Source organism: Salmo salar, chromosome ssa10 (genome assembly GCF_905237065.1).
Source record: "Salmo salar chromosome ssa10, Ssal_v3.1, whole genome shotgun sequence".
NCBI classification, from domain to species: Eukaryota; Metazoa; Chordata; class Actinopteri; order Salmoniformes; family Salmonidae; genus Salmo; species Salmo salar.
Window position 1 is genome coordinate 122,562,387 of NC_059451.1, and position 144,179 is coordinate 122,706,565.

The following is a 144,179-nucleotide window of genomic DNA, read 5'->3' on the forward strand; positions in this document are numbered from 1 at the left end:
CTTGGGTATGCAGTCTGTTGTCACGATGGTAATAGGACTGCCCGTTATTCACCAGGTTTCGCTCAGTTCCATTTCAGTTCAGGAAGTACACAGAAATTCCAATTGTCTGTAATGCTTTTCAATGAGGAACATTTTGGTTTACTTTCTGAATTGAAATGGAATTGACCCCAACCCCGTCATCTACCTGTCCGCGATGACGATAACTCTGCAGATCTCAGAAGGAAATGGAAAGAGAGCCTGAACGAGCAGGTGTTATTGTGCACTTGGAAGTATTGTATTTATACCTGCCTTGCTTTTTATACTTGACTGCTTTTCCTTCCTATACCCACCTACTGCTTCAAGGGCTCTTGCCATTTTGAGGGGCATGAAGTCGTGCCAATGTCACTTTGTTGAAATAAATTTGGGAGATGACTCTTCGTTTTTGACCTTTTCTGTGGGTTTTTGGTAAAAAATTACACCTACACCGGCCAAACCCGGACGACACTGTGCCAATTGTGCGCCGCCTTATGGGACTCCCGATCACGGCCGGTTGTGATACAGCCCGGGATCGAACCAGGGTCTCTAGTGATGCCTCCAGCACTGAGATGCAGTGCCTTAGACCGCTGCGCATAACAATGTGTTTATAAAATATATTTAAAAAAATAAAGAATTTGTCACATACATTGGAAAGTTGCAGTTTTCCAGGGCCATAGTACGGCACCCCTGGAGCAAATTAGGGTTAAATATCTTGCTCAAGGGCACATTAACAGATTATTCACCTTGTCGGCTCGGGTATTCAAACCGTTAACCTTTCGATTACTGGCCCAACACTCTAACCACTAGGCTACCTGCCGCCCCTCCACTCTAACCGCTAGGCTACCTGCCTCCCCTCCACTCTAACCGCTATGCTACCTGCCTCCCCTCCACTCTAACCACTAGGCTACCTGCTGCCCCCCTACACTCTAACCACTAGGCTACCTGCCACCCCTCCACTCTAACCACTAGGCTACCTGCCGCCCCTCCACTCTAACCACTAGGCTACCTGCCGCCCCTCCACTCTAACCACGAGGCTACCTGCCGCCCCTCCACTCTAACCACTAGGCTACCTGCCGCCCCTCCACTCTAACCACTAGGCTACCTGCCGCCCCTCCACTCTAACCACTAGGCTACCTGCCGCCCCTCCACTCTAACCACTAGGCTACCTGCCGCCCCTCCACTCTAACCACTAGGCTACCTGCCGCCCCTCCACTCTAACCACTAGGCTACCTGCCGCCCCTCCACTCTAACCACTAGGCTACCTGCCGCCCCTCCACTCTAACCACTAGGCTACCTGCCGCCCCCCACTCTAACCACTAGGCTACCTGCCGCCCCTCCACTCTAACCACTAGGCTACCTGCCGACCCTCCACTCTAACCACTAGGCTACCTGCCGCCCCTCCACTCTAACCACTAGGCTACCTGCCTCCCCTCCACTCTAACCACTAGGCTACCTGCCGCCCTTTATGATGGACACACAAATCAAATCAGAGTTAATTGGTCACGTACACAGATATTAAAAACAATATGCTTGTTTCTAGCTCCAACAGGGCAGTAATACACATATAAACCAAAAAGTAATGAAGAAATTAAGAAATATCAGAACGTGCAATGTCATAGTCCGGAATATACAGTGTGTGTACACTACTGGTCAAAGGTTTTACAACACCTATTCATTCCTGGGTTTTTCTCTATTTTTACTATTTTCTACGTTGTAGAATAATAGTGAAGACATAAAAACTATGAAATAACACATATGGAATCATGTAGTAAGCAAAAAAGTGTTAAACAAATCTAAATATATTTCATATTTGAGATTCTTCAAAGTAGCCACCATTTGCCTTTGATGACAGCTTTGCTCACTCTTGGCATTCTCTCAACCAGATTCACCGAAAATGCTTTTCCAACAGTCTTGAAGGGGTTCCCACATATGCTGAGCACTTGTTGGTATCTTTTCCTTCACTCTGCGGTCCGAATCATCCCAAACCATCTCAATTTGGTCCAACTCATCCCAAACCATATCAACTAGGTTGAGGTCGGGTGATTGTGGAGGCCAGGTCATCTGATGCAGCACTCCATCACTCTCCTTCTTGGTCATATATCCCTTACACAGCCTGGAGGTTTGTTGGGTCATTGTCCTGTTGAAAAACAAATGAATGTCCCACTAAGCGTAAACCAGATGGGGTGTTGTATTGCTGCAGAATGCTGTGGTAGCCATGCTGGTTAAGTGTGACTTGAATTCTAAATAATTCACATACAGTGTCACCAGCATAGCACCCCCACAACTCCTCCTCCATGCTTCACGGTGGGAACCACACATGCGGAAATCATCCGTTCACCTACTCTACGTCTCACAAAGACACTGCGGTTTAAACCAAAAATTTCAAATTTGGACTCACCAGACCAAAGGACAGATTTCCACCGGTCTAATGTGCATTGCTCGTGTTTCTTGGTCCAAGCAAGTCTCTTTGGTGTCCTTTAATAGTGGTTTCTTTGCAGCAATTCGACCATGAAGGCCTGATTCACGCAGCCTCCTCTGAACAGTTGATGCTGAGATGTGTCTGTTACTTGAACTCTGTGAAGCATTTATTTGGCCTGCAATTTCTGAGGCTGGTAACTCTAATGAACTTATCCTCTGCAACAGAGGTAACTCTGGGTCTTCCATTCCTGTGCCAGTCCTCATAAGAGCCAGTTTCATCATAGCGTTTGATGGTTTTTGCGACTGCACTTGAAGAAACTTAATTCTTGACATTTTCCGTATTGACTGACCTTAATGTCTTAAAGTAATGATGGACTGTCGTTTCTCTTTGCTTATTTGGGCTGTTCTTGTCATAATATGGACTTGGTCTTTTACCAAATAGGGCTATCTTCTGTATACCACCCCTACCTTGTCACAACACAACTGATTGGCTCAAATGCATTAAGAAGGAAAGAAATTCCACAAATTAACTTTTAAGAAGACACACCTGATAATTGAAATGCATTCCAGGTAACTACCCCATGAAGCTGGTTGAGAGAATGCCAAGAGTGTGCAAAGCTGTCATCAAGGCAAAGGTTGGCTATTTGAAGAATTTCAAATAGAAAATACATTTATTTGTTTAACACTTTTTTGGTTACTACTTGAATGCCAACCGTCACTTCTAGAGGAAAACTGGCACCATCCCTACGGCGAAGCATGGTAGTGGCATCATCATGCTGTGGGGATGTTTTTCAGTGGCAGGGACTGGGAGGCTAGTCAGGATCGAGGGAAAGATGAGCAGGGCAATATACAGAGAGATCCTTGATGAAAACCTGCTCCAGAGCGCTCAGGACCTCAGACTGGGGGCGAAGGTTCACCTTCCAACAGGACAACAACCTTAAGCACACAGCCAAGACAAAGCAGGAGTGGCTTTGGGACAAGTCTCTGAATGTCCTTCAGTGGCCCAGACAGAATCCGGACTTGAACCCGATCGAACATCTCTGGAGGGACCTGTGCAGCGACGCTCCTCATCCAACCTGACAGAGCATGAGAGGATCTGCAGAGAATAAATGGGAGAAACCCCCCAAATACAGGTGTGCTAAGCTTGTAGCGTCATACCCAAGAAGACTCGAGGCTGTAATCGCTGACAAAGGTGCTTAAACAAAGTACTGAGTAAAGGGTCTGAATACTTATGTTAATGTGATATATCAGTTGTTGTTTTTATACATTGGCAAAATTTTCTAAAAACCTGTTTCTGCATTGTCATTATGTGGTATTGTGTGTAGGAGGGGAAATTATTTAATCTATTTTAGAATAAGGCTGTAACGTAACAAAATGTGGAAAAAGTCAAGGGGTCTGAATACTTTCCGAATGCACTGTGTGTGTGTATATATATATATATTGTGTTTACTTGATAGCTACCTACACAAATAGCTAGCTAGAAGAAATTGTTAATAGGATAAAAATTCATTAAAAAGATTTAAAGGCAATACAAAATATATATATAATGATGTGTATAGACAGTATAGACAGTATATGAATAGATGTGTGTACAGCAGTAGTTACAGTATATAAGATGAGCCGTGACAAATCACATAAGTTACCTGGACTCAATCTGTGTGAAACAGTAAGGGTTGACATGACTAACCCTTCCTCTGTCCCATAGACATACAACATCTACAAGGTCCTTCAGTCAAGCATTGAATTTCAAGCACAGATTCACCTACGAAAGACCAGGGTGGAACTTTTCAAAAGTCTCATAAAGGGCAGTGATTGGTAGGAGGATAACAATAACAAATCAGACATTGAATATATATATATATATATTTATATTTTTAAGCCTGGTCAAGTTAATAATTATGCTGTGGATTATGTATTAAACCACCTAAACACATCAGAGATCCAGTCGTCCTTCAGAGCTGCAGAACAGGAAGGAAACTGCTCAGGGATGTAACCATGGAGACTATTTTAAAACTGCTAACAAGAGTCCAATGTCTGTTTAGGGAGAAAACTGAGGATGGATCAACAACATTGTAGTGACTCCACAATAATGATCTAAATGACAGAGTTACAGGAAGAATACCAATATTCCAAAAACATCCGTCTTGTATGCAGCAAGGCACTAAAGTAATACTGAAGAAAAACACAGCAAAGGAAGACACTTTATGGCCTAAATGAAAAGCCTTATGTTTGTGGCAAACATAACACATCACTGAGTGATTTTCAAGCATGGTGGTGGCTGCATCATGGTATGTGCATGCTTGACATAGGCAAATACTGGGGGAGATTTTCAGGATAAATAGAAACGGGATAAAGCTAAGCACAGGCAAAAGCCTAGTGGAAAACGTGCTGCTTTACACCAGAGACTGGGAGAGGAATTCACTTTTCAACAGGACATTAACCTACAGCACAAGGCCACATTTACACTGGAGTTGCTTACCAAGAAGACAGTGGATTATGTTCCTGACTGGCCAAGTTACATTTTTGACTTAAATCTGTTTGAAAATCTTTGGCAAGACTTGAAAATTGCTGTCTAGCCATGATTCCCAATATCTTGACAGAGCTTGACTAATTTTGAAAAGAATAAAGAGCAAGTATAGCACAATCAGAGGTGCAGAGCTCTTAGAGACTTACCCAGAAAGACTCACAGCTCTAATCGCTGCCAAAGGTAATTCTACAAAGTATTGATTCAGGGAGCTGAATACTTATGCAATACATTTGAGTTATTTCATTTTTATTAAATCTTTTTAAAAAATGTAGCTTTTCTTCCAGTTTAACATTACAGAGTATTTCGTGTAGATTGTTGACCATTTTTAAATATATTTAAATAAATCTGAATCCCACTTTGGAACACATAAAGTGTAAAGAAATCCAAGGGGTCTGAATACTTTTGCAAAGCAAACTGGGTAAAACAGTATGAAAACATTATTAAGGTGACCAGTGTTCAATGACTCTAGGGCAGCAGCCTATCAGGTGCAGGGTTGAGTAACCAGGTGGTAGTCGGCTAGTAACAGTAACTAAGGTTCAGGGCAGGGTACTGGGTGGAGGCCGGCTAGTGATGGCTGTTTAACAGTCTGATGGCCTTGAGATAGAAGCTGTTTTTCAGTCTCTCGGTCCCAGCTTTGATGCACCTGTACTGACCTCGCCTTCTGGATGGTAGCGGGGTGAACAGGCAGTGGCTCGGGTGGTTTGTTGTCCTTGATGATCTTTTTGGCCTTCCTGTGACATCAGGTGGTGTAGGTGTCCTGGAGGGCAGGTAGTTTGCCCCCGGTGATGCGTTGTGCAGACCTCACTACCCTCTGGAGAGCCTTACGGTTATGGGCGGAGCAGTTGCCGTACCAGGCTGTGATACAGCCTGACAGGATGCTCTTGATTGTACATCTGTAAAAGTTTGTGAGGGTTGTAGGTGACAAGCCGAATTACTTCAGTCTCCTGAGGTTGAAGAGGCGCTGTTGTGCCTTCTTCACCATGCTGTCTGTGTGGGTGGACCATTTCACTTTGTCCGTGATGTGTACGCCGAGGAACTTAAAACTCCCTCTGCTGTTTCCTGAAGTCCACAATCTGAACCCGAGACTTCTCACACCCAAAGCGAGAATCATATCCCTGGACACCGCTAGGTTCAGGGAAATGTTTGGCTTTTTATAAACGCATTTCATGTAGTTCTACGTCATTTTACATGACTGGAGACTTTGGCATAATCTTTTTTAATACCGCATTCAAAACAACTGGTAACTCGGAGCTGGGAAATCTCCGACTTCAAGGCGTTCAAGACAACTGGGAAAGCTGGAGAAAAAAAAACGCGCTCCGACTGGGAAAATTCGTCTTGAACGGTCATCTTACTAGTAATTCTGGCCTCTTTCTAGAGCTCCGACTTTCCGAGTCATCTTGAAAGCACCATAATACCTCAGAAATGAGCGAAATGACAAACGGAGAATCTGAGATCAATGAAAACGACCTCTTCTTGAGTCCATCAATAGCCAATGTCTAGTTGTGTGGAGACACATTAGGCTACAATATGAGGAGGAAATTAATAGTCCTATAAATGCTTTCCAGTTTCACTGATTCACCCAAAGATGCGCATCTCACTCGCTGTTGATGGCCTACACCTCTCTCTTGTTTTACTTTGTAAAACAAACCATATTTAGAAGTTGATTAAATATTTTGGTAGCAGCTGAGATATTAGATTATTCTCTTTTTTAGCAAGAGCCATTTGCTTTCCGACCAGAAGAATTAAGGAAGAGGCAACGCGAATGAACTTTGTTCGTGTTTATTAGAATTTTACATTGCAAAAAGTGACACTTATTTTTCATGCCACGAGAGATACCAGATCCGGCCAAATAGGGTCCGTTATGAAACAGTCCAAAACGTAGAGGTTCCGGATCCTGTTCCGGGCGTATTGTAATGTATATATGATGCAGGTAAACATTTCACTGTACCGTTTAAACCCTGTATCCGGTGCACATGACGAATAAACGTTGATGTGATGATCAACTCACCATTCATATCAACTATCATAGTCAATATAATGACTAACCGGTTCCCCCGCACATTGACCCGTTATTGTGTTACTTTAAAAAAAAAAATTTTCTTAAAACTGCATTGTTGGTTAAGGAATTGTAAGTACAATTTTACGGTAAAGTTGTATTCGGTGCATGTGACAAATATAATTTGCTTAGATTAATTAGGTGACTGATTTGACCAAAGCCCTCGTTGACATAGACTTGATCAAACGAAATATCCTTCATGATTCTGATCAAATAAAAAACATTCTGTTAACTTGATCTGATTTTTATTCACAACGGCAGGGGGTGCACCGTTCCTGGATGTACTGCAATACCAGGTCGATGCGTGGAGTGGACGGAGCAAGCCCCTATTCCATCTCCCTATTCCAAAAATCAATTTAATATATGGTCCCCAGATAGGGGACGTATCAGATATTAAACTGATAAGAACAGATACTACACTTGATCTTAGCCAAAAGGCCGAGAAGCGATACCGCAATGCTTTCGGGAGGAAGGTGCCGTTCTCGGACACGTCAAATCCGGTAACGGGTACACCAAAATGAGCTCTGTAAACTTTACACCAGATATCAAAGATGATGCTGGTAAAACATGCTGCATAGATTGGGATTTGATCAACGTCGGGAAAAGACACTTTTCACTGTTACAAAGTAACACTTTGGTAGGATCCGAAATCACGTGGTCATCCAGCCTCCTCCAATCGGAAACGAGACAAATCCTTGTTGAGTTAAAACCAGATTTACAGATAAATTGGAATAATAATCTATCAAATACGGGTGGGAGAAACAATTTGCAGATAATAAAACTAACGTAACATTTTATATTTTATAAACTATCTCTGGAAGCACCACTGATGCCACAAGGGAACTAAAATAATTGTCCACTTGGTGGCGCCAGACTTCCACCGACCGTCTCCTTGTCCAAGCTGCACTATGTGGTCAATTAAAATGCATTTCAATGTTGAACCGCTTGACTTCAATACATACATCAACGCAAAAATAGCCCATGTATTTTTAAATCTGTCTATAGAGCCTTGTATGATAAGGCCATTGTGAGGAGGCCTTTATAAAGTTGCCCTCCTAAATTACTAGCGGCCAAACTTCAAAGATGTCCATGGCACTGGACTGCAGTGAGAGCTAGACCGACAGGGCGGCCTACGGAGAGGTCCCGGTCTGTGGTCCTGGCTGCCTAAAAGTGTGCTCAGCATAATAAACTTTAGCAAACATGGCACTGTTGAGGCACACTTTTACAATTAAGCCTAGTCAGTCACTACAACAAACTGTCGGTCTAGCTCTCACTGCAGTCCAGAGTCGCCCTCCAGTCCGGAGCTCCCAGAGTCGCCCTCCAGTCCGGAGCTCCCAGAGTCGCCCTCCAGTCCAAGGTCTCCAGAGTCGCCCTCCAGTCCGGAGCTCCCAGAGTCGCCCTCCAGTCCAAGGTCTCCAGAGTCGCCCTCCAGTCCAAGGTCTCCAGCAACGCACCTTAGCCCTGAGCCTTCAGTGGGGGTGGACAGGTTAGGTTGGGGACTAGGGCCAGAACCAGAGCCACCTCCGTAGGGGGGAGTATTGGGGAAGGGGGGGTGTTTGCACAGGAACCGTCGGTGACGGTGGCCACCCTTCCTTCCCTCCCTGTATTTTTTTTTTTGGGGGGGGGGGATTTGTTTGTGTCTTATGGTTAAGGTGCATTCGGTGTCTGCACCTTTGGGGGGGGGTACTGTCACATCCTGACTAGAAAAGGGGTCATTTTGGTTTTGTAGTTGGTCAGGATGTGGCAGGGGTGTGTTTGTTTTGTGTGTTTCGGGTTTTTTTGGGCTATGATCTATGTTAATATATTTCTATGTTTGTTCTAGTTCTTATATTTCTATGTTTAGTTTATTGGGTTGACCTTCAATTGGAGGCAGCTGTTCCTCGTTGCCTCTAATTGAAGGTCCTATTTAGTAGGGGTGTTTTTTCCATGGGTTTTGTGGATAGTTGTTCCTTGTATAGTCAGAGCACCTTACAGGACTGTTTTTCGCCGTTGTTTCTGTATAAGTGTTTTGTTTTGGTTTCCTTCTAATAAAAGAAGATGAGTATTCATATACCCGCTGCGTTTTGGTCCACTTTTTACAACGAACCTGACACTCACCATACAGCTGGTGTCCGCAGCAGAATGGTTAATCTCCTGTGTGAACGACCTGGTGTCTTCTACACTGAACATAAATATAAACGCAACATGTAAAGTGTTTGTCCCCATGTTTCATGAGTTGAAATAAAAGATCCCAGAAATGTTCCATATGCGCCAAAAAAAGCTTATTTCTCTAAAATGTTGTGCACAAATTTGTTTACATCCCTGTTAGTGAGCATTTTTCCTTTGCCAAGATAATCCATCCACCTGACATCTGGGGCATTTCAAGAAGCTGATTTCAGTGTTGGATAGGTTACTTTCTAAATGTAATCCATTACTAATTACCTGTCCAGAATTGTAATCAGAAATGTAACTTTTGGATTAGCCAAACTCAGTAATGTAATCTGAATACATTCAGTTACTTTTAGATTACTTTCCCTTTAAGAGGCATTAGAAGAAGACAGAAATGTATGTTACCAATTGAACGACATCTATTGCAGGATAAATCAATGTTAAAGTTTACATAGCTGGCCATATGTGGATGTTACATTATACTTTATGGGTTGGTTATGTAGGCTTCATCTAACACATCGCTTTCTACTACATATAATAATAATAATATGATTCAATTATAGCTTTACATTAAAAAGTCTATCAGAATTCCAATCATTCCAATAAATGTTATACCCCTTGATCTTCAAGAATAGGAATTGGAAATATGGAAGTATAGATTAGCCAAATTGTTTTACCTGAGCATGACCCCCAAAACGAAGGACTTATCAGCCAGTCCTACTCTGTTGTTTATGATTGTGTTGTCATGGAGGACTGATTGGGTTCATTGATTCCAGTTGAAAAATAAATGCTGTGCTCATGGAATGGCTTTGAGCTCTACTGAAAAGTGCTATTTACATGTGCAAAATGAATGTCATATGCTGCATTTGCTATAGGCCTATTGTTTACCTTTTTGTTGCTGACACTTTGATACCTTGATAATATGCAGCTGTTTAAAGGGAAAATACACAGATGAAACGATAACAAAATGGCAGCACCGCCTCTGTTTTGGTAAAAAGCTGAGGGATGGGCCTGGAGAAATGTAACCACTCTCAGATTAATAGACAGATGCAAGGACTGACCAGCCATTATATCAACATTATTGTTTTAACCATGTTATGAGACTTTACAGTCTTTGTTTACATTTATTTTGGGTTGTCATGGAGTGTGACAGTTGAACTAAGTTTATGAGGCATTTATAAGTTATATTCTTCAAGACTCAATGGAGATATATGTGTGTGTGTGTGTGTGTGTGTGTGTGTGTGTGTGTGTGTGTGTGTGTGTGTGTGTGTGTGTGTGTGTGTGTGTGTGTGTGTGTGTGTGTGTGTGCGTGTGCGTGCGTGTGTGTGTGTGTGTATATATATATGTGTGGGTGTATGTCCAAAAACTGATTTAACAACTACAGCTTGCCTCTTTAACCCTCCTGTTGTGTTCCGGTCCAATCGGACCGATTTACAAGTTTTCTCTCTGAAAAAACGTAGTTAATTTAATCTGATCGTCATCAGGTTCCATGACTTTGTCCACACAGGGCATCTGAACACACATACATTTGGATGATTTTCATTACATTTTGGGTGTTTTATTTAACTTCTGTACACCTGTGGTGTTCCCGGTCAAAAAATGACCGGTCGTTAGAAATGAATGGGTGTGGATGTGTTTTAGCGCACACACACACACACACACACACACACACACACACACACACACACACACACACACACACACACACACACACACACACACACACACACACACACACACACACACACACCTCACTCCCCTTCTTGGCTTCCATGGCAACCCCCACGGGGACCTTTCCCCAATACAATCTTTCCCCCCACGGGAAACACACCTGTTGGCATTCTCACAAACAATCTCAACATTGTTTCAAGAATATATAGAACTTTTCTCGCAGCTCTGGCATATAAAGCTTTTTTTGAGGCCTTGCTCACAATTCATTCTGTGACCAAATGATGTACTGTATGTGAGGCTCTTGATCATATCTTTGATCATGACACTGGTGAGAAGGAGAGAGGCCAGGAAACTGACAGTGAAGATGCATTAGAGGAGGAAGTGACAGAAGTTGAAGACAACTCAGAATATGATCCAGACCAAGAGACAACCGATGTGGAACAATCCAGTGATGAGGAAGAGGGGCCTGCTGAGGTTGTTGTTACATTCCGGGTCAAAGAATGGGAATTTATCCTGGTCTTCATCCCCATCTGAGAGGAGAGGTCGGCTGTCGGCTGTAAATGTAATCAGGATGACCCCAGGGTCAACGAGATGCGCCATATCCCGGGTTGATGACATAAAATCCTGCTTCTAACTGTTCCTGACAGAGTCAATCGAGACTATGTAGTGATAGTGGAACATGCAAGTTTATGATTCTCTGATCAACCTCTACGCAGACGACACCATTCTGTATACTTCTGGCCCTTCTTTGGACACTGTGTTAACTAACTTCCAAACGAGCTTCAATGCCATACAACTCTCCTTCCGTGGCCTCCAACTGCTCTTAAACGCTAGTAAAACCAAATGTCATGCTTTTCAACCGTTTGCTGCCCGCACCCGCCCGCCCGTCCAGCATCACTACTCTGGACGGCTCTGACTTTGAATATGTGGACAACTACAAATACCTAGGTGTCTGGCAAGACTGTAAACTCTCCTTCCAGACTCATATTAAACATCTCCAATCCAAAATTTAAATCTAGAATCGGCTTTTTCTATTTCGCAACAAAGCCTCCTTCACTCACGCCGCCAAACTTACCCTAGTGAAACTCACTATCCTACCGATCCTCGACTTCGGCGATGCTACAAAATAGCTTCCAACACTCTACTCAGCAAAGCTGGATGCAGTCTATCACAGTGCCATCTGTTTTGTTACCAAATCACCTTATACCACCCACCACTGTGACCTGTATGCTCTAGTCGGCTGGCCCTCGCTTCATACTCGTCGCCAAACCCACTGGCTACAGGTTATCTACAAGTCTCTGCTAGGTAAAGCCCCGCCTTATCTCCGCTCACTGGTCACAATAACAACACCGACCCGTAGCACGCGCTCCAGCAGGTATATCTCACTGGTCATCCCCAAAGCCAACACCTCATTTGGCCGCCTTTCCTTTCAGTTCTCTGCTGCCAATGACTGAAACGAATTGCAAAAATCGCTGAAGCTGGAGACTTACATTTCCCTCACTAACTTTAAACATCAGCAATCTGAGCAGCTAACCGATCGCTGCAGCTGTACATAGTCCATCTGTAAATAGACCACCCAATCTACCTACCCCATCCCCATATTGTTTTTATTTACTTTTCTGCTCTTTTGCACACCAGTATCACTACTTACACACCATCATCTGCTCATCATCATCTGCTCATCTATCACTATAGTGTTAATCTGCTAAATTGTAATTACTTTGCTACTATGGCCTATTTATTGCCATACCTCCTAATGCCATTTGCACACACTGTATATAGGCTTGTTTATTCCATGTAACTCTGTGTTGTTTCTGTCACACTGCTTTGCTTTATCTTGGCCAGGTCGCAGTTGTAAATGAGAACTTGTTCTCTCTCAACTAGCCTACCTGGTTAAATAAAGGTGAAATAAAAAAATAAGGTTTACACCAGAGAAACCTGCTGACGGTGTTCCTGAAAGGAACCAGGGGAACCTGCTGACGGTGTTCCTGAAAGGAACCAGGGGAAGATGGGTGTTCCTGGAAGGAACCAGGGGAAGATGGGTGGTCCTGGAAGGAACCAGGGGAAGATGGGTGTTCCTGGAAGGAACCAGGGGAAGATGGGTGTTCCTGGAAGGAACCAGGGGAAGATGGGTGTTCCTGGAAGGAACCAGGGGAAGATGGGTGGTCCTGGAAGGAACCAGGGGAAGATGGGTGTTCCTGGAAGGAACCAGGGGAAGATGGGTGGTCCTGGAAGGAACCAGGGGAAGATGGGTGGTCCTGAAAGGAACCAGGGGAAGATGGGTGGTCCTGGAAGGAACCAGGGGAAGATGGGTGGTCCTGGAAGGAACCAGGGGAAGATGGGTGGTCCTGAAAGGAACCAGGGGAAGATGGGTGGTCCTGGAAGGAACCAGGGGGAGATGGGTGGTCCTGAAAGGAACCAGAGGAAGATGGGTGGTCCTGAAAGGAACCAGGGGAAGATGGGTGGTCCTGAAAGGAACCAGGGGGAGATGGGTGGTCCTGAAAGGAACCAGGGGAAGATGGGTGTTCCTGGAAGGAACCAGGGGAAGATGGGTGTTCCTGAAAGGAACCAGGGGAAGATGGGTGGTCCTGGAAGGAACCAGGGGGAGATGGGTGGTCCTGGAAGGAACCAGGGGAAGATGGGTGGTCCTGGAAGGAACCAGGGGAAGATGGGTGGTCCTGGAAGGAACCAGGGGAAGATGGGTGGTCCTGGAAGGAACCAGGGGAAGATGGGTGGTCCTGGAAGGAACCAGGGGAAGATGGGTGTTCCTGAAAGGAACCAGGGGAAGATGGGTGGTCCTGGAAGGAACCAGGGGAAGATGGGTGGTCCTGGAAGGAACCAGGGGAAGATGGGTGGTCCTGGAAGGAACCAGGGGGAGATGGGTGGTCCTGAAAGGAACCAGAGGAAGATGGGTGGTCCTGGAAGGAACCAGGGGAAGATGGGTGGTCCTGAAAGGAACCAGGGGAAGATGGGTGTTCCTGGAAGGAACCAGGGGAAGATGGGTGGTCCTGGAAGGAACCAGGGGAAGATGGGTGGTCCTGGAAGGAACCAGGGGGAGATGGGTGGTCCTGAAAGGAACCAGGGGAAGATGGGTGGTCCTGGTAATGACTGCAGGTCTCCAGGGACACAACATAACTATTTCTTCACCTCAGATGCTCTTGGTCAGGAGCTGCTCCAAAAGAAAATGACCACAGTGGGGACGGCCAGAAAGGAACAAGTCTGAGTTGCCTCCTGCCTCACTCACTATCAACGACAGGGATCCTTTTTCCTCTCAATCTGCCTTCACCGATACACACTCTTGTGTCCTACTGCCAGAAGAAAAAGAAGAATGTGCTCCTGATGACAACTCTGCACAGGGATGCCGCTGTGAGTACCAGGGAGGACAAGAAGCCCAACGCTGTCCTGGATTACAACAGGAACAAAGAGGGAGTACCAGGGAGGAGAAGAAGCCCAACGCTGTCCTGGATTACAACAGGAACAAAGAGGGAGTACCAGGGAGGACAAGAAGCCCAACACTGTCCTGGATTACAACAGGAACAAAGAGGGAGTACCAGGGAGGACAAGAAGCCCAACACTGTCCTGGATTACAACAGAAACAAAGAGGAAGTTGACAACCTTGATAAGGTATTTTACTTTTTATCTTTCATGTACTTTTTTTCCTATTACCAGATTGTTTTATTTGCACCATAAAAATAAGACATGTTGTTGTTTGGTGAAATGCTTATTGAATTTCTGAAAAATAAAGAGTCAATTCTATTCATTTGAATATGTAAATATGTTTTAGATGTGATAAATTAAAACAACGCTTTGATGCAATTTTTCACGTTACTATGCAAGACATGAAGTATCACTTGTATGTGCTCATTATTTTATTAACTGATTGTTGCACTTTTGCAGGTTACTGGCACATACTCTTGTAAGAGGATGATGGCACGTTGGCCCTGGGTGGTGTTCTTCAACATCCTAGATGTGTCGGCCTACAACACGTTTGTGGTGTAGATGGAGGTGAATCCAGGCTGGAAGCAGGGGAAATTCTTCAAGAGGAGACTATTCCTAGAAGAGTTGGGGTAAGCCATGGTGATACCCCTCACATGCTGACAACACCGCTCGCCTCGCAAAATAAATTTTAGCATACATGTTATTCAATTATTGCACCCACAATGCTCGTGCGCGCCAACGAGTGTCTGCGTTGCCAGGCGCTAAAATACAGGCTGACTACACCGCTAACGTCGCGTGCACGAGCGTTGCAAAATAAATTTAGAAGATCGATATTATTCAATTATTGCACCCACACTGCTTGCGCGCGCCAACGAGCGTCTGCGTTGCCAAGGGCTAAAATAGAAGTCAGTTCTATTTGCTGCAAGTTCTGCCTCTCCCATCTCCTCATTGGTTTATAGAAGCAGATACCCACGTGCCATCTCCTCATTGGTTATACCCACGTGGGTGACTGAAAGACGAACGAGGTCAGTGGCGGTAATGCACCTAATTTATGAAAGTTGCCAATTGCAATATAAAGTCAAGAGAAGAAAAAGCCTAGAAGGAGGAGAGATGACTAGAAACGATTTGGTTGACCGTTTTATGTGTGGATTAATTGTCGGAGTAGAGGACTTTGTGCATTTCAGGTAAAATAACAACTCAATGTTTATATCCCAGGACAAATTAGCTAGCAACAGCAAGCTAGCTAAATAGGACAAATTAGCTAGCAAGTGCAAGCTAGCTAGCTAAATTGCCATAAATGATTAATGCTTTTCGACCTGTCCCCAAATTAATGTCATTGGTTCAGAGTTTGTTTTGATATTTTAACCTGCGTGTCGTGATCCCGTTTGGTGTAGGGGGACAAAATACATTCATGCAGGATGGACACACGCACAGCCGGTTTGGGTACGGTGTCATTCAAAGGCGCCAACACCTTCCTAGAACAGCATCCTCTACTGGACTGGTGAGAGATATACAAGGGCCAGAAGCAAGATCTATGGCCGCCAGAGAAAGAAGAGACAAAAGGAAGAGGGGTGATCTGTGTGCACCAAGAGATGTCAAAACAAGCATCAAATGCTGTGTATATATTTGCAAGGCACATGCAACAACACCACCTATTGTCCAACATGTGCATGAGAACACACAAAATGTAACCACCATTTGATTGACAGATTGTGAACATTTTAATGTTTTTGTAATTGTTAGTAATACTGTTATTGTTACTGTTGTTCTTTAATGTGTTCAGACATTCATTTTGTAATATGGTAAAGTTTTCATGTGTAGTTTTGGGCCGATGTCCTTTCTTTACTAATCAAATCACACCGGTCAGTTTGGACCGGGAACAAAACAGATGTTATTTTGAGACACTATTTAAACATTTAAAAATGGTTTCAAAACAAATGTCCTTGTTAAACTTTGACTCAAAATAGTCTGTGATAAATAGCACTGTATGTTTCATCTGAGTATTTGTTATAGTCAAAATAATCCATACATTATGATTTTTAAACTCAAAAACGAGTTGTATGAGCTCAGCTCAATGAGGCCTACAGGTCATAAAGAGCAAATAGAAACTCAAAACTTGTAATGTTCACAAGAACTTAAATTGATAAAAAGATCTAACACAACATTAGGTGATAATATATGTATTATTATGGATTTATAATCAGCTATAATGGGGCGGTCATTTTGGACCAGGAACACATCATTAATTAACATGAAACGAACACAACAGGAGGATTAAGTCTATCTAGTTTGAGCATGTGTCCATTAGGCCTATGGATAAAAAAAAAAAGATCAGCATGAATTAGATTGACCAATAAAAGCCTCACTTGTATTCCATAGGCTGGGATCTGCTCTATGCAGCTGTTATTCTATTGGCTGGGATCCGCACTATGCAGCTGTTATTCTATAGGCTGGGATCTGCTCTATGCAGCTGTTGCAAGAGCGTATTTTCACTAGCTGTCCACTGGTTTCAAAAACAATGATTGATAGGCAGCTTAAACTACTTGAATTCAACCATTATTGGGTTCAAATACACATTTAGATTTGTGAACAGCCATCGACAACAACCACAATCCGTAAGGCGCAAATAGCTAAATGAGAGAGCAGCAGTTTGATTCACATCAATGCGCTATGTAGATATCAATAATAAGTGATATCCGTATCGCTGTAGACTACACCACTGCTGTCATCCTTTACCTCCAAGCGTTTATTGAGTTTTGATTCCGACAGCAGTCAGCCCATTGGAAGACATACAGTTGAAGTCGGAAGTTTACATACACTTAGATAGGAGTCATCAAAAATCGTTTTTCAACTACCACAAATTTCTTGTTAACAAACTATAGTATTGGCAAGTCGGCTCGGACATCTACTTTCGGTAGGGTAATTGACAACATTTGAGTCAATTGGAGGTGTACCTGTGGATGTATTTCAAGGCCTACCTTCAAACTCAGTGCCTCTTTGCTTGACATCATGGGAAAATCAAAAGAAATCAGCCAAGACCTCAGAAAAAAACTGTAGACCTCCACAAGTCTGGTTCATCCTTGGGAACAATTTCCAAATGCCTGAAGGTACCACGTTCATCTGTGCAAACAATAGTATGCCAGTAAACACCATGGTACCACGCAGCCGTCATACCGCTCAGGAAGGAGACTCGCTCTGTCTCCTAGAGATTAACGTACTTTGGTGCGAAAAGTGCAAATCCATCCCAGAACAATGGCAAAGGACCTTGTGAAGATGCTGGAGGAAACAGGTACAAAAGTATCTATATCCACAGTAAAACGAGTCCTATATCGACATAACCTGAAAGGCAGCTCAGCAAGGAAGAAGCAACTGCTCCAAAACCCCCATAAAAATGCCAGACTACGGTTTGCAACTGCACATGGGGACAAAGATCATACTTTTTGGAGAAATGTCCTTTGGTCTGATGAAACAAAAATATAACTGTTTGGCCATAATGACCATCGTTATGTTTGGAGGAAAAAGGGGGAGGCTTGCAAGCTGAAGAACACCATCCCAACCGTGAAGCACGGGGGTGGCAGCATCATGTTGTGCGGGTGCTTTGCTGCAGGAGGGACTGGTGCACTTCACAAAATAGATGTCATCATGACTCAGGAAATTGATGTGGATATATTGAAGCAACATCTCAAGACATCACTCAGGAAGTTAAAGCTTGGTCACAAATGGGTCTTCCAAATGGACAATGACCCCAAGCATACTTCCAAAGTTGTGGTCAAAATGGCTTAAGAACAACAAAGTCAAGGTATTGGAGTGGCCATCACAAAGCCCTGACCTCAACCCTGTAGAAAATGTGTGGGCAGAATTGAAAAAGCGTGTGCGAGCAAGGAGGCCTACAAACCTGACTCAGTTACACCAGCTCTGTCAGGAGGAATGGGCCAAAATTCACCCTACTTATTGTGGGAAGCTTGTTGAAGGCTACCCGAAACACGTGATGAAAGAAATAAAAGCTGAAATAAATCATTCTCTCTACTATTATTCTGACATTTCACATTCTTAAAATAAAGTGGTGATCCTAATTGACTTAAGGTTGGTAATTTTTACTATAATTAATTGTCAGGAATTGTGAAAAACTGAGTTTAAATGTATTTGGCTAAGGTGTATGTAAACTTCCGACTTCAACTGTAGCTTGAACGATAGGCTACAAAATCCAATTCCTGCTCTTTCCCCGCGATCCATCAAACACATTTGGTGTGTCATCACAGTGGTCTCTGATTTATGATCAGACTCGCTCACATTGAACAAATTTTTAATTTGATCCTTTTGTCAATGCCGATTTGAATGTCATTGAGAAAACAGTGAAGTGTCAACAACAAAAAATTGTGCAAAAATCCTTTCTGAATTTAAAAGTAATCCTCTAAGTAATCATGCCGTTTTTCAAAAGTAATCTGATTACAATATTTTTTTTGCTGGTAATGTAAGGGATTACAGTTACAGGTTTTTGTAATCCCTTACATGTAACGGTTACATGTAATCCGTTACTCCCCAACCCTGATCGTTACACAGGTGCACCTTGTGCTGGGGACAATAAAAGGCCACTCTAAAATGTGCAGTTTTGTAACTCATCACAATGCCACTGATATGTCAAGTTTTGAAGGCGCGTGCCAATTGTCATGTTGACTGCGGGAATGTCATTCAAAGACTCAATCATGGACTCTCTTACTGACAGTTGTGGCTGCTTCGTGTGATGCATTTTTGTCTCTGCCTTATTGGCCTTTGTGCTGTTGTCTGTGCCCAGTAATGTTTGTACCATGTTTTGTGCTGCTACCATGTTGTCTTGCTGCCATGTTGTTGTTATGTTGTGTTGCTACCATGTTGTGTTGCTACCATGCTGTGTTGTCATGTGTTGCTGCCTTGCTATGTTGCTGTCTTAGGTCTTTATGTAGTGTTGTGTTATCTCCTCGTGATGTGTGTTTGGTCAATATATATATATATCTTTTTTATCCCAGCAAGAGGTCTTTTGCCTTTCAGTAGGCCGTCATTGTAAATAAGAATTTGTTATTAACTTGCCTAGTTAAATAAAGTTTCAATAAAAATTAAATGTCCACCAGAGCTGTTGCCAGAGAAATTGAATGTGCATTTCTCTACCTTAAACCGCCTCCAACATTTGATAGAATTTAGCAGTACGTCCAACCGGCTTCCCAACTGCAGACCACGTGTAACCAGGACCTCCACATCCAGCTTCTTCACCTGCAGGATCATCGTGAGACCAGCCATCCGGACAGCTGATAAAACTGAGGAGTATTTCTGTCTGTAATAAAGCCCTTTTGTGGGGGAAAAACTAATTCTGATTGGCTGGGCCTGGCTTCCCAGTGGGTAGGCCTATGCCTAGTGGTGGATTTAGGTGTTGGCGCCCAGGGCGGCATCTTGCCGAGTGCGGCACGGGGCACCCGCACAAAAAAAAATCGTAATGGTGACATTTGCGCGATCGGTTTTCTATCGCTCATTTGCACGTCACGTCAATGATATCATAACACCGTGTGGGACTGTGGGTAAATTAACCTTGTCGGAGTGGGCGCCCTGATTCTAGTTTGTGAGCTAGGCAGGCTACTGCCTGGGAAGGTCTCCCACTCAGAAGTACAAGATGGGGAGGGGGACAGGGGTAGGTTGACCTCAGGTCTCCCCGCTGGAAGCCCGAGGTAGGGGAGGGGGAATCTATCACCTCTAGCTTTGTACAGTACTAATGCAATTAGTAAAATCAGTCACACTACGAAATGCTACCAAATAAACCACAATTCATTCATAACACTGAATATATAGTTTCACAGACATATTGTTGCATTTTTTTTTCTTCTGGTTTGTACGAAATCGTTAAGAATAATATAAAACCAGTCTACACACCACCAAGGTGCATTGGTTTAGTCTTGACTCTTGGTTGAAGTGTTGGGGTATGGGTAATGTAGTCTTGACTCTTGGTTGACAGTGTTGGGGGATGGGTAATGTAGTCTTGACTCTTGGTTGACAATGTTGGGGGATGGGTAATGTAGTCTTGACTCTTGGTTGACGGTGTTGGGGGATGGGTAATGTAGTCTTGACTCTTGGTTGACCGTGTTGGGGGATGGGTAATGTAGTCTTGACTCTTGGTTGACAGTGTTGGGGGATGGGTAATGTAGTCTTGACTCTTGGTTGACGGTGTTGGGGGATGGGTAATGTAGTCTTGACTCTTGGTTGACCGTGTTGGGGGATGGGTAATGTAGTCTTGACTCTTGGTTGACAGTGTTGGGGGATGGGTAATGTAGTCTTGACTCTTGGTTGACAGTGTTGGGGGGATGGGTAATGTAGTCTTGACTCTTGGTTGACAGTGTTGGGGGGATGGGTAATGTAGTCTTGACTCTTGGTTGACAGTGTTGGGGGATGGGTAATGTAGTCTTGACTCTTGGTTGACGGTGTTGGGGGATGGGTAATGTAGTCTTGACTCTTGGTTGACAGTGTTGGGGGGGATGGGTAATGTAGTCTTGACTCTTTGTTGACAGTGTTGGGGGGATGGGTAATGTAGTCTTGACTCTTGGTTGACAGTGTTGGGTGGGATGGGTAATGTAGTCTTGACTCTTGGTTGACAGTGTTGGGGGATGGGTAATGTAGTCTTGACTCTTGGTTGACAGTGTTGGGGGATGGGTAATGTAGTCTTGACTCTTGGTTGACAGTGTTGGGAGATGGGTAATGTAGTCTTGACTCTTGGTTGACAGTGTTGGGGGATGGGTAATGTAGTCTTGACTCTTTGTTGACAGTGTTGGGGGATGGGTAATGTAGTCTTGACTCTTGGTTGACAGTGTTGGGGGATGGGTAATGTAGTCTTGACTCTTGGTTGACAGTGTTGGGGGGATGGGTAATGTAGTCTTGACTCTTGGTTGACGGTGTTGGGGGATGGGTAATGTAGTCTTGACTCTTGGTTGACAGTGTTGGGGGATGGGTAATGTAGTCTTGACTCTTGGTTGACAGTGTTGGGGGGATGGGTAATGTAGTCTTGACTCTTGGTTGACAGTGTTGGGGGATGGGTAATGTAGTCTTGACTCTTGGTTGACAGTGTTGGGGGATGGGTAATGTAGTCTTGACTCTTGGTTGACAGTGTTGGGGGGATGGGTAATGTAGTCTTGACTCTTGGTTGACAGTGTTGGGGGATGGGTAATGTAGTCTTGACTCTTGGTTGACGGTGTTGGGGGATGGGTAATGTAGTCTTGACTCTTGGTTGACGGTGTTGGGGGATGGGTAATGTAGTCTTGACTCTTGGTTGACAGTGTTGGGGGATGGGTAATGTAGTCTTGACTCTTGGTTGATGGTGTTGGGGGATGGGTAATGTAGTCTTGACTCTTGGTTGACAGTGTTGGGGGGATGGGTAATGTAGTCTTGACTCTTGGTTGACAGTGTTGGGGGATGGGTAATGTAGTCTTGACTCTTGGTTGACAGTGTTGGGGGATGGGTAATGTAGTCTTGACTCTTGGTTGATAGTGTTGGGGGATGGGTAATGTAGTCTTGACTCTTGGTTGACAGTGTTGGGGGGGATGGGTAATGTAGTCTTGACTCTTGGTTGACAGTGTTGGGGGATGGGTAATGTAGTCTTGACTCTTGGTTGACAGTGTTGGGGGATGGGTAATGTAGTCTTGACTCTTGGTTGACAGTGTTGGGGGATGGGTAATGTAGTCTTGACTCTTGGTTGACAGTGTTGGGGGATGGGTAATGTAGTCTTGACTCTTGGTTGACGGTGTTGGGGGGATGGGTAATGTAGTCTTGACTCTTGGTTGACAGTGTTGGGGGGATGGGTAATGTAGTCTTGACTCTTGGTTGACAGTGTTGGGGGATGGGTAATGTAGTCTTGACTCTTGGTTGACAGTGTTGGGGGATGGGTAATGTAGTCTTGACTCTTGGTTGACAGTGTTGGGGGATGGGTAATGTAGTCTTGACTCTTGGTTGACAGTGTTGGGGGATGGGTAATGTAGTCTTGACTCTTGGTTGACAGTGTTGGGGGATGGGTAATGTAGTCTTGACTCTTGGTTGACAGTGTTGGGGGATGGGTAATGTAGTCTTGACTCTTGGTTGACAGTGTTGGGGGATGGGTAATGTAGTCTTGACTCTTGGTTGACAGTGTTGGGGGATGGGTAATGTAGTCTTGACTCTTGGTTGACAGTGTTGGGGGATGGGTAATGTAGTCTTGACTCTTGGTTGACAGTGTTGGGGGATGGGTAATGTAGTCTTGACTCTTGGTTGACAGTGTTGGGGGATGGGTAATGTAGTCTTGACTCTTGGTTGACAGTGTTGGGGATGGGTAATGTAGTCTTGACTCTTGGTTGACAGTGTTGGGGGATGGGTAATGTAGTCTTGACTCTTGGTTGACAGTGTTGGGGGATGGGTAATGTAGTCTTGACTCTTGGTTGACAGTGTTGGGGGGATGGGTAATGTAGTCTTGACTCTTGGTTGACAGTGTTGGGGGATGGGTAATGTAGTCTTGACTCTTGGTTGACAGTGTTGGGGGGATGGGTAATGTAGTCTTGACTCTTGGTTGACAGTGTTGGGGGGATGGGTAATGTAGTCTTGACTCTTGGTTGACAGTGTTGGGGGATGGGTAATGTAGTCTTGACTCTTGGTTGACAGTGTTGGGGGATGGGTAATGTAGTCTTGACTCTTGGTTGACAGTGTTGGGGGATGGGTAATGTAGTCTTGACTCTTGGTTGACAGTGTTGGGGGATGGGTAATGTAGTCTTGACTCTTGGTTGACAGTGTTGGGGGGATGGGTAATGTAGTCTTGACTCTTGGTTGACAGTGTTGGGGGATGGGTAATGTAGTCTTGACTCTTGGTTGACAGTGTTGGGGGATGGGTAATGTAGTCTTGACTCTTGGTTGACAGTGTTGGGGGGATGGGTAATGTAGTCTTGACTCTTGGTTGACAGTGTTGGGGGATGGGTAATGTAGTCTTGACTCTTGGTTGACAGTGTTGGGGGATGGGTAATGTAGTCTTGACTCTTGGTTGACAGTGTTGGGGGATGGGTAATGTAGTCTTGACTCTTGGTTGACAGTGTTGGGGGATGGGTAATGTAGTCTTGACTCTTTGTTGACAGTGTTGGGGGGATGGGTAATGTAGTCTTGACTCTTGGTTGACAGTGTTGGGGGATGGGTAATGTAGTCTTGACTCTTGGTTGACGGTGTTGGGGGATGGGTAATGTAGTCTTGACTCTTGGTTGTCAGTGTTGGGGGATGGGTAATGTAGTCTTGACTCTTGGTTGACAGTGTTGGGTGATGGGTAATGTAGTCTTGACTCTTTGTTGCCGGTGTTGGGGGATGGGTAATGTAGTCTTGACTCTTGGTTGACAGTGTTGGGGGGATGGGTAATGTAGTCTTGACTCTTGGTTGACAGTGTTGGGGGGATGGGTAATGTAGTCTTGACTCTTGGTTGACAGTGTTGGGAGATGGGTAATGTAGTCTTGACTCTTGGTTGACAGTGTTGGGGGATGGGTAATGTAGTCTTGACTCTTTGTTGACAGTGTTGGGGGGATGGGTAATGTAATCTTGACTCTTGGTTGACAGTGTTGGGGGATGGGTAATGTAGTCTTGACTCTTGGTTGACGGTGTTGGGAGATGGGTAATGTAGTCTTGACTCTTGATTGACGGTGTTGGGGGATGGGTAATGTAGTCTTGACTCTTGGTTGACAGTGTTGGGGGATGGGTAATGTAGTCTTGACTCTTGGTTGATGGTGTTGGGGGATGGGTAATGTAGTCTTGACTCTTGGTTGACAGTGATGGGGGATGGGTAATGTAGTCTTGACTCTTGGTTGACAGTGTTGGGGGGGATGGGTAATGTAGTCTTGACTCTTGGTTGACAGTGTTGGGGGATGGGTAATGTAGTCTTGACTCTTGGTTGACGGTGTTGGGGGATGGGTAATGTAGTCTTGACTCTTGGTTGACAGTGTTGGGGGGGATGGGTAATGTAGTCTTGACTCTTGGTTGACAGTGTTGGGGGATGGGTAATGTAGTCTTGACTCTTGGTTGACAGTGTTGGGGGATGGGTAATGTAGTCTTGACTCTTTGTTGACAGTGTTGGGGGGATGGGTAATGTAATCTTGACTCTTGGTTGACAGTGTTGGGGGATGGGTAATGTAGTCTTGACTCTTGGTTGACGGTGTTGGGGGATGGGTAATGTAGTCTTGACTCTTGGTTGACAGTGTTGGGGGATGGGTAATGTAGTCTTGACTCTTGGTTGACAGTGTTGGGGGATGGGTAATGTAGTCTTGACTCTTTGTTGATGGTGTTGGGGGATGGGTAATGTAGTCTTGACTCTTGGTTGACAGTGTTGGGGGGATGGGTAATGTAGTCTTGACTCTTGGTTGACAGTGTTGGGGGGATGGGTAATTTAGTCTTGAATCTTGGTTGACAGTGTTGGGGGGATGGGTAATGTAGTCTTGAATCTTGGTTGACAGTGTTGGGGGGATGGGTAATGTAGTCTTGACTCTTGGTTGACAGTGTTGGGAGATGGGTAATGTAGTCTTGACTCTTGGTTGACAGTGTTGGGGGATGGGTAATGTAGTCTTGACTCTTGGTTGACAGTGTTGGGGGATGGGTAATGTAGTCTTGACTCTTGGTTGACAGTGTTGGGGGATGGGTAATGTAGTCTTGACTCTTGGTTGATGGTGTTGGGGGATGGGTAATGTAGTCTTGACTCTTGGTTGACAGTGTTGGGGGATGGGTAATGTAGTCTTGACTCTTGGTTGACAGTGTTGGGGGGGATGGGTAATGTAGTCTTGACTCTTGGTTGACAGTGTTGGGGGATGGGTAATGTAGTCTTGACTCTTGGTTGATGGTGTTGGGGGATGGGTAATGTAGTCTTGACTCTTGGTTGACAGTGTTGGGGGGGATGGGTAATGTAGTCTTGACTCTTGGTTGACAGTGTTGGGGGATGGGTAATGTAGTCTTGACTCTTGGTTGACAGTGTTGGGGGATGGGTAATGTAGTCTTGACTCTTTGTTGACAGTGTTGGGGGGGATGGGTAATGTAATCTTGACTCTTGGTTGACAGTGTTGGGGGATGGGTAATGTAGTCTTGACACTTGGTTGACGGTGTTGGGGGATGGGTAATGTAGTCTTGACTCTTGGTTGTCAGTGTTGGGGGATGGGTAATGTAGTCTTGACTCTTGGTTGACAGTGTTGGGTGATGGGTAATGTAGTCTTGACTCTTTGTTGCCGGTGTTGGGGGATGGGTAATGTAGTCTTGACTCTTGGTTGACAGTGTTGGGGGGATGGGTAATGTAGTCTTGACTCTTGGTTGACAGTGTTGGGGGTGATGGGTAATGTAGTCTTGACTCTTGGTTGACAGTGTTGGGGGGATGGGTAATGTAGTCTTGACTCTTGGTTGACAGTGTTGGGGGGATGGGTAATGTAGTCTTGACTCTTGGTTGACAGTGTTGGGGGGATGGGTAATGTAGTCTTGACTCTTGGTTGACAGTGTTGGGGGATGGGTAATGTAGTCTTGACTCTTGGTTGACGGTGTTGGGGGATGGGTAATGTAGTCTTGACTCTTGGTTGACAGTGTTGGGGGGATGGGTAATGTAGTCTTGACTCTTTGTTGACAGTGTTGGGGGGGATGGGTAATGTAGTCTTGACTCTTGGTTGACAGTGTTGGGTGGGATGGGTAATGTAGTCTTGACTCTTGGTTGACAGTGTTGGGGGGATGGGTAATGTAGTCTTGACTCTTGGTTGACAGTGTTGGGGGGATGGGTAATGTAGTCTTGACTCTTGGTTGACAGTGTTGGGAGATGGGTAATGTAGTCTTGACTCTTGGTTGACAGTGTTGGGGGATGGGTAATGTAGTCTTGACTCTTTGTTGACAGTGTTGGGGGGATGGGTAATGTAATCTTGACTCTTGGTTGACAGTGTTGGGGGATGGGTAATGTAGTCTTGACTCTTGGTTGACGGTGTTGGGGGATGGGTAATGTAGTCTTGACTCTTGATTGACGGTGTTGGGGGATGGGTAATGTAGTCTTGACTCTTGGTTGACAGTGTTGGGGGATGGGTAATGTAGTCTTGACTCTTGGTTGATGGTGTTGGGGGATGGGTAATGTAGTCTTGACTCTTGGTTGACAGTGATGGGGGGATGGGTAATGTAGTCTTGACTCTTGGTTGACAGTGTTGGGGGGGATGGGTAATGTAGTCTTGACTCTTGGTTGACAGTGTTGGGGGATGGGTAATGTAGTCTTGACTCTTGGTTGATGGTGTTGGGGGATGGGTAATGTAGTCTTGACTCTTGGTTGACAGTGTTGGAGGGGATGGGTAATGTAGTCTTGACTCTTGGTTGACAGTGTTGGGGGATGGGTAATGTAGTCTTGACTCTTGGTTGACAGTGTTGGGGGATGGGTAATGTAGTCTTGACTCTTTGTTGACAGTGTTGGGGGGGATGGGTAATGTAATCTTGACTCTTGGTTGACAGTGTTGGGGGATGGGTAATGTAGTCTTGACTCTTGGTTGACGGTGTTGGGGGATGGGTAATGTAGTCTTGACTCTTGGTTGACAGTGTTGGGGGATGGGTAATGTAGTCTTGACTCTTGGTTGACAGTGTTGGGGGATGGGTAATGTAGTCTTGACTCTTTGTTGATGGTGTTGGGGGATGGGTAATGTAGTCTTGACTCTTGGTTGACAGTGTTGGGGGGATGGGTAATGTAGTCTTGACTCTTGGTTGACAGTGTTGGGGGGATGGGTAATGTAGTCTTGAATCTTGGTTGACAGTGTTGGGGGGATGGGTAATGTAGTCTTGACTCTTGGTTGACAGTGTTGGGGGGATGGGTAATGTAGTCTTGACTCTTGGTTGACAGTGTTGGGGGGATGGGTAATGTAGTCTTGACTCTTGGTTGACAGTGTTGGGGGGATGGGTAATGTAGTCTTGACTCTTGGTTGACAGTGTTGGGGGATGGGTAATGTAGTCTTGACTCTTGGTTGACGGTGTTGGGGGATGGGTAATGTAGTCTTGACTCTTGGTTGACAGTGTTGGGGGGGATGGGTAATGTAGTCTTGACTCTTTGTTGACAGTGTTGGGGGGATGGGTAATGTAGTCTTGACTCTTGGTTGACAGTGTTGGGTGGGATGGGTAATGTAGTCTTGACTCTTGGTTGACAGTGTTGGGGGGATGGGTAATGTAGTCTTGACTCTTGGTTGACAGTGTTGGGGGGATGGGTAATGTAGTCTTGACTCTTGGTTGACAGTGTTGGGAGATGGGTAATGTAGTCTTGACTCTTGGTTGACAGTGTTGGGGGATGGGTAATGTAGACTTGACTCTTTGTTGACAGTGTTGGGGGGATGGGTAATGTAATCTTGACTCTTGGTTGACAGTGTTGGGGGGATGGGTAATGTAGTCTTGACTCTTGGTTGACGGTGTTGGGGGATGGGTAATGTAGTCTTGACTCTTGATTGACGGTGTTGGGGGATGGGTAATGTAGTCTTGACTCTTGGTTGACAGTGTTGGGGGATGGGTAATGTAGTCTTGACTCTTGGTTGACGGTGTTGGGGGATGGGTAATGTAGTCTTGACTCTTGGTTGACAGTGATGGGGGATGGGTAATGTAGTCTTGACTCTTGGTTGACAGTGTTGGGGGGATGGGTAATGTAGTCTTGACTCTTGGTTGACAGTGTTGGGGGATGGGTAATGTAGTCTTGACTCTTGGTTGATGGTGTTGGGGGATGGGTAATGTAGTCTTGACTCTTGGTTGACAGTGTTGGAGGGGATGGGTAATGTAGTCTTGACTCTTGGTTGACAGTGTTGGGGGATGGGTAATGTAGTCTTGACTCTTGGTTGACAGTGTTGGGGGATGGGTAATGTAGTCTTGACTCTTTGTTGACAGTGTTGGGGGGGATGGGTAATGTAATCTTGACTCTTGGTTGACAGTGTTGGGGGATGGGTAATGTAGTCTTGACTCTTGGTTGACGGTGTTGGGGGATGGGTAATGTAGTCTTGACTCTTGGTTGACAGTGTTGGGGGATGGGTAATGTAGTCTTGACTCTTGGTTGACAGTGTTGGGGGATGGGTAATGTAGTCTTGACTCTTGTGTTGATGGTGTTGGGGGGATGGGTAATGTAGTCTTGACTCTTGGTTGACAGTGTTGGGGGGATGGGTAATGTAGTCTTGACTCTTGGTTGACAGTGTTGGGGGGATGGGTAATGTAGTCTTGAATCTTGGTTGACAGTGTTGGGGGGATGGGTAATGTAGTCTTGAATCTTGGTTGACAGTGTTGGGGGGATGGGTAATGTAGTCTTGACTCTTGGTTGACAGTGTTGGGAGATGGGTAATGTAGTCTTGACTCTTGGTTGACAGTGTTGGGGGATGGGTAATGTAGTCTTGACTCTTTGTTGACAGTGTTGGGGGATGGGTAATGTAATCTTGACTCTTGGTTGACAGTGTTGGGGGATGGGTAATGTAGTCTTGACTCTTGGTTGACGGTGTTGGGGGATGGGTAATGTAGTCTTGACTCTTGGTTGACAGTGTTGGGGGATGGGTAATGTAGTCTTGACTCTTGGTTGACAGTGTTGGGGGATGGGTAATGTAGTCTTGACTCTTGGTTGATGGTGTTGGGGGATGGGTAATGTAGTCTTGACTCTTGGTTGACAGTGTTGGGGGGATGGGTAATGTAGTCTTGACTCTTGGTTGACAGTGTTGGGGGGATGGGTAATGTAGTCTTGACTCTTGGTTGACAGTGTTGGGGGATGGGTAATGTAGTCTTGACTCTTGGTTGATGGTGTTGGGGGATGTGTAATGTAGTCTTGACTCTTGGTTGACAGTGTTGGGGGGATGGGTAATGTAGTCTTGACTCTTGGTTGACAGTGTTGGGGGATGGGTAATGTAGTCTTGACTCTTGGTTGACAGTGTTGGGGGATGGGTAATGTAGTCTTGACTCTTTGTTGACAGTGTTGGGGGGATGGGTAATGTAATCTTGACTCTTGGTTGACAGTGTTGGGGGATGGGTAATGTAGTCTTCGACACTTGGTTGACGGTGTTGGGGGATGGGTAATGTAGTCTTGACTCTTGGTTGTCAGTGTTGGGGGATGGGTAATGTAGTCTTGACTCTTGGTTGACAGTGTTGGGGGATGGGTAATGTAGTCTTGACTCTTTGTTGCCGGTGTTGGGGGATGGGTAATGTAGTCTTGACTCTTGGTTGACAGTGTTGGGGGATGGGTAATGTAGTCTTGACTCTTGGTTGACAGTGTTGGGGGGGATGGGTAATGTAGTCTTGACTCTTGGTTGACAGTGTTGGGGGGGATGGGTAATGTAGTCTTGACTCTTGGTTGACAGTGTTGGGGGTGATGGGTAATGTAGTCTTGACTCTTGGTTGACAGTGTTGGGGGGATGGGTAATGTAGTCTTGACTCTTGGTTGACAGTGTTGGGGGTGATGGGTAATGTAGTCTTGACTCTTGGTTGACAGTGTTGGGGGGGATGGGTAATGTAGTCTTGACTCTTGGTTGACAGTGTTGGGGGGATGGGTAATGTAGTCTTGACTCTTGGGTGACAGTGTTGGGGGTGATGGGTAATGTAGTCTTGACTCTTGGTTGACAGTGCTGGGGGTGATGGGTAATGTAGTCTTGACTCTTGGTTGACAGTGTTGGGGGGGATGGGTAATGTAGTCTTGACTCTTGGTTGACAGTGTTGGGGGGATGGGTAATGTAGTCTTGACTCTTGGTTGACAGTGTTGGGGGGATGGGTATTGTAGTCTTGACTCTTGGTTGACAGTGTTGGGGGGGATGGGTAATGTAGTCTTGACTCTTGGTTGACAGTGTTGGGGGGGATGGGTAATGTATTGATGCTCCAGTGACAAATCAACACAAATTTGTTTCTATTTGTCTTTGTTACTTGTCTTATTTATTATTATTTATATAGTTTTAAATGTTATGATTATGCTGACTTGTTGCACCCTCGACAACTGTGATTATTATTATTTGACCATGCTGGTCATTTATGAACATTTGAACATCTAGGCCATGTGCTGTTATAATCTCCACCCGGCACAGCCAGAAGAGGACTGACCACCCCTCATAGCCTGGTTCCTCTCTAGGTTTCTTCCTAGGTTTTGGCCTTTCTGGGGAGTTTTTCCTAGCCACCGTACTTCTACACCTGCATTGCTTGCTGTTTGGGGTTTTAGGCTGGGTTTCTGTACAGCACTTTGAGATATCAGCTGATGTACGAAGGGCTATATAAATACATTTGATTTGATTTGATTTATTTGTGTTGTTCCTAATGTCTGAATAAAAATGCCCAGGGAGCAATACAAGCCTCCACCACCCCCATGACTGCGCCTCCACCACCCCCATGACTGCGCCTCCACCACCCCCATGACTGCGCCTCCACCACCCCCATGACTGCGCCTCCACCACCCCCATGACTGCGCCTCCACCACACCATGACTGCGCCTCCACCACACCATGACTGCGCCTCCACCACACCCATGACTGCGCCTCCACCACCCCCATGACTGCGCCTCCACCACCCCCATGACTGCGCCTCCACCACACCATGACTGCGCCTCCACCACACCCATGACTGCGCCTCCACCACCCCCACGACTGCACCTCCACCACACCATGACTGCGCCTCCACCACACCCATGACTGCGCCTCCACCACCCCCAAGACTGCGCGTCCACCACCCCCACGACTGCGCCTCCACCACCCCCATGACTGCGCCTCCACCACACCCATGACTGCGCCTCCACCACCCCCATGACTGCGCCTCCACCACCCCCACGACTGCGCCTCCACCACACCACGACTGCGCCTCCACCACACCACGACTGCGCCTCCACCACACCCATGACTGCGCCTCCACCACCCCCCACGACTGCGCCTCCACCACACCATGACTGCGCCTCCACCACCCCCCATGACTGCGCCTCCACCACCCCCATGACTGCGCCTCCACCACACCATGACTGCGCCTCCACCACCCCCATGACTGCGCCTCCACCACCCCCATGACTGCGCCTCCACCACCCCCACGACTGCGCCTCCACCACACCATGACTGCGCCTCCACCACACCATGACTGCGCCTCCACCACACCCATGACTGCGCCTCCACCACCCCCACGACTGCGCCTCCACCACACCATGACTGCGCCTCCACCACACCCATGACTGCGCCTCCACCACCCCCACGACTGCGCCTCCACCACACCATGACTGCGCCTCCACCACCCCCAAGACTGCGCGTCCACCACACCATGACTGCGCCTCCACCACACCATGACTGCGCCTCCACCACCCCCACGACTGCGCCTCCACCACCCCCATGAGGACCTAATGCATTTATTTCCATGACCTGATTTGCTTATATAAACTGTAACTCGGTACAGTTGTTGGGTGTTTATATGTTTGTTCAGTATAGTTTATTAATGTTCTGTTCTGGGCCCGGTTTCCCGATAAGCGATGGAACTGAGTGTTTTAATGATGAGTGTTTTAATGACGCATCTTTCCTACAACGGCTTAACATGTAACATGCGTTTCCCCAAAGCACCACGCAGAGAGAACATTCACGACGCGTCTTACTGATTAGGATCGAAAGAAAAGGAAGCGCTGCTCTGTGAGAATCTTTTTTACATTAAAGTTTTACTTTAACATCATTATTTCACAATACCGATGACGGATCAGCTCGTAGAGATTACCACGTACGGCTGCAAATAGAGGTGGTTTATTCTAATACTTGTGCATACCCAATAAAATGTACTGAATCACAGATTTGACACGTTGCGCACGTTAGGCTACCTATCATTAAATATATTGAGACAAATTACAGACCAGTTAGCCTTCAAGTAACAAAATATAATTCAGTTGATTGAACATTAAATGTATTTCAATATGATTAAAAATGGGCCTATAGTCTACTGTTTATATTTTAATACAGTCATCGTTTTGCATTTGAAGCGTATTTGTATTCATCGCTTGTTTGTATAAATTGCAAAGCCATTGTCAACTTTGTTCTGAATGTATCGGCGGTCACAGACGGGAAAACCCGTGTGATTCTGGGTTAATGTTTACCGGAGATCTGTTTGTAACGACGCATGTAGCTGTTCTCCGAGGGATCTGAGGTAATTTAATAGATTACGAGCGTTTTTTTTTTAGGTGCAACGTTAATAACAATGGTTTTGTGAAACCGCTCGGTAAATTGTATGATGCTCTTACGAAAGTTCAAACGATTAATTTAGCCTTAACATGCTTTTGGGAAACCGGCTCCCTATTCCGTTTGAACGATTCTAATCTAATGCACCGTTCTAATGTTCCGTCCTATTTAAAAAAATACATTTTAATAAATTGTATTATAAAATGGATGTGTTGTCTTGGTGATTGTTTACGTATTCTAGTAGTTTGTGTGAATAAAGTGATGTTGTAGTAGTTCCTGATTGGTTCATAGTTCTAATCTGTAATGTAACCCAGCAGTGATCTGTCGGTGCTACAGGCTCTACTAAATTACAGCCTATTTATTTCCCTGTCATCATGTACACACTTTGGAACACAACTCTATGGGTCCTAGTCAAAAATTAGTGTACAGCACTATAGGCTAGAGTGTGTAAAATAGACTTATTTGTTCTGTGACTGAATAACATTGATGAAGGACAATGACTCCAATTTCTATGCGGTTGTAAAACAGGTTAAATTTGAATAAAAGAGGATTAGACTAGGATTGGAGGTTGAATAAACGTCTGTTAGTCTGGCTTCTTGGAACAGGCCAGTCAGTGCCAGTCATCTCCTTGTAGTTGTGGATGGCCATTTTCAGTACAGTAACATACCAGTAGGTGTCAGTAAAGTAGCAATCAACATTAGTCTTGTCCACCAGCCAGCTCTCTAGCAATTTGCCAATGGGGATGGGATTGATTGAACGGACACAAAATCTAAGTTTATCGTAGACAGATCATACAATACATGTTATCTGGATCAGTCCTATTGCCATTCACAAGAATTAAAGTAAATATTCTACATTTGATTGTCTCTTTAATCATCAGAAATAATCTTCTCACAATAATGATGTTAATAGTATTCCTTAACAAATGATCAAAAGCTTTTAACTTCAAAACAGGAGAGCCGAACTAGCTCGTCAAAAGAGAATCACTCATAATAGCACGTTGCAGAAATGAATAGACATTACAGACAAATCCATAATCAACAAATCATAATAAACACATCCTACTGTCTAGCTATTCATATTAGTCAGGACTTTTAACATAATAAAGTAGCACTATTTTAAACATATTTTAAATGTTGACTTCCATTAGAATGAATGGTGAAACCCTTTGGTCTTTAAAGCGAAAGCTCTAGCCAGAGACAAGTCCCTGGGCTTGGTAACTAGTAAGCCTGTACTGTGACTGATGGTGTGATTACGTGAATACATTTAAAACATATTGTTTTAGCCATGATTATCTTCCCTTGTAGCTGCATATTTAGAAAACAAGGAAAGGAGAAACCCCATGATTGGTGGAACCGTAGGAGGAACATGATTGGTGGAACCGTAGGAGAAACATGATTGGTGGAACCGTAGGAGGAACATGATTGGTGGAACATGTCCAGATTCAGCGTTTACCAGTATCCAATCATTATTCCCGAATATATCCATTATTACAGAAGTCATACTATACTTTCACACTATTAAATGAATGAATGACAAAAGTAAAACAAAATACACACAAGTTAACATTAGAAAACATGCTTTTAGAATCAAATATACCAGCCTTAATCCCCGGATAAAAATGATTGCCAAAAAGATTGCATAGATTATTCTCAAAGGCTGGACATCCAAATCAAACTGTCACCGTGATGCTAGTTTGCCGTGACCGCTAGGACAGGAGATATATACCTGCTGGCCACTGTCTGTTCTGTAGCTCAGGTGGTCCGGCTGTGGCTTACATCATCAACTAGAAGACATACTGTACAAGCAACTGGTTGGAATCTGGTTGGAATGACAGTGTCAGTAGGCTTTGCCCTCTGTGTCACTGTCATTTCAATCAGTTTTGCTAGTTGGGAAAGGCAAGAGGTCATTTCCTCAGGTCCTCGTGAATGTCTTTACTTCTTATTGCGGTAGTAGGCGGCCATCTTTACTTCTTGTTGCGGTAGTAGGCGGCCATCTTTACTTCTTGTTGCGGTAGTAGGTCGGCCATCTTTACTTCTTGTTGTGGTAGTAGGTGGCCATCTTTACTTCTTGTTGCGGTAGTAGGCGGCCATCTTTACTTCTTGTTGTGGTAGTAGGCGGCCATCTTTACTTCTTGTTGCGGTAGTAGTCGGCCATCTTTACTTCTTGTTGCGGTAGTAGGCAGCCATCTTTACTTCTTGTTGCGGTAGTAGGCAGCCATCTTTACTTCTTGTTGTGGTAGTAGGCGGCCATCTTTACTTCTTGTTGTGGTAGTAGGCGGCCATCTTTACTTCTAGTTGTGGTAGGCGGCCATCTTTACTTCTTGTTGTGGTAGTAGGCGGCCATCTTTACTTCTTGTTGTGGTAGTAGGCCACCACCACCATCCTCACCTTGCTCAAACTGATCCCCTTGGTTGAAGCGCCAGTCGACTTCTTGCTGCGGTAGTGTACGGTCATCTTTACTTCTTGCTGCGGTAGTGTGCGGCCACCACCAAGTAGCTGTCTGGGGTGAGGTCCTTGGTGTTGGGAGACTTGGGGGACATGGGAAAGGTCTTCCCCTCCACTCGGGAGATCTGGAGCATCCGACATGGATCGTGTTTCAACAGGTAGCTTTCAAAGGTCTCCCAGCCTCCTCCCACACGTACCATCACATGCTTGTTGTGTAACATCTAGGAGAAGAAGAAGAAGATCACTTTATTGTCCAGTCAGTGTTAACAAATGTTCAACAACAAAACAAAAAAAACTCTGGGAAAATCTTTAGCTGACAACGATATTATTTCATGGTGTAGTACAGGGGTATTGAAATCCCAGCCTGGAGGTCCAGAGTACTGCTCATGTTCCTGTTAATTCATAGCACTGACCTGATGTCCCAGGACTAAGTCACACCTTGATTAGAAGGGGGAAGATTTGAAAATCACAATGGAAATGTCTTCGATGTCCAGATTTAAATTTGCCTAGTGTAGTAGACGGACATCTCTAGAAATTCACAGTTAGTACAATGGCTTTGTTTAATTCCTTTTCACTAATAAATGACTCCAAAACTAAAAAATGAATGTGCTGTGGTTTAACCAAGGAATTGTAATGATGTGGGTTGCATTTTATAGATCAATAATTCTGTTAATTTCATTCACACCTTTTAACTAACAACACTACTCCTGCTGCTACCTGCTACCTTCTGTAACATGGTACTACTGTAAACACAACTCCTGCTGCATAAACAAAAATATTGATATTCTATTTTCAACTGTTTGAAGTACAAAACCGAAAGTAAAATACACAGAAACGAAACTTAAGAATGAGAAGCATAGAAATAGCACACATAGAACATATCTACCGCTTCTTAGACTTCCTTTCAATCGTGAATGACAGATCTATAACTCACATTTCTACGTGAAATTGGTGGGTCGCCCAAAAAAGTTACATATTGTAGTTTTAAATATATTTTAGCAATTACATTTACTTTTGATACTTAATAATATAAGTCATATTATAGCTTTAATTTATATTTAAAACCGAATACTTTATAGACTTTTACTCAAGTAGTATTTTACCTGGTGACACCTTGACTTGAGTCATTTTCTATCAAGGTATCTTTACTTTTACTCAAGTATGACAATTGGGTACTTTTAGCACCACCATTGCTAGCTGAGAACCAGAGTGAGATGGAGGTTCACACCTTCTGTGACTTTACCAGGCGGCCCGTACAGAGAGCACACAGCAGTAGACGTTTCATTTCATCCAACACTCTAGAGTCTAAGAAGCTCATTCTTGGAATTGAACAGAATCAAGACTCGTCTTAGTTGTGACTTGTCCTTGGTTGCTCAGCAACCCTCATGGATGGTTGAAAGAAACGTCTATCTGTACAAAATAATTCTGGGTTCCCCATCTGTTTGGTAGATGCGCTTTTCTTAAGGATATCTACTTGACAGCAGAAGGCACTATCGGAACAAAATATTTATTTTCAGACCCTGAACACTGGTCCATATCAGTTAAAACCAGGCTAACATACAACCTTTCTCTTATTCTGTATTTGTGATCCTCTAAGAGCTATCCATCCAGAAACTGTAATACTTTGTTCTACCAGCAGGGGTCCTTCTAGAGCGTATTGTCAGCCCTTGTTGACCTACAGTCCAGATCCTCCTTCAACAGCATTTTTAGACATGTGAATCCTGGTTGTGAATCCAAGATCCCAAGAGCACCAATGATACTTCACCAATCTGTACTTGTCAATAGACTTCATTCTCGCAAGGCAAATTTTTGTTGTTGCAAGGTCTGTTTGAGTTAGGGGTAGCTTAGTGGTTGTGTTGGGCCAGTAACCGAAAGTTTGCTGGATCGAATCCCCAAGCTGACAAGGTAAAAATCTGTCGTTCTGCCCCCTGAACAAGGCAGTTAAACCCCACTGTTCCTAGGCTGTTATTTTAAATAAGAATTTGTTCTTAACTGACTTGCCTAGTTAAATAAAATAAATAAATAGAAAGTTACAGTATTTATTTACATAAGAGCATTTATATTTTATGTAAACGAGGAAACAATTAAGAATAAATACAAATTATGGCAATAGCTCATTGGCAACAATAACTGCATATGCATTATTGTAAATGTTTCTTTGTGTTTCAGAAAAGTGCTATTCCAATCCTATGTATTATTCATCAAGCCTTCCCTGTGGCTCAGTTGGTAGAGCATGGTGTGTGCAATGCCAGGGTTGTGGGTTCGATTCCCACAGTGGGCCAGTACAAAAAAAAAAAAAAATGCATGAAATGGATGCATTCACTACTGTAAGTCGTGATAAGAGCGTCTGCTAAATGACTAAAATGTAAAATGTTGATCCTGAGGACTCTTTTTTTCCCATCAACCCTGGCTGGCCCATAGAGGTAGAAAGAGGTCTCTAGATGGATATAATACAAGGAGGAGTTCTCTTTCTATCTCTATGGGCCAGGAGACAGACATAGTTGGAATACCATTACCAGTAAATGAAGCTTCACAGTAGCAGAGGAGTTGCTACCAGCAGAGACAATGGACGTCTGTCATCCACACAGTCAGGCAGTCCAAATATCAACACACTGTGACTGTGTGTGTGTGTGTGTGTGTGTGTGTGTGTGTGTGTGTGTGACTCAGTTCATATTGAGATGAGAAACAATATTGTTGTTGAACTGAAAACCCTCATATAACTCCAACCTGGATTTAAAAAAAAAAATCCTGCCAAAAGTGAAAGGTCAATAAACAACAAATTCCTGGAAAAAGTGTGTCAGCCAAAATCCAGACTCATAAAATTCAGACTCATAAAATTCAGACTCATCAAATCTCAGAACAAGGAGGAAAGAGTATATTTGCTATGAGGACAGAATTGGGTATCATTCAACAACCATCTGTAGTCATCAATGGTCTATGGTCCCTGAGGACACTGAGGAGCAATGGACCTAAATAAGTAAGGAATTATTTCTGTAGCGGGCATACAATCCGTATTCTATATTCGCGGTATCAAATATAATATTCACAACAATATGAAACACCACAACCCCAAGTGTAAATCACTTACAGTACAAGCCAGCCATGTGCAAAAATATTTACACCAGATTTCAACACTTTAGATTTGACCCCACCGAACCCAAAACATTTGGTCACAAAGATATTTTGGCAGGCACAATCCAAGTCCAATTTAAAATCCAGCTGCTGTTAACTATGTGGCTGAGCCGTGCGCAACTAGAAAATCATGTTCCAAAAAAAATAAACAAGGCGTTTTGTGCCAGAGGAAAGTGCGTAATAAAGATGAGGAGTTTTGCACACACCCGGATGAAGAGCATCTTCTCTCCGACGCGATAGCGGCCCTGAGCCTGTCTCTCCACACAGAACTTATTGGGACACTTGCAGGGAGGGTCCTCAAAGATATGCTTCACCTGAGACGCGCACACACACACACACACACACACACACACACACACACACACACACACACACACACACACACACACACACACACACACACACACACACAAACAAACATAATTAGATTAGTAGGGAGGTCAATCCAACAACCCTCCCAAAATGCTTGGTAATCTTCATCAATTCCTGGTAATCTTCATAAATTCCTGGTAATCTTCATAAATTCCTGGTAATCCTCATAAATTGAAAAGTTCAATGTAATTTCATGTAATTGTGTTGAACTTGTGTACCCTACTCACAGCCTCATCCAGCAGCTTCCCTGTGCTCTTCTTGCTAGACGACAAGCACTTGGTTGGAGAGGGGGATGGAGAGGTTAGAGAGGGGGTTGGGGTGTTTGGAGAAGGGGATGGAGAGAGGGATGGGGAGGGAGAGACAGGTGAGGATGGAGGTAGAGGTGCTTTCTCCTCCTGTTCTATCTCCTTCTCCAGCTTGATAAGCCCCGGAGGCTCCACGTTGTACCTAAAGAAGAAGATAATAGGATAACAGTTTACATTAAGGTATACATTATAGTGGCCTGGGGTCAAATACATTATAGTGGCCTGGGGTCAAATACAATACAGTGGCCTGGGGTCAAATACATTATAGTGGCCTGGGGTCAAATACATTATAGTGGCCTGGGGTCAAATACATTATAGTGGCCTGGGGTCAAATACATTATAGTGGCCTGGGGTCAAATACAATACAGTGGCCTGGGGTCAAATACATTATAGTGGCCTGGGGTCAAATACATTATAGTGGCCTGGGGTCAAATACATTATAGTGGCCTGGGGTCAAATACATTATAGTGGCCTGGGGTCAAATACATTATAGTGGCCTGGGGTCAAATACATTATAGTGGCCTGGGGTCAAATACATTATAGTGGTCTGGGGTCAAATACATTACAGTGGTCTAGTGTGGTCTGGGGTCAAATGCATTACAGTGGCCTAGGGTGGTCTGGGGTCAAATACATTAAAGTGGCCTAGGGTGGTTTGGGGTCAAATACATTATAGTGGGCTAGGCTGGTCTGGGGGTAAAATACATTACAGTGGCTTAGGCTGGTCTGGGATAAAATACATTATAGTAGCCTAGGGTGGTCTGGGGTCAAATACATTACAGTGGCCTAGGGTGGTCTGGGGTCAAATACATTATAGTGGCCTGGGTTCAAATACTTTACAGTGGCCTGGGGTCAAATACATTATAATGGTCTGGGGTCAAATAATGTATACCTGTGCATCATGGGGTTGAATTTCAGCACACTAATCATATGTACCACTGCAGCGTGGGGTTGAATCTGGCCCACTGCTATTTCAGCACAGTCTCTCCGATGATCTCTGTTCTATACAATAAACTAATAAAAAACATGAGCTGGTGCACACCCAGAGAAATGTTTTATTTATTTAGAGGCGCTGACGAACGGAGAATAAACTATAAGCTATGAAAATAAAGAGAGTCGCACACTCTCTCTCTATATATATAAACTCCCAGTAATGTACTGGGTAAATCATCCAACGTTTCTGTATCCTTGTGCCTTCTTCTATACAATAAGCTACAAATATGTTAGGAGAGGGACTGCCCCACTCCTTCTGAATGTTTTCTTTATAAAATCGTTTCTGAGAGGATATAATCAAAGGATAACCAAACTTCTACTTGCAATATATAACGCACATACAAACATTCAATTAAAAATGAAGGCTTTATAAGTGAATATTTTAAATCAATGGAAAAGACGGGAAAATCCCTTACGGGAAAGATGGAAAATGCCTTACGGGAAAGAGGGAAAATGCCTTACGGGAAAGATGGAAAATGCCTTACGGGAAAGAGGGAAAATGCCTTACGGGAAAGATGGAAAATGCCTTACGGGAAAGAGGGAAAATGCCTTACGGGAAAGATGGAAAATGCCTTACCGAGACGCTATCCTTCCCAGTTGTAGGAGACAGAGGCATACTTCCCGTGGCTGTTTGTGAAGAACTAAAGGGGAGAAATACAATGGAAAAAAGTACATGATCTTCACTGTGTCCCTTACAACACGTCCCCATCACAGGGCGGTAATATTATCCCTGTCACATTGACACTGCGTTAAAGTGATGTCGGGAAAGTGGTTTAAAAACTCTTACGCACATGCCAGTGGGTATAGAGAAAATGAGAAGTGTTTCTTTGTGATAAGTAGTGATTGAGTTATTGATATTGGTGTGTTAGGCGTGAGGCGAACATATGTGTGAGCTCAAAACAGCTACAGAAAATATATATATATATTTATATTTTTTTGGAAGATCAACAAGCAGCAATTTCACAAAAAGACTAAACTACATGAAATAGAATGTTCCACAAACACAGAGCCAGGCAGTAAGATGATTGATGGGCGTGTGACGTGACACAGCACACCATGCACCGTGACAGCAATAGTTCTCCAAACCTGTTGTCGTACGCTACACCGTGACGATGCACTTTTCAATCCATCACAGAAGAAGGAGAAGAAGGGGAAAGAGAGGGAACAGGATAGTTAGCTAGCTACCCTGTTGTAACCCACTGTGCTTGTGTGATCACACTAACTAGCCTTGGGTGGACAATCGAGTTCCATTCTATTCAATTACGTTCTAATAAATTCTAGTCTAATTAGTAAATTATCCATCTTTTCACCGAAATAAAATGTCTAAAAGGGGGCCAGCTGGTTGGGGTTGAAAGTAGACAAGAATAAAAGAATCGTCAGCCGGAAAACAGACAAGGAGAGAAAAACACGAGAATCGTCTGTACCTCTTACCGCTGACACGGCCTTATCACTCTGGTTTAAAAGGTACATGCCTGCTGAGGTATTCTAATGCATCTGAGATCCTCTTCGTACTACGTCAGACTATAACAGCCTGACGTAGGCTACAACAGTGTAAAAGAGAACAACACAAAACTCCCCCCACTGTATCACTGCATACTGAGTGAAACATTTACTAGAAAGTGTGTGCCCCCAGGCTTGGATTGAAGCAAATATCATTCCACTACCTAAGAATAGTAAAGCCCCCTTTTACTGGCTCAAATAGCCGACCAATCAGCCTGTTACCAACCCTTAGTAAAGTTTTTGGGAAAAAACGGTGTTTGACCAGATACAATGTTATTTTTTTTACAGTAAACAAATTGACAACAAACTTTCAGCATGCTTATAGGGAAGGACATTCAACAAGCACAGCCCTTACACAAATGACTGATGATTGGCTGAGAGAAATGGATGAAAAAAAGATTGTGGGAGCTGTTTTGTTCTACTTCATTGCAGCTTTTGACATTATCGATCATAGTCTGCTGCTGGAAAAACATATGTGTTATGGCTTTACACCCCCTGCTATAATGTGGATAAAGAGTTACCTGTCTAACAGCTTTAATGGAAGCCTCTCCAACATAATCCAGATAGAATAAGGAATTCCCCAGGGCAGCTGTCTAGGCCCATTACTTTTTTTCAATCTTTACTAATGACCTGCCACTGGCTTTGAGTAAAGCCAGAGTGTCTATGTATGCGGATGACTCAACACTATATACACACGTCAGCTACTACAGCGACTAAAATGACTGTAACACTCAACAAAGAGCTGCAGTTACTTTCTAAAACTAAAAGCATTGTATTTGGGACAAATCATTCCCTAAACCTCAACTAAATATTGTAATAAATAATGTGGAAATTGAACAAGTTGAGGTGACTAAACTGCTTGGAGTAACCCTGGATTGTAAACTGTCATGGTCAAAACAGATTGATTCCACAGTAGCTAAGACGGGGAGAAGTCTGTCTATTATAAAGTGTTGCTCTACCTTCTTAACAGCACTATCAACAAGGCAGGTCCTAGTTTCTACCTTCTTAACAGCACTATCAACAAGGCAGGTCCTACAGGCCCTAGTTTCTACCTTCTTAACAGCACTATCAACAAGGCAGGTCCTACAGGCCCTAGTTTCTACCTTCTTAACAGCACTATCAACAAGGCAGGTCCTACAGGCCCTAGTTTCTACCTTCTTAACAACACTATCAACAAGGCAGGTCCTACAGGCCCTAGTTTCTACCTTCTTAACAACACTATCAACAAGGCAGGTCCTACAGGCCCTAGTTTCTACCTTCTTAACAGCACTATCAACAAGGCAGGTCCTACAGGCCCTAGTTTCTACCTTCTTAACAGCACTATCAACAAGGCAGGTCCTACAGGCCCTAGTTTTGTCACACCTTGACTACTGTTCAGTCGTGTGGTCAGGTGCCACAAAAAGGGACTTAGGAAAATTGAAATTGGCTCAGAACAGGGCAGCACGGCTGGCCCTTAGATGTACACAGAGAGCTAACGTTAATAATATGCATGTCAATCTCTCCTGGCTCAAAGTGGAGGAGAGATTGACTTCACATCACTACTTGTATTTATGAGCGGTATTTCAACTACCGGTGTACAGCTCAGACACCCATGCACAGGGGTCTCTGAGGTCTCTTCACAGTCCCCAAGTCCAGAACAGACATATGGGAGGTGCACAGTACTACATAGAGCCATGACTACAGGGAACTCTATTCCACATCGAGTATCTGATGCAAGCAGTAAAATTAGATAAAAAAAAACTGATGAAAAAATACACCTCATGGAACAGTGGGGACTGTGAAGCAACACAAACGTAGGCACAGACACATGCATACACACACACACGATAACATACGCACTATACACACACGTACACATGGATTTTGTACTGTAGATATGTGGTAGTGGTGGAGTAGGGGCCTGAGGGCACACAATGTGTTGTGAAATCTGTGAATGTATTGTATTTTTTTATTTTTTTTATTGTATAAACTGCCTGAATTTTGCTGCACCCTAGAAAGAGTAGCTGCCTTGGCAGGAACTAATGGGGATCCATAATAAATACAAATACATAACATTGCCCTACTTTCTCTCTCTCCAGCCAGCTAACGCCCCACTGTCTGTCTTCTCTCACTTTCACTCTGTTTCCTGGGACGTTCTGTACCACGAACAACAGTTTTAAAATGCACATAACTGTCCATATCATTCATCTGGTAAGACAAGACAGTCACAGCGTTCTCAGGACATAGCCTGCTGTCCATACAGGGTATTGTGTTAAGTCAGGGTATCGTGGGTGGAGTCTGTGAACAACAGAAGAGGAGCTTGTGTACAGAGAGAGGAGAGGAGAGGAGAGGAGAGGAGAGGGGAGAGGAGAGGAGGGGAGAGGAGAGATCTAAAAGATGCCTTTGTGTCTCTCTCTCTCTCTGCATCCCAGCAGTCAGTCCACCACCCATAGACGGCGGTCTGGGTCTATCCTCCTCTCTGGAAGTGCTGCTGACAGCCTGAGGCAGATCCGGACAAGGCCACATTTAGTGTGACTTGCTTCAGAAGTCACATTCCCAATCTTCAACTTATTTCAGACGTATTATAGTTATTATTATTTGGCCATATTTATTAAAGGAAACTGAACCCTGACTATCTGTGACCAGAACGGTGACCTGTTCTCACCAGGGTTTGGGGTTAATTCCATTTCAATTTAGTGAATTCATGAAACTTTCAGAGGCATTGTTGTAGAAACTAATGAGTGGTCACATTGAGATTTCTGCAAATTGTTCTGTTGTGTTCTAGCTTGAAAAGAATCAAAACAGAGCAGTAATGCAAACTGACATGAATCCGTACTCACCCAGTCCCTCAGACTCAAACAGGCAGGTCTCTCCCACCCCTACCTGACGACACCAGGTCAGGAAGTTAGCTGTGTTGTCCCTGGCGAAGAAGGACCCGGAGGGCGCACTGGCACGACACGGGATCCTCCGGCATGGGATGGCCTGGTGGAGGGAGACATTAGAAGAAAATAGATTCCTTTTTTTGTTGTTGTGAGAAACGGAAGTGCCACTGGGTGGAAGGAGAGTTTGCTCAAGGTTACAATGGCAGTGGAGACACATTAGGAAGAGATAAACATTTACATTTTTGTCATTATCCAGAGAAACTTACCGTAGTGAGTTCATACATTTTCATACTTTGCCCCGTACTGGTCCCCCACGGGAATCATACCCACAACCCTGGTTTTGCAAGCACCATCCTCTGCCAACGGAGCCACACAAGACTTCCCTGTAGCTCAGTTGGTAGAGCATGGTGTTTGCAACGCCAGGGTTGTGGGTTCGATTCCCAAGGGGGCCAGCACAGGAAAAAAAAAAAAGGAAATTAAATGAAATGTATGCATTCACTACTGTAAGTCACTCTGGATAAGAGTGTCTGCTAAATGACTAAAATGTAAAAAAACAAAACCCCCTGAACAACAACCACAAGATCAGTTGGTGCTTTTCGTAAATAGCAACTTATTAATACAAAGCAACGTCACAGACCATTGTCTCGGCAGGTATCCTAAAGGTCTGCGAGGTGGACCAGCAGCCCTCCATCCAGGGAAGCTGTACCGTGACTGACCTCGTACCTCTCAACACATGTGTGTGTGTCTGAGGGTGGAAGGAAGGAAAAAGGCTGTTTTCATCAAATGGACAATAAAATATATATTGTATTATCAACAGAACAGCAAGGCTGTGATAATGATATTCTGTAATGATTTATCCCTAAAGACAAAGGGGGGGGGGGAAAGATTTTCAGACAGTGACCACAAACTGTAGTTACATGAGCGACTGTAGTCCTTCAGGCCCAACAGAAGTTGGTCGGACTTCATTGTTTCTTTTCAGAGAAAAGACAGTCCTTGTTTATTCACTCTCAGTTTCAGACCAGAATCTGACCTTCCCATTTCCTCATCCCCCAGTCAGCTGGGTTCCCATCAGTAACACACTATAACCATCTACCCCCATAGACTTATGTCTATCCCTAGCATATATATATATGCCGCCTGCACCGTTTTCAGATTTCTTCTCCATGTGTTGAGGGGGCTCTGGTTTCAGCTCTGGATTTCAAGAACTTTTCCTTTCGCAGATCAATATTGTAGATGACGGCTTGGGGGGGGGGGACCGAGAGAGCGAGTGAGAGATGGAGAGGAAGAGGGCTAGGCTACTACTGCAGCAGGCCTGGTCTGGTCTGGGAGAGAGGGGAGGAGGGGTGGAGGGATGGAGGGGTGGAGGGGAGGAGGGATGGAGGGGTGGAGGGGAGGAGGGATGGAGGGGAGGAGGGGAGGAGGGGAGGAGGGGAGGAGGAAAGGAGGACTACCACCAGGTCTGGTCTGGTCTGGGAGAGAGGGATGGAGGGGAGGAAAGGAGGAAAGGAGGAAAGGAGGACTACCACCAGGTCTGGTCTGACTTGAGGATCAAATGACACTTGAGGCTACACACAGGCAGCAGCCCCCCACCAAACCTGGGTTCAAATACTATTTGAAAACCTATTCAAATGATGTATTTGTGCTTGATTGAGTTTGCCTGGCTCGATGGAAGCAATTGAATAGTTCCAAAACCGCAATAGGGACTCCAGGCAGGCTTAAGGAAATACGTAAAGTATTTTAACAATTTCAAATAATATTTGAACCCAGGTTTCAGGTCTGACCCCCCCCCCCCACACACGATGGGGCCTGGGCTACGATGAGGTAGATTTATGCTCCTTGCTATGGTTTAATACAGGATGTGTGCGTCTCCGAGCCGAGAGAAAAGGATTGAGTCCCTAATGGCACCCTATTCCCTATATAGTGCACTACCTTTGACTGGCTCTGGTCAAAAGTGGTGACCTATATAGGGAATAGGGTGCCATTTGGAATGCAAAACAAAAGAAAGGTACAATGAGGTCATGGTGGAAAAATGCAGTGTTTTCTTTCATTCCAGGCTTTTCTAGTTGGCTCTACTCTGGGAGGGACTCTCTGCCTTTCTCCTTTCATTCCAGGCTCTCTTAGCTGGCTCCTCTCTGCTATATTAGCTCACATTCTTTGGTTGAAGGTTATACCCGCATCAATGTTTTAGTGGACCACCATATTAGTATGGGGCTACTATGTATACTACCAACTCAGTGGTGTTGTGGTTAGAGCGTCCGCCCTGAGTTGGTAAAGGTTGGGAGATCGATTCCCGGACGGGTCGAAGACTTAACCACCAAGTCTCTGCTTGGCACTCAGCGTTAAAAGATATAGAATGGGGTTAAGGTCCTGTGGTAGACTAATGTCATGTCCAGAGGATGCCTGGTTACATACTACCATGGATACTGTAGCTACCTGCAGGACCCTCCTCGCTTGTATAGTTAATATTAAGTATGGATAGAGATGGGAATCTGTATAGTTAATAGTATGGATAGAGATGGGAATCTGTATAGTTAATAGTATGGATAGAGATGGGAATCTGTATAGTTAATAGTATGGATAGAGATGGGAATCTGTATAGTTAATAGTATGGATAGAGATGGGAATCTGTATAGTTAATAGTATGGATAGAGATGGGAATCTGTATAGTTAATAGTATGGATAGAGATGGGAACCTGTATAGTTAATAGTATGGATAGAGATGGGAATCTGTATAGTTAATAGTATGGATAGAGATGGGAATCTGTATAGTTAATAGTATGGATAGAGATGGGAACCTGTATAGTTAATAGTATGGATAGAGATGGGAATCTGTATAGTTAATAGTATGGATAGAGATGGGAATCTGTATAGTTAATAGTATGGATAGAGATGGGAATCTGTATAGTTAATATTAAGTATGGATGGAGATGGGAATCTGTATAGTTAATAGTATGGATAGAGATGGGAACCTGTATAGTTAATAGTATGGATAGAGATGGGAACCTGTATAGTTAATATTAAGTATGGATAGAGATGGGAATCTGTATAGTTAATAGTATGGATGGAGATGGGAATCTGTATAGTTAATAGTATGGATAGAGATGGGAACCTGTATAGTTAATAGTATGGATAGAGATGGGAACCTGTATAGTTAATATTAAGTATGGATAGAGATGGGAATCTGTATAGTTAATAGTATGGATAGAGATGGGAACCTGTATAGTTAATAGTATGGATAGAGATGGGAATCTGTATAGTTAATAGTATGGATAGAGATGGGAATCTGTATAGTTAATAGTATGGATAGAGATGGGAACCTGTATAGTTAATAGTATGGATAGAGATGGGAATCTGTATAGTTAATAGTATGGATAGAGATGGGAATCTGTATAGTTAATATTATGGATGGAGATGGGAATCTGTATAGTATGGATAGAGATGGGAATCTGTATAGTTAATAGTATGGATGGAGATGGGAATCTGTATAGTTAATAGTATGGATAGAGATGGGAACCTGTATAGTTAATAGTATGGATAGAGATGGGAACCTGTATAGTTAATAGTATGGATAGAGATGGGAATCTGTATAGTTAATAGTATGGATAGAGATGGGAATCTGTATAGTTAATAGTATGGATAGAGATGGGAACCTGTATAGTTAATAGTATGGATAGAGATGGGAATCTGTATAGTTAATAGTATGGATAGAGATGGGAATCTGTATAGTTAATAGTATGGATAGAGATGGGAATCTGTATAGTTAATAGTATGGATGGAGATGGGAATCTGTATAGTTAATATTATGGATGGAGATGGGAATCTGTATAGTATGGATAGAGATGGGAATCTGTATAGTTAATAGTATGGATGGAGATGGGAATCTGTATAGTTAATAGTATGGATGGAGATGGGAATCTGTATAGTTAATATTATGGATGGAGATGGGAATCTGTATAGTTAATAGTATGGATGGAGATGGGAATCTGTATAGTTAATAGTATGGATAGAGATGGGAACCTGTATAGTTAATATTAAGTATGGATGGAGATGGGAATCTGTATAGTTAATAGTATGGATAGAGATGGGAACCTGTATAGTTAATAGTATGGATAGAGATGGGAACCTGTATAGTTAATAGTATGGATAGAGATGGGAACCTGTATAGTTAATAGTATGGATAGAGATGGGAACCTGTATAGTTAATAGTATGGATAGAGATGGGAACCTGTATAGTTAATAGTATGGATAGAGATGGGAACCTGTATAGTTAATAGTATGGATAGAGATGGGAACCTGTATAGTTAATAGTATGGATAGAGATGGGAACCTGTATAGTTAATAGTATGGATAGAGATGGGAACCTGTATAGTTAATAGTATGGATAGAGATGGGAACCTGTATAGTTAATAGTATGGATAGAGATGGGAACCTGTATAGTTAATAGTATGGATAGAGATGGGAACCTGTATAGTTAATAGTATGGATAGAGATGGGAATCTGTATAGTTAATAGTATGGATAGAGATGGGAACCTGTATAGTTAATAGTATGGATAGAGATGGGAACCTGTATAGTTAATAGTATGGATAGAGATGGGAACCTGTATAGTTAATAGTATGGATAGAGATGGGAACCTGTATAGTTAATAGTATGGATAGAGATGGGAATCTGTATAGTTAATAGTATGGATGGAGATGGGAATCTGTATAGTTAATAGTATGGATAGAGATGGGAATCTGTATAGTTAATAGTATGGATAGAGATGGGAACCTGTATAGTTAATAGTATGGATAGAGATGGGAATCTGTATAGTTAATAGTATGGATAGAGATGGGAACCTGTATAGTTAATAGTATGGATAGAGATGGGAACCTGTATAGTTAATAGTATGGATAGAGATGGGAACCTGTATAGTTAATAGTATGGATAGAGATGGGAATCTGTATAGTTAATAGTATGGATAGAGATGGGAATCTGTATAGTTAATAGTATGGATAGAGATGGGAACCTGTATAGTTAATAGTATGGATAGAGATGGGAACCTGTATAGTTAATAGTATGGATAGAGATGGGAACCTGTATAGTTAATAGTATGGATAGAGATGGGAACCTGTATAGTTAATAGTATGGATAGAGATGGGAACCTGTATAGTTAATAGTATGGATAGAGATGGGAACCTGTATAGTTAATAGTATGGATAGAGATGGGAACCAATTATTCCAGTTCTAAAAAGCAAACATCTTGAAGTTTTTCGAGCTGGGAAACGATAGACAGCTTTACATCAACAGCTCTATATCAACAGCTCTATATCAACAGCTCTTCATCAACAGCTCTTCATCAACAGCTTTATATCAACAGCTCTATAACAACAGCTCTATATCAACAGCTCTACATCAACAGCTCTATATCAACAGCGCTACATCAACAGCTCTACATCAACAGCTCTATATCAACAGCTCTATATCAACAGCTCTACATCAACAGCTTTATATCAACAGCTCTACATCAACGCCTTCATATCAACAGCTCTATAACAACAGCTCTATATCAACAGCTCTATATCAACACCTTCATATCAACAGCTCTACAACAGCTCTATATCAACAGCTTTATATCAACAGCTCTATATCAACAGCTTTATATCAACAGCTCTATATCAACAGCTGTATATTAACAGCTCTATATCAACAGCTCCATATCAACAGCTCTATATCGATAGCTCTATATTGACAGCTCTATATCGACAGCTCTTCATCAACAGCTCTACATCAACAGCGCTACATCAACAGCTCTACATCAACAGCTTTATATCTACAGCTCTATATCTACAGCTCTATATCAACAGCTCTATATCAACAGCTCTATATCAACAGCTCTAAATCGACAGCTCTATATCTACAGCTCTATATCTACAGCTCTACATCAACAGCTCTATATCAACAACTCTACATCAACAGCTCTACATCAACAGCTGTATAACAACAGCTCTACATCGACAGCTCTACATCGACAGCTCTACATCGACAGCTCTACATCAACAGCTCTATATCTACAGCTCTGTATCTACAGCTCTATATCTACAGCTTTATATCGACGGCTCTATAACGACGGCTCTATATCGACGGCTCTATATCGACGGCTCTATATCGACGGCTCTATATCAACGGCTCTATATCAACAGCTCTATAACAAAAGCTCTATAACAACAGCTCTATATCAACAGCTCTATATCAACAGCTTTATATCAACAGCTCTACATCAACAGCTCTATATCAACAGCTCTATATCAACAGCTCTATATCAACAGCTGTATATCAACAGCTTTTATACCCCACTAGTTTTATTACATCATTCCAAATACACAGAGGACCTCGAAGCTATAACTCCAAACTGCTCCAAACTACTCCAAGCGGTTTGGAGCTACAGCTTTGAAGTCTTCTCTGTATTTTAGTAGAGATTACTGGGCCTTTTAAAACCAAACGGTTCTGACTCTGAGCAGAGATGACTTTTAAAAGTAATAATTAAAAAATAACTGCAGGAGACACTGTGTAACTTCAGATTGTTTAAATGAAATAAAATAAAAAGCCCTGTGAAATAATGAATTGACAAGTCTTGGAGAGAAATTGGCCCCAAGTATCCTGTGTAACTCAGGTATAAGTAATAAGCCTGAACTGACTGACTGACTGACTGAGTGGCTGACTTCTGACTGACTGGCTAATTGGCTGACTGACTGGCTAGCTGGCTGATTGGCTGACTGACTGGCTAGCTGGCTGATTGGCTGACTGACTGGCTAGCTGGCTGACTGGCTAGCTGGCTGACTGGCTAGCTGACTGGCCGGCTGACTGGCTAGCCGGCTGACTGACTGGCCGGCTGGCTGGCTGGCCGGCTGACTGGCTAGCCGGCTGACTGACTAGCCGGCTGACTGTCTAGCTGGCTGACTGGCTGGCTGGCTGGCTGACCAGCTTACTGGATGACTGGCTGACTGGCTAGCTGGCTGACTGGCCAGCTGACTGGCCAGCTGACTGGCTAGCTGGCTGGCTGACTGGCTAGCTGGCTGACTGGCTAGCTGGCTGACTGACCAGCTTACTGGATGACTGGCTGACTGGCTAGCTGGCTGGCTGGCCAGCTGACTGGCTAGCTGGCTGGCTGACTGGCCGGCTGACTGACTACGTTTCAAGTCCAGTCTCTATCCAAACATGATCTATTGACCTCAGAGATACAAATGTTTTTCCCCCTATTTTCTTTTAGGGGGAGTGAACAGAATTTCTAGGTCAGACAAGCCCAAATAATCCCAAACCATTTTCTCCAGAGTTCCTGTCTCTCTCTCTCTCTCCCTCCCCCCTCTCCCTCCCTCCCTCCCTCCCTCCCTCCCTCCCTCCCTCCCTCCTAGATCAATAGACTGCTCTATATTCATAAGGGGCCTCCCTACGGCCATTGACCTCAAGTATTTCCACACATCTGTGCTACTAGCTGATCTACTCACACCAGCATCAGGAGACCCACCACCAGCAGCTCTGTAACAGACTACCACCAGCATCAGGAGACCCACCACCAGTAGCTCTGTAACAGACTACCACCAGCATCAGGAGACCCACCACAAGCAGCCCTGTAACAGACTACCACCAGCATCAGGAGACCCACCACCAGTAGCTCTGTAACAGACTACCACCAGCATCAGGAGACCCACCACAAACAGCCCTGTAACAGACTACCACCAGCATCAGGAGACCCACCACAAGCAGCCCTGTAACAGACTACCACCAGCATCAGGAGACCCACCACCAGCAGCTCTGTAACAGACTACCACCAGTATCAGGAGACCCACCACAAGCAGCCCTGTAACAGACTACCACCAGCATCAGGAGACCCACCACAAACAGCCCTGTAACAGACTACCACCAGTATCAGGAGACCCACCACAAGCAGCCCTGTAACAGACTACCACCAGTATCAGGAGACCCACCACCAGCAGCTCTGTAACAGACTACCACCAGCATCAGGAGACCCACCACCAGCTGCCCTGTAATGGCTCAGACCACTGTTCAAATACTATTTGAAATCATTCAAATACTTTAAAGCGTTTGCTTTAGTCTGCCTGGAGCGCCAGATGGGCGGGGTTTGCACTTTTGCAACCTGTATTCTATTTCTAGATTCTATTGGTTCCAACCTGTATTCTATTTCTAGATTCTATTGGATCCAACCTGTATTCTATTTCTAGATTCTATTGGTTCCAACCTGTATTCTATTTCTAGATTCTATTGGTTCCAACCTGTATTCTATTTCTAGATTCTATTGGTTCCAACCTGTATTCTATTTCTAGATTCTATTGGTTCCAACCTGTATTCTATTTCTAGATTCTATTGGTTCCAACCTGTATTCTATTTCTAGATTCTATTGGTTCCAACCTGTATTCTATTTCTAGATTCTATTGGTTCCAACCTGTATTCTATTTCTAGATTCTATTGGTTCCAACCTGTATTCTATTTCTAGATTCTATTGGTTCCAACCTGTATTCTATTTCTAGATTCTATTGGTTCCAACCTGTATTCTATTTCTAGATTCTATTGGTTCCAACCACTATTCTATTTCTAGATTCTATTGGTTCCATTACACCAGGCAAGCTCAATCAAGCCCAGCTAAATGACTCCAAATTATTTCAAATACGATTTGAACACTATTAAAAATGTACAACGTAAACTTCATGCTTGGTGTATTTCCCATCAAGGATTCTAACAAAGTTAACCCGTTTCTGTCATTAGACTAGTCGTATGAAACAGCATGGTCAGAGATTTACAAGCTATACAGTACCTTCCTATACAGTTTAACAACCTATACACTAACTCTCCATACAGTTTAACAAGCTATACACTACCTTCCCATACAGTTATTCTCACTCTAACTTCCAGCATGTGGCCTCTACTCAAATATGGGGCCCCAGAATGGGGACAGCTTGTACCAATAGCTATATACAGCCATGGTATGACATACCACAGACCTTGCAGAAACAGACTTACTTAAATACCTTTAAAAGAGACATTTTGCAAAGACTCACTAACCATAAAACTGGCCTATCGGGTCATGAAATATCAGTTGCTGCAGGACTACTAGCCTCTTATGTGAAGGTTATTGGCTTTCATCTGGCATAAGAACTGATTTCAGTTCAGCTGACATGAGAACAGATTGCAGTTAATCTGGAATAAGAACAGATTGCAGTTCAGCTGGCATAAGAGCTGATTTCAGTTCAGCTGGAATAAGAACAGATTGCAGTTCAGCTGGAATAAGAACTGATTGCAGTTCAGCTGGAATAAGAACTGATTGCAGTTCAGTTGGCATAAGAACTGATTGCAGTTCAGCTGGAATAAGAACTGATTGCAGTTCAGCTGGAATAAGAACTGATTGCAGTTCACCTGGACTAACAACTGATTGCAGTTCAGCTGGCTTAAGAACAGATTGCAGTTCAGCTGGAATAAGAACTGATTGCAGTTCATCTGGACTAAGAACTGATTGCAGTTCAGCTGGCTTAAGAACAGATTGCAGTTCAGCTGGCATAAGAACTGATTGCAGTTCATCTGGACTAAGAACTGATTGCAGTTCAGCTGGCATAAGAACTGATTGCAGTTCATCTGGACTAAGAACTGATTGCAGTTCAGCTGGCATAAGAACAGATTGCAGTTCAGCTGGCATAAGAACTGATTGCAGTTCATCTGGACTAAGAACTGATTGCAGTTCAGCTGGCATAAGAACAGATTGCAGTTCAGCTGGAATAAGAACTGATTGCAGTTCAGCTGGAATAAGAACTGATTGCAGTTCAGCTGGAATAAGAACTGATTGCAGTTCAGCTGGAATAAGAACTGATTGCAGTTCAGCTGGAATAAGAACTGATTGCAGTTCAGCTGGAATAAGAACTGATTGCAGTTCAGCTGGCATAAGAACTGATTGCAGTTCAGCTGGAATAAGAACTGATTGCAGTTCAGCTGGAATAAGAACTGATTGCAGTTCAGCTGGCATAAGAACTGATTGCAGTTCAGCTGGAATAAGAACAGATTGCAGTTCAGCTGGACTAAGAACTGATTGCAGTTCAGCTGGCATAAGAACAGATTGCAGTTCAGCTGGCATAAGAACTGATTGCAGTTCATCTGGACTAAGAACTGATTGCAGTTCAGCTGGCATAAGAACAGATTGCAGTTCAGCTGGAATAAGAACTGATTGCAGTTCAGCTGGAATAAGAACAGATTGCAGTTCAGCTGGAATAAGAACTGATTGCAGTTCAGCTGGAATAAGAACTGATTGCAGTTCAGCTGGCATAAGAACTGATTGCAGTTCAGCTGGCATAAGAACTGATTGCAGTTCAGCTGGAATAAGAACTGATTGCAGTTCAGCTGGAATAAGAACTGATTGCAGTTCAGCTGGAATAAGAACTGATTGCAGTTCAGCTGGCATAAGAACTGATTGCAGTTCAGCTGGAATAAGAACTGATTGCAGTTCAGCTGGCATAAGAACTGATTGCAGTTCATCTGGACTAAGAACTGATTGCAGTTCAGCTGGCATAAGAACTGATTGCAGTTCATCTGGACTAGGAACTGATTGCAGTTCAGCTGGAATAAGAACTGATTGCAGTTCATCTGGAATAAGAACTGATTGCAGTTCATCTGGACTAAGAACTGATTGCAGTTCAGCTGGACTAAGAACTGATTGCAGTTCAGCTGGCATAAGAACAGATTGCAGTTCATCTGGACTAAGAACTGATTGCAGTTCAGCTGGACTAAGAACTGATTGCAGTTCAGCTGGCATAAGAACAGATTGCAGTTCAGCTGGAATAAGAACTGATTGCAGTTCAGCTGGAATAAGAACTGATTGCAGTTCAGCTGGAATAAGAACTGATTGCAGTTCAGCTGGAATAAGAACTGATTGCAGTTCAGCTGGAATAAGAACTGATTGCAGTTCAGCTGGAATAAGAACTGATTGCAGTTCAGCTGGAATAAGAACTGATTGCAGTTCAGCTGGAATAAGAACTGATTGCAGTTCAGCTGGCATAAGAACTGATTGCAGTTCAGCTGGCATAAGAACTGATTGCAGTTCAGCTGGAATAAGAACTGATTGCAGTTCAGCTGGCATAAGAACTGATTGCAGTTCAGCTGGACTAAGAACTGATTGCAGTTCAGCTGGAATAAGAACTGATTGCAGTTCAGTTGGAATAAGAACTGATTGCAGTTCAGCTGGAATAAGAACTGATTGCAGTTCAGCTGGAATAAGAACTGATTGCAGTTCAGCTGGAATAAGAACTGATTGCAGTTCAGCTGGCATAAGAACTGATTGCAGTTCAGCTGGAATAAGAACTGATTGCAGTTCAGCTGGCATAAGAACTGATTGCAGTTCAGCTGGAATAAGAACAGATTGCAGTTCAGCTGGACTAAGAACTGATTGCAGTTCAGCTGGCATAAGAACAGATTGCAGTTCAGCTGGCATAAGAACTGATTGCAGTTCATCTGGACTAAGAACTGATTGCAGTTCAGCTGGCATAAGAACAGATTGCAGTTCAGCTGGAATAAGAACTGATTGCAGTTCAGCTGGCATAAGAACTGATTGCAGTTCAGCTGGAATAAGAACTGATTGCAGTTCAGCTGGAATAAGAACTGATTGCAGTTCAGCTGGAATAAGAACTGATTGCAGTTCAGCTGGCATAAGAACTGATTGCAGTTCAGCTGGAATAAGAACTGATTGCAGTTCAGCTGGCATAAGAACTGATTGCAGTTCATCTGGACTAAGAACTGATTGCAGTTCAGCTGGCATAAGAACTGATTGCAGTTCATCTGGACTAAGAACTGATTGCAGTTCAGCTGGACTAAGAACTGATTGCAGTTCAGCTTGAATAAGAACTGATTGCAGTTCATCTGGACTAAGAACTGATTGCAGTTCAGCTGGCATAAGAACAGATTGCAGTTCAGCTGGAATAAGAACTGATTGCAGTTCAGCTGGACTAAGAACTGATTGCAGTTCAGCTGGACTAAGAACTGATTGCAGTTCAGCTGGACTAAGAACTGATTGCAGTTCAGCTGGCATAAGAACAGATTGCAGTTCAGCTGGAATAAGAACTGATTGCAGTTCAGCTGGAATAAGAACTGATTGCAGTTCAGCTGGAATAAGAACTGATTGCAGTTCAGCTGGAATAAGAACTGATTGCAGTTCAGCTGGAATAAGAACTGATTGCAGTTCAGCTGGAATAAGAACTGATTGCAGTTCAGCTGGAATAAGAACTGATTGCAGTTCAGCTGGAATAAGAACTGATTGCAGTTCAGCTGGAATAAGAACTGATTGCAGTTCAGCTGGAATAAGAACTGATTGCAGTTCAGCTGGCATAAGAACTGATTGCAGTTCAGCTGGCATAAGAACTGATTGCAGTTCAGCTGGAATAAGAACTGATTGCAGTTCAGCTGGAATAAGAACTGATTGCAGTTCAGCTGGAATAAGAACTGATTGCAGTTCAGCTGTAATAAGAACTGATTGCAGTTCAGCTGGAATAAGAACTGATTGCAGTTCAGCTGGCATAAGAACTGATTGCAGTTCAGCTGGAATAAGAACTGATTGCAGTTCAGCTGGCATAAGAACTGATTGCAGTTCATCTGGACTAAGAACTGATTGCAGTTCAGCTGGCATAAGAACTGATTGCAGTTCATCTGGACTAAGAACTGATTGCAGTTCAGCTGGAATAAGAACTGATTGCAGTTCAGCTGGAATAAGAACTGATTGCAGTTCAGCTATCAATGAAGTGGGTTGGATACTGATACTGTTTTACATGTTTAACAAAAAAAGTATTAAAAAAATTGTAAAATAATCTCTCTAACCACATACTAATATTATGTCTAGGTTTCAGATAGATAGGCTAAATATGAACACTATCCTGTGTAATCAAAGCTAGGCTAAATATGAACACTATCCTGTGTTATCATAGCTAGGCTAAATATCAACACTATCCTGTGTTATCATAGCTAGGCTAAATATCAACACTATCCTGTGTAATCATAGCTAGGCTAAATATCAACACTATCCTGTGTTATCATAGCTAGGCTAAATATCAACACTATCCTGTGTTATCATAGCTAGGCTAAATATCAACACTATCCTGTGTTATCATAGCTAGGCTAAATATCAACACTATCCTGTGTTAGCATAGCTAGGCTAAATATCAACACTATCCTGTGTAATCATAGCTAGGCTAAATATGAACACTATCCTGTGTTATCATAGCTAGGCTAAATATCAACACTATCCTGTGTTATCATAGCTAGGCTAAATATCAACACTATCCTGTGTTATCATAGCTAGGCTAAATATGAACACTATCCTGGGGTATGATAGCTAGGCTAAATATCAACACTATCCTGTGCAATTATAGCTAGGCTAAATATCAACACTATCCTGTGTAATTATAACTAGGCTAAATATCAACACTATCCTGTGTTATCATAGCTAGGCTAAATATCAACACTATCCTGTGTTAGCATAGCTAGGCTAAATATCAACACTATCCTGTGTTATCATAGCTAGGCTAAATATCAACACTATCCTGTGTTATCATAGCTAGGCTAAATATGAACACTATCCTGTGTAATCATAGATAGGCTAAATATCAACACTATCCTGTGTTATCATAGCTAGGCTAAATATCAACACTATCCTGTGTAATCATAGCTAGGCTAAATATCAACACTATCCTGTGTAATCATAGCTAGGCTAAATATCAACACTATCCTGGGGTATTCTAGAAGCTTCACGTCCAAAGCAATATCCTGATTTTTAATCTGAAGATCTCTGAGGTTTTTTACACTGAAATGACATGGTCTAGGTTGCATTCTATTGGCCTTCTTAATACTCTGAGTCAAAGTATTTTATTTTTAAGAATTATATTCCAAGGTGGCGGTTAGTCCATGAGTTATTGCAGTAGTATTGTAGCATTCAATTCGAGGACAACAAAAAACAACAACAAAGGTATTGGCTGGCAATCTATACTATTTTTATAAAGATTAGCACCGCATGGGACAACCTAGCCTCAACTAAATCAGTCTGGTTTTCACCACTATGATTCTTAGCCTGGTCCCAGATCTGTTAGTGCTGTCTTGCCACTTTCATGGTCATTGGCATATCAAACAAACCAAGCAACCAAACAAACCACAGGAGTTGGCTATAAGGCACAAACAGATCAGGGCTCGTAATCAAAAAGCATCTCAGAGTATTAAGTGCTGATCTAGGATCAGATTTCCCCCCCTGTCCATATAATGCTATTCATTATGATTTAAAAAGCAAAAAGGCAAAACTGATAATCCTATGTCAGCACTTTAACTTTGAGACACTTTTTGACACACAGGCCCTAGATCAGACTAGATCCCTGCCTTGGTTTTAACTTGCTCCGGTGTAGGTTTCCCAAAGCTTTGCCGTTTCCTGGACCAGGCAAATGACCAGCCACCTCGCCATTGGTTCTGATTTACTATTCGAGGTCAGCATGATAGTGTGAAAAGGGCATAGGTTTCTCAGTACCTTTCCATTGCCAAGAGGCAGTTCTCCATGGTTCTGAGTCTGGTTCTGCCTGAACTTCTCCTGTAGCGTCTCAGCCAGCTGGCACAGCAGGAAGCCATTGTCCAAACGCTCCATGAAGCTCTCTGCTGTGATCTCCAGACCTGAGGTGGAGAGGTATGTGGAGGGAAGGAGAGACATTAAATAGATGTTAATACTCTGAGATGCTTTGTGATTACGAGCCCATTATATCTCTCTCTCTCTCTCTCTCTCTCTCTCTCTCTCTCTCTCTCTCTCTCTCTCTCTCTCTCTCTCTCTCTCTCTCTCTCTCTCTCTCTCTCTCTCTCTCTCTCTCTCTCTCCTCTCTCTCTCTCTCTCTCTCTCCTCTCTCCCTCTCTCTCTATATATATATATATATATATATATATATATTACTGTTCAAAAGTTTGGGGTTACTTAGAAATGTCCTTGCTTTTGAAAGAAAAGCACATTTTGTTGTCCATTAAAATAACATCAAATTGATCAGAAATACAGTGTAGACATTGTTAATGTTGTAAATGACAATTGTAGCTAGAAACGGGTGATTTTTTTTAAATGGAATATCTACACAGGCGTACAGAGGTCCATTATCAGCAACCATCACTCCTGTGTTCCAATGGTACGTTGTGTTAGCTAATCCAAGTTTATCATTTCAAAAGGCTAATTGATCATTAGAAAACCCTTTTGCAATTATGTTAGCGCAGCTGAAAACTGTTGTTCTGTTTAAAGAAGCAATAAAACGGTCCTTCTTTAGACTAGTTGAGTATTTGGAGCATCAGCATTTGTGGGTTCGATTACAGGCTCAAAATGGCCAGAAACAAAGAACTTTCTTCTGAAACTCGTCAATCTTCTTGTTCTGAGAAATGAAGGCTGTTCCGTGTGAGAAATTGCCAAGAAACTGAAGATCTGTTTACTACTCCCTTCAGAGAACAGCGCAAACTGGCTCTAACCAGAATAGAAAGAGGAGTGGGAGGCCCCGGTGCACAACTGAGCAAGAGGACAAGTACATTAGAGTGTCTAGTTTGAGAACAGACGCCTCACAAGTCCTCAATCGGCAGCTTCATTAAATAGTACCCGCAAAACACCAGTCTCAACGTCAACAGTGAAGAGGCGACTCCGGGATGCTGACCTTCTAAGCAGAGTTACAAAGAAAAAGCCATATCTCAGACTGGCCAATACAAACAAAAAGATTAAGACGGGCAAAAGAACACAGACACTGGACAGAGGAACTCTGCCTAGAAGGCCGGCATCCCGGAGTCGCCTCTTCACTGTTGACGTTGAGACTGGATCTTTAAGCTGAAGATAATTAAGAGTCCAAGTGTGCCGTGTTGGTAAAGGTTCTGCCTATAAGATAATGGTGAAGAAATGTAAGATTTACATTTACATTTTAGTCATTTAGCAGACGCTCTTATGCAGAGCGACTTACAGTAGTGAATGCATACATTTCATACATTTTTTTTTTTTTTTTTGGACAGTAGCCTACAGTTCCTAAAGCATGTGTGACTGAAAACACTGTATGTCATAAGAGAGAGCAACAAAGACACAGTCTTACTGATAGTAAGGCCATGTGAACAGCTCTTAGACCTAGCATGCTGCATAACATGACACAGTCAGACTAATACAGGCCAGGGGCCATCTGATTCTGCACAGTAATGATACACTCTCCAGAGATCTCTCTCTCTCACTCACTCACTCACTCACTCACTCACTCACTCACTCACTCACTCACTCACTCACTCACTCACTCACTCACTCACTCACTCACTCACTCACTCACTCACTCACTCACTCACTCACTCACTCACTCACTCACTCACTCACTCACTCACTCACACACACACACTGATCAACATGTGTTATTCCTAGTTGACTGGCATACAGACAACCATTCCTTCTCAGTTAGATCATTCTGACTGCAATAGGAGGTGGCAGGGGGGGCAGGGGGGGGGCGTCTCACTGTGGAAAAGAAACCAGGGGGATTTCTGTCTTCATCTATTTTTCTTTTGGTAGAGAGAGGAGGGGGCTGGAGAAGAAGGAGGGTTAGGGTTTGGTAGAGAGAGGAGAGGGCTGGAGAAGGGGGGTTAGGGTTTGGTAGAGGGAGGAGGGGGGGTTAGGGTTTGGTAGAGAGTGGAGGGGGCTGGAGGAGAAGGGGGGGTTAGGGTTTGGTAGAGAGAGGAGGGCTCTGGAGGAGAAGGGGGGTTAGGGTTTGGTAGAGAGAGGAGGGGGCTAGAGGAGAAGGAGGGGGGGTTAGGGTTTGGTAGAGGGAGGGGGCTGGAGAGGAAGGAGGGGGGTTAGGGTTTGGTAGAGGGAGGAGGGGGCTGGAGGAGAAGGAGGGGAGTTAGGGTTTGGTAGAGAGAGGAGGGGGCTGGAGTGGAAGGAGGGGGGTTAGGGTTTGGTAGAGGAGGGGGCTGGAGAAGAAGGGGGGGTTAGGGTTTGGTAGAGGGAGGAGAGGGCTGGAGGAGAAGGAAGGGGGTTAGGGTTTGGTAGAGAGAGGAGGGGGCTGGAGAGAAAAGAGGGGAGGTGGGTTCAGGGGTTTTAATGAGTTCCAAATGTTGTAATTGATCCAAGAGGATGGAGGGAGAGACAGGGAGAGAGAGAGAGAGAGAGAGAGAGAGAGAGAGAGAGAACTTGGGAAATACCCTTTATTCCTGCCTTATTCTCATGCAGTAACACTTTCTATTAACTATCCTTTATAAACCATACATCATTAGTAAATAAATCAACTATTAACAAATGATTTATAAATGTTGTAAAAGATTAGTACATTATTAGCAACTATATTACTTAAACATTCACAAATCAATATATTTACTAATAATGTACTAGTTTTACAAACATTTATAAATAATTATAAATCATTTGCTAATATTTAGTTAATTATTTACGAATGACCTGGCTTATAAAGCATACTTAATCTAAAGTGTTACCATCCCCTGGGCCCTCATCAGAGAATGGCTGTTTTCAAAGCAAATCTGAGATTTACATTTTTAATTTAACCTTTATTTAACAAGGCGAGTCAGATAAGCACAAATTCTTATTTACAATGACGGCCTACCGGGGAACAGTGGGGTTAAACTGCCTTGTTCAGGGGCAGAACGACAGATTTTTACCTTGTCAGTTCTGGGATTCAATCCAGCAACCTTTCGGTTTACTGGCCCAACGTTCTAACCACTCTAGCCAAAGTACATATATTATATGTCTTGTTTATTGAGGCCTTTTCAAACATATGTACAGGATTAAGAACAAAACATTTTTTTTTTTTAAGTGAGAAGTCGGCATTGGTCTGAAGCCGAAAAAGAAAGGAAATTCACATGAGCACCACAATGCCTACCACCCATGCTATACCAAGGTTTTCCAGCACACAGCTTTAGCTTACTTTGACCTAAGTTGCTCTATTGTATTTCAATCAATGTGTAGGATTGCTTAATATTCAAACCTTCTCAAAACAGCCTAATTCATACTCTTAGAGGAAGTGCTCCACAAAAAAAAAAAAAAGTGATTTGTACTGTATCAGACTTGAATTTCAATAGAGATAAAAGCTCTAATCAAATCCAGACATATTAATGTGCTTTAGAACGATACTTTTGGTTTGGGCTGGAAAGGGATTATTCTCGGGATGGAACGTTTGTAAAATACCAGGAAAATATTCAACTCGAGTCTGTAGCTCATTGTTTCGATGTTTAGGGTTTCTGATGAACCATGATGTGTAGGTATAATCATAGTGACATTGGACTAGTGCACTTACAAGTGTCTTTGGGGTTTTCGAAAGAAAACTAAAGTGCTGTCTAAGGCACTGCATCTCAGTGCAAGAGGCTTCACTACAGTCCCTGGTTCGAATCCGTGATTGGGAGTCCCATAGGGCGTCGTCCGGGTTTGGCCAGGGTATGCAGTCATTGTAAATAAGAATATTTAAATAATTTTTCCACAGGTGGACTCCGATGAAGTTGTAGAAACATCTCAAGGATGATCGATGGAAACTGGATGCACCTGAGCTCAATTTCGAGACTCATTGCAAAGGGTCTGAATACTTATGAAAATAAGGTATTTATGTCTTTTTCCACATTTTGTTACATTAAAGCCTTATTCTAAAATTGATTAAATAAATACAAATCCTCATCAATCTACACACAATACTCCATAATGACATCACAATACTCCATAATGACATCACAATACCCCATAATGACATCACAATACCCCATAATGACATCACAATATCCCATAATGACATCACAATACCCCATAATGAGAAAACGAAAACAGGTTTTTAGAAGTGTTTAAGGATCTGGGGACCTATGCCAAATCTTTTCAGTCTCCTGAGGGGCAAAAGGCGTTGTCGTGCCCTCTACACGACTTTGTTGGTGTGTTTGGATCATGATAGTTCAATGGTGATGTGGACACCAAGGAACTTGACACTCTTGACCCGCTCCACTACAGCCCTGTTGTTAATGGGTGCCTGTTCGGCCCTCCTTTTCCTGTACTTCACAATCATCACTTTTGCCTTGCTCACGTCAGGGGGAGAGGCTGTTGTTCTGGCACCACACTGCCAGGTCTCTGACCTCCTCCCTTTAGTCTCATCGTTGTCGGTGATCAGGCGTACCACCATTGTGTCGTCAGAGTTCTGCATGGCCACACAGTCGTGGGTGAACATGGAGTACAGGAGGGGACTAAACACGCACCCCTGAGGGGTCCCCGTGTTGAGGATCATGAACTCATTATCTTGACAGTCTGTTTAAATGGACAGTCTGTTTAAATGGACAGTAAGCTTTTGTTGTTCTTCATTCACTCTACTAATAGAATGTTTATTTATCTTGCTTGTTAAAATGTAATTGTCTAAAACAGTTGATGTGTTGAAAACAGTCCCATAGCTAACCAAGTTTGTAAGCATTGCCGTTTTCTTTTGACTGTGAAAAGATCGCACAAGCAAAAGCAAAGATGTTGACGTTAAACCCTGGGTACACCTGCACTTCCTGACAACTTTTTACCTGGATGGCGACTTCAGGTTTTCGGGAATACATTGAAAGCACCTGGACACTGCTGTGTTAATCAAATTTGGATTATAATGACAAGAAGAAAATGTAATTGAAAGAGGAAGGAGCGTACTGAAATCAATGCATACGGTAAGAGACCTTTATATCTCAGTGTTTTAGAACAGCTGAGATTCAGCTGAAAAGAGGTTGTTAGCATGGTCAAAAATGCTACAAAAAGGTAGCACATCATTGGTTCTTAATAATGGACAGAAATTATCACCTGAGAGTGATAATTTTTTAATTAAATAAAAACTGCTGCACCTACAAACTTTGTCAATCCGCCAATTGTTTATTCAATGATCACTTTATAGACACAATAGTCTCGTTTTAATTTGATGTCTAGAATTTGAGCTAGGTAGGCAGCAGAAAATACTCTGAACACTAAATCAAATCAAATTTATTTGTCACATACACATGGTTAGCAGATGTTAATGCAAGTGTAGCGAAATGCTTGTGCTTCTAGTTCCGACCGTGCAGTAATATCTAACAAGTAATATAACCTAACAATTCCACAACAACTACCTTATGCACACAAGTGTAAAGGAATGAATACGAATATGTACATTAAAATATATAAATGATTGATGGCCGAACGGCATAGGCAAGATGCAGTAGATGGTATAGAGTACAGTATATACATATGAGATGAGTAATGTAGGGTATGAAAACATATAAAGTGGCATTGTTTAAAGTGACTAGTGATACATTTAATTACATCAAGATGGTAAGATGCAGTAGATGGTATGGCGTACAGTATATACATATGAGATGAGTAATGTAGGGTATGTAAACATTATATAAAGTGGCTAGTGATACATTTATTACATACATTTTTCCATTATTAAAGTGGCTGTTGTTGAGTGATTATGTTGGCAGCAGCCTCTCTGTGTTAGTGATGGCTGTTTAACAGTCTGATGGCCTTGAGATAGAAGCTGTTTTTCAGTCTCTCGGTCCCCGCTTTGATGCACCTGTACTGACCTCGCCTTCTGGATGATAGCGGGGTGAACAGGCAGTGGCTCAGGTGGTTGTTGTCCATGATGATCTTTTTGGCCTTCCTGTGACATCGGGTGGTGTAGGTGTCCTGGAGGGCAGGTAGTTTGCCCCCGGTGATGCGTTGTGCAGACCTCACTACCCTCTGGAGAGCCTTACGGTTGTGGGCGGAGCAGTTGCCGTACCAGGCGGTGATACAGCCCGACAGGATGCTCTCAATTGTGCATCTGTAAAAGTTTGTGAGTGTTTTTGGTGACAAGCCAAATTTCTTCAGCCTCCTGAGGTTGAAGAGGCGCTGCTGCGCCTTCTTCACCACGCTGTCTGTGTGGGTGGACCATTTCAGTTTGTCTGTGATGTGAAACGCTGAGGAATTTAAAACTCTCCACCCTCTCCTAAATTGCTAAACGACCCTGTTAAAAATCCGGTACGTTTTTCCTCGGTAAAGGCCGCACGGCTCATGACGTTAGGCAGGGAGTGTATTGTGTATCTCCAATCAGGTTGATTTGTGAATTTTCATTGACATTGACTATAGATATAATGCTTTAACCAATGTCATACTATCGTGGGGGGGGAACAATCTTTTTCATGTAATTGTCAAATCTAGACCAGAGATGAACATTCCGGAAGATCATCAAGGAAGATATCGTCATCAGTAGCTGATTATTTGCAAACTGGTAGGGAGCGCGAGGCCAGATAAACCTTGTGATGTATCTGTTTCCTGTAGTCTCCTCTCTCCCCCCCCCCCCCGGGGCTAACCAGACCACATCAGAGGCCATACCTCATATCTCAGCTCAGCTGGCTACCCAATGCTAACAGATAGGGACGCACACACACTTCCTAATGCTAACAGATAGGGACTGACACAGATAGGAAGACAGTGTCAATATAGGGTCAGATAGGATCAAACGTTACATGCTGATTTGAAGCACTTCCTGGAATAGGAAGTGTTGAAAAATCAAGATGGATTATACAGTAGTCTACAGCTGAACTTCTTTCTATCATACATTGTACAGTAGGCTTTTAAAGATGCTAATAATAGCCATTATTCAATTAGGAGAAGGTTACAATGTGTGTGTGACACACTCAGGGGCGTACTGGCCGAAATGCCAGATGGGCTGGTCCATTTTAAGCCCAGTGGGCCTGTCTAATTATTATTATCTGGCTAATAATGAGGACCTCAAGGGAATAAAAAAAAATGGGCTGATGTGTTAGAAATGCCAGGGCTGATTTCTGGTCCCAGTCAGCCCCTGGACACAATCTCCATTCCAGACTCATTAACGATTGATTGTCTAATGACCTTCAGATCAACAGGATAATGCAAATCCATTGAGAATCCATTCAAATTAAAGGAAATAGTAAACAATGGCTGAAGCTGATTAGGCTACAAAAGTATCTGCACAATAACTCACTCACTCACTCACTCACTCACTCACTCACTCACTCACTCACTCACTCACTCACTCACTCACTCACTCACTCACTCACTCACTCACTCACTCACTCACTGACTCACTGACTAACAGCAAACAACAGGCCATCACCTGTGTTTAAGGTGTACACAACGTGGTGTAACACAGTTAGATGATTGTTTGTTGAACAGGATATGCTTTGGACAGCTTTGCAAATCAGACACAGCAACATGAAATTGCTTCCTGAACTATGATCAGTCAAAGTTACAACCCCATGACTGAAACAGCATGCAGAGACTGGTTTGGCTGTTGTATTTTTACAAACATGTTTACCTTTACTCAACACAACACACATGCTTATTAGATATCATGCTTCAGTAACCCAGCCTGGATCCCAAAGAGAACATTCCTCAGTAGCCCAGCCTGGATCCCAAAGAGAACATTCCTCAGTAGCCCAGCCTAGATCCCAAAGAGAACATGTCTCAGTAACCCAGCCTGGATCCCAAAGAGAACATTCCTCAGTAACCCAGCCTGGATCCCAAAGAGAACATGCCTCAGTAACCCAGCCTAGATCCCAAAGAGAACATGTCTCAGTAACCCAGCCTGGATCCCAAAGAGAACATGTCTCAGTAACCCAGCCTGGATCCCAAAGAGAACATGTCTCAGTAACCCAGCCTGGATCCCAAAGAGAACATTCCTCAGTAACCCAGCCTGGATCCCAAAGAGAACATGCCTCAGTAACCCAGCCTGGATCCCAAAGAGGCCATACCTCAGTAACCCAGCCTAGATCCCAAAGAGGCCATGCCTCAGTAACCCAGCCTGGATCCCAAAGAGAACATTCCTCAGTAACCCAGCCTGGATCCCAAAGAGAACATGTCTCAGTAACCCAGCCTGGATCCCAAAGAGGCCATGCCTCAGTAACCCAGCCTGGATCCCAAAGAGGCCATACCTCAGTAACCCAGCCTAGATCCCAAAGAGAACATTCCTCAGTAGCCCAGCCTAGATCCCAAAGAGAACACGTCTCAGTAACCCAGCCTGGATCCCAAAGAGAACATGTCTCAGTAACCCAGCCTGGATCCCAAAGAGAACATGTCTCAGTAACCCAGCCTGGATCCCAAAGAGAACATTCCTCAGTAACCCAGCCTGGATCCCAAAGAGAACATGCCTCAGTAACCCAGTCTGGATCCCAAAGAGAACATGTCTCAGTAACCCAGCCTGGATCCCAAAGAGAACATTCCTCAGTAACCCAGCCTGGATCCCAAAGAGAACATGTCTCAGTAACCCAGCCTGGATCCCAAAGAGGCCATACCTCAGTAACCCAGCCTAGATCCCAAAGAGAACATTCCTCAGTAGCCCAGCCTAGATCCCAAAGAGAACATGTCTCAGTAACCCAGCCTGGATCCCAAAGAGAACATGTCTCAGTAACCCAGCCTGGATCCCAAAGAGAACATTCCTCAGTAACCCAGCCTGGATCCCAAAGAGAACATGTCTCAGTAACCCAGCCTGGATCCCAAAGAGAACATTCCTCAGTAACCCAGCCTGGATCCCAAAGAGAACATGTCTCAGTAACCCAGCCTGGATCCCAAAGAGAACATGTCTCAGTAACCCAGCCTGGATCCCAAAGAGAACATGTCTCAGTAACCCAGCCTGGATCCCAAAGAGAACATGTCTCAGTAACCCAGCCTGGATCCCAAAGAGAACATGCCTCAGTAACCCAGCCTGGATCCCAAAGAGAACATTCCTCAGTAACCCAGCCTGGATCCCAAAGAGAACATGCCTCAGTAACCCAGTCTGGATCCCAAAGAGAACATGTCTCAGTAACCCAGCCTGGGTCCCAAAGAGAACATTCCTCAGTAACCCAGCCTGGATCCCAAAGAGAACATTCCTCAGTAACCCAGCCTGGATCCCAAAGAGGCCATGCCTCAGTAACCCAGCCTGGATCCCAAAGAGAACATTCCTCAGTAACCCAGCCTGGATCCCAAAGAGAACATGTCTCAGTAACCCAGCCTGGATCCCAAAGAGGCCATACCTCAGTAACCCAGCCTAGATCCCAAAGAGAACATTCCTCAGTAGCCCAGCCTAGATCCCAAAGAGAACATGTCTCAGTAACCCAGCCTGGATCCCAAAGAGAACATGTCTCAGTAACCCAGCCTGGATCCCAAAGAGAACATGTCTCAGTAACCCAGCCTGGATCCCAAAGAGAACATTCCTCAGTAACCCAGCCTGGATCCCAAAGAGAACATGTCTCAGTAACCCAGCCTGGATCCCAAAGAGAACATTCCTCAGTAACCCAGCCTGGATCCCAAAGAGAACATGTCTCAGTAACCCAGCCTGGATCCCAAAGAGAACATGTCTCAGTAACCCAGCCTGGATCCCAAAGAGAACATGTCTCAGTAACCCAGCCTGGATCCCAAAGAGAACATTCCTCAGTAACCCAGCCTGGATCCCAAAGAGTGGGTTACTGTTGAGGAGTGACAGACTCTATCCTAGCTGGAGGGGTGCTCTCATCTTATCTACGAACATAGACAGGGCTCTAAGTCCTCTAGCTCCACAATGAGATAGGGTGCAGGCCAGGCAGCAGGCTGTTAGCCAGCCTGCCAGCTTAGTGGAGTCTGCCACTAGCACAGTCAGTGTAGTCAGCTCAGCTATCCCCGTTGAGACCGTGTCTGTGCCTCGACCTGGGTTGGGCAAAACTAAACATGGCGGTGTTCGCCTTAGCAATCTCACTAGAATAAAGACCTCCTCCATCCCTGCCATTATTGAAAGAGATTGTGATACATCTCAAAATAGAGCTACTTAATGTTAGATCCCTCACTTCCAATGCAGTTATAGTCAATGAACTAATCACTGATCATAATCTTGATGTGATTGGCCTGACTGAAACATGGCTTAAGCCTGATGAATTTACTGTGTTAAATGAGGCCTCACCCCCTGGTTACGCTAGTGACCATATCCCCCGTGCATCCCGCAAAGGCGGAGGTGTTGCTAACATTTACGACAGCAAATTTCAATTAACAAAAAAAAAACCCAGACTTTTTCTTCTTTTGAGCTTCTAGTCATGAAATCTATGCAGCCTACTCAATCACTTTTTATAGCTACTGTTTACAGGCCTCCTGGGCCATATACAGCGTTCCTCACTGAGTTCCCTGAATTCCTATCAGACCTTGTTGTCATAGCAAATAATATTCAAATTTTTGGTGACTTTAATATTCACATGGAAAAGTCCACAGACCCACTCCAAAAGGCTTTCGGAGCCATCATCGACTCAGTGGGTTTTGTCCAACATGTCTCTGGACCTACTCACTGCCACAGTCATACTCTGGACCTAGTTTTGTCCCATGGAATAAATGTTGTGGATCTTAATGTTTTTCCTCATAATCGTGGTTCTTAATGTTTTTCCTCATAATCCTGAACTATCGGACCACCATTTTATTACATTTGCAATCACAACAAATAATCTGCTCAGACCCCAACCAAGGAGCATTAAAAGTCGTGCTATAAATTGTCAGACAACCCAAAGATTCCTTGATGCCCTTCCAGACTCCCTCTACCTACCCAAGGACATAAGAGTACAAAAATCAGTTAACCACCTAACTGAGGAACTCAATTTAACCTTGCGCAATACCCTAGATGCAGTCGCACCCCTAAAAACTAAAAACATTTGTCATAAGAAACTAGCTCCCTGGTATACAGAAAATACCCGAGCTCTGAAGCAAGCTTCCAGAAAATTGGAACGGAAATGGCGCCACACCAAACTGGAAGTCTTCCGACTAGCTTGGAAAGACAGTACCGTGCAGTATCGAAGAGCCCTCACTGCTGCTCCATCATCCTATTTTTCCAACTTAATTGAGGAAAATAAGAACAATCCGAAATTTATTTTTGATACTGTCGCAAAGCTAACTAAAAAGCAGCATTCCCCAAGAGAGGATGGCTCTCACTTCAGCAGTGATAAATTCATGAACTTCTTTGAGGGAAAGGTCATGATCATTAGAAAGCAAATAACGGACTCCTCTTTAAATCTGCGTATTCCTCCAAAGCTCCGTTGTCCTGAGTCTGCACAACTCTGCCAGGACCCTAGGATCAAGGGAGACACTCAAGTGTTTTAGTACTATATCTCTTGACACGATGATGAAAATAATAATGGCCTTTAAACCTTCAAGCTGCATACTGGACCCTATTCCAACTAAACTACTGAAAGAGCTGCTTCCTGTGCTTGGCCCTCCTATGTTGAACATAATAAACAGCTCTCTATCCACCGGATGTGTACCAAACTCACTAAAAGTGGCAGTAATAAAGCCTCTCTTGAAAAAGCCAAACCTTGACCCAGAAAATATTAAAAACTAATCGGCCTATATCGAATCTTCCATTCCTCTCAACATTTTGAGAAAAAGCTGTTGCCCAGCAACTCACTGCCTTCCTGAAGATAAACAATGCATACGAAATGCTTCAGTCTGGTTCTAGACCCCATCATAGCACTGAGACTGCACTTGTGAAGGTGGTAAATTACCTTTTAATGGCGTCAGACCGAGGCTCTGCATTTGTCCTCGTGCTCCTAGACCTCAGTGCTGCTTTTGATAACATCGATCACCACATTCTTTTGGAGAGATTGGAAACCCAAATTGGTCTACATGGACAAGTTCTGGCCTGGTTTAGATCTTATCTGTCGGAAAGATATCAGTTTGTCTCTGTGAATGGTTTGTCCTCTGGCAAATCAACTGTACATTTCGGTGTTCCTCAAGGTTCCGTTTTAGGACCACTATTGTTTTCACTATATATTTTACCTCTTGGGGATGTCATTAGAAAACATAATGTTAACTTTTACTGCTATGCGGATGACACACAGCTGTACATTTCAATGAAACATGGTGAAGCCCCAAAACTGCCCTTGCTAGAAGCCTGTGTTTCAGACATAAGGAAGAGGATGGCTGTAAACTTTCTACTTTTAAACTCGGACAAAACAGAGATGCTTGTTCTAGGTCCCAAGAGACAAAGAGATCTTCTGTTGAATCTGACAATTAATCTTGATGGTTGTATAGTAGTCTCAAATAAAACCATGAAGGACCTCGGCCTTACTCTGGACCCTGATCTCTCTTTTGACAAACATGTCAAGACTGTTTCAAGGACAGCTTTTTTCCATCTACGTAACATTGCAAAAATCAGAAACTTTCTGTCCAAAAATGATGCAGAAATATTTATCCCTGCTTTTGTTACTTCTAGGTTAGACTACTTTCCGGCTACCCGGATAAAGCACTAAATATACTTCAGTTAGTGCTAAACACGGCTGCTAGAATCCTGACTAGAACCCAAAGATTTGATCATATTACTCCAGTGCTAGCCTCCCTACACTGGCTTCCTGTTAATGCAAGGGCTGATTTCAAGGTTTCACTGCTAACCTACAAAGCATTACATGGGCTTGCTCCTACCTATCTTTCCGATTTGGTCCTGCCGTACATACCTACACGTACGCTACGGTCACAAGACGCAGGCCTCCTAATTGTCCCTAGAATTTCTAAGCAAACAGCTGGAGGCAGGGCTTTCTCCTATAGAGCTCCATTTTTATGGAATGGTCTGCCTACCCATGTGAGAGACGCAGACTCGGTCTCAACCTTTAAGTCTTTATTGAAGACTCATCTCTTCAGTAGCTCCTATGATTGAGTGTAGTCTGGCCCAGGAGTGTGAAGGTGAAAGGAAAGGCACTGGAGCAACGAACCGCCCTTGCTGTCTCTGCCTGGCCGGTTCCCCTCTCTCCACTGGGATTCTCTGCCTCTAACCCTATTACAGGGGCTGAGTCACTGGCTTACTGGTGCTCTTCCATGCCGTCCCTAGGAGGGGTGCGTCACTTGAGTGGGTTGTCACTGACGTGGTCTTCCTGTCTGGGTTGGCGCCCCCCCCTTGGGCTGTGCCGTGGCGGAGATCTTTGTGGGCTATACTCGGCCTTGTCTCAGGATGGTAAGTTGGTGGTTGAAGATATCCCTCTAGTGGTGTGGGGGCTGTGCTTTGGCAAAGTGGGTGGGGTTATATCCTGCCTGTTTGGCCCTGTCCGGGGTATCATCGGATGGGGCCACAGTGTCTCCTGACCCCTCCTGTCTCAGCCTCCAGTATTTATGCTGCAGTAGTTTGTGTCGGGGGGCTAGGGTCAGCCTGTTATATCTGGAGTATTTCTCCTGTCTTATCCGGTGTCCTGTGTGAAATTAAGTATACTCTCTCTAATTCTCTCTTTCTTTCTTTCTCTCTCTCTCTCGGAGGACCTGAGCCCTAGGACCATGCCTCAGGACTACCTGTCATGATGACTCCTTGTTGTCCCCAGTCCACCTGGCCGTGCTGCTGCTCCAGTTTCAACTGTTCTGCCTGCGGCTATGGAACCCTGACCTGTTCACTGTGATTACTATTATTTGACCATGCTGGTCATTTATGAACATTTGAACATCTTGGCCATGTTCTGTTATAATCTCCACCCGGCACAGCCAGAAGAGGACTGGCCACCCCTCATAGCCTGGTTCCTCTCTAGGTTTCTTCCTAGGTTTTGGCCTTTCTAGGGAGTTTTTCCTAGCCACCATGCTTCTACACTTGCAATGCTTGCTGTTTGGGGTTTTAGGCTGGGTTTCTGTACAGCACTTTGTGACATCAGCTGATGTAAGAAGGGCTATATAAATACATTTGATTTGATTTGTTGATGACAGCCAGCCACATCAAGGCCATTTCCAGAGCAGTCAATAATATAATAATAATATATGCCATTTAGCAGACGCTTTTATCCAAAGTGACTAACAACAGCGAGTGCATACATGTTGGTGTGGGTGTCCCCAGTGGGAATCTAAGCCACAATCCTTACCCAGCATGTTGGTGTGGGGTCCCCAGTGGGAATCGAAGCCCCAATCCTTACCCAGCATGTTGGTGTGGGTGTCCCCAGTGGGAATCGAAGCTCCCAATCCTTACCCAGCATGTTGGTGTGGGTGTCCCCAGTGGGAATCGAAGCCCCAATCCTTACCCAGCATGTTGGTGTGGGTGTCCCCAGTGGGAATCAAAGCCACAATCCTTACCCAGCATGTTGTTGAGCCACATGTTCTCCATCATGAGCAGTAGACCAATACACAAACATACTGTAGGATTCACATATATATTAATCTATATATGAATGTATATATTCCATACATCATATAGAACTTACCCAGCATGCTGGTTAGCCATAGGGCCAGGTCTTCCTTCATTGGCAAAAGGCTGGCTTCGTGGCGGCTGGCCAGCCATTGGCTGTATTGTTGCATATCCGTCAGGCCTGGGCCAATTGGCTGCTTGGGACTCAGAGAGCTGCACATGGTGAGTCTCTCCCGTCACCTTGAGAGAGGAGAGGGGTCGGACAGTCACAATAAACACTGGCCTTGAGAGAGGCGAGGGTCGGACAGTCACAACAAACACTGTTATTGAGAGAAGAGAGGGTCGGACAGTCACAATAAACACTGGCCTTGAGAGAGGAGAGGGTCAGACAGTCACAACAAACACTGTTATTGAGAGAGGAGAGGGTCGGACAGTCACAATAAACACTGTTATTGAGAGAGGAGAGGGTCAGACAGTCACAATAAACACTGTTATTGAGAGAGGAGAGGGTCAGACAGTCACAACAAACACTGTTATTGAGAGAGGAGAGGGTCAGTCACAACAAACACTGTTATTGAGAGAGGAGAGGGTCAGTCACAACAAACACTGTTATTGAGAGAGGAGAGGGTCAGTCACAATAAACACTGTTATTGAGAGAGGAGAGGGTCAGCAGTCACAATAAACACTGTTATTGAGAGAGGAGAGGGTCAGACAGTCACAATAAACACTGTTATTGAGAGAGGAGAGGGTCAGTCACAACAAACACTGTTATTGAGAGAGGAGAGGGTCTGACAGTCACCTGCTCTCCATTTAAGTCTGTCTTCACTTGAACCACTCTTTCCTTCTATCTATCCATCCTTCCACTCCACTTCTATCCCTCTCATTCTCCTCTACTGGTCATTTCATCCCTCCATTCAACCTCTTTCCCTCCCTCTCTCGTCATCATTTCCTCCAGTTACTGGCTCTTCACCCACACTGTCCTGCTAAACCCACACTATCCTGCTAAACCCACACTGTCTTGCCAAACCCACACTGTCTTGCCAAACCCACACTATCCTGCTAAACCCACACTATCCTTCTAAACCCACACTGTCCTTCTAAACCCAGCTCTGTTCACCCACACTGTCCTTCTAAACCCACACTGTCTTTCTAGACCCACACTATCCTACTAAACCCACACTGTCCTTCGAAACCCACACTGTCCTTCGAAACCTACACTGTCCTTCTAAACCCACACTGTCCTGCTAAACCCACACTGTCCTGCTAAACCCACACTGTCCTGCTAAACCCAGCTCTGTTCACCCACACTGTCCTTCTAAACCCACACTGTCCTTCTAAACCCACACTGTCCTGCTAAACCCACACTGTCCTGCTAAACCCACACTGTCCTGCTAAACCCACACTGTCCTTCTAAACCCACACTGTCCTTCTAAACCCACACTGTCCTGCTAAACCCAGCTCTGTTCACCCACACTGTCATTCTAAACCCACGCTGTCCTTCTAAACCAACACTGTACTTCTAAATCCACACTGTCCTGCTAGACCCACACTGTTCACCCACGCTGTCCTGTAAACCCACACTGTCCTTCTAAACCAACACTGTCCTTCTAAACCCACACTGTCCTTCCCATCCCACACTGTCCTTCCAAACCCACACTGTCCTTCAAAACCCACACTGTCCTTCAAAACCCACACTGTCCTTCTAAACCCACACTGTCCTTCTAAACCCACACTGTCCTTCAAAACCCACAATGTCCTTCCAAACCCACACTGTCCTTCTAAACCCACACTGTCCTTCTAAACCCACACTGTCCTTCTAAACCCACACTGTCCTTCTAAACCCACACTGTCCTTCTAAACCCACACTGTCCTTCTAAACCCACAATGTCCTTCTAAACCCACACTGTCCTTCTAAACCCAGCTCTGTTCATCCACACTGTCCTTCTAACCCCACACTGTCCTTCTAAACCCACACTGTCCTAAACCCACACTGTCCTACTAAACCCACACTATCCTACTAAACGCACACTGTCCTACTAAACGCACACTATCCTACTAAACCCAGCTTTCTCTACCCACACTTTCCTACTAAACCCAGCTCTGTTCACCCACACTGTCCTTCTAAACCCACACTGTTTTTCTAGACCTACACTATCCTACTAAACCCACACTGTCCTTCTAAACCCACACTGTCCTTCTAAACCCACACTGTCCTGCTAAACCTACACTGTCCTTCTAAACCCACACTGTCCTGCTAAACCCACACTGTCCTGCTAAACCCAGCTCTGTTCACCCACACTGTCCTTCTAAACCCACACTGTCCTTCTAAACCCACGCTGTCCTACTAAACCCACACTGTCCTTCTAAACCCACACTGTCCTACTAAACCCACACTGTCCTGCTAAACCCACACTGTCCTTCTAAACCCACACTGTCCTTCTAAACCCACACTGTCCTGCTAAAACCAGCTCTGTTCACCCACACTGTCATTCTAAACCCACACTGTCCTTCTAAACCCACACTGTCTTTCTAAACCCCCGCTGTCCTTCTAAACCCACACTGTCCTGCTAAACCCACACTGTCCTTCTAGACCCACACTGTACTTCTAAATCCACACTGTTCTTCTAAACCCAGCTCTGTTCACCCACACTGTCCTTCTAAACCAACACTGTACTTCTAAATCCACACTGTCTTTCTAAACCCACACTGTCCTACTAAAGTCACATTGCCCTTCTAAAGGCAAACTGTCCTACTAAACCCACACTGTCCTTCTAAATGCACACTGTCCTTATAAACCCAGCTCTCTTCACCCACACTGTCCTACTAAACCCAGCTTTCTCTACCCACACGTTCCTACTAAACCCAGCTCTCTTCACCCACACTGTCCAACTAAATCCAAACTGTCCTTATAAACCCACACTGTCCTTCTAAACCAACACTGTACTTCTAAATCCACACTGGCCTTCTAAACCCAGCTCTGTTCACCCACGCTGTCCTGTAAACCCACACTGTCCTTCTAAACCAACACTGTCCTTCTAAACCCACACTGTCCTTCCCATCCCACACTGTCCTTCAAAACCCACACTGTCCTTCAAAACCCACACTGTCCTTCAAAACCCACAATGTCATTCTAAAACCTACAATGTCCTTCTAAACCCAGCTCTGTTCATCCACACTGTCCTTCTAAACCCACACTGTCCTTCTAACCCCACACTGTCCTAAACCCACACTGTCCTTCTAAACTCACACTGTCCTTCTAAACTCACACTGTCCTTCTAAACCCACACTGTCCTTCTAAACTCAGCTCTGTTCATCCACACTGTCTTTCTAAACCCACACTGTCCTACTAAACCCACACTGTCCTACTAAACCCACACTATCCTTCTAAACCCACACTGTCCTACTAAACCCAGCTTTCTCTACCCACACTTTCCTACTAAACCCAGCTCTGTTCACCCACACTGTCCTTCTAAACCCACACTGTCCTTCAAAACCCACACTGTCCAACTCAACCCACACTGTCCTACTAAACCCACACTGTCCTACTAAACCCAGCTCGGTTCACCCACACTGTCCTTCTAAACCCACACTGTCCTTCTAAACCCACACTGTCCTTCTAAACCCACACTGTCCTACTAAACCCAGCTCTCTTCACCCACACTGTCCTACTAAACCCAGCTTTCTCTACCCACACTTTCCTACTAAACCCAGCTCTGTTCACCCACACTGTCCTTCTAAACCCACACTGTCTTTCAAAACCCACACTGTCCAACTCAACCCACACTGTCCAACTCAACCCACACTGTCCTACTAAACCCAGCTCGGTTCACCCACACTGTCCTTCTAAACCCACACTGTCCTTCTAAACCCACACTGTCCTTCTAGACCCACACTGTCCTTCTAAACTCAGCTCTGTTCATCCACACTGTCCTTCTAAACCCACACTGTCCTACTAAACCCACACTGTCCTACTAAACCCACACTATCCTTCTAAACCCACACTGTCCTACTAAACCCAGCTTTCTCTACCCACACTTTCCTACTAAACCCAGCTCTGTTCACCCACACTGTCCTTCTAAACCCACACTGTCCTTCAAAACCCACACTGTCCAACTCAACCCACACTGTCCTACTAAACCCACACTGTCCTACTAAACCCAGCTCGGTTCACCCACACTGTCCTTCTAAACCCACACTGTCCTTCTAAACCCACACTGTCCTTCTAAACCCACACTGTCCTTCTAAACCCACACTGTCCTACTAAACCCAGCTCTCTTCACCCACACTGTCCTACTAAACCCAGCTTTCTCTACCCACACTTTCCTACTAAACCCAGCTCTGTTCACCCACACTGTCCTTCTAAACCCACACTGTCCTTCAAAACCCACACTGTCCAACTCAACCCACACTGTCCAACTCAACCCACACTGTCCTACTAAACCCAGCTCGGTTCACCCACACTGTCCTTCTAAACCCACACTGTCCTTCTAAACCCACACTGTCCTTCTAAACCCACATTGTCCTACTAAACCCAGCTCTCTTCACCCACACTGTCCTACTAAACCCAGCTCTCTTCACCCACACTGTCCTTCTCTCATCCCACTCAGACAGCCCCAGTTCACTGACCTCCCAAAACCACCATATAAACTTTTTTTTAAAGGCCCCCAGTTTTATGTGCTGAGAGGTTCACTGACAGAGTAGGACTTTTAATGTGAGTTTTCAAAGAGTGTGAACTGTGATATCAGATTAGATGTGAGTTTTCAGAGTGTGAACCGTGATATCAGATGAGAAGTGAGTTTTCAGAGTGTGAACCGTGATATCAGATGAGAAGTGAGTTTTCAGAGTGTGAACCGTGATATCAGATGAGATGTTGAGTTTTCAGAGTGTGAACCGTGATATCAGATGAGATGTTGAGTTTTCAGAGTGTGGACTGTGATATCAGATGAGATGTTGAGTTTTCAGAGTGTGAACCGTGATATCAGATGAGATGTTGAGTTTTCAGAGTGTGGACTGTGATATCAGTGTAAGGACAGTGTAAGTTTCAAGTTTTATCAGTCATATGTACGGGATACACTTGGTGTACACCCTTTCCAACGAAATGCTTACTTGCAGGTTCCTTCTGGACCTAACAACAACAATAATACATAACGAAAGATAAGAATAGGAACATAGAGTAAATTGCTCAGTAGAATACATTTTGTTTTAGCGTCAGTATAATACAGGAAGGCACAACTGACGTGTATGTAATCACTGTGGGAATTGAACCTCAACCTTAGCGTTGCTACGGTATCGCCACACTCTGACCAACTGAGCCACCTTTAATTCAGTAATATAAGCAGGTGTCAGCTAGTTTAACCTGAATGTCTCTTATCTCGGGGTTTGTTGTTAACCCATTCTGTCCTCCTAAAGCAGATTTAACCTGAATGTCTCTTATCTCGGGGTTTGTTGTTTACCCATTCTGTCCTCCTAAAGCAGATTTAACCTGAATGTCTCTTATCTCGGGGTTTGTTGTTAACCCATTCTGTCCTCCTAAAGCAGATTTAACCTGAATGTCTCTTATCTCGGGGTTTGTTGTTAACCCATTCTGTCCTCCTAAAGCAGATTTAACCTGAATGTCTCTTATCTGTTTTTTTTCTCTTCTCTTATCCCATTCTGTCCTACTAAAGCAGAGGAGTAGGAGAGTGTACCAATGGAAGAACACAATCAGGGTACCTTTGTCCTCCTGGCCAAGACCTGGCTGTACTTACTGCTCTGGGCCTGGTGTGGCGTACATTGTATCTACAGCAGAGGTTTTCAAACTTTTTTTTGCCAAGGGACCGCCAGTCCAGGCAAACCGGTGTCCCCCGGGACTCCATCATATGTTAGCAAAAAATGTAAATAACACATCCTTGTCACGTCCTGACCAATAATAAGTCGTTATTTTCTATGGTAGAGTGGTCAGGGTGTGACACGGGGGTGTTTTTGTGTTTGTTCTATGTTCTCTATTTCTATGTTGGATTTCTAGTTTGTCTATATCTAGGTTGGGGTTTATTGGGTTGACCTTCAATTGGAGGCAGCTGTTCCTCGTTGCCTCTAATTGGAGGTCATATTTAGTAGGGGTGTTTTTTTTCTTCCTGTTGTTGGTGGGTAGTTGTTTCCTGTTTAGTGTATGTTCAACTGACGGAACTGTTGTCGGTCGTTTTTTTGTATTAGTGTTTTCATTAAAGTAAGTTATGAGCACTTCACACGCCGCGCCTTTGTCCCCTTTGTACGACCCGCGTTACAATCCTGTCTTATCATCAGGTGAATGATAATGCCAAGTAGAAGTAATCAACATTCTTAAATGTAAAGATTTGGTAGACAGTTACATTATTTTGACCTCCCCACCATTCATTGGAAGTGGAAGTGAGAACTAACATAGTCTATTAGCTAGAACGGTATCTTGGTCGGTAGAGAACATTTTGCAGTTTCTAAGTTAATTTCCATCAATTCTACACAGTTTGGCATGAAGCTAAGAGACAATTTTGCAGTTTAAAGTCAATTTCCATCAATTCTACACATTTTTTTCCATGGCTAATGCCGTGTTTCTCTGCTCAAACGCTTTAACTAAATCAACGGACATGCCTGGTTTTGGGAATGTTCGATTCTCCCAGACTTTCTAGTTTTAATTGATTGTTAGTTCTCAAAGACGGTTTTATAAAAAAATATATATAGTTCAATACCTTTTCTGCACACTTTCTATCTAGTTTTGGTCGTTTAAGTTGACATTGAAAACGTTTTTCCATCCTGAAAATTACCACTTATACCGCCCGCCTTAAGAATTTTCTATTCAGAAAAAAATCCTGTAATTATCTCAGATGACTGTTATTTCCTCCATATTAAAGGGATAGTTTGGGATTTTGGCAATGAAGTCATTTATCTACTTCCTCAGAGTCGTTAGCTAGTATGCTAACTGTTCCTGTAGACTTCCAGTCATTGTGCTAACACTAGTTAGCATTGGCTTGTGAAACTACCTCTAACTTCCTTCATACGGGACGCAGAGACATAAAATGGTATCTAAGATTGTATTCTGTTGCAGCTAGCGATATTCATAAAATAAAATAAAATATTTTTCAGATAAAATCCCCACCCCCCCAAAAAATGTCTTGATATTTCTCTGGTGCGGTTTACACTTCACAGTGAATCTAAATGTTCTGGGATCAGTTTCAGATCATAATGAATGAGATTATATTAACAGGAAGGACCTGATCCTAGATCCCATGTGTATATGGGCCCTTGTCTTGCCCCTGGTGTGGTTTACAGTGGTTCTAATGACACAGAACATTCTCAGTAACCCTGACAGGCCAGTTCCTATTCCCATCATTATATCCCACCTAGAACACTAGTCTGTTTCATATAGCAGCCAACACAGGACAGTGGGACTTCTATCTACTGTAGCAGACCAACAGAGAAGAAAGGAGAGGCTAGATGACGATATCGGTGTTATCTAGCTACAGTGAAACCTGAAACGGCAGCTCTCCAGGTGTCAATTTATTCCCACTCTTTTTCATTGTTACCCCCATAAACCACCCAAGCCAGACACTATCCCAACCCAGAGCACCCCAACACCACCCAATCCTAACACTATCCCACCACAACCCAATCCAAATACTATCCCAACCCAGAGCCCATCACCACCACCCAAGCCCAACACTATCCCAACCCAGAGCCACCCAACACCACCCAAGCCAGACACTATCCCAACCCAGAGCCACCCAACACCACCCAATCCCAACACTATCCCAACCCAGAGCCCATCACCACCACCCAAGCCCAACACTATCCCAACCCAGAGCCACCCAACACCACCCAAGCCAGACACTATCCCAACCCAGAGCCACCCAACACCACCCAATCCCAACACTATCCCAACCCAGAGCCCATCACCACCACCCAATCCTAACACTATCCCACCACAACCCAAGCCCAACACTATCCCAATCCAGAGCCCCCCATACACCACCCAATCCCAACACTATCCCAACCCAGAGCCCCCCCACCACAACCCAAGCCCAAAATTATGTGACTAAACTCAACAAAAATAAGAAGAAACTGTATTATGATGCCAAGATCAATGATATAAAGAATGATGGGAAAAAAACTTGAGTACTTTAAATGAAATTATGGGCAGAAAGACAAATTCAACTCCATCTTTCATTGAATCAGACTGCTTACTCATCACAAAAACATTTGATGTTGCCAATTGTTTTAATGGTAATTTCATTGGCAAAGTGGGCAAACTTAGGCAGGAAATGCCCACGACAAACAGTGAGCAATTATATTTATATTTGGGGCGGCAGGTAGCCTAGTGGTTAGAGCGTTGGACCAGTAACTGAAAGGTTGCAAGATTGAATCCCCAAGCTGACAAGGTAAAAATCTGTCGTTCTGCCCCTGAACAAGACAGTTAACCCACTGTTCCTGGGCTGTCATTGAAAATAAGAATTTGTTCTTAACTGACTTGCTTAGTTAAATAAATAAAATACTCATGCATAAAAAAACAAATAATGAAAGGAAAGCAGTGCAAGTTTGAATTTTGTAAAGTTAGTGTGGGAGAGGTGGGAAAATGATTATCGACCTCCTGGCATTGACAACTTAGATGGAAAGCTACTGAGGATGGTAGCTGACTCTATAGCCACTCCTATCTGTCATATTTTTACCCTTAACAAAGAGTTGCAGTCTGTTTTGGAATGGGTGGCCAGTAATAAACTGGTCCTGAACATCTCTAAAACTAAGAGCATTATAGACCTCAGCTGAATCTGGTAATGAATGGTGTGGCTGTTGAACAAGTTGAGGAGACTAAATTACTTGGTGTTGCCTTAGATTGTAAACTGTCATGGTCAACAGATATAGAGTCAATGATTGTAAAAATGGGGAGAGGTCTGTCCATAATAAAGAGATGCTCTGCTTTTTTGACACCACACTCCACAAAGCAAGTCCTGCAGGCTCTAGTTTTGTCTGATCTTGATTATTGTCCAGTCGTGTGGTCCAGTGCTGCAAGGAAAGACCTAGTTAGGCTGCAGCTGGTCAGGAACAGAGCGGCACGTCTTGCTCTTCATTGTAGTCAGAGGGCTAATATTAGTACTATGCATGCCAGTCTCTCTTTGCTAAGAGTTGAGGAGAGACTGACTGTATCACTTCTTCTTTTTATATGAAACATTAATGTGTTGAAAATCCCAAATTGTTTGCATAGTCAACTTACACACAGCTCTGACACACACACTTACCCCACCAGACATGCCACCAGGGGTCTTTTCACAGTCCCCAAATCCAGAACCAATTCAAGAAAGCGTACAGTATTATATAGAGCCCTTATTGCAGGGAACACCCTTCCATCTCATATTGCTCAAATAAACAGCAAACCTGGTTTCAGAAAACAGATAAAGCAACAACTCACGGCATAACGCCTCTCCCCTATTGGACCCAGATAGTTTGTGTGTATGTATTGATATGTAGGCTACGTGTGCCTTTTTAAAAAATGTATGTAGTTCAGTCCTTGAGCTGTTCTTGTCTAATGATGTTCTGTATTATGTTTCATGTTTTGTGTGGAACCCCAGGAAGATTATCGGCTGCTTTTGCAACAGCTAATGGGGATCCTAATAAAATACCAAATACCCCCCCAACCACCACCACCCCTACCCCACCACCCCAACATCAACGCCACATCACTCCTTCCCACAACCCACATCACAGAGGAGCAATACTTTTTGGCAGTAAATTGGCAGGGTATTTGGCCTTTATATTGTCTGTATGCTGGATGGAGTAACCGCAGCGGGTAAATGAAATACTACCCCACTCTTTCTCAATTGTATTCCTTGCCAGCCATTCATAGCTTAACACAGAGGACTGCAAAAAAAAAATGTACGAATTGTTAATGTTTTTAACTCCTAATGTTATCTCATTAAGTCTGATACATTACCACGGAAAGTGTTTCCGTATGGGGCTGATAGATTTATCGACAGAACGTCCGACCGAACGACCAACTGGGAGCCAGATGTATAGGCTATAACGCCTGACAAATTGTCATCAACAGCCAACTCCATACAGAGTTTATTTTCTCAGAGAGGAGATTGGGGTATAAGCAGGTCTTACGCATTCAGTGTGTGACCCACCATGTCTCTAACAGGATGTGAAGATTATAAAAACAATACGCAAAGAATCTATTCTGAGGCAGACCTGGACTGCAATATAGACAGGTTTTTGCAAATTTGGGACTTTTACATTGGTTTTACAATGTGGACGTTCATCCCGGGCAGGCTCAATTGACCCTTCGCTAAGCACAGGATAGTGACATCACAAGGATGCTGTCCAGCTGTTCCCATTACCACATAGGTTAAAGACATGCTCCACACATGACCTAAACACAGACAGCCCATTAGAACGGCTCCTGATACAGCCCATTATAGTGGCTCATGATACAGCCATTATAGTGGCTCATGTTACAGCCCATTATAGTGGCTCATGATACAGCCCATTAGAGTGGCTCCTGATACAGCCCATTAGAGTAGCTCCTGATACAGCCCATTAGAGTGGCTCATGATACAGCCCATTAGAGTGGCTCATGATACAGCCCATTAGAGTGGCTCAGAACAGCAGTGGCTCATGATACAGCCCATTAGAGTGGCTCATGATACAGCCCATTAGAGTGGCTCATGATACAGCCCATTATAGTGGCTCATGATACAGCCCATTATAGTGGCTCCTGATACAGCCCATTAGAGTGGCTCATGATACAGCCCATTAGAGTGGCTCATGATACAGCCCATTAGAGTGGCTCATGATACAGCCCATTATAGTGGCTCATGATACAGCCCATTAGAGTGGCTCATGATACAGCCCATTAGAGTGGCTCATGATACAGCCCATTATAGTGGCTCATGATACAGCCCATTATAGTGGCTCATGATACAGCCCATTACAGAGGCTATAATATTTATGTGGCTCACAATTTCAGCCTGTCACACTGAGCCCTCTGGAAAGCATGTGTGAGAATAGAGCATGCTGGAACACTATCACTCCCCCCTGACAACACACAAGCCTGTACTGGGTCCCCATGACAACACACAAGCCTGTACTGGTTCCTCCTGACAACACACAAGCCTGTACTGGTTCCCCCTGACAACACACAAGCCTGTACTGGGTCCCCATGACAACACACAAGCCTGTACTGGTTCCTCCTGACAACACACAAGCCTGTACTGGGTCCCCATGACAACACACAAGCCTGTACTGGTTCCCCCTGACAACACACAAGCCTGTACTGGGTCCCCCTGACAACACACAAGCCTGTACTGGTTCCTCCTGACAACACACAAGCCTGTACTGGTTCCCCCTGACAACACACAAGCCTGTACTGGTTCCTCCTGACAACACACAAGCCTGTACTGGTTCCCCCTGACAACACACAAGCCTGTACTGGGTCCCCATGACAACACACAAGCCTGTACTGGTTCCTCCTGACAACACACAAGCCTGTACTGGGTCCCCATGACAACACACAAGCCTGTACTGGTTCCCCCTGACAACACACAAGCCTGTACTGGGTCCCCCTGACAACACACAAGCCTGTACTGGTTCCTCCTGACAACACACAAGCCTGTACTGGTTCCCCCTGACAACACACAAGCCTGTACTGGGTCCCCATGACAACACACAAGCCTGTACTGGCCCCTCCATACTCTACAGAAGTAGTACACAACCCTCTTTATTATTCTCCTCATGACAGACATACACAAACCTGTTGTTGGTTCAATGTTAAGCCGAGGCTCCATACCTCTATCCATTTCCCGTTTTACTATCCTGTTCATCTAACCAAACAACATGTCTTTCCTGCATTGGCTTATGGTTGAGAGAAGAATAGAGGGACTGGACCAATAAATAGTCCATTTTGGAAGTCGTATCACTGACAGCAGAATCTACTAGATGTGAATAGAATAGAATAGAACTCTACAGAATATAACATAATCAAATAGAACAGAATACACACTTTATTGTCCAATTGGTTAGAATAGAAATTAATCTTCTGCTTTTTTTCCCCCCACGAATACCCCTAGACACAAGGGTTGCCAGGTTTGGGGCTTGAACCTGGCTGCATGGTCTGATCAAGTCTACCTGCTGTCCTTCTGTCCTGTCCTGGTAGTTTCCTGCTCAAGCTGTTGTTTGCTCATCTTGACCTAGAGACAGCACATCCCCCCCTGGCAGCAGTACTATGGTTCAACCAGACAGCAGTACTATGGTTCAACCAGACAGCAGTACTATGGTTCAACCAGACAGCAGTACTATAGTTCAACCAGACAGCAGTAATATGGTTCAACCAGACAGCAGTACTATGGTTCAACCAGACAGCAGTACTATGGTTCAACCAGACAGCAGTACTATAGTTCAACCAGACAGCAGTACTATAGTTCAACCAGACAGCAGTAATATGGTTCAACCAGACAGCAGTACTATGGTTCAACCAGACAGCAGTACTATGGTTCAACCAGACAGCAGTACTATGGTTCAACCAGACAGCAGTACTATGGTTCAACCAGACAGCAGTAATATGGTTCAACCAGACAGCAGTACTATAGTTCAACCAGACAGCAGTACTATGGTTCAACCAGACAGCAGTACTATGGTTCAACCAGACAGCAGTACTATGGTTCAACCAGACAGCAGTAATATGGTTCAACCAGACAGCAGTACTATGGTTCAACCAGACAGCAGTACTATGGTTCAACCAGACAGCAGTACTATGGTTCAACCAGACAGCAGTACTATGGTTCAACCAGACAGCAGTAATATGGTTCAACCAGACAGCAGTACTATGGTTCAACCAGACAGCAGTAATATGGTTCAACCAGACAGCAGTACTATGGTTCAACCAGACAGCAGTACTATGGTTCAACCAGACAGCAGTAATATGGTTCAACCAGACAGCAGTACTATGGTTCAACCAGACAGCAGTAATATGGTTCAACCAGACAGCAGTACTATGGTTCAACCAGACAGCAGTACTATGGTTCAACCAGACAGCAGTACTATGGTTCAACCAGACAGCAGTACTATGGTTCAACCAGACAGCAGTACTATGGTTCAACCAGACAGCAGTACTATGGTTCAACCAGACAGCAGTAATATGGTTCAACCAGACAGCAGTACTATGGTTCAACCAGACAGCAGTACTATGGTTCAACCAGACAGCAGTACTATGGTTCAACCAGACAGCAGTACTATGGTTCAACCAGACAGCAGTAATATGGTTCAACCAGACAGCAGTACTATGGTTCAACCAGACAGCAGTACTATAGTTCAACCAGACAGCAGTACTATGGTTCAACCAGACAGCAGTACTATGGTTCAACCAGACAGCAGTACTATAGTTCAACCAGACAGCAGTACTATGGTTCAACCAGACAGCAGTACTATGGTTCAACCAGACAGCAGTACTATGGTTCAACCAGACAGCAGTAATATGGTTCAACCAGACAGCAGTAATATGGTTCAACCAGACAGCAGTACTATGGTTCAACCAGACAGCAGTAATATGGTTCAACCAGACAGCAGTAATATGGTTCAACCAGACAGCAGTAATATGGTTCAACCAGACAGCAGTACTATGGTTCAACCAGACAGCAGTACTATGGTTCAACCAGACAGCAGTACTATGGTTCAACCAGACAGCAGGATGGTTTAATACAAAGCGCCAGAAGGCCTTGAACAAGAAAGGATGTGAAGTCGCTACCATCACAATACAGTATGACTGTTGCCTAAAGGGGAAAGGGGGATACCTAGTCAGTTGTACAGGGAAAGGGGGATACCTAGTCAGTTGTACAGGGGAGGGGGGATACCTAGTCAGTTGTACAGGGAAAGGGGGGATACCTAGTCAGTTGTACAGGGGAAGGGGGGATACCTAGTCAGTTGTACAGGGGAGGGGGGATACCTAGTCAGTTGTACAGGGAAAGGGGGGATACCTAGTCAGTTGTACAGGGGAAAGGGGGGATACCTAGTCAGTTGTACAGGGGAGGGGGGATACCTAGTCAGTTGTACAGGGGAAGGGGGGATACCTAGTCAGTTGTACAGGGAAAGGGGGGGATACCTAGTCAGTTGTACAGGGGAGGGGGGATACCTAGTCAGTTGTACAGGGAAAGGGGGATACCTAGTCAGTTGTATAGGAAAAGGGGGGGATACCTAGTCAGTTGTACAGGGAGAGGGGGATACCTAGTCAGTCGTACAGGGAAGGGGGGATACCTAGTCAGTCGTACAGGGAAAGGGGGGGATACCTAGTCAGTCGTACAGGGAAAGGGGGGATACCTAGTCAGTTGTACAGGGAAAGGGGGATACCTAGTCAGTTGTACAGGGAAAGGGGGGATACCTAGTCAGTTGTACAGGGAAAGGGGGGATACCTAGTCAGTTGTACAGGGAAAAGGGGGATACCTAGTCAGTTGGAAAGGGGGATACCTAGTCAGTTGTACAGGGAAAGGGAGATACCTAGTCAGTTGTACAGGGAAAGGGAGGTACCTAGTCAGTTGTACAGGGAAAGGGAGATACCTAGTCAGTTGTACAACTGAATGCCTTCAACTGAAATGTGTCTTCCGCATTTAACCCAACCCCTCACAACGACAAGACTAAAGGCTTGGCTGTGGATAGAGACTACTCTCATGCCTTCCCTGTGGCTCAGTTGGTAGAGCATGGTGTTTGCAAGGCCAGGGTTGTGGGTTTGATTCCCACAGGGGGCCAGTACAAAAAAAAAAAATGCATGAAATAAGATGTATGCATTCACTACTGTAAGTCGCTCTGGATAAGAGCATCTGCTAAACGACGTAAATATAATGTAGGCTGCTGTTTTATCATGAGGGTTCACAGTACAAAAGACATGGTCCAAGTCATATTCAATAACAATCTTTTCATTATATGACGAATCTACAGTATGTGAACTAAATCTTTCAACACACATCTTGTAAAAGGTATTTGGTATTTTATTAGGATCCCCATTAGCTTTTGCGAAAGCAGCAGCTACTCTTCCTGGCTGTCACGTGTGCTCCCTCTTCGGCCAGGCTGCTCGTTTAAGGCACACACCTGTCACCATCGCTACGCTCATTAGCGCATAATGACACTCACCTGGACTCCATCACCTCCTTGATTACCTGCCCTATATATGTCACTCCCCTTTGGTTTCTTCCCCAGTCGTCATTATTTCTGTTCCTGTTTCATGTCCGTGCGCTGTTTGTGTTACGTGTTTGTTTCATTTATTTATTAAATGTATTCACTCCCTGAACTTGCTTCCCGACTCTCAGCGTACATCGTTACACTGGGGTCCACATGAAACATCACATAATACAGAACATTAATAGACAAGAACCTCTGAAGGACAGAACTACATACGTTTTATAATGGCACATACAGCCTACATATCAATACATATAAACAAACTATCTAGGTCCAATAGGGGAGAGGCGTTGTGCTGCAAGATGCTGCTTTATGTGTTTTTTGAAACCAGGTTTGCTGTTTATTTGAGCAATATGAGATGGAAGGGAGTTACATGCAATAAGGGCTCTATATAATACTGTACGCTTTCTTGAATTGGTTCTGGATTTGGGGACTGTGAAAAGACCCCTGGTGGCATGTCTGGTGGGATAAGTGTGTGTGTGTCAGAGCTGTGTGTAAGTTGACTATGCAAACAATTTGGAATTTCCAACACATTCATGTTTCTTATAAAAATAAGAAGTGATGCAGTCAGTCTCTCCTCAACTCTTAGTCAAGAGAGACTGGCATGCATAGTATTTATATCAGCCCTCTGATTACAATGAAGAGCAAGATGTGTCGCTCTGTTCTGGACCAACTGCAGCCTAACTAGGTCTTTCTTTGCAGCACTGGACCACACGACTGGACAAGAATCAAGATCAGACAAAACTAGAGCCTGCAGGACTTGCTTTGTGGAGTGTGGTGTCAAAAAAGCAGAACATCTCTTTATTATGGACAGACCTCTCCCCATTTTTACAACCATTGAATCTATATGTTTTCACCATGACAGTTTACAATCTAAGGCAACACCAAGTAATTTAGTCTCCTCAACTTGTTCAACAGCCACACCATTCATTACCAGATTCAGCTGAGGTCTAGAACTTAAGGAATGATTTGTACCAAATACAATGCTCTTAGTTTTAGAGATGTTCAAGGACCAGTTTATTACTGGCCACCCATTCCAAAACAGACTGCAACTCCTTGTTAAGGGTTTCAGTGACTTCATTAGCTGTGGTTGCTGATGAGTATATGGTTGAGTCATCAGCATACATGGACACACAGGCTTTGTTTAATGCCAGTGGCAGGGGGCCTAGAGAGCTTCCCTGTGGTACACCACACCCTTCATGTTTGACATTAGAGAAGCTTCCATTAAAGAAAAATCCTCTGAGTTCTATTAGATAGATTGCTCTGAATCCACGATACGGCAGATGTTGAAAAGCCATAAAATATGTTTTCTCAACAGCAGGTTATGGTCAATTAATATCAAAGGCTGCACTGAAATCTAACAGTACAACTCCCACAATCTTCTTATTATCAATTTCTTTCAACCAATCATCAGTCATTTGTGTCAGTGCAGTACATGTTGAGTGCCCTTCTCTATAAGCATGCTGAAAGTCTGTTGTCAATTTGTTTACAGAGAAATAGCATCTAGCTTGATACGCAGCTAAGAGTGGCAGCTAGGCTAGCTGCTTCGCCAAGCATCTCATCAGACCCTTGGTCGGTAGTATCCCTGGACAGATAGCTGCAGTCCCTGCAACGGATGCCAACCGTGCCGCGGAATCCAAATTCAAAAGATAACTAGATAGTAACAAAACGTTTTTTTTTCATTAGAACACTTTTTCAGAGACTTTCACAACTTTCCAGAATAACAAACCCGAGTTCTTTCCTCGTTCCGCTTTCAATGCAAAGTGTCACGACATGCGGTGGAAGTCTGAAGTAAAGGGAGATATATAGGGCCTATAGAGTAGCCTAAAGAACATGGAGGTTAGTGTTGTAAGGGTCCCTTGTTGTGGAGGACCATGGCTTTTGACCTCGACCTCTAGCTATGACCCACATACTGACACACACACACACACACACACACACACACACACACACACACACACACACACACACACACACACACACACACACACACACACACACACACACTTCCTGTCACACCATGGCACTGAACACCTGGAACAGGGACACCACACATACACACTTCCTGTCACACTATAGTGGTGAACACTGGATACACTGAGCCTTGATGGCAAACCCTATCTCCCTAAAAACAACAGCTACACACACATATCGCAGCAGCGACACACACGTGCAACATTCCAATGTCTACTGTGGGACAGCCCTGACAAACAGAGGCAGAGCACAGACCAACTAACCACTGTTATCATTGTTACTGTCCTCCCATAGAGCTCTGTCCTGTTGCTCTTTCCTTTCCCAGGTCATGGTAATTGTTACTGTCCTCCCATAGAGCTCTGTCCTGTTGCTCTTTCCTTTCCCAGGTCATGGTAATTGTTACTGTCCTCCCATAGAGCTCTCTCCTCTCTCCCGGCTACCCTTTCCCAGGCCTCTCAATGTACTGTGGCCTTGATCTCTGTCTGCTGGAGGAGAAAGTTACACAACCATGCCCTGGCCCTGTCCCACCGGCCAAACACAATCCACCTAAGCCTTGTTCACATTGGCACTTTGAAGTGACTCAAATCTAGCTAGCTGACCGCTGTGGCTACCTAGCTAGCTGACCGCTGTGGCTACCTAGCTAGCTGACCGCTGTGGTTACCTAGCTAGCTGACCGCTGTGGCTACCTAGCTAGCTGACCGCTGTGGCTACCTAGCTAGCTGACCGCTGTGGCTACCTAGCTAGCTGACCGCTGTGGCTACCTAGCTAGCTGACTGCTGTGGCTACCTAGCTAGCTGACTGGTGTGGCAACCTAGCTAGCTGACTGCTGTGGCTACCTAGTGAGTTGACTGCTGTGGCTACCTAGCTAGCTGACTGCTGTGGCTACCTAGCTAGCTGACTGCTGTGGCTACCTAGCTAGCTCACTGCTGTGGCTACCTAGCTAGCTGACTGATGTGGCTACCTAGCTAGCTGACTGCTGTGGCTACCTAGCTAGCTGACCGCTGTGGTTACCTAGCTAGCTGACTGGTGTGGCAACCTAGCTAGCTGACTGCTGTGGCTACCTAGTGAGTTGACTGCTGTGGCTACCTAGCTAGCTCACTGCTGTGGCTACCTAGCTAGTTGACTGCTGTGGCTACCTAGCTAGCTGACTGCTGTGGCTACCTAGCTAGCTGACTGCTGTGGCTACCTAGCTAGCTGACTGCTGTGGCTACCTAGCTAGTTGACTGCTGTGGCTACCTAGCTAGCTGACTGCTGTGGCTACCTAGCTACCTGACTGCTGTGGCTACCTAGCTAGCGGACTGCTGTGGCTACCTAGCTAGTTGACTGCTGTGGCTACCTAGCTAGCTGACTGCTGTGGCTACCTAGCTAGCTGACTGGTGTGGCAACCTAGCTAGCTGACTGCTGTGGCTACCTAGTGAGTTGACTGCTGTGGCTACCTAGCTAGCTGACTGCTGTGGCTACCTAGCTAGCTGACTGCTGTGGCTACCTAGCTAGCTGACTGCTGTGGCTACCTAGCTAGCTGACTGCTGTGGCAACCTAGCTAGCTGACTGCTGTGGCAACCTAGCTAGCTGACTGATGTGGCTACCTAGCTAGTTGACCGCTGTGGCTACCTAGCTAGCTGACCGCTGTGGCTACCTAGCTAGCTGACCGCTGTGGCTACCTAGCTAGCTGACCGCTGTGGCTACCTAGCTAGTTGACCGCTGTGGCTACCTAGCTAGCTGACCGCTGTGGCTACCTAGCTAGCTGACCGCTGTGGCTACCTAGCTAGTTGACCGCTGTGGCTACGTAGCTAGTTGACTGCTGTGGCAACCTAGCTAGCTGACTGCTGTGGCTCCCTAGCTAGCTGACTGCTAGCTAGCTAGCCAAAAAGGACTAGTTTTGAAAGTGTTCTTACACTATGATTTTGAACATTCAAAGTAACTGGGAAACGTCCATGGCGAGGCATTGAGTACCACAGTATGAGTCATAATACCCATAAAACCTAGCAGTCAAACAGGGAAATGGTTCCAATTGTTTTTTCCAATAGGGGATTTTAGGAACACTTAAATGAAGGGCTGTGTTTCGTGTAGGCTTACCCTGGCGTGATGTTTTGATAACTGTATAAATCTCTCTAGGACAAGGTGACTTTTATCAATATATTCAACTGTATTTACCCCCCAAAATGAAATGCTAATTAGCTGTTAATGTGGCTATCATAAAGAACTACAAATGCCATGATGATCTGGACGAGCCATGCCGAATCGAGGCAAAGGTAAGAATCTCTGGATTATCTATCTAATGTTAGCTAAATGTAGTAATGAATAAATTGGCTACATTTCTTTAAAATGGACAATTCTTTGAACTGTTTTGTGAAAGTTTTAAATTGACACAATACCTGTTAACAAAGGTGTAGGATATCGATAATGTGCAGGAGCTTGCAGGGATTTGTAGTTTTGCATGATGTCTACTTTGACACTAGTTAGCATTTTCTAATCTGAGAGTAAATAGAGTTGAATATATTGATAAATGTCACCTTGTTTTAGAGAGATTTACACGGTTATCAAAACGTCACATCACGGTAAGCCTACAGGAAACACAGCCCTTATTTTAAGTCTTTCTAAAATCCACTATGGGGAAAAATGAATAAAACCATTTCCTTGTTTGACAGCCAGGTTTTATGGGTATTATGACACCTCCACTGTGGGCCTCTATGGTTATCACCTTAGCTTGCTACATAACTTCTGAGTGACCACCACCAATCAGCCTTCACCACTGGGCACACACCAGTCGTTACTATGACAACTAGTGTAGCCATATCAGGAAATGACTGCTGTCTGAACACACGTCTGATCTGCTCACTTGTAAACTTGCTGTTTGAACAGTCAATATTCCAAAACGGATTTAAAAAACTAAACTCATTTGAGCATTTTATTTTACTAGGCAAGTCAGTTAAGAACAAATTCTTATTTTCAAAGACGGCCTTGGGACAGTGCCTTGTTCAAGGAGGCCGAACAACAGATTTTTTAAAACCTTGTCAAGTCAGGGATTTGATCTTGCAACCTTTGGGTTACTAGGCCAACAGCGCTAACCTCTAGGCTACGCTGCCGCAGCAAGAACAAGGCTCTAGTCTCACATGACAACAATGCATATTTTAGCTCAAGAGTTGGTCATGGCTCAAAAGAATACATTCCACTGAAGAACAAGGCCTCCTGTAGCATCCAATGAAATGCACATCTTTACGTGCTTGTTGTGAGGAACCACAAATTGAGCTAAGCTCTTCAAAGTAAACATACAGGTAACTGTTAAAATAATGGAAACACAAGTAAATGAGGGATACAAAGTATATTGAAAGGTGTGGTTCCTGAATTAATTAAAGCAATTAACGTCACATCGTGTTCAGGGTCGTCATAGAGATAGATAGAGGACTCATCATGGATTTAACCCCTTTTTAAGCATGGACATTGCCATTGAGTAGTCAACTGGGTGGGGATTCCTATGAGCTTGGAGAAAATCAGCCAATGAAGAATAAGAAGAACAAATATTACTTCAGCCATGTTGTCACATACACTATAATGGCACATATACAAAGATGAGTCCTCTATTTGTCTCTATGGTCATGTATAAAAAAAAAAAATGGGCAGTCCATTATTTTGGTTACCATGGCTATGCCCCCATCCACAGGGCATGAGCGGTCCCTGAATGGTTAGATGAGCATGAAAACGATGTTAACCATATGTCATTGGCCGTTTCAGTCACCTGATCTGATGGTACATTGCAGCTGTTCTGGCTCGTGGTGGTCCAATGCCCTAGTAACACACTTTATGTTGATATTTCCTGTATTTTGGCAGTTACCTGAATGTGTGAAAATTTTATTTTATTCAAAGTAAACATATGTGTGAAAATGGATTTAAGTTATACAATGTAAATATACGGTATGTGTGAAAATATAGTTAAGTTATTCAAAGTAAAGCATGTGCTCCCAATAGTTCCCACAGAGACCTTTTAGGTGACCCTGGAAAGCGTAGACATAACAACATAGCATAACCCAGTTGGCTCCAGATGGGACCAGGACAGACAGGGTCTCATAAGGAATCACGGAATGCTGCTGAGTCACTCAATGAAAACACAAGCAATTATTTCTCTCCCTCACTGCCCTTCACTGTGCTGTGGCCTGACCTCTCTCTCAACCAGAGATTTGTATCTGTATTTATTATGGATCCCCATTAGTTCCTGCCAAGGCAGCAGCTACTCTTCCTGGGGTTTATTATGGATCCCCATTAGTTCCTGCCAAGGCAGCAGCTACTCTTCCTGGGGGTTTATTATGGATCCCCATTAGTTCCTGCCAAGGCAGCAGCTACTCTTCTTGGGGTTTATTATGGATCCCCATTAGTTCCTGCCAAAGCAGCGGCTACTCTTCTTGGGGTTTATTATGGATCCCCATTAGTTCCTGCCAAGGCAGCAGTTACTCTTCCTGGGGTTTATTATGGATCCCCATTAGTTCCTGCCAAGGCAGCAGCTACTCTTCCTGGGGTTTATTATGGATCCCCATTAGTTCCTGCCAAGGCAGCAGTTACTCTTCCTGGGGGTTTATTATGGATCCCCATTAGTTCCTGTCAAGGCAGCAGCTACTCTTCCTGGGGTTTATTATGGATCCCCATTAGTTCCCGCCTAGGCAGCAGCTACTCTCCCTGGTGTCCAAACACATTAAGGCACTTACATTACATATAAAACAAAAGATAAAACAGTACATCATATAACATTATTACACCACTACATATCTACAATACTAAATGTATAATACCACCATACAACAATATTACAATGTACTGTACACGTGTGTAGACTGCGTGTGCTAGCGCGCGTATGTGTGTGTGTATGAGTGTGTCTGTACCTCTGTGTCTCTTCACAGATTTTACAACACACTGTGTAACCCTCAGGCCCCTACTCCACCACTACCACATATCTACAACACACTGTGTGCCCTCAGGCCCCTACTCCACCACTACCACATATCTACAACACACTGTGTGCCCTCAGGCCCCTACTCCACCACTACCACATATCTACAATACACTGTGTGCCCTCAGGCCCCCAACTCTACTACCACATATCTACAATACACTGTGTGCCCTCAGGCCCCTACTCCACCACTACCACATATCTACAATACACTGTGTGCCCTCAGGCCCCTACTCCACCACTACCACATATCTACAACACACTGTGTGCCCTCAGGCCCCTACTCCACCACTACCACATATCTACAATACACTGTGTGCCCTCAGGCCCCTACTCCACCACTACCACATATCTACAATACACTGTGTGCCCTCAGGCCCCCTACTCTACTACCACATATCTACAATACACTGTGTGCCCTCAGGCCCCTACTCCCCCACTACCACATATCTACAATACACTGTGTGCCCTCAGGCCCCTACTCCACCACTACCACGTATCTACAACACACTGTGTGCCCTCAGGCCCCTACTCCACCACTACCACATATCTACAATACACTGTGTGCCCTCAGGCCCCTACTCCACCACTACCACATATCTACAATACACTGTGTTCCCTCAGGCCCCTACTCCACCACTACCACATATCTACAGTACACTGTGTTCCCTCAGGCCCCTACTCCACCACTACCACATATCTACAATACACTGTGTTCCCTCAGGCCCCGACTCCACCACTACCACATATCTACAACACACTGTGTTCCCTCAGGCCCCTACTCCACCACTACCACATATCTACAATACACTGTGTTCCCTCAGGCCCCTACTCCACCACTACCACATATCTACAATACACTGTGTGCCCTCTGGCCCCCTACTCTACTACCACATATCTACAATACACTGTGTGCCCTCAGGCCCCTACTCCACCACTACCACATATCTACAATACACTGTGTGCCCTCAGGCCCCTACTCCACCACTACCACATATCTACAATACACTGTGTTCCCTCAGGCCCCGACTCCACCACTACCACATATCTACAACACACTGTGTTCCCTCAGGCCCCTACTCCACCACTACCACATATCTACAATACACTGTGTTCCCTCAGGCCCCTACTCCACCACTACCACATATCTACAATACACTGTGTGCCCTCTGGCCCCCTACTCTACTACCACATATCTACAATACACTGTGTTGCCTCAGGCCCCTACTCCACCACTACCACATATCTACAATACAGTGTGTGCCCTCAGGCCCCTACTCCACCACTACCACATATCTACAATACACTGTGTGCCCTCAGGCCCCCTACTCTACTACCACATATCTACAATACACTGTGTGCCCTCAGGCCCCCTACTCTACTACCACATATCTACAATACACTGTGTGCCCTCAGGCCCCCTACTCCACCACTACCACATATCTACAACACACTGTGTTCCCTCAGGCCCCTACTCCACCACTACCACATATCTACAATACACTGTGTTCCCTCAGGCCCCTACTCCACCACTACCACATATCTACAATACACTGTGTGCCCTCTGGCCCCCTACTCTACTACCACATATCTACAATACACTGTGTTCCCTCAGGCCCCTACTCCACCACTACCACATATCTACAATACACTGTGTGCCCTCAGGCCCCTACTCCACCACTACCACATATCTACAATACACTGTGTGCCCTCAGGCCCCCTACTCTACTACCACATATCTACAATACACTGTGTGCCCTCTGGCCCCCTACTCTACTACCACATATCTACAATACACTGTGTGCCCTCAGGCCCCTAATCCACCACTACCACATATCTACAATACACTGTGTGCCCTCAGGCCCCGACTCCACCACTACCACATATCTACAATACACTGTGTTCCCTCAGGCCCCCTACTCCACCACTACCACATATCTACAATACACTGTGTGCCCTCAGGCCCCTACTCCACCACTACCACATATCTACAATACACTGTGTGCCCTCAGGCCCCTACTCCACCACTACCACATATCTACAATACACTGTGTTCCCTCAGGCCCCCTACTCCACCACTACCACATATCTACAATACACTGTGTTCCCTCAGGCCCCCTACTCCACCACTACCACATATCTACAATACACTGTGTGCCCTCAGGCCCCCTACTCTACTACCACATATCTACAATACACTGTGTTCCCTCAGGCCCCTACTCCACCACTACCACATATCTACAATGCACTGTGTGCCCTCAGGCCCCCTACTCCACCACTACCACATATCTACAACACACTGTGTTCCCTCAGGCCCCTACTCCACCACTACCACATATCTACAATACACTGTGTGCCCTCAGGCCCCCTACTCTAATACCACATATCTACAATACACTGTGTGCCCTCAGGCCCCCTACTCCACCACTACCACATATCTACAATACACTGTGTGCCCTCAGGCCCCCTACTCCACCACTACCACATATCTACAACACACGGTGTGCCCTCAGGCCCCTACTCCACCACTACCACATATCTACAGTACACTGTGTGCCCTCTGGCCCCCTACTCTACTACCACATATCTACAATACACGGTGTGCCCTCAGGCCCCCCTACTCCACCACTACCACATATCTACAATACACTGTGTGCCCTCAGGCCCCCTACTCCACCACTACCACATATCTACAATACACTGTGTGCCCTCAGGCCCCTACTCCACCACTACCACATATCTACAATACACTGTGTTCCCTCAGGCCCCCTACTCCACCACTACCACATATCTACAATACACTGTGTGCCCTCAGGCCCCTACTCCACCACTACCACATATCTACAATACACTGTGTGCCCTCAGGCCCCCTACTCTACTACCACATATCTACAATACACTGTGTTCCCTCAGGCCCCTACTCCACCACTACCACATATCTACAATACACTGTGTGCCCTCAGGCCCCTACTCCACCACTACCACATATCTACAGTACACTGTGTGCCCTCAGGCCCCTACTCCACCACTACCACATATCTACAATACACTGTGTGCCCTCAGGCCCCTACTCCACCACTACCACATATCTACAATACACTGTGTGCCCTCAGGCCCCCTACTCTACTACCACATATCTACAATACACTGTGTTCCCTCAGGCCCCTACTCCACCACTACCACATATCTACAATGCACTGTGTGCCCTCAGGGCCCCTACTCCACCACTACCACATATCTACAATACACTGTGTGCCCTCAGGCCCCTACTCCACCACTACCACATATCTACAATACACTGTGTGCCCTCAGGCCCCCTACTCTACTACCACATATCTACAATACACTGTGTTCCCTCAGGCCCCTACTCCACCACTACCACATATCTACAATGCACTGTGTGCCCTCAGGCCCCCCTACTCCACCACTACCACATATCTACAACACACTGTGTTCCCTCAGGCCCCTACTCCACCACTACCACATATCTACAATACACTGTGTGCCCTCAGGCCCCCTACTCTAATACCACATATCTACAATACACTGTGTGCCCTCAGGCCCCCTACTCCACCACTACCACATATCTACAATACACTGTGTGCCCTCAGGCCCCCTACTCCACCACTACCACATATCTACAACACACGGTGTGCCCTCAGGCCCCTACTCCACCACTACCACATATCTACAGTACACTGTGTGCCCTCTGGCCCCCTACTCTACTACCACATATCTACAATACACGGTGTGCCCTCAGGCCCCCTACTCCACCACTACCACATATCTACAATACACTGTGTGCCCTCAGGCCCCCTACTCCACCACTACCACATATCTACAATACACTGTGTGCCCTCAGGCCCCTACTCCACCACTACCACATATCTACAATACACTGTGTTCCCTCAGGCCCCCTACTCCACCACTACCACATATCTACAATACACTGTGTGCCCTCAGGCCCCTACTCCACCACTACCACATATCTACAATACACTGTGTGCCCTCAGGCCCCCTACTCTACTACCACATATCTACAATACACTGTGTTCCCTCAGGCCCCTACTCCACCACTACCACATATCTACAATACACTGTGTGCCCTCAGGCCCCCTACTCCACCACTACCACATATCTACAACACACTGTGTGCCCTCAGGCCCCTACTCCACCACTACCACATATCTACAACACACTGTGTGCCCTCAGGCCCCCTACTCCACCAATACCACATATCTACAATACACTGTGTGCCCTCAGGCCCCCTACTCCACCACTACCACATATCTACAACACACTGTGTGCCCTCAGGCCCCTACTCCACCACTACCACATATCTACAATACACTGTGTGCCCTCTGGCCCCCTACTCTACTACCACATATCTACAATACACTGTGTGCCCTCAGGCCCCTACTCCACCACTACCACATATCTACAGTACACTGTGTGCCCTCAGGCCCCTACTCCACCACTACCACATATCTACAATACACTGTGTGCCCTCAGGCCCCCTACTCCACCACTACCACATATCTACAATACACTGTGTGCCCTCAGGCCCCTACTCCACCACTACCACATATCTACAATACACTGTGTTCCCTCAGGCCCCCTACTCCACCACTACCACATATCTACAATACACTGTGTGCCCTCAGGCCCCTACTCCACCACTACCACATATCTACAATACACTGTGTGCCCTCAGGCCCCCTACTCTACTACCACATATCTACAATACACTGTGTTCCCTCAGGCCCCTACTCCACCACTACCACATATCTACAGTACACTCTGTGCCCTCTGGCCCCCTACTCTACTACCACATATCTACAATACACTGTGTGCCCTCAGGCCCCCTACTCCACCACTACCACATATCTACAATACACTGTGTGCCCTCAGGCCCCCTACTCCACCACTACCACATATCTACAATACACTGTGTGCCCTCAGGCCCCCTACTCTACTACCACATATCTACAATACACTGTGTGCCCTCTGGCCCCCTACTCCACCACTACCACATATCTACAATACACTGTGTTCCCTCAGGCCCCTACTCCACCACTACCACATATCTACAATACACTGTGTGCCCTCAGGCCCCCTACTCCACCACTACCACATATCTACAACACACTGTGTTCCCTCAGGCCCCTACTCTACTACCACATATCTACAATACACTGTGTGCCCTCAGGCCTCCTACTCTACTACCACATATCTACAATACACTGTGATCCCTCAGGCCCCATCTCCACCACTACCACATATCTACAATACACTGTGTGCCCTCAGGCCCCCTACTCTACTACCACATATCTACAATACACTGTGATCCCTCAGGCCCCTACTCCACCACTACCACATATCTACAACACACTGTGTTCCCTCAGGCCCCTACTCCACCACTACCACATATCTACAATACACTGTGTGCCCTCTGGCCCCCTACTCTACTACCACATATCTACAATACACTGTGTTGCCTCAGGCCCCTACTCCACCACTACCACATATCTACAATACAGTGTGTGCCCTCAGGCCCCTACTCCACCACTACCACATATCTACAATACACTGTGTGCCCTCAGGCCCCCTACTCTACTACCACATATCTACAATACACTGTGTGCCCTCAGGCCCCCTACTCTACTACCACATATCTACAATACACTGTGTGCCCTCAGGCCCCCTACTCCACCACTACCACATATCTACAACACACTGTGTTCCCTCAGGCCCCTACTCCACCACTACCACATATCTACAATACACTGTGTTCCCTCAGGCCCCTACTCCACCACTACCACATATCTACAATACACTGTGTGCCCTCTGGCCCCCTACTCTACTACCACATATCTACAATACACTGTGTTCCCTCAGACCCCTACTCCACCACTACCACATATCTACAACACACTGTGTGCCCTCAGGCCCCTACTCCACCACTACCACATATCTACAATACACTGTGTGCCCTCAGGCCCCTACTCCACCACTACCACATATCTACAATACACTGTGTGCCCTCAGGCCCCTACTCCACCACTACCACATATCTACAGTACACTGTGTGCCCTCAGGCCCCTACTCCACCACTACCACATATCTACAATACACTGTGTGCCCTCAGGCCCCTACTCCACCACTACCACATATCTACAATACACTGTGTGCCCTCAGGCCCCCTACTCTACTACCACATATCTACAATACACTGTGTTCCCTCAGGCCCCTACTCCACCACTACCACATATCTACAATGCACTGTGTGCCCTCAGGGCCCCTACTCCACCACTACCACATATCTACAATACACTGTGTGCCCTCAGGCCCCCTACTCCACCACTACCACATATCTACAACACACTGTGTGCCCTCAGGCCCCTACTCCACCACTACCACATATCTACAGTACACTGTGTGCCCTCTGGCCCCCTACTCTACTACCACATATCTACAATACACGGTGTGCCCTCAGGCCCCCTACTCCACCACTACCACATATCTACAATACACTGTGTTCCCTCAGGCCCCCTACTCCACCACTACCACATATCTACAATACACTGTGTGCCCTCAGGCCCCTACTCCACCACTACCACATATCTACAATACACTGTGTGCCCTCAGGCCCCCTACTCTACTACCACATATCTACAATACACTGTGTTCCCTCAGGCCCCTACTCCACCACTACCACATATCTACAATACACTGTGTGCCCTCAGGCCCCCTACTCCACCACTACCACATATCTACAACACACTGTGTGCCCTCAGGCCCCTACTCCACCACTACCACATATCTACAACACACTGTGTGCCCTCAGGCCCCCTACTCCACCAATACCACATATCTACAATACACTGTGTGCCCTCAGGCCCCCTACTCCACCACTACCACATATCTACAACACACTGTGTGCCCTCAGGCCCCTACTCCACCACTACCACATATCTACAATACACTGTGTGCCCTCTGGCCCCCTACTCTACTACCACATATCTACAATACACTGTGTGCCCTCAGGCCCCTACTCCACCACTACCACATATCTACAGTACACTGTGTGCCCTCAGGCCCCTACTCCACCACTACCACATATCTACAATACACTGTGTGCCCTCAGGCCCCCTACTCCACCACTACCACATATCTACAATACACTGTGTGCCCTCAGGCCCCTACTCCACCACTACCACATATCTACAATACACTGTGTTCCCTCAGGCCCCCTACTCCACCACTACCACATATCTACAATACACTGTGTGCCCTCAGGCCCCTACTCCACCACTACCACATATCTACAATACACTGTGTGCCCTCAGGCCCCCTACTCTACTACCACATATCTACAATACACTGTGTTCCCTCAGGCCCCTACTCCACCACTACCACATATCTACAGTACACTGTGTGCCCTCTGGCCCCCTACTCTACTACCACATATCTACAATACACTGTGTGCCCTCAGGCCCTCTACTCCACCACTACCACATATCTACAATACACTGTGTGCCCTCAGGCCCCCTACTCCACCACTACCACATATCTACAATACACTGTGTGCCCTCAGGCCCCCTACTCTACTACCACATATCTACAATACACTGTGTGCCCTCAGGCCCCTACTCCACCACTACCACATATCTACAACACACTGTGTTCCCTCAGGCCCCTACTCCACCACTACCACATATCTACAATACACTGTGTGCCCTCAGGCCCCTACTCCACCACTACCACATATCTACAATACACTGTGTGCCCTCAGGCCCCTACTCCACCACTACCACATATCTACAGTACACTGTGTGCCCTCTGGCCCCCTACTCTACTACCACATATCTACAATACACTGTGTGCCCTCAGGCCCCTACTCCACCACTACCACATATCTACAATACACTGTGTGCCCTCAGGCCCCTACTCCACCACTACCACATATCTACAGTACACTGTGTGCCCTCAGGCCCCTACTCCACCACTACCACATATCTACAATACACTGTGTGCCCTCTGGCCCCCTACTCTACTACCACATATCTACAATACACTGTGTGCCCTCTGGCCCCCTACTCTACTACCACATATCTACAATACACTGTGTTCCCTCAGACCCCTACTCCACCACTACCACATATCTACAATACACTGTGTGCCCTCAGGCCCCTACTCCACCACTACCACATATCTACAGTACACTGTGTGCCCTCAGGCCCCCTACTCCACCACTACCACATATCTACAGTACTAAATCCATGTGTATGTGTGTATAGTGCGTATGCTATCGTATGTTATATGCGTATGTCTGTATCGTGTGTGTGTGTGTGTGTGTGTGTGTGTGTGTGTCTCTTCACATTCCCCGCCGTTCCATAAGGAGTAATTTCATCTGTTTTAAAAAAATATATATATATCAGATTTTGCTGCTTGCCTCAGTTACCTGGATGTGAAGTAGAGTTCCATGTAGTCATGGTTCTATGTCAGGGGGTGGGCAATTCTGATCCTCAAGGGCCTGATTGGTGTCACAGTTTTGCCCCAGGCCCCCAGCTAACACACCTGACTCCAATAATCACCTAATCACGATCTTCAGTTTAGAATGACGTTTGATTAATCAGCTGTGTTTGGTAGGGATGGAGAAGAAGTGTGCCACCAATCAGGCCCTGGAGGACTGGTGTTTCCCACCCCTAATCTATGTACTGTGTGCCTCCCATAGTCTGTTCTGGATTTAGGGACTGTGAAGAGACCTCTGGTGGCATGTCTTGTTGGGTATGTGTCCAAGCTGTGTGCTAGTAGTTTAAAACAGACAGATCGGTGTATTCATCTTGTCAACACTTCTTACAAAAACAAGTAGTCTCTAATCTCTCTCAAACCTCTCTAATATCTCTGTCTCTAATCCCTCTCTGTCTCTCTAACCTCTCTCTTTAATCTCTGTCTCCCTAAACTCTCTCTCTAATCTCCCTCTAAACTCTCAATGTAATCTGTCTCTCTTTAACCTCACTTTAACCTCTATCCTCTCTCCAATCTCTCTAATCTCTGTCTCTCTAACTCTCTCATTTCTCTCTCTAACCTCTCTATCAAATCTCTCTAATCTATCTAAGCTCTCGCTCTAACCTCTCAGCCCTTTCTCTCTAACCTCTATCCAATCTCTCTCTCTCGAAACTCTGTCTCTAATCTCTGTCTCTCTCGAACCTCTGTCTCTAATCTCTGTCTCTCTCTCTAATCTCTGTCTCTCTCTCTAACCAATCTATCTAAACTCTCTCTCTAACCTCTCAGCCCTTTCTATCTCTCTAACCTCTCCCTCCAATCTCTCTAACCTCGCTATCCAATCTCTTTTACCTCTCTAACCTCTATCCAATCTCTCCAATCTCTCTAACCTCTATCCAATCTCTGTAACCCCTATCCAATCTCTGTAACCCCTATCCAATCTCTGTAACCACTATCCAATCTCTCGAACCCCTATCCAATCTCTCTAATTCTCTATCCAATCTCGAATCTCTCTAACCTCAGCCCTTTCTCTAATCTCTCAGTCTCACTAACCTGTCTCTCTATCTCTCTAACCTCTCAGCCCTTTCTCTCTCTCTAATCTCTTTAACCACTGTCTCTAATCTCTCTCTCTACCCTCTCTCTCTACCCTCTCTCTCTCTAAACTCTCTCTCTACCTTCTGTTTTATGTAACCATACCAAATATACCATATCATACTAATTGGAGTGTCCTCTGATTTACGTTTACTATGTTACGTCTAGTCTATGAGACCAGGCTGGGTATTCTGCTCTAGACAAACACTGACTCATACCCTACTGGATTGTATTATTATTATTAAGCATTACTGTATCAAAATGTCATTATAATGTTATAATTTAATGTAGTACTGCACAGTGCACATTGGCTGTATAGAAAATTCATAATCATGAAAACTGTGAAATATGTTTCTGCACATTCCAAGAATGTTGTTCATTTTATGATATCCTTATAAAAACAGCATACCATTGAGTGTGTGTGTGTGTGAGAATGAAATGTATACAGTTCTCTGCAAAGAAGTTGCATACAGCATCAGCCATAGAAATTGCATCATGGCACAAGTTAGGCATCTCATAATACAGCAGCATTGATCCAGTAATATGATCATATAGGATTATTGGGAAACCAAATGGCATACGGTTTCTAAGAGTTCTGGGTGTTCCTGTCCTGGGCTGGACCCAGACAAGTCTTAATGGACGTCAGGTTATCAGTGTAGGTGGCTGAGGCCTTGGATAATACCGTTATATTCATTCAGTCTATGGATAATACGCATTCCAAATGACTGAATAAACTTTTGATATTATTCCATTAAAAATTATAATTGTATAAACAATGACAAAACATTTGGGTGTTGTTTTCAAATCGATAAAAGGAAAACAAAATTTGAGGCATATATAAATACATAAATGACAAGTTGAAGCTGATTTAGTTTCTTTTAACATGTACATGTGCCTTTATTATTGAAGTGTGCCCGCTTAGTTCACGCTAGCAAAAAGGAGCTTCTGAAAATGGTTCGTGAGCTTCTGAAAATGGTTCGTGAGCGTCTGAAAATGGTTCGTGAGCGTCTGAAAATGGTTCGTGAGCGTCTGAAAATGGTTCGTGAGCGTCTGAAAATGGTTTGTGTGCTTCTGAAAATGGTTTGTGTGCTTCTGAAAATGCATTTAAACAGTGTTTTTGTCTCTTTTATGTCAGTGCATGTGTTAATGTCATTATGCATTTTCATTTTTACAACTGTAATAACTTTTCAAAGCTGTCTCCTCATTTACAGTTTCTATTCCTGCCACTCATAAAAGGAACCAACCACAACATCTATACATCTAGTTCAGCCATTTTAAAATGGCATTGAAACACACACACACACACACACACACACACACACTCAAACACGCATGCTCACACACACACACACACACACACACACACACACACAAACACACACACACACACACACACACACACACACACACACACACACACACGTGCGCTCACACGCATGCTCACACACACACGCACGCTCAAACACACGCACACGCACGCTTGCTCACACACATACACGCACAGGCACGCTCACACACACAATCTCACTCACACACACACACACACACGCTCACATGCGCACGCTCACACAGACACACACTGAAAAGATGAAAAGTCTGACATTTGATGAAAACTTAGTTAGATAAGAAAACAACATAGCTATTCTGCAGTGATAAAATAATGCATTTGAAGTTATTCATATGAGGTTCATTAAAAGTTGGGCAGCAGCTGAGTTATAGGTTCTGCAAAACAAGTAGACTGACTGGCTGGCTGGCTGACTGGCTGACTGGCTGACTGACTGGCTGACTGGCTGGCTGACTGTCTGACTGGCTGGCTGGCTGACTGACTGACTGGCTGACTGGCTGACTGACTGACTGGCTGGCTGACTGGCTGGCTGGCTGGCTGACTGGCGAGCTGACTGACTGGCTGACTGACTGGCTGACTGACTGGCTGGCTGGCTGGCTGGCTGGCTGACTGACTGGCTGGCTGGCTGGCTGGCTGGCTGGCTGGCTGACTGACTGGCTGGCTGACTGACTGGCTAGCTGACTGACTGACTGACTGACTGGCTGGCTGACTGGCTAGCTGACTGACTGGCTGGCTGACTGGCTAGCTGACTGGCTGACTGGCTGGCTGACTGACTGACTGACTGGCTGACTGGCTGGCTAGCTGACTGACTGACTGGCTAGCTGACTGACTGACTGATTGGCTGACTGACTGACTGACTGACTGACTGGCTGACTGACTGGCTGACTGACTGACTGGCTGACTGGCTGCGCACACAGGCAGCTTGGTGGCAGAGAAATGTCATTGGGTCTTTTGTTTAAAAAAAATGCAAAGAGAAGAATTCTAGTCAACTACTCTGAAGGGATCTTTTGAATAATCTTCCTAAATATTTGCATACTGAGTTTTTAAAAATGTGTTTACCCATTTTGACACTGTCCACTGTTAGCTATATTGAAGAAGAATACTTATCCTACCAACATTGGGTATTAGACTACTGTGATGGCCATGGCTATAGTAGAATATACTCAATAGGGTAGTGATCAAGCTTTTTCCTAAACTCTGAAGTTTAATAAATAAATGTATTGTTGAAAAAAGTAAGTGTATTATCGTTTATTCTAATTATTATTATTATTATTATAATAAATATTTAACAAGTTTACAGCAAACGCGATAACATATTTGGGGATGAATCGTAAATGCACGTATAAAAATAAGACACACAACAACAACAAAAACTCTATACTAAAGCATCAGTCAAGAGGTATGCAATTAATCAACAGTCCGATGCGTCTTCCACTCACCCTCTTCAAAGCAACTCTTCTATCTGGACCGTTACCGTCCTCTCGTAGCGTCTCTTTGCTCCTCAGTGCGTTCTACATTCATGCTTTTCCCAGCCTACCCTACGGTCTGTCGCTGAAAACAGTGGGTAGGCTCAGGCAATGCATATATCTGTCTCTCAAAAAACCTGTTACCAAAGTCGCTGCTGCACCGTCGATAGAAGGGAAGTTTATGATCAGTCATGCTGGACTGGGTGGGAATGAAATGCTGCGTTCTCTCTCTCTCTCTCTCTCTCTCTCTCTCTCTCTCTCTCTCTCTCTCTCTCTCTCTCTCACCTCTCTCTCTCTCCCTGCACTCCTGACTCCAATTTGACGTTGGAGAAACTTGTTCGTGCGCAAGATTGCAATTAGATAGATGTTTAAGAGGGAGTCTATTAATTGGCCCAGGCATTGTGTAGTTTAAAATTATTGCAATTGCTCGAGTCAATACACTGAAAGTTACACAATACAGTGACTAGAGTTAGATTGGACTAGATTTAGATTTAAATAGATTTGTTCGTCTACAATCTACACATATATTCAGTAATAACAATTTTTAAATTGAAAACTCACATGGGAAAATAATTTTATTCTCGAAGGACAATGCATGTGCTCTATTCTATTATATCGGGCAGGTTGTATGATTTACATAACTTTTATTTTGAATGTAATAGCTTTTATTTTGAAGTGACTGTGACGCGTTCCCCCAAAACCGAAAGTTCACTCCACCTTGTGGGTGTCCACTAATTACCACAGCCACAAAGTCTGACACTAAAACGTAACAATCTATTAAAAAAAAATGTTTTTTTTGTTATGCATAAGGTTAGCAGTGGGGTTAAGGTTAGATTTAAATGCAACATTTAAGAAGATAACTTGTGGAAATAGGCGGGGTCTATGACTTTGTGGCTGTGTTAACTAGTTTACAACCCAATTTGTCGCGGAAAGAAGAGAGCACGAGAACAAATTGTTACAAGTTGTTAAAACACAAAACTTTTCCGTTTAAAATAATTTCAAACATCATTTTAACATTTCCAAAGACAAAAATGTGAATACGACACCGGAACCTCACGTGCAGATATTGTAAGAGCCGATAGCGCCACATGGAGGCTGATCTAAAGATTTTGGAGAGGACCACGGAGCTACTCGCCTTGTCGCAAACCGAGTAGTGGGACAATCCCGGGACAGAGCCTTCCAACGGACTCAGTATGAACACCTCCACACAAGGTTCCACTCAAACACAGCCATCATGGAGATCTTGGAAAAACAACTACAGGCAACCAACGAAAGTTTAAGAGCAATTGTTCAAGGATACACGCATATCACGTTCTCTGACCTGTACTGTAGCAGTGTCAACGCCTCGGTCCCAAACTTTTCGACACTTCTAGTTCCAGAACGGTTGGAGCGAAATCGAAGGACGCCACCAGTCATTGTACTGAGCTCATTGAAATCAAATCAAGTCTTGAGTGCCATTCATTTGAAACGCAGTACATAATTTCCTAGCGCTTATGCCGGACGTGATGGGCATGACACTGATAGAGATATTGGATATCTTACTCTCCCTAGATACTGGCAGGACCAAGGTGGGCCTAGTAGTGAAGTTATTGGACTCCCATCTTACAAACCTCGGGTCGGTATCTGTGGTTGTTGCTGCTGCTGCTCTCATGTCTTAAGAATACACAACAACGAAAGAAAAACAGCAGCATCAACAACAATTGCTCCAGGAGGAGTTTGGTTGCAGCAACACCACAGTTTACCCCAGCATATGTGTTCCATGTGCCCATTGAACTTTTGATCGACCTCTCCCAGCGGTCTGTAAAGTTCAGGGTGGACTACTGTGACATGTTGAAGAAGTGGGAGTTGGAGTATGACATGGATAAAGAAGATTGGGTTCAAATGTATGCCACCATAAGGGGGGGGCATTATAGGTCACTAGCAGGGGGTTATAGGTCACTACCAGGGGGTTATAGGTCACTACCAGGGGGTTGTAGGTCACTACCAGGGGGTTATAGGTCACTACCAGGGGGTTATAGGTCACTACCAGGGGGTTGTAGGTCACTACCAGGGGGTTATAGGTCACTACCAGGGGGTTGTCTGTCACTGAAGGAGGACATTGAGAGAGAGAGCTGACAACACTAAAGGTTAAAGGTTGCCGATAGGGACTTTTGTTGTTAAGAGGGTTAAGCGTATGTACTGACCTCCTTTCTGAGCTTCAGTGACGCTTTTACAAAGTGTAACATGTCAAAATGGCATCACGTTGTCAGTGTTGTTCCAAATACCTTTGACCTTTTTTAATAGTAGTGTCATGACCATTGGCCTGTGGGTAAGGTTTATGACCCCCCCCATAAATACCTTTCTCCCTTCCCTCTCTCTCTGACTCTACTGAAGGACTTTTGAAAAGCCTTTGTTAAACATAGAGAGTCTGGGAACATCAAACAAGTGGGGGGAAAGGAACCATATTTCGGTAATAGAACCAGTTGGAAATATGCGTTGGTACTTAATGAGTATGGATGTCTGTTCGGTTGTTATCTGAGACAGTATGACTGATGACAGGACGACATAAACTGTATCTGGGAAAGTCTACACATTCTAGTTATCAGATACACATGGAATTGTTGTGCAATTTAAATATGAAACTATTTATGAAAAGATTAAATGTAATTTTAGCTTCCAAATGAGAGAATTGGGTTTTCATAAGGTTAGAGCCCTGCTCAATCAGTGGCCTGCCCCTGTGAAGAGACGTGGGTTATAAACTATGAAACACACCCTTCTCTCCCTCCACTATATAAGCCCTTGACGAAAATGTAACCTCCTGTTCCGAGGACGATAGGACGACGGTCCATACGTTAAAAAGGACTAACATGTCAACTACAGAACTAAGCCAACCTCAGTGTGAGCTTTGGTTGCGAATAGTATGAACTTTGAACTCTTATTCACTACAGAAGTGATACCTCCTAGCCGTTGAGTTAGCAGCGGCCGTTGTAAACGTGAGCTAGGAAAAGACGGACGACGGATCCAGTCTAACACACAACGATGATACTACGACGTATTCCAGTTTACCACCAGAGACATTCTTCCGAGGGACAGGAAGATCTCTGTTGGGCAACACGGCCTTCCATCTACAACCAACCTATTGAAGCGCAGCTCAGAGTAAATATTTATTGCATTTTCATTTTCCAAATGGGCGGTTATTTAGAATGCATAAGATTCTGTATTTACGATAGCATAGTTTCTCCCTTTGTTCTTCAGTCCTCCCGCACTTTCACTCAAGCCCAACCTCCTCTCTTTGTGTAACCAGCCGTCATACAGGTTCCGTCCCCCAGGGACGTTTTCTTGTAGGACATAATTAGTAATCAATGTATGATCCGTTCTGTGTAGATGTAATTCTGTGTGATTAGTTAGGTATTTAGTAAACGTAACGGCCGTCGTCAAAATGAGACCAAGGTGCAGCGGAGGATGTGTTCATCGTGAATGATTTTAATGGACCGAATGAACACTATACAAAAATAAACCAAAAAACAACCAGCAACAGTTCTGTCAGGTTTAACAAAGCTAAACAGGAAAATATTCACCCACAAAACCCAAAGGAAAAACAGGCTACCTAAGTATGACTCCCAATCAGCAAAAACGATGTACAGCTGTTCCTGATTGGGAGCCATACCCGGCCGAAAACAAAGCAATCCCAAACATAGAAAAACAGACATAGAATGCCCACCCAAATCACACCCTGACCAAACCTAAATAGAGACATAAAAAGGATCTCTCAGGTCAGGGCGTGACAGTAAAATAAATAATTAAACCAAAGTTTGTATTGCTGATTCAACTTGTTAGCCAGGGTTCGTGAAGATAACCAAGAATTTACAACTTTCAGATGAGACTGAAATAAGGTGACGATAAATATTGACTGCTATTGATGTAAAATATTACTAGGTCTTTAAGAGTTTATTCAGAAGATAACAGCTCTATAAACTCTTTCATGGTGCCCTGACTTTCTAGTTAATTATCTACCTGATTAGCTTAATCAGGTAATATTAATTACAGAGAAATGATTTTATAGAATAGCATGTCATATCACTTAATCCGGCATTGCCAAAGACACGACAGTAGATACCATTAAATTCATTTGTGGGAGGATACAGTTGTTTATTCTGTCTATTCATATCATTTTTATCAGAGTAAAGATTTACTTCATTTCTTTACACTCATTTCTGTGTTTTGATTTCAAGGCTTCAATATGTTTTCTTTTGGACACACTGAACACCTAACCTGGTCCAAGATCTGTTAGTTCACGTCTAAGACCAGGATACTGAACACCAGAATGAGCTGGTAAATGAAATACAAATCTCAACGAGCAGGAATGACAGATGATAGCATCACACGTTTTCCCAGTCAAACCACTTCCTGGACTCTGAAGACCAGAGAGAGGATGTGATGTGCGCCTCCCAGGGAGACACAAAGACTCGTGTGCCTTATCGTAGATTTCATCTCACTCACTATCAGATCAGTTTGGAGGGGGAAAATTCGTAGCCCGAGGAAGAGGGCTACGATGAGGAAGAGGGCTACGATGAGGATGAGGGCTACGATGAGGAAGAGGGCTACGATGAGGAAGAGGGCTACGATGAGGAAGAGGGCTACGATGAGGAAGAGGGCTACGATGAGGAAGAGGGCTACGATGAGGTAGAGGGCTACGATGAGGAAGAGGGCTACGATGAGGTAGAGGGCTACGATGAGGAAGAGGGCTACGATGAGGAAGAGGGCTACGATGAGGAAGAGGGCTACGATGAGGTAGAGGGCTACGATGAGGAAGAGGGCTACGATGAGGAAGAGGGCTACGATGAGGAAGAGGGCTACGATGAGGTAGAGGGGCTACGATGAGGAAGAGGGCTACGATGAGGAAGAGGGCTACGATGAGGTAGAGGTCTACGATGAGGTAGAGGGCTACGATGAGGTAGAGGGCTACGATGAGGAAGAGGGCTACGATGAGGAAGAGGGCTACGATGAGGAAGAGGGCTACGACGAGGTAGAGGGCTACGATGAGGAAGAGGGCTACGATGAGGAAGAGGGCTACGATGAGGAAGAGGGCTACGATGAGGAAGAGGGCTACGATGAGGTAGAGGGCTACGATGAGGTAGAGGGCTACGATGAGGAAGAGGGCTACGATGAGGAAGAGGGCTACGATGAGGAAGAGGGCTACGATGAGGAAGAGGGCTACGATGAGGAAGAGGGCTACGATGAGGAAGAGGGCTACGATGAGGTAGAGGGCTACGATGAGGTAGAGGGCTACGATGAGGAAGAGGGCTACGATGAGGATGAGGGCTACGATGAGGAAGAGGGCTACGATGAGGAAGAGGGCTACGATGAGGAAGAGGGCTACGATGAGGAAGAGGGCTACGATGAGGAAGAGGGCTACGATGAGGTAGAGGTCTACGATGAGGAAGAGGGCTACGATGAGGTAGAGGGCTACGATGAGGAAGAGGGCTACGATGAGGAAGAGGGCTACGATGAGGAAGAGGGCTACGATGAGGTAGAGGGCTACGATGAGGAAGAGGGCTACGATGAGGAAGAGGGCTACGATGAGGTAGAGGGCTACGATGAGGAAGAGGGCTACGATGAGGAAGAGGGCTACGATGAGGTAGAGGGCTACGATGAGGTAGAGGGCTACGATGAGGTAGAGGGCTACGATGAGGAAGAGGGCTACGATGAGGAAGAGGGCTACGATGAGGAAGAGGGCTACGATGAGGAAGAGGGCTACGATGAGGAAGAGGGCTACGATGAGGAAGAGGGCTACGATGAGGAAGAGGGCTACGATGAGGAAGAGGGCTACGATGAGGAAGAGGGATACGATGAGGAAGAGGGCTACGATGAGGTAGAGGGCTACGATGAGGAAGAGGGCTACGATGAGGTAGAGGGCTACGATGAGGTAGAGGGCTACGATGAGGAAGAGGGCTACGATGAGGAAGAGGGCTACGATGAGGAAGAGGGCTACGATGAGGTAGAGGTCTACGATGAGGAAGAGGGCTACGATGAGGAAGAGGGCTACGATGAGGTAGAGGGCTACGATGAGGTAGAGGGCTACGATGAGGAAGAGGGCTACGATGAGGAAGAGGGCTACGATGAGGTAGAGGCCTACGATGAGGAAGAGGGCTACGATGAGGTAGAGGCCTACGATGAGGAAGAGGGCTACGATGAGGAAGAGGGCTACGATGAGGTTTTTAGATCATCCTGAGTTTGTTGATTTCTAGATGTTCTGATGTGTGTAAATATAACACACTCCTTTTGAAATCTAATTGCAAACACTAAACATTTGTCCCATTTATGTTGCTGTTTTCACATATTTTATCCTATCTTTACTGAATATGAAATGTAGCTAATTCCATCATACTGAAATCAGTGGAAATACAAATCATTGTGAAAATAACTGATAAAAAGGACATTGTCAGTGAATTTAGGACAATTTATTTCCTCTAGCTATTCTGTGTTATGAGTACGGCTAGCGTCATGACAGGTTGTTGACTCGAGTGACACTGAATGACAATTAGGCTGTCTCACAGGCCACATACAGTGTATTCCCCCCCCTTCATAGCATCCCTGGCCAGGTTTATAGCACTGAACAAGACTACACAGGGTTGCCATGTCAATGAGCTATCATGCCGCATTTCATATTTGCTTCATGTAGTCTATTACACATTTGGTCCTGTTTCCTGTTTCCTGTTTGTTTCTCTGGGTATATTTGAAACGTCGTCAAAAGTAAAAAAATAAAATAAAAAATAAAAACATGTTTTTATTCTCACATACACCAGATAGGTGCAGTGAAATGTGTTGTTTTTACAGGGTCAGCCATAGTAGTATGATAGGTGTTGTTTTACAGGGTCAGCCATAATAGTATGATAGGTGTTGTTTTACAGGGTCAGCCATAGTAGTATGATAGGTGTTGTTGTACAGGGTCAGCCATAGTAGTATGATAGGTGTTGTTTTACAGGGTCAGCCATAGTAGTATGATAGGTGTTGTTTTACAGGGTCAGCCATAGTAGTATGATAGGTGTTGTTTTACAGGGTCAGCCATAGTAGTATGATAGGTGTTGTTGTACAGGGTCAGCCATAGTAGTATGATAGGTGTTGTTTTACAGGGTCAGCCATAGTAGTATGATAGGTGTTGTTGTACAGGGTCAGCCATAGTAGTATGATAGGTGTTGTTTTACAGGGTCAGCCATAGTAGTATGATAGGTGTTGTTTTACAGGGTCAGCCATAGTAGTATGATAGGTGTTGTTTTACAGGGTCAGCCATAGTAGTATGATAGGTGTTGTTTTACAGGGTCAGCCATAGTAGTATGATAGGTGTTGTTGTACAGGGTCAGTCATAGTAGTATGATAGGTGTTGTTTTTACAGGGTCAGCCATAGTACTATGATAGGTGTTGTTGTACAGGGTCAGCCATAGTAGTATGATAGGTGTTGTTTTTACAGGGTCAGCCATAGTAGTATGATAGGTGTTGTTGTACAGGGTCAGCCATAGTAGTATGATAGGTGTTGTTTTACAGGGTCAGCCATAGTAGTATGATAGGTGTTGTTTTACAGGGTCAGCCATAGTAGTATGATAGGTGTTGTTGTACAGGGTCAGCCATAGTAGTATGATAGGTGTTGTTTTACAGGGTCAGCCATAGTAGTATGATAGGTGTTGTTGTACAGGGTCAGTCATAGTAGTATGATAGGTGTTGTTTTTACAGGGTCAGCCATAGTAGTATGATAGGTGTTGTTGTACAGGGTCAGCCATAGTAGTATGATAGGTGTTGTTTTACAGGGTCAGCCATAGTAGTATGATAGGTGTTGTTTTACAGGGTCAGCCATAGTAGTATGATAGGTGTTGTTGTACAGGGTCAGCCATAGTAGTATGATAGGTGTTGTTTTACAGGGTCAGTCATAGTAGTATGATAGGTGTTGTTTTACAGGGTCAGCCATAGTAGTATGATAGGTGTTGTTTTACAGGGTCAGCCATAGTAGTATGATAGGTGTTGTTTTACAGGGTCAGCCATAGTAGTATGATAGGTGTTGTTTTACAGGGTCAGCCATAGTAGTATGATAGGTGTTGTTGTACAGGGTCAATCATAGTAGTATGATAGGTGTTGTTTTACAGGGTCAGCCATAGCTGTTTTTCTGATCTTTACAGTTTTTTGACTCCATGGAAACCATGTACTGTGTATCAGTCTGTTTGGTTTCATGCGACACTGAAATGAATGAGAAACAGAAAGAGCCCTGGAAGTAGCCTCCTTTCAGTTATGAAGAACATTTGAATTCTGTATTAGCAAATCATTTTTGTGGAAAAAATTATTCAAATAATCTCACTCGCACTCGGTCTCTCTCTGTGTATCTCTCTCTCTCTCTCACAGACACACACCCCATCTGTCAGCAGTGTGCCATCTCTTCACCACCAGTAAACTGAACTGCCCCCCACCATGTGTCATGCGACTTGGCTCAAACCCCCCCCCCATACACATACACCCCCCACACACGCATTCTTATTGGCAGACTCAACAGCCTTGGTTTCTCAAATGATTGCCTCGCCTGGTTCACCAACTACTTCTCAGATAGAATTCAGTGTGTCAAATCGGACGGCCTGTTGTCCCGGACCTCTGGCAGTCTCAATGGGGGTGCTACAGGGTTCAATTCTCGGGCCCGACTCTTTTCTCTGTATATATATATATCAATGATGTCTCTCTTGCTGCGGGTGATTTCTTGATCTACCTCTACGCAGACGACACCATTCTGTACACTTCTGGCACTTCTTTGGACACTGTCTATCACAGTGCCATCCGTTTTGTCACCAAAGCCCCATATACTACCCACCACTGCGACCTGTACGCTCTTGTTGGCTGGCCCTCACTTCACATTCGTCGCCAAACCCACTGGCTCCAGGTCTTCTATAAGTCTCTGCTAGGTAAAGCTCCACCTTATCTCAGCTCACTAGTCATCATAGCAGCACCCACCCGTAGCACCCGCTCCAGCAGGTATATTTCACTGGTCACCCCCAAAGCCAATTCCTCCTTTGGCCGCCTTTCCTTCCAGTTCTCTGCTGCCAATGACTGGAACGAATAGAAAAAAATCATTGAAGCTGGAGACTCATATCTCCCTCACTAACTTTAAACATCAGCTGTCAGAGCAGCTCACAGATCACTGCACCTGTACACAGCCCATCTGTAAATAGCCCATCCAACTACCTCATCCACATACTGTATTTATTTATTTATCTTGCTCCTTTGCACCCCAGCATCTCTACTTGCACATTCATCTTCTGCACATCTATCACTCCACTGTTTAATTGCTAAATTGTAATTATTTCACCACTATGGCCTATTTATTGCCTACCTCCCTTATCTTACCTCATTTGCACACACTGTATATAGACTTTTCCATTGTATTATTGACTGTATGTTTGTTTTATTCCATGTGTAACTCTGTGTTGTTGTTTGTGTCACACTGCTTTGCTTTATCTTGGCCAGGTCGCAGTTGTAAATGAGAACTTGTTCTTAACTAGCCTACCTGGTTAAATAAAGGTTAAATAAAATAAAATAAATAAAATCAAATGTTCACCTTTTATTGATAAGGCCTACAGACAACATTATGGGCTATAGGCCTATAGCCTAGACAGGCATAACAACAATAATGTCAGTGGAAATGGGCAATATTCTATTTTGTTGGCATGGAGAGAGGAATGATGGAGGTGAAAAATGTGTCTCCAGTCTGTCTCATCTTATGGTACAAACATAGAGAGACACACTGTCTATCTGTCTATTCTCAACTTCTAATTTCACTCCTTAACGTAGCTGACTAAACTCCACAGTGAAGGAATTTTCTGATGAACACCAACTGTGTGAAGCAGAGAGCAAGCTTTGCGGAATTCAGCTCCGACTACAGTACATCATTCACCCAAGGTCAATACTTACAACAAATATTACATTTTACATCCTTATCCAGAGCGACTTACAGTTGCAAATGCATACATTTCATACATTTTTTTCTCTCCATACTGGTCCCCCATGGGAATTGAACTCACAACCCTGGCGTTGCAAACACCATGCTCTACCAACTGAGCCACACGGGACCTATGAATTATGAAAAGGTTTACCTTGTACCTATGTCTTTTCCATACTTTTTTTAAATAGACGTTAACGAAATACAATCACAGAATGTTTCCTTGATGAGATTAAATTGGCGCTTGCGCATTTGCACCGAGTTACCATTTTAGAGCAACTGCAATGAGCAAACAGGCGGTGGTTGTATTTTACTAAAGTTTTTTTGAAAAAGTATGGATTTCAGCAAACAAAGAAAGGCATTCAACTACAGAGGACAAACATAGGTACATGGTGGTAAGCGTTTCATAATTGATATGTTTTTGAAGTATTGACCTTGGGTGAATTGATGTACTGTAGTCGGAGCTGAATTCCACAAAGCCTGGTCTCTGCTTCCACTCCATTGGTGGAGTTGATCAGAAACATCCTTCACCGTGAAGCGGAGTTTATCAGAAATATCCTTCACCGTGAAGCGGAGTTTATCAGAAACATCCTTCACCGTGAAGTGGAGTTTATCAGAAATATCCTTCACCGTGAAATGGAGTTTATCAGAAACATCCTTCACCGTGAAGCGGAGTTTATCAGAAACATCCTTCACCGTGAAGTGGAGTTTATCAGAAATATCCTTCACCGTGAAGTGGAGTTTATCAGAAACATCCTTCACTGTGAAGTGGAGTTTATCAGAAACATCCTTCACCGTGAAGTGGAGTTTATCAGAAACATCCTTCACTGTGAAGTGGAGTTTATCAGAAACATCCTTCACCGTGAAATGGAGTTTATCAGAAACATCCTTCACCGTGAAGTGGAGTTTATCAGAAACATCCTTCACCGTGAAGCGGAGTTTATCAGAAATATCCTTCACCGTGAAGCGGAGTTTATCAGAAACATCCTTCACCGTGAAGTGGAGTTTATCAGAAATATCCTTCACCGTGAAGTGGAGTTTATCAGAAACATCCTTCACTGTGAAGTGGAGTTTATCAGAAACATCCTTCACCGTGAAGTGGAGTTTATCAGAAACATCCTTCACTGTGAAGTGGAGTTTATCAGAAACATCCTTCACCGTGAAATGGAGTTTATCAGAAACATCCTTCACCGTGAAGTGGAGTTTATCAGAAACATCCTTCACCATGAAGTGGAGTTTATCAGAAACATCCTTCACCGTGAAGTGGAGTTTATCAGAAATATCCTTCACCGTGAAGTGGAGTTTATCAGAAACATCCTTCACCGTGAAGTGGAGTTTATCAGAAACATCCTTCACCATTGGTGGAGTTTATCAGAAACATCCTTCACTGTGAAATGGAGTTCATCAGAAACATCCTTCACAGTGAAGTGGAGTTTATCAGAAACAAAACATCCTTCACAGTGAAGTGGAGTTTATCAGAAACATCCTGCACCGTGAAGTGGAGTTTATCAGAAACATCCTTCACCGTGAAAGAGAGTTTATCAGAAACATCCTTCACTGTGAAGTGGAGTTTATCAGAAACATCCTTCACTGTGAAGTGGAGTTTATCAGAAACATCCTTCACCGTGAAGTGGAGTTTATCAGAAACATCCTTCACCGTGAAGTGGAGTTTATCAGAAACATCCTTCACCGTGAAGTGGAGTTTATCAGAAACATCCTTCACCGTGAAGCGGAGTTTATCAGAAACATCCTTCACTGTGAAGTGGAGTTTATCAGAAACATCCTTCACCGTGAAGTGGAGTTTATCAGAAACATCCTTCACTGTGAAGTGGAGTTTATCAGAAACATCCTTCACCGTGAAGTGGAGTTTATCAGAAACATCCTTCACCGTGAAGTGGAGTTTATCAGAAACATCCTTCACCATGAAGTGGAGTTTATCAGAAACATCCTTCACCGTGAAGTGGAGTTTATCAGAAATATCCTTCACCGTGAAGTGGAGTTTATCAGAAACATCCTTCACCGTGAAGTGGAGTTTATCAGAAACATCCTTCACCATTGGTGGAGTTTATCAGAAACATCCTTCACTGTGAAATGGAGTTCATCAGAAACATCCTTCACAGTGAAGTGGAGTTTATCAGAAAAAAACATCCTTCACAGTGAAGTGGAGTTTATCAGAAACATCCTGCACCGTGAAGTGGAGTTTATCAGAAACATCCTTCACCGTGAAAGAGAGTTTATCAGAAACATCCTTCACTGTGAAGTGGAGTTTATCAGAAACATCCTTCACTGTGAAGTGGAGTTTATCAGAAACATCCTTCACCGTGAAGTGGAGTTTATCAGAAACATCCTTCACCGTGAAGTGGAGTTTATCAGAAACATCCTTCACCGTGAAGTGGAGTTTATCAGAAACATCCTTCACCGTGAAGTGGAGTTTATCAGAAACATCCTTCACCGTGAAGTGGAGTTTATCAGAAACATCCTTCACCGTGAAGTGGAGTTTATCAGAAACATCCTTCACCGTGAAGTGGAGTTTATCAGAAACATCCTTCACTGTGAAGTGGAGTTTATCAGAAACTTCCTTCACCGTGAGGTGGAGTTTAGTCAGCTACTCTAAACTGAACTTCAGCTGAAATAAACACATTTTATTTCAGTAGGCTACAAATATTTGTTTTTCCTACTTAGAATTTTAGACTGCACAATTTTTATAATATTTTGATTATTTGACGTTTTTCAAAGAAACTTGTTAAATAGAGAGTGTTTTGCAGCAGATGAAAGAGGATAGTAATGAAACGGCTTTGTTGATATCTTGAACATAATTTCCAGGCCCTATAATTTACATACTCTTTGGTTTAAAGCACAATATTAATTGAATATATATTCTAGGGCTGCTAATGTAGGCTGTCATGGATTACAAACTGTGTTTTCCCATTGTTCACAGAGTGTTTGGGCTAGCCATCTTCTTCACGTCCATCCCCAACATGCTCATCCCCTCCGCAGCTCGGATGGACTGTCGCTGTGTCATCTGCGTTAGGACACTACAAGATCTGGGGGAGGTAAGACTGTCGCTGCGTCATCTGTGTTAGGACACTACAAGGTCTGGGGGAGGTAAGACTGTCGCTGTGTCATCTGTGTTAGGACACTACAAGGTCTGGGGGAGGTAAGACTGTCGCTGTGTCATCTGTGTTGGGACACTACAAGGTCTGGTGGAGGTAAGACTGTCGCTGCGTCATCTGTGTTGGGACACTACAAGATCTGGGGGAGGTAAGACTGTCGCTGTGTCATCTGTGTTAGGACACTACAAGGTCTGGTGGAGGTAAGACTGTCTGCTGCGTCATCTGTGTTAGGACACTACAAGATCTGGGGGAGGTAAGACTGTCGCTGTGTCATCTGTGTTAGGACACTACAAGGTCTGGTGGAGGTAAGACTGTCGCTGTGTCATCTGTGTTAGGACACTACAAGGTCTGGTGGAGGTAAGACTGTCGCTGCGTCATCTGTGTTAGGACACTACAAGGTCTGGTGGAGGTAAGACTGTCGCTGCGTCATCTGTGTTAGGACACTACAAGGTCTGGGGGAGGTAAGACTGTCGCTGCGTCATCTGTGTTAGGACACTACAAGGTCTGGTGGAGGTAAGACTGTCGCTGTGTCATCTGTGTTAGGACACTACAAGGTCTGGGGGAGGTAAGACTGTCGCTGTGTCATCTGTGTTAGGACACTACAAGGTCTGGGGGAGGTAAGACTGTCGCTGTGTCATCTGTGTTAGGACACTACAAGGTCTGGTGGAGGTAAGACTGTCGCTGCGTCATCTGTGTTAGGACACTACAAGGTCTGGTGGAGGTAAGACTGTCGCTGCGTCATCTGTGTTAGGACACTACAAGGTCTGGTGGAGGTAAGACTGTCGCTGCGTCATCTGTGTTAGGACACTACAAGGTCTGGGGGGAGGTAAGACTGTCGCTGCGTCATCTGTGTTAGGACACTACAAGGTCTGGTGGAGGTAAGACTGTCGCTGCGTCATCTGTGTTAGGACACTACAAGGTCTGGTGGAGGTAAGACTGTCGCTGCGTCATCTGTGTTAGGACACTACAAGGTCTGGTGGAGGTAAGACTGTCGCTGCGTCATCTGTGTTAGGACACTACAAGGTCTGGTGGAGGTAAGACTGTCGCTGCGTCATCTGTGTTAGGACACTACAAGATCTGGGGGAGGTAAGACTGTCGCTGCGTCATCTGTGTTAGGACACTACAAGGTCTGGTGGAGGTAAGACTGTCGCTGCGTCATCTGTGTTAGGACACTACAAGGTCTGGTGGAGGTAAGACTGTGGGCTGCTGCCTGCTGATTTGTTGGTTCGGTTGGATGGGGATTTCCTACAGCATTCAATGTCCTATCAAAGTTGTTGTTTAACCTTCTGTTGAGGTCAGAATACCTTTTTCCCCAAGGGAAACCTGGTCATTAATTATGCGGATCAGAAACACCAATAGTTATATACTCATCAATAACATGAAAAAGGTCCACAGGACACATCTCTGCTGCCTTGATACTCATCAATAACATGAGAAAGGTCCACAGGACACATCTCTGCTGCCTTGATACTCATCAATAACATGAAAAAGGTCCACAGGACACATCTCTGCTGCCTTGATACTCATCAATAACATGAGAAAAGGTCCACAGGACACATCTCGCTCGACATGCTAAACCCACCGGTCTCACATTCATCTAGCTTTAGTTAGTGTCTGCTTCAAACTAAAACGTTGTTCTGTGGTCAGAGACATCTCACAGGTAGATAATATCTCAACAGTAGACTAGTTGAATAGAATAGAGCTTCACTACAGTAGGCTATAGAATATAACTGAAAATAAAAATAACTTTATTAGGCCTACTTATTTTTCTCAGAAGGAACTTTAGTAGCCTAAGTATATATAATAATAGATATATGTTATACTTAAGCAATAAGGCCCGAGGAGGTGTGATATATGGCCAATATACCACGGCTAAGGGCTGTTCTTACTGTAACGCCCTGGCCATAGAGAGGGGTTTTTGTTCTTTATTTTGGTTAGGCCAGGGTGTTACATTGGGTGGGTGTTCTATGTTCCTTTTTCTATGTTTTTGTATTTCTTTGTTTTGGGCCGTGGGAGTCACACATAAGGAGCATGTTTTTCCTTTGGGGTTTTTGTGGGTAATTGTTTCTGTTAGTGTTTTGCACCTGACAGGACTGTTTGGCTGTCAGTTTTTCTTGTTTTTTGTATAGTGTTCTTTCTGTTATTAAATGCAATGATGAACACTAACTCCGCTGCACCTTGGACTACTCTCCCTCACGACAGCTGTTACACTAACCGCACGACCCAATGCGCAGTGCTGGAAACACAGCCCTTAGTCGTTGTATATTGGCAATATATCACAAACCCCCCCGAGGTGCCTTATTGCTATTATAAAACTGGTTACCAGCGTAATTAGAGCAGTGAAAATAAATATTATGTCATGGTCTGATATACCACGGCAGTCAGCCAATCAGCATTCAGGGCTCGAACCAACCAGTTTATAATATCTGTTTAATATTCTGCAGGTGATATTTATCTGTTTGCGGCTAGTCGTGAGCAATATCCACCCTCCGGGTATTTGTGTGATGATGTAACCCCAGAAGAATGAATCGTGGATCATCACCACCGTCGCTGAACTTCCGCTTTCTTCCCAAAACCAAACAATAACCCAATAAAAACACCCGCCAACAATCACCACATGAGTTATCTGTTTGTAATGATTGCATAACAATGTCTTAATTGTGTTCCTTTTTTATTTATTTATTAATCAACAGCAGATAATACTCTCGTTTTATTTCCTCAATTCCACATCAGGCTAAGGGGATATTGGATGGTTAACTAAAGAAGCAGACTGAGCTTTGGCATCTTGGGTAAATAATCAAGAAATATCGATTACATTCTCAACCATAATTTTGCTTAATATTTAATAGGCGAACTGAAATGGGTGGAAGAAAACACCAGAGCAGATATTAATAATTTGAGAATGTAAGTTTGCCTAACAAACATTATGCCTATACATTTAGAAAAATATTGATGACTGCAAGGGCTTACGTAGGCTATGGTGTCTGTTTGTTGGATTATTCATTCATTTCAAATCGTGCTTTGCTATGTCAGAGCCTCTGTGATGATGATCTTGCCGTCCATGTGGATAGTGCTGTTTTATTGACCATGCACACGATAGCCACGTACAAGTTACACCGGATGCCGGAGGAGATGCAGAAGCAGAGGCCGCTCGTGACGGCGAGGATGTAGCGCCGCGGGAGGCCGAAGCACCGTGCAGTCACATAAAGGCGGTTTCTTCTCATGCTGCTCCGAAGGCCGTCCGTCCTCCGTTATCTCGATCATCTCACCTGTCTTCTGAAGCCTCAAACAAGCACCCGTAGGCCTATTAATAACATCCTTATTTTCCTTTAACAAATATATATTTTAACATTTGACTATTCTTGCAATGATTAGGGATATTCAAAAATTACATGGGAAACAGTTAGGCTTTTAAATTGAAAATACAGTTCTATATGCTAAGCCAATTAAAAAGAGATGGCTATGGTGACAAAGGAGGGACATTTCGTTGTAATACACTGTAATACGTGGAATGAAATCACTGATATTGAACGTTTGAAGCAATTCTTAAACATAATTGATTGGTATTTTGTATAGACTGAATTGCCTTCTGTTTTTGTCCATTTAAAAAAAAAAATCTAAATAGGGATTACTCGTCCTTCGAATATGAATAAACATAATTTAAAATAGCCTAGAATATAAACCTAATTTTAGTAATTTTACACCGAAGTTTCAAGTTTTATTAGTCTTATGTAGCCTACAGGATACACAAGTATAAACCGTCCAATGAAATGCTGACTTGCAGGTTCGTTCTCGACAATGCAACAACAATAAGAAATAAGAAAATATAAAAATACGAACATAAAGTAAACGGCTCAGTAGAATAAACATTATAGCATCAGTATAATACAGTGCACATCAAAGATAGTGTAAATCAAGGGGAGAGTTCTGATATTAGAACTATTTGGAACCTTTAATCATTCCATTTTTCGTTCCGTGTTTAATTTTCCATCTTGTTCTGAGAGAGACAGCTTGTCTAAACGAAGACCATTAAAACGACCTGGATACCACACCGCAGCAGCACACAGGCAGCACGGCATTTACATTTAGACTGTCTGTGTTGGTATACTGAGAGCTCATCTAGCAAGGTGTTTTGGACTTTATCCGATTTAAAAAAAAAAAAAAAACGTAAGATTTACCAAAAAATAATTCAGATAAATTCTATAGATGTGATGAAATAAGATAGGATTGGAAAACCACACGTCTTCAAATTGTAGCGTGGCGTGTGACGTTGACCAGCATTACTATTCAGTGGAACGGTTTATACCTCCAAACACTGGGAATAGAAACACTGGAACGAATAGAATATCTCTGACTTCATATCGACAGAAAAAATGTGTTTAATTTGCTGATGAAAGCCATTATAATACACTTTGATTTTTTTCATTATTATTATTTTTTTTAAGGTGGAAAACATGCTCTTTTCAGTCACCTACAACGACATTAATTACCCTAAATGATGCTTTTGGAAAGACATGAGTTGAAACCTAGCCAACTTTAAATTGTGATATGTTTTGCTATTCTAAATTATTCGATCGAACTATGATTTTTTAAACAAGACATGTAATCATCATACGAGTATTTTAATCAATGGAGTAGCTTACAATCCCACAAAATCCTCCTTGAGTCCAAAAGGGCGACAGGGTAGCCTAGTGTTGGACTAGTAACTGAAAAGTTGCAAGATGGAATCCCAGAGCTGACAAGGTAAAAAATCTGTCGTTCTGCCCCTGAACAAGGCAGTTAACCCCACTGTTCCCTGGTAGGCCGTCATTGTAAATAAGAATTTGTTCTTAACTGACTTGCCTGGTTAAAATAAAGGTAAAATAAAAAAAATGACAGCACTGAATAAAGTGTATTCTATGACAGGTTGATATAAAACAGATCGTTCGTGGTTAATACTGATGAACAGATATCGCTGATCCTGTGTCACGACACGTTCTGTTGCATTAATAATTAAACACACCCTCAGCGCTTGAAGGAGAAGGGGGGTCACTATCCCGGGAAATAACTGATCCTTAAATATTCGGCATATCTGACATAATTGTGATTTTTCCACTTCCTGACCTGTGTTTTTCTATTTTGAATTTAATTAAAAATAGTAACCAATTTACAAGTGAGATTTTTTTCTGATGGGTTTTTTTAGTGGAAGTGAGATTTTTTTTCTCAGTGCCTGGATGAGACAGGAGGCAATTTACATTTGCATTTGATATGGATATAGCCTAGAGCTTAACATTTTAAATTCCTCATTGATTCCTTTTTGAAGTGTAACCCAAGGTATTGATTCCTTTTTGAAGCGTAACCCAAGGTATTGATTCCTTTTTGAAGCGTAACCCAAGGTATTGATTCCTTTTTGAAGCGTAACCCAAGGTATTGATTCCTTTTTGAAGCGTAACCCAAGGTATTGATTCCTTTTTGAAGCGTAACCCAAGCTATTGATTGCTTTTTGAAGCGTAACCCAAGGTATTGATTCCTTTTTGAAGCGTAACCCAAGGTATTGATTCCTTTTTGAAGCCTAACCCAAGGTATTGATTCCTTTTTGAAGCCTAATCCAAGGTATTGATTCCTTTTTTAAGCTTAACCCAAGGTATTGATTCCTTTTTTAAGCTTAACCCAAGGTATTGATTCCTTTTTGAAGCGTAAGCCAAGGTATTTATTCCTTTTTGAAGCCTAACCCAAGGTATTGATTCCTTTTTGAAGCCTAACCCAAGGTATTGATTCCTTTTTGAAGCATAACCCAAGGTATTGATTCCTTTTTGAAGCCTAACCCAAGGTATTGATTCCTTTTTTAAGCTTAACCCAAGGTATTGATTCCTTTTTGAAGCCTAACCCAAGGTATTGATTCCTTTTTGAAGCTTAACCCAAGGTATTGATTCCTTTTTGAAGCGTAACCCAAGGTATTGATTCCTTTTTGAAGCGTAACCCAAGGTATTGATTCCTTTTTGAAGCTTAACCCAAGGTATTGATTCCTTTTTGAAGCGTAAGCCAAGGTATTGATTCCTTTTTGAAGCGTAAGCCAAGGTATTGATTCCTTTTTGAAGCTTAACCCAAGGTATTGATTCCTTTTTGAAGCGTAAGCCAAGGTATTGATTCCTTTTTGAAGCTTAACCCAAGGTATTGATTCCTTTTTGAAGCGTAAGCCAAGGTATTGATTCCTTTTTGAAGCGTAACCCAAGGTATTGATTCCTTTTTGAAGCGTAAGCCAAGGTATTGATTCCTTTTTGAAGCGTAACCCAAGGTATTGATTCCTTTTTGAAGCGTAAGCCAAGGTATTGATTCCTTTTTGAAGTGTAACCCAAGGTATTGATTCCTTTTTGAAGCGTAAGCCAAGGTATTGATTCCTTTTTGAAGCTTAACCCAAGGTATTGATTCCTTTTTGAAGCGTAAGCCAAGGTATTGATTCCTTTTTGAAGCTTAACCCAAGGTATTGATTCCTTTTTGAAGCGTAAGCCAAGGTATTGATTCCTTTTTGAAGCCTAACCCAAGGTATTGATTCCTTTTTGAAGCTTAACCCAAGGTATTGATTCCTTTTTGAAGCGTAACCCAAGGTATTGATTCCTTTTTGAAGCCTAATCCAAGGTATTGATTCCTTTTTGAAGCTTAACCCAAGGTATTGATTCCTTTTTGAAGCGTAACCCAAGGTATTGATTCCTTTTTGAAGCCTAACCCAAGGTATTGATTCCTTTTTGAAGCCTAACCCAAGGTATTGATTCCTTTTTGAAGCGTAAGCCAAGGTATTGATTCCTTTTTGAAGCGTAAGCCAAGGTATTGATTCCTTTTTGAAGCGTAAGCCAAGGTGAAAAACAGACAGAGAGAAAGGGGGAGGGTTCAAGCTACTTAACTGTATAGATGTCGGAAGGTCTTTCCTGCCAAATTCTTCATCCCTTCTTTACTGGGCGGGAAAGCCCTTCTTTACTGGGTGGGAAAGGTCGCTGTTCGGTTCGGATTCCATTATTCCAAATTCTTATCTGCTCGAATTCTATAATTATTATGATAACTAATTCAAGTGAAGAATATTGTTTAATATATTTGTCAAGATGTTATTCCGAATTATGTGCCTCTTTCTCGAAAGAAAATCGAGGTTTAGGCATCCAATGCCAGGTGTATTAATTAAATGAGCTGAGAAAAAAACGATTAGATTGCAGAATTAGGCGAACAATCTGATATGGTATGGTTTCAGTCACAAAACAAGTAGTCTGATAAAAATTTCTCTGACGTATGCAATGTACATCCATTCAGTACAATTTTGTACAAATTCCAGTAAACTGGTAAAAAAATAAAATAATAATAATAACCACCCTCTTGATAAAGTTTCAAATGTATCCATAATATGATAGTCTTTGGTCTAACCATGTGCTATTTTACTGTCTGTTTCATTTTTACTCTATTACTCTTGTAAATTCAGACTCTCAGGGCAGTTTTTATACTGGGTTTGGTTTCATGTGGCTGGTGAATGGCATGATTCAAGGCTATCTGTGTATTTATTAAAGGCTGATTCCGTGCATCGTTATTGTTGGCCACACGGCTTTGTGTATCTCATTTGTCAAGAGATTTGGAAGATTTATTTTGAGTTTAAGGAAGTTTTATGTGACAAAAGGTTGAAGATGAATAACTGGATCACATGAAACCAAGTAGTTTAACATCCCAAATCGAAAATGCTCTTTGTGAGTAAATGCAGGGAGGAAGAGGAAGAGAGAGGCCCAACTCGGCGGAAAATCTGTCTCCTTCCAAGCAAGGAGTTTTTGTATGGAGGTCAATGAGTGTCGAATTTGGTCATCAAAAAAAATTAATGGCTTATTTGCTACATGAGGTTTATTTGATGGAATATACATTTTGGTATGGTTATTTTATTTGTTACATTTTTTTTAATTTAACCTTTTATTTAACGAGGCAAGTCAGTTAAGAACAAATTCTTATTTACAATGACAGCCTAGGAACAGTGGGTTAACTGCCTTGTTCAGGGGCAGAACGACAGATTTGTACCTTGTCAGCTCAGGGATTCGATCTAGATGCGATAAAGATTCACTATGCAGAAATCACATTCCATTTCCTGGTTGCTAAAATTCTAATAGTTTGCCTCATTTCAGTTTAAGTGACAAAACAAGCAAGTCTAGTGGAGAGAATCATCTAAACTGCTGTGAAATGTACTTATCAAAACACAAAATATTGTATTTTCAGCTGTTTGAAGCTGGTGTACAAAACCGAAAGTAAGACATGGAAAGTAAATTTAAGCACAGTTGTCTCCAGAAGACTCTGCGAATTCATGGCAATGAGGCTGGTAGCATTTAACATCTCTCTCCATTGAATACAGGCGGTTGACGTCAACAATCATGAGATGTATCCACCAATCCAAAGAAAGGATAGGTGGGGGAAAGACATTTTTACATTTTAGCAGATGCTCTTATCCAGAGCGACTTACAGTAGTGAATACATAGATTTTTTTTTTTGTACTGGCCCCCCATGGGAATCAAACCCACAACCCTGGCGTTGCAAACACCATGCTCTCCCAACTGAGCCACAGGTAAGACCAGCCCACCATACTGCTTTGTGGACAACGACTCCCATTGTTACGGTGGAGAGACGTGTATCTTGTCAGTATATCCATAATCTTTGGTAAAGGTTACTACAAGCTTCACTCCATTGATCTATGTGCGTCCGTGCAAGTGGGTGGAATTAGATTTTTTGGAGTAGTGGACACCTTTTGGTAACGTGATATCCTCGCCGGTCCCACTCCCATCCACAAGAGGGCGATAGTAAAGGTTTTATTTTTTCATTTTGTGAAAACAAGGAAGTTGCCTTCCCTTGCTGGTAGTACACTAAACATGAATATAAATGCAACATGCAACATTTAGCTGATTTACAGTTCATATAAGGAAATCAGTCAATTCAAATAAATAAATGAGTCATTCATCTATGGATTTCACATGACTGGGTAGGGGCGCAGCTATGGGTGTGCCCCCCCATCCCTTCTGACGATCCCTCAGGTGAAAAAGCCGGATGTGGAAGTCCTGGGCTGGCGTGGTTACACATGGTCTGTGGTTGTGAGGCCAGTTGGACGTACTGCCAAATTCTCTAAAACGACAAAGATGGTAGAGAAATGAACATTCAATTCTCTGGCCACAGCTCTGGTAGACATTCCTACATTCAGCATTCCAATTTCACGCTCCCTCAAAACATGAGACATCTGTGACATTGTGTTGTGTGACAAAACTGCACATTTTAGAATGGCCTTTTATGGTCCACAGCACAAGGTGCACCTGTGTAATGATCATGCTTTTTAATCAGCTTCTTGATATGCTAGTGTACTGTCAGGTGGATGGATTATCTTGACAAAGGATAAAATGCTCACTAACAGGGATGTAAACAAATTTGTTATTTAATTTATTTAAGTTATTTAGTTTATTTAATTCTCCTCGGTTATTGTCAGAGCCGTGTATATTCCCCCTCAAGCCGATACCACGACGGCCCTCAAGGAATTTCACTGGACTTTATGCAAGCTGGAAACCATATATCCTGAGGCTGCATTTATTGTAGCTGGGGATTTCAACAAAGCAAATTTGAGAACAAAGTTACCTAATTTCTATCAGCATATTGACTGTAGCACTCGTGCCTGGAAAAACACTGGATCACTGCTACTCTAACTTCCGCGATGCATACAAGGCCCTCTCCCGCGCTCCTTTGGACAAATCTGACCACGACTCCATTTTGCTTCTCCTGTCCTATAGGCAGAAACTCAAACAGGATGTACCCGTGATAAGGACTATTTAATGCTGGTCTGACCAATCAGAATCCACGCTTCAAGATTGTTTAGATCATGTGGACTGGGATATGTTCCGGGTAGCCTCAGACAATAACATTAATGTATACGCTGACTCGGTGAGTGAGTTTATAAGGAAGTGTATAGGAGATGTTGTACCCACTGTGACTATTAAAACCTACCCTAACCAGAAACCATGGATAGATGGTAGCATTCGCACAAAACTGAAAGCGCGAATCACTGCATTTAACCATGGAAAGGTGACTGGGAATATGGCAGAATACAAACAGTGTAGTTATTCCCTCCGCAAGGCAATCAAACAAGCGAAATGTCAGTATAGAGACACAGGGGAGTCGCAATTCAACGGCTCAGACACGAGCCGTAGGTGGCAGGGTCTACAGACAATAACGGACTACAAAAGGAAAACCAGCCACGTCACGGACACCGACGTCTTACTTCCAGACAAACTAAACATCTTCTTTGCCACCGACGCAGCCCGCTACCAAGGACTGTGGGCTCTCCTCCTCCGTGGCCGATGTTAGTAAGACATTTAAACGTATTAACCCTCGCAAGGCTGCCGGCCCAGGCGGCATCCCTAGCTGCGTCCTCAGAGCATGCGCAAACCAGCTGGCTGGTGTGTTTACGGACATATTCAATCTCTCCCTATCACAGTCTGCTGTCCCCACATTCTTCAAGATGGCCACCATTGTTCCTGTAACCAAAAAAGCCAAAGGTAACTGAACTAAATGACTATCGCCCCGTAGCACTCACTTCTGTCATCATGAAGTGCTTTGAGAGACTAGTCAAGGATCATATCACCTTCACCTTACCTGTCACTCTAGACCCACTTCAATTTGCTTACCGCACCAATAGGTCCATAGACGATGCAATCGCCATCACACTGCACACTGCCCTTTCCAATCTGGACAAGAGGAATACCTATGTAAGAATGCTGTTCATTGACTATAGCTCAGCATTCAACTCCATAGTACCCACCATTAAGCTTGAGGCCCTGGGTCTCAACCCCGCCCTGTGCAATTGGGTCCTGGACTTCCTGACGGACCACCCCCAGGTGGTGAAGGTAGGAAACAACATCACCACTTCGCTGATCCTCAACACTGGGGCCCCACAAGGGTGCGTGCTCAGCCCCCTCCTGTACTCCCTGTTCACCCATGACTGCATGGCCATGCACACCTCCAACTCAATCATCAAGTTTGCAGACGACACAACAGTAGTAGGCTTGATTACCAACAGCGACGTGACAGCCTACAGGGAGGAGGTGAGGGCCCTCGGCGTGTGGTGTCAGGAAAATAACCTCTCACTCAATGTCAACAAAACAAAGGAGATGATCGTGGACTTGAGGAAACAGCAGAGGGAGCAGCCCCCCTATCCACATCGATGGGACAGTAGTAGAGAAGGTGGAAAGTTTTACGTTCCTCGGTGTACACATCATGGACAAACTGAAATGGTCCACCCACACAGACAGTGTGGTGAAGACGGTGCAACAGCGCCTCTCCAACCTCAGGAGGCTGAAGAAATTTGGCTTGTCACCTAAAACCCTCACAAACATTTACAGATGCACAATTGAGAGCATCCTGTTGGGCTGTATCACCGCCTGGTATGGCAACTGCACCGCCCACAACCGCAAGGCTCTCCAGACGGTAGTGCGGTCTGCATCACCAGGGACAAACTACCTGCCCTCCAGGACACCTACAGCACCCGATGTCACCGGAAGGCCAAAAAGATAATCAAGGACATCAACCACCCGAGCCACTGCCTGTTCACCCCGCTATCATCCAGAAGGTGAGGTCAGTAAAGGTGCATCAAAGCTTGGACCGAGAGACTGAAAAACAGCTTCTATCTCAAGGCCATCAGACTGTTAAACAGCCATCACTAACACAGCAAGCCTGCTGTCTATATACAGGCAATGAAATCATTGGCCACTTTAATAATGTTTACATATCTTGCATTACTCATCTCAAATGTGTATATACAGTACTGTATTTTATACCATCTATTGCATCTAGCCTATGCTGCTCTGTCATTGCTCATCCATATATTTATATATATATACATTCTTATTCCATTCCTTTTTTTTGTTGATTTGTGTGTATTAGGTAGTTGTTGTGGAATTTTTAGATTACATGTTAGATATTGCTGCACTCTCTGAACTAGAAGCACAAGCATTTCGCTACACTCGCATTAACATCTGCTAGCCAGTAAAATTTGATTTGAGTTAGTGGCGCCACTTCAGATTAATCTGTATTTAGTGATTTATGAAAACTTACTTGGTTGATTTCCTCATTGTTGTTTCACAGTCTTGTTTCATACGTTTTATGTACACACTTTATCAGAGTTATTCAAATACTTGAAATGCACATTGTTATATTTGGTAAGATATGTTTTCTTTATACTCCAACCCCATTGGATGCTATGTTTACATAAGGCTGCAAATTAAAAACACTCTGACGACTGAGAGTTTGAGGCCGTTACGTAAGAGCAGTGTGCGTGTTTCTTCTTTTTTCCTCACCATCGATCATCCTTTTGGAGAGATTGGAAACCCTAATTGGTCTACATGGATAAGTTCTTGCCTGGTTTAGATCTTATCTGTCGTAAAGATATCAGTTTGTCTATGTGGATGGTTTATCCTCGGACAAATCAATTGTAAGCTTCGGTGTTCCTTGAGGTTCCATTTTACGACCACTATTGTTTTCTCTATATATTCTACCTCTTGGTCGTTTGGAAACACAATGTTAACTTTCACTGCTATGCGGACAACACACAGCTGTACATTTTGATAAAACATGGTGAACCCTGCCAAATTGCCTACCCTGGAAGTCTGTGTTTCAGACATATGGAAGTGGATGGCGGACAAAACAGAGATGATAGTTCTAGGTCCTAAGAAACAAAGAGATCTGCTGTTGGATGTGACAATTCATCTCGATGGTTGTACAGTCGTCTCAAATAAAACTGTGAAGGACCTCGGCGTTACTCTGGACCTCGATCTTTCTTTAGAATATTTTATTAAGGGCAGCTTTTTTCCATCTTCGTAACATTGCAAAACTCTGAAACTTCTTGTCCAAAAATGATGCAGAAAAAACGAATTACATTTACATTTACATTTAAGTCATTTAGCAGACGCTCTTATCCAGAGCGACTTACAAATTGGTGCATTCACCTTATGATATCCATGCTTTAGTCACTTCTAGATAAGACTAATCAGGCTAGGGCTGATTTCAAGGTTTTACTGCTAACTTACAAAGTGTTTCTTGCCCCTACCTATCTCTCTGATTTGGTCCTGCCGTACATACCTACAAGTACGCTACAGTCACAAGACGCAGGCTTCCTTATTGTCCCTAGAATTTCTAAGCAAACAGCTGGAGGCAGGGCTTTCTTCTATAGAGTTCTCCCCTCCCGGAGAACCTGAGCCCTAGGACCATGCCTCAGGACTACCTAAAAGTGACATGCATACAAATTCCATGCTCAGTACAAAATAAAGTAAGGAAGACAACCACCCACAGACAGGCTCGTTGCTGTTATCACACAGACAACCACCCACAGACAGGCTCGTTGCTGTGATTCTTAAGATGTAAAAAACTTCGTCAGGCATTGTGACTGAGATCTGATTATCTGTGAGGTCCAGCTGCAACAAGGACAACCTAGAACACCCCCCACCAAACCCCCGCCAAGTCTTTTCCAATCAAGGGAGGTGATGGGGAGAAAATGGATTTTGTTATAATTGAGATGGTCATTTACCATGGTCTGATCCTTCAGCATTCACAGTGGAGTGACAGCAGCCAACCCCTGGCTACCATGCCCCTCTCTCTCATGCCCCATGGTCCTCTGGTTCCTCTCTCTCTCAAACAACCCTGTTACTGACGTCACATGATTCACCGCTGATTGCTGCCGTTGACTCTTCCAAAGCTGCAGCCAAGCGAACCCAAAGGTATCCTGGAACTCCTTTCTAAACTGGCGTCCCACGAAGCAAGTAAACAGCGGGTTGACGCAGGTATTCAGGCTACATAGACAGATCTCCAGGCAGAATGCCAGGTCTACGGGTTGCCAGAACGCCGGCCTGCCCAGGTACATGGCATGCATCACGATGGCCGCGTTCCTGCTTAGGTGGTAGGGCAGGTAGAACAGGGCAAAGAGGGTCAGCACGGCGGTCAACACGCGGGTCAGACGGAGACGTTGCCTCTTGTTTTTGTGGAAGTGTACCTGTGGCCGGCGGCTGCGGAGGCGGAGCTCCCTGATGCTGCGGAAACAGACCAATTAAAAGCATGTTGGAGAGTTGTTGTTTTGACGGAATAGTAAACAAATATATATATATATATATAAAAAAAAAGAAATATAGTCAAAATCAAACACTCTATATTATAGGCTGTGTTTCCAATAATTTAATCAATCAGGATCAATCAATCAGTAAATCAACCAATCAATCAATAATGTAATGGGTAACCACCTGCGAAGGCAACAGTAACAGATGGAGGTTAGAGGGAACAGGAAACCGATGGAGGTACAGCAGATTGAGTAGGGTAGACTCTCCTCGGTGTTGTCCAGTAACATATACAGGGTACACACGGTACGATTATCGTCTCCGGGGCAATGTTGTAGCAACGTCATGTGAGCTACAGGGACACTTATCACCATGGAAATCGTCCAGACAACGGCACAGAGTAAACAGGTCTGCCGGCGGCCGAGTAACGCCACAGAGCGCAGCGGGTGGACGATGGCGAGATAGCGGTCCATGCTAACGCAGGAAACGAAGAAGATGCTGAGGTAGAAATAGTTGTGGTAGAGCAGCCGCAGGGTCTTGCAGAGCAACACACCTACAATTAGACAAACAGTCCGTAGGTATGAAACTAGGTAATCCTTTTTGAGATTTGATTTTGAATATAACAACAAAAAAAAAGTGGAACTCAGTCAGGTCTCAATTTTAGGCTAAGATTCAATCAGATCAAGTTTTAACAAACGATAGCAGACATGGCATGCATCACGATGGCCGTGTTCCTGCTTGGGTGGTAAGGCAGGTAGGGCACCCGCATAGCAGATGTTTTGGCAGTGTTGGCGGTGGTGGAACTGCTTGGAGCTGTCAAATAGATGAGCTTTTGATCATTGTCAGGAACCCACACCCACCCCACTTGAGAAAGTGTAGGCTATTTAAAAAAAAATATGCAAAAAAAATAAAAAATAAAAAAGAATCTTTAAGAGTCTATGGCTGCACCTGTCAATCTACAGTTGAAGTTGAAAGTTTACATACACTTAGGTTGGAGTCATTAAAACTCGTTTTTCAACCACTCCACAAATTTCTTGTTAACAAACTGTAGTTTTGGCAAGTCGGTTAGGATATCTACTTTGTACATGACACAAGTCATTCTTCCAACAATTGTTTATAGATTATTTTACTTATAATTCACTGTATCACAATTCCAGTGGGTCAGAAGTTTACATACACTAAGTTGACTGTGCCTTTAAACAGCTTGGAAAATTCCAGAAAATGATGTCATGGCTTTAGAAGCTTCTGATAGGCTAATTGACATCATTTGAGTCAATTGGAGGTGTACCTGTGGATGTATTTCAAGGCCTACCTTCAAACTCAGTGTCTCTTTGCTTGACATCATGGGAAAATCAAAAGAAATCAGCCAACACCTCAGAATTTTTTTTGTAGACCTCCACAAGTCTGGTTCATCCTTGGGAGCAATTTCCAAACGCCTGAAGGTACCACGTTCATCTGTACAAACAATAGTACGCAAGTATAAACACCATGGGACCATGCAGCCACCATACCGCTCAGGAAGGAAACGCGTTCTGTCTCCTAGAGATGAATGTACTTTGGTGCGAAACGTGCAAATCAGTCTCAGAACAACAGCAAAGGACCTTGTGAAGATGCTGGAGGAAACAGGTACAAAAGTATCTATATCCACAGTAAAATAATGAGGATTTCTATTTACACCTCACATTCTAGTGTTCCAACTTGTAAACAAAGGCGGTGTGACTCCGTGCAGCCAATGGCAGCGTCCGCTTCAGGTATATAATTTCAGGAGCCACTAGTGGATTTGACAACTCTAGCGCAGTTCCACCTCCGATACTGAATACCGATGCCAAAACAAAGGCTATGTGGATCTAATTGAATAGATTCCTTAACTGTTGAGAGTTAGAATAATATATATATATATATATACTACACGAAGGGGTTTGTACATCAGCAGTTTTCCTCTTGTCATATGTCACTTCCTGATAATCACTCAGTTATACAAAATGTGCCTTGCTTCATAAAGAAACGCTATACAGGAAATGAAAACAACAGACAATATTGGCAATTGGATTTACTTAGCTTACCTTGACCCCAGTGGAGACCTAAAGATGAAACCACAATGGTTGTTAAACTTGATTGGTAATCCTCAAAGATTTGAAATGCAGTGTATCTAGACTAGTTCCAGATCCGTTTTTTGCTGTTTTGTGCCAACTCTACTGTTTCCATTGATAAGCCAAAACCATAACAATGAGTGACAAGGAGTTGGCAACTTGGCATGCTAGCACAAACAGACTGGCAATCACCTACAGTGAGGGGGGGAAAAAAGTATTTGATCCCCTGCTGATTTTGTACGTTTGCCCACTGACAAAAATGATCAGTCTAAAAAATCCAGAAAAACGCATGTCAAAAATGTTATAAAATGATTTGCATTTTAATGAGGGAAATAAGTATTTGACCCCTCTGCAAAACATGACTTAGTACTTGGTGGCAAAACCCTTGTTGGCAATCACAGAGGTCAGACGTTTCTTGTAGTTGGCCACCAGGTTTGCACACATCTCAGGAGGGATTTTGTCCCACTCCTCTTTGCAGATCTTCTCCAAGTCATTAAGGTTTCGAGGCTGACGTTTGGCAACTCGAACCTTCAGCTCCTTCCACAGATTTTCTATGGGATTAAGGTCTGGAGACTGGCTAGGCCACTCCAGGACCTTAATGTGCTTCTTGTTGAGCCACTCCTTTGTTGCCTTGGCCGTGTGTTTTGGGTCATTGTCATGCTGGAATACCCATCCACGACCCATTTTCAATGCCCTGGCTGAGGGAAGGATGTTCTCACCCAAGATTTGACGGTACATGGCCCCGTCCATCGTCCCTTTGATGCGGTGAAGTTGTCCTGTCCCCTTAGAAGAAAAACACCCCCAAAGCATAATGTTTCCACCTCCATGTTTGACGGTGGGGATGGTGTTCTTGGGGTCATAGGCAGCATTCCTCCTCCTCCAAACACGGCGAGTTGAGTTGATGCCAAAGAGCTCCATTTTGGTCTCATCTGACCACAACACTTTCACCCAGTTGTCCTCTGAATCATTCAGATGTTCATTGGCAAACTTCAGACGGGCATGTATATGTGCTTTCTTGAGCAGGGGGACCTTGCGGGCGCTGCAGGATTTCAGTCCTTCACGGCGTAGTGTGTTACCAATTGTTTTCTTGGTGACTATGGTCCCAGCTGCCTTGAGATCATTGACAAGATCCTCCCGTGTAGTTCTGGGCTGATTCCTCACCGTTCTCATGATCATTGCAACTCCACGAGGTGAGATCTTGCTTGGAGCCCCAGGCCGAGGGAGATTGACAGTACTTTTGTGTTTCTTCCATTTGCGAATAATCGCACCAACTGTTGTCACCTTCTCACCAAGCTGCTTGGCGATGGTCTTGTAGCCCATTCCAGCCTTGTGTAGGTCTACAATCTTGTCCCTGACATCCTTGGAGATTTCTTTGGTCTTGGCCATGGTGGAGAGTTTGGAATCTGATTGATTGCTTCTGTGGACAGGTGTCTTTTATACAGGTAACAAACTGAGATTAGGAGCACTCCCTTTAAGAGTGTGCTCCTAATCTCAGCTCGTTACCTGTATAAAAGACACCTGGGAGCCAGAAATCTTTGTGATTGAGAGGGGGTCATATACTTATTTCCCTCATTAAAATGCAAATCAATGTATAACATTTCTGACATGCGTTTTTCTGGATTTTTTTGTTGTTATTCTGTCTCTCACTGTTCAAATAAACCTACTATTAAAATTATAGACTGATCCTTTCTTTATCAGTGGGCAAACGTACAAAATCAGCAGGGGATCAAATACTTTTTCCCCCTCACTGTATGTGGTTTATTTTTTTTATTTTTTTTTAAATAGTCAAAGAAATGCCACGAAATCCAAACCGTTAAAGTGGTAGTGGATGAGGAAGGGTAGAGCCAGCAGCCAAAAGGTGTCAGCCACGGCCAGGTTGAAGAGCAGGACACTACTCCTGAAGAAGAAGAATACTTTATAAATCTATACCAGAAAATAGGTATTCTACTGTGCCTAACCCATCCAACATACACACACACACACACACACAGTACAGCACCCAGTGAGCAGTTTAAGGGTTAACAAGTGCCTTGCTCAAGGGCACAACAGCAGGAGATGCTTTATTGCTAGGATTTGTCACTAACAACCCTCTAGTAGTCAAAATCCCTCAGATCCCAACCTGTGAACGTTTCGGTGGCCAGCCGCCCCTCTAACCTCTAGGCTACCTGGACCAGCGTTTTAGCCCGCCCCTCTAACCTCTAGGCTACCTGGACCAGTGTTTCAGCCCGCCCCTCTAGGCTACCTGGACCAGCGTTTCAGCCTGCCCCTCTAGGCTACCTGGACCAGCGTTTCAGCCCGCCCCTCTAACCTCTAGGCTACCTGGACTAGCGTTTCAGCCCGCCCCTCTAACCTCTAGGCTACCTGGACCAGCGTTTCAGCCTCCCCTCTACGCTACCTGGACCAGTGTTTCAGCCTCCCCTCTACGCTACCTGGACCAGCGTTTCAGCCTCCCCTCTATGCTACCTGGACCAGTGTTTCAGCCTCCCCTCTACGCTACCTGGACCAGCGTTTCAGCCTCCCCTCTATGCTACCTGGACCAGCGTTTCAACCCACCCCTCTAACCTCTAGGCTACCTGGACCAGCGTTTCAGCCTCCCCTCTATGCTACCTGGACCAGTGTTTCAGCCTCCCCTCTACGCTACCTGGACCAGTGTTTCAGCCTCCCCTCTATGCTACCTGGACCAGCGTTTCAGCCTCCCCTCTATGCTACCTGGACCAGTGTTTCAGCCTCCCCTCTATGCTACCTGGACCAGTGTTTCAGCCTCCCCTCTATGCTACCTGGACCAGTGTTTCAGCCCGCCCCTCTAACCACTAGGCTACCTGGACCAGCGTTTTAGCCTGCCCCTCTAGGCTACCTGGACCAGCGTTTTAGCCTCCCCTCTAGGCTACCTGGACCAGTGTTTCAGCCCCCCCTCTAACCTCTAGGCTACCTGGACCAGCGTTTCAGCCTCCCCTCTAGGCTACCTGGACCAGCGTTTCAGCCCCCCTCTAACCTCTAGGCTACCTGGACCAGCGTTTCAGCCTCCCCTCTAGGCTACCTGGACCAGCGTTTCAGCCTCCCCTCTAACCTCTAGGCTACCTGGACCAGCGTTTCAGCCTCCCCTCTATGCTACCTGGACCAGTGTTTCAGCCTCCCCTCTACGCTACCTGGACCAGCGTTTCAGCCTCCCCTCTATGCTACCTGGACCAGTGTTTCAGCCTCCCCCTCTATGCTACCTGGACCAGCGTTTCAGCCTCCCCTCTATGCTACCTGGACCAGCGTTTCAGCCTCCCCTCTATGCTACCTGGACCAGTGTTTCAGCCTCCCCTCTATGCTACCTGGACCAGCGTTTCAGCCTCCCCTCTATGCTACCTGGACCAGTGTTTCAGCCCGCCCCTCTAACCACTAGGCTACCTGGACCAGCGTTTTAGCCTGCCCCTCTAGGCTACCTGGACCAGCGTTTTAGCCTCCCCTCTAGGCTACCTGGACCAGTGTTTCAGCCCCCCCTCTAACCTCTAGGCTACCTGGACCAGCGTTTCAGCCTCCCCTCTAGGCTACCTGGACCAGCGTTTCAGCCCCCCCTCTAACCTCTAGGCTACCTGGACCAGCGTTTCAGCCTCCCCTCTAGGCTACCTGGACCAGCGTTTCAGCCTCCCCTCTAACCTCTAGGCTACCTGGACCAGCGTTTCAGCCTCCCCTCTATGCTACCTGGACCAGTGTTTCAGCCTCCCCTCTACGCTACCTGGACCAGCGTTTCAGCCTCCCCTCTATGCTACCTGGACCAGTGTTTCAGCCTCCCCTCTATGCTACCTGGACCAGCGTTTCAGCCTCCCCTCTATGCTACCTGGACCAGCGTTTCAGCCTCCCCTCTATGCTACCTGGACCAGTGTTTCAGCCTCCCCTCTATGCTACCTGGACCAGTGTTTCAGCCTCCCCTCTATGCTACCTGGACCAGTGTTTCAGCCCGCCCCTCTAACCACTAGGCTACCTGGACCAGCGTTTTAGCCTGCCCCTCTAGGCTACCTGGACCAGCGTTTTAGCCTCCCCTCTAGGCTACCTGGACCAGTGTTTCAGCCCCCCCTCTAACCTCTAGGCTACCTGGACCAGCGTTTCAGCCTCCCCTCTAGGCTACCTGGACCAGCGTTTCAGCCTCCCCTCTAACCTCTAGGCTACCTGGACCAGCGTTTCAGCCTCCCCTCTAGGCTACCTGGACCAGCGTTTCAGCCCGCCCCTCTAGGCTACCTGGACCAGCGTTTCAGGCGTTGGGAGAAGATCCAGAGAGAGAGCAGGTTGAGGGGGAGACCCAGTATCAACACCCCCAGGAAGAAGGCCGGCATCAGGTAGAGCTGGACCACCCTGATGCCCTCCTGCCCCGGAGAGGACAGGTCACAGAAGGCCCGTTCTGGGGGCTGGAAGAAGACAGTGTTATAGACTTATATTAGGTCTGGATTCAGTCCAAGGTGCTTCATAGTGCAGAGCAGCATTTACTTTACACTTAGGCGGGCTACTTACTTTACGCTTAGACAGGCTACTTACTTTACTTACTTTACGCTTAGGCAGGCTACTTACTTTACACTTAGACAGGCTACTTACTTTACAGTAAGCAGGCTACTTACTTTAATTACTTTACGCTTAGACAGGCTACTTTACTTACTGTAGGCTTAGACAGACTACTTACTTTACGCTTAGACAGACTACTTACTTTACTTACTACACGCTTAGACAGGCTACTTACTTTACTTACTTTACGCTTAGACAGACTACTTACTTTACTTACTACACGCTTAGACAGGCTACTTACTTTACTTACTACACGCTTAGACAGGCTACTTACTTTACAGTAAGCAGGCTACTTATTTGACTTACTTTACGCTAGGACAGGCTACTTACTTTACAGTGAGAAGTCAACTTACTTTACTAACTTTACACTTAGTCAGGCTATTTACTTTACACTTAGTCAGGCTATTTACTTTATAGTAAGCAGGCTACTTACTTTACGCTTATACAGGCTACTTACTTTACGCTTGAGCTGACATGCGTAGCATTTACCATGAATGCGATCTTCGCAAACATCGAAGAAAAGGCCTTTTTAAAATGCATATTGTTGCCGTATAGTGCCCCACTCTCTAACACACCTTGGATTGAATCCTCACTAAATACAATTGGATCACTTCTCACGTAAGTCGTTTAAAAAAAATAAAAAATAAAAGTAGTTGTAAGGCTGAAAACACATATTTTAAGTTGTTGTAAGAGCGCTGTTGATGCGGTGAAGGACCAGTATGGCAGTAGGAGTAAAGGTGAGAACTTCTTCATCTAATGAAACAGGACGCATGGATCATGATGCGGTTTACAGTACATCATAGCCACGGTTAAACAAGCATTCCCCATTCAGTCAAACCACTTCCACAGAACTCTTGATTTAAAGTCATTTAATAACCTGACTAATGTATTTAATCCTACAGTATGTCCACGAGAGACAGTATGGCTAAATGCTTCCTTGCATTATTCCAACAGTTGAATTTAAACCTTTTAACTATATATTTTTCCCAAGCTAATAATTACGACCCTCACTGTAGACACTACAGGGACGAATAGAAACACATTTCAAAGTTAATGAAAAGCTTCAGTGCTGCTTATAGTAAACCTCTAGTCTGGATACTTCAAGGTGGTAACAACTTACCTGATGTTGATTGTTTCCCATGTCAAGGTGTGATATCGGCCTCAGTTCTGACTTTAGGCTGGTTCTGTTCCATGGTGATGCTTGACTACTCACCACACACTCATTATGTTGGTATTAGGCAGTATGTTCAGTAGTTTGTGTGTGTGTGTGAGAGAACATGAACAAATATTGAATAAGTGTATCTGTACTGTACTCAGGCCATCTGTTGTGTGAACAATAACTGCAGAATCCATCTTGTAACCACAACACTTCCAACATGGCGTTTGAAACAATCAAGGTATCTGCAGGTTTCAGCAAGTTACATTTTATATGTACAGTATCTTGAATATATTCAAGTTATAAAGCATTATAGACAACCTTCTTAGAAACACATGTTTTAAATCATTTGAATTTGGTATTTTATTCTTTTAACAAGGCATACAGTCCAACACAGTCACAATTATTTAGCGTACATGGGCAGTGTATCAAAATACAACCATTAAAAAGACCAAACAAATTAAAACAAAATAAAGTTTTTCTTCATCAATATCCAAGTATTGTAAACTGCCATAGTTGGGTTTTTTTTGGGGGGGGTTTTGCGGAAAAATACAAAATAATAATCATTAAAAACATGACTAATAAAAATATATATTAAAAGGAAGAAATTTTAAATAAAAAGTAAAGGGACATTTATGAGAGGGGAAAAACTATATTCTGAAAATAACAGAGATCTTTTTGAAACAGAGGGAACATAGAGAGTGGTGATACTTGAAGTGCAGGTATTAGTTTCATAGAGCCCACAGCATAGAAAAGGCACATTTGAACAGTCAAATGTTGGCTACTGGTGTTTACATGTCACCTGATATTGTAAAGACATTTGCGTTTTTATTTTCTATTCTACCAAACATACAATAATAGAAGATCGTTCAGCCTGAGACGGAGCCGTAGCGAGCTTATCGTAAAGAGAAAAGTCGAATGAAATGACTCCATATGCATAAAAACAGGTACATTTGATACATATGAAAACATATCTTTACTTCAATAAAAACTGAAAAAACTAACCTAAAACATTGCACTATTAATTGACATGTCTTCTCTTCAAACTGTAGAGTCCAAACATATATAATAAACATGAAATTAAAAGTGGGAGCCATTGTATGTCCATTTTTAAATATATCTCTTAAAACATCTACAGTACAACCATTGTTTCTTTCTTTATATTGATAAGATAAAATAATAATAATTTAAATAAAATAATTTCACATGGTCCCGTTTAGCCTGAGTCCCCGATCTGTTTGTGCTGTCTTGAAAACTCCATTGCTGTCACTTTCACGGAGTTGTCAAGACAACACAAAACACATCTAGGACTCAGGCTAGCTCCCTGCCTCCAGCCACAGATGGCAATATTCCATTTAGACTGAAATGTTTATGTCTGGGTGGATCTGGTTCATTATCCAACTCCATTAGTGTTATTGTCACACAGCAGAAACACATCTAGGATATGAGTCATTTTATAAGTGCTTTGTGCAAGAACCCAAAAAAAATGTTATTAAATAATGTTTATCTTTCCTTCTTATCACGGACATAGAACCAAACAAATCCAACCAGTCATGATGAAAGGCTAAATGATAACTGATGTGTTTAGGATGGAAGGAGGGAGGGATGGAAAGAGATGATGAGCCCTGATAGGGTCAGGAGTGAAGACAAGCTTTCATAAAGTATAACAGTAAGGGATGGAAAGATGGAGACAGGGAG

General features: G+C 44.2%; 1 protein-coding gene, 1 long non-coding RNA gene and 1 other non-coding gene across 4 annotated transcripts in view; 1 reads left to right on the forward strand and 2 right to left on the reverse strand.

Moving 5' to 3' along the window:
• Positions 1-416, forward strand: part of LOC106561803 (uncharacterized) — a 6,120-nt gene extending 5,704 nt beyond the window's left edge. The window contains exon 5 of the long non-coding RNA XR_001318907.2: positions 1-416. This exon is cut by the window's left edge and continues 1,018 nt beyond it. This is a non-coding gene — a long non-coding RNA (uncharacterized lncRNA).
• A 6,859-nt stretch (positions 417-7,275) lies between these two features.
• Positions 7,276-7,466, reverse strand: LOC123724770 (U2 spliceosomal RNA). The gene has a single exon (XR_006757250.1). It is a non-coding gene; the product is annotated as a U2 spliceosomal RNA (small nuclear RNA).
• A 25,787-nt stretch (positions 7,467-33,253) lies between these two features.
• On the reverse strand, positions 33,254-107,817 carry LOC106561804 (growth arrest-specific protein 2). 2 transcript variants are annotated; one of them, XM_014126049.2, is made up of 9 exons: positions 107,539-107,817; positions 73,153-73,316; positions 58,541-58,680; positions 44,646-44,753; positions 43,967-44,108; positions 40,225-40,288; positions 38,580-38,799; positions 38,187-38,294; positions 33,254-35,069 (listed from the first exon to the last, which is right to left on the reverse strand). In XM_014126049.2, the coding sequence occupies exons 2-9, from the start codon at positions 73,295-73,297 to the stop codon at positions 34,860-34,862; spliced, it is 1,137 nt and encodes a 378-aa protein (XP_013981524.1). In that variant the 5' UTR covers positions 73,298-73,316; positions 107,539-107,817; the 3' UTR covers positions 33,254-34,859. The 2 variants fall into 2 exon arrangements, with proteins under 2 accessions (XP_013981524.1, XP_013981526.1); XM_014126051.2 differs by lacking the exon at positions 44,646-44,753 and having other exon boundaries at positions 107,539-107,816.
• Between the last annotated feature and the right edge of the window lie 36,362 nt (positions 107,818-144,179).

Excerpts from the sequence above, each read along its gene's own strand:
- LOC106561804 (XM_014126049.2), bottom strand. The coding sequence starts at position 73,297 with ATGTGCAGCTCTCTGAGTCCCAAGCAGCCAATTGGCCCAGGCCTGACG. Across the intron at positions 44,754-58,540 it reads TGCCTCTTGGCAATGGAAAG|ACACACACACATGTGTTGAG; the intron begins GTACTGAGAAAC and ends TTCCACCCTCAG. Across the intron at positions 38,295-38,579 it reads GGAAGCTGCTGGATGAGGCT|GTGAAGCATATCTTTGAGGA; the intron begins GTGAGTAGGGTA and ends TGCGCGTCTCAG.